At 39.3% G+C, this 144,179-nt stretch overlaps 1 protein-coding gene across 1 annotated transcript; it reads left to right on the forward strand.

Moving 5' to 3' along the window:
- Positions 1-2,992: 2,992 nt before the first annotated feature.
- LOC136874034 (15-hydroxyprostaglandin dehydrogenase [NAD(+)]) lies at positions 2,993-115,171 on the forward strand. The gene is made up of 6 exons (XM_067147528.2): positions 2,993-3,119; positions 20,915-21,038; positions 22,272-22,378; positions 22,499-22,672; positions 77,840-77,994; positions 114,930-115,171. The coding sequence occupies exons 1-6, from the start codon at positions 3,027-3,029 to the stop codon at positions 115,060-115,062; spliced, it is 786 nt and encodes a 261-aa protein (XP_067003629.2). The 5' UTR covers positions 2,993-3,026; the 3' UTR covers positions 115,063-115,171.
- Positions 115,172-144,179: the final 29,008 nt, after the last annotated feature.

Here is a 144,179-nt window from a genome sequence, read left to right on the forward strand (position 1 = left end):
ATCACAAGAAATAATTGCAAATATATTGTAAGATGTTTCCACCCACAATAAAACACGAAACTTTCACACCAATAAAGATTACAAATTACCATGGAAGGAAATAAATTAAACTTCAATACTTATCAACGCTGTTCCTCGTAATAAAAGACTTGACACTCGAAATAAAATGACACACTGTGGACTTACATTCAACCATAAAGTCAACGTTGTTTTCTCAAATAAATGGCATGGCACTCGAAATGAAATGGCACACTGTGGACTTAAATTCAATCATAGATCCAATGTTGTTTCCGGAAATAAATGACATAACATATAGGATAAAATTCTAAACTCGAATCTTCACTAAATTGGGACGAATATAAAACATGAATACAGCACTAATGAATCATCAAACCAAACAGCTTCTAGGATCGTGGGTGACATACCGGTATTACAAGTGGCTTCTTTAATCAAAGAAAATCCTCCTTGGTAGATAAATATTATCCTCGCCAGGCTATTCTACAGTAGAATAAACAACTCGGATATCCATGGCTCTTACGCAGCTAAATAAATCTGGAATTCCAATCCCCAGACGAATAAATAACACACCAGCCTCCAAAGTCTCCAGGCTAAAACGACGCTATTGCTAATAACATTATTACGCAAGGCAAGTCCATCACAAAGTATACATAACACATGGGATAAAATTCTACGTGCAACATTACGCACATTTAATTGAAGAACGATCTTCCCTGTAATCACCAAGTGAAACGTTGTTTAAATGACAATTGGTAGATGACGCTTCACAACGTCCGATTCTTCCAAGAACATCCTCGAATAGTTGATGAAGGTCGTCATCAAGTATATTAAAATTTATATGAACATGTCAATTAATCTACATTCGTTCTTGATGACCGAAACAGCCACCTTAACTCAAGCTAATACAATACATCAAAAACGTTACTGAGCTCTTCCAAATAATATTAAATATCCAATTGTTAACATAAAATCCAATTAACCCCTGAATAATCAGTTAATTTGAAATGGAGATATTGCTGAAACATAAAATATTCCTCCAATCAAAATTATGACAACACTCTCAATACAACAACACGAACTACATACTTACACATGGGAAATCGGGCGAAGACTCTATCAATTTGTGGATCTTGAATTTCCACGAAATCAACCTGCATATCCATGCAAAATATCTCCAGAAATCTCGACAACCCTGTCCTCATACGCACTCATACGCATGCATGGTACCCTTACAAATTTTCCCCATTAATTTAATGAATTTAATTGAAAAGATTATCGTCGAATTTATACCCATTACATTGACTTTACACCCGAGATATACAAAGCATCTCCACAACAAACAAGATAAAACAGCAAAATAAGCAAATATAAGTAATTAAATGAAAATGAAACTTAGCCACGTGGTTTAAAAAGAAAATTACAAACAAAATTACCTCATGCAACAGTCAATATTTACAATGAATTAAGAAATGATTCTACATTTTAATAATGGCTAGGAAATAATCCTATTAAATTAATTTATTCCCTATGCGATTATGTATTCACATTTATGAAAACATATTAAATCGAGTACACGTCTTTGTTGGACGCCTCACCTCCCCATGGTTTTAGCGACTAGCCATCGTGGACGGAAGATGAAACAATACTGCTCCTGTTCCGTGGCTGCCAGTTTAATCTCCAACACCCGTTCAGATGACTTCTTTCTTGAATGAATGCCGGCACACACGAACACTGCACTAGTTATTCATACAGCTGACAAGATTCTACTACACTGTTATGCAAACAGTTACACGTGGCAACCTGCTAGCCAGCTGAAAGTTAGTTCATCTGGTTATCATCTGACCTAGTGACCTATTTCTTCCTCATCTCCCAAACATGTTCGCTCATATGCATAACACGAGTCTCTGCTTCGTAAATATCTGTCTCAATGTATATGGCTAATTTACATAGCACGATTTCAACTGAACGAGTTATGGAGTCTCAGTAATTACAAAGTTGCACTCTCCTCGAGAAACGTATTTGGATTATTAATCTCTCCTCTCCTGAAGAATGGATTAGAAGAGTTCAAACTGTTCGTTCATAACTGCATAACTGACTATCCGTTCGGTTACTAGCCAAGAAGTTATGTGTACTGTTATCTTTGAACAAAGTCGTAGTTCCTCATACCATCACAACCCCCGAGTTAAATGTTCTATAACTCCCATAATAAAGACTTACCTCGAAATATAAGTTCCTGTGTCTGACCACTGCTTACTAATTCAGCTCTCTAACTCAACGATGACACAAAAATATAAGACGTAAAGACTTACGAACACATAAGACCTGAAGACACCAAAAGAGGTAAGATCAAAAGACACTGTCTTTCCTCACGTTAGAGTTTTTGTTAATTCACATACGCTCGTCATTTCACGCTCAATCGGGGCACCAAGTTCAACCTGGTCCAATCACTTTTAAAGATTAGCATGACGCTATACATATTTGATTGGTTTGATTTATCGTGTCTATTCCGTTTTATATGAAATAGAGTCACTCACTGTCTGCACCAATCAGATCACATACCTCCCACTGCTAGCCTCACGCCGGGCGTCAGGTAATGCGGCTTAGCATTTCTATTGTCCTTCCGGGGATCTCCCTTGGCTTCAAATATAAGTTTTTTCGAGGTCGTTATGCCTTGAGACAACAGTTGCCAGTCCTTTCTCTCGTAACAGAAATATACTTGCCTAATCCTCTCCCTCCAGGCAATCGGCGCCGTGGGTATCCGATCAAATTGCCACATATATCACAGAATCAAATATAAAATTACAGTATAAGGGCCATTATTCCAATCTATTGATAGCTTGTTATACAATTTTGCCGACTTAATCGTCCTGAGCACTGAATACGGGCTCACTACCATACCTACAGAAAATATGTGAAGGTGTATATTGGTATGTATGTGTATATTTGCATTTACATTCCGTTTTCTTTTACAGAAGAATAGTGACAGAATTATTGTATCGACTTCAAGAATGGATCCTCAAGGAAAGGTCGCTATTATAACTGGAGGTGCATCAGGGATCGGATTAGCTTGCAGCAAAATACTGTTGGCCAACGGAGCAAACGTAAGTATGGAAGCAGAAAGGTCTACGCGTTTTTTAAACATATAAACAACAAGAAAGAAAAGCCAGACATTTTATTTTTGTGTGTGTGTTTATGAGTGTTTAAATACGACATTTTTACAGTTATATATCAATGGCTCCCGCCAAAGTAAAGAACTCCTGCGTTCTGCGGTACAAAAACGGACAATCTGTCGTCATCACTTACAAAGCGGGCGTTAAGCAAATAACATTATTATTATTATTATTATTATTATTATTATTATTATTATTATTATTATTATTATTATTATTATTAGAATCATCAATCGGATAAGAACTGGACAAGGCAGATGTGGTTATCTATTGTGCAAATGGGGTTGGACTAACACTGCAAATTGTGATTGTAGTGCCCCTTCTCAGTCTATCCACCATACTGTTGCTGACTGCCTAATTGGAGCTTTCAAAGGAAAGCTACTGGACATTCACCGCACAGCGGATGAAGCAGTTGATTGGGTCAAAAACTAGACCTAGAATTGCAGTATTGTACGGACTTGTGACTACGCACATTTATCCTAAAACTGTATATATATTTACATACATTCATCATACAATAAATAAATAAATAATAAATTAGTATTATTATTGTCATAGTTTTATTATTTTTATTATTATTATTGAAAACACGAACTGAGTGATAAATCCCAGGTTAGCCTATATTTTACGCACTCGAATTCATTTTAGATTCAATCAATTATTAGTCAAATACCTGACTAATTTCTCACATGTCAACAAGTATTTGCTGGGTCTGAATTTGGAATAACCGGGCAGAAAGCTGCTAGGCCTAATAGAGCGACAGCAAACCAGCAGCTCTTATAATCAGTACACAATGAACTGAGCTTTCATGTTTAGAAATATTATCCAGTCTACATGGCAATATTCATTACAGAATAACTCCTGATACTCAAAGAATGGTATGAAACTTACAACACGGAATTTATTCCGAGTTCTGCCTCTGATTTGCGAATTGGCAACTGGAAAACACGTCATCTGGATTCAAAGAGTATAGAGAATGGTAGTGCGTAGCTAGGGTTGCTATTTTAAAGTGGTCAAAATTTGGGACATATAAAAACATTGTGATGGTACACATATCACCACCCGCACTGTATTTATCACAGCGTATTATTATTATTATTATTATTATTATTATTATTATTATTATTATTATTATTATTATTATTATTATTATTATTAATATTGGTGTATTACTGTAGGAATATTTGAAGCTGAAATATCTCCATGTTAGATATTGGTAGTTTATTTTGTACAGGCAGTTGGGTAACGCACGGCTATTTCCAGGTCTGGAAATACACCAGAACTTCGTTTATCCGACCCTCATTAACCCGGATCTCCGGTTTATCCGGATCGAAAATAATAAAAACATGTTTTTACTGGTACAATATTTCTTTTACGGCGTCGACTCTTCATCAACGTCTTTTCCGCCAAGGATAGTTAAGGACAGGAATTGGAAGTATTTCGGCCACTGTCTATCAAAGGTACCGTTCCGACGTTCGCCTAGAATTGGGAATGGGAAACCGTGGAAAACCATTCCCAGGACGGCCGACGTGGGATACGAACCCACGCTCTTCTGAATGCAAGTATTAATTCACTGGTGGTGAATTCGGAAATGAAACCGGTGTTCAATCAGAAGAAGCAATGGCTCATGGAGAGGCAACAATGCAGCTGGACAAATTGATGGCCTATTTAAAATCCTTGACTGAAACCACACCGGCAGAACTGTTGTTAGTAAAACGTCTTAGTGATCGTGCTGCGCGCAAACGCTATACACATGTAACACAGAAAAAAACACACATTATTTTTGTGCATAAAATAGAGTCGTAAATGTACGAAAAGTGTTCTTATAGTTTTTGTACAGTTGAAAAAATGTATTACTGTACAACTTATGTCAATAGATTTTATAACATGTACTGTATTTGTTTTCTTAATTTTTTCCGGATTATCCGGATTTTCGATAATCCGGATCAGTTCCGGTCCCACTCAATCCGGATAAACGAGGTTATTGTGTACATCCAAGGAAAGTTTTCGTGAATCATACGGAGAATCCAAGTCTGGGACATGGATATCCTGAAATCAGCCCAGTAGCTAGCAAAGGACCCTAAAATGAAAGCTGCGGGTGTGGTCGGTAGACAGTCGCGTGAGTACCATAGCGTGGGAAATCTCTCGCTCATGATTTGACAGACACGCCGAACGATCTTGGGCATAGCGAGATGGAGTGGGGGATGGGGAAAATCTATTTATGCGTGTGAAGGACACAATCCAGCGAACTGTTAACAATTTACTTTTGAATAATTTACGATAATTACACAACTCTTGTGCTAGTGTACTGATCTAGTACATGTACTTGGTCTTCTATATCTCAGGGCAACCTTCGGTAATCAACGACCTGGTTTCAAGGCATAGGCCAACAGCGTATATTTGTGTAAGCAAAAGTGGCTCTAATACGGTGTGTTAGTGTCAGTGCTTACAGAGGTACAGTATCAAAGTGGTACACCATGTGTTGATGATGAGAACCGGCAATTTGTGTTGGTACACGAAAACAGTGAAGGGCGATATATATTATATGCATTGTAACTATTGGTCATCGGGCTCACTACAAATGGTAGTGTAGTCCTCGCTGTCATTTCCCACTGTTTCTGTTCTATAATTATTCATTTTGCATAGAAAGTCTTCCAGCAGTTGTTAATGTTTTAAGTGTGAAGTGTTTATGTATCGATGAAGTGCTTTTGCACTGGCATAAGTCAGAATATAGGCAGTTACTTTAAAATAGTGGAAAAGTTATTTCAGAACCTAGGTGTAGTTTCTGCCTGTTTAATCGTTTTCAGAGGGTTAGGTAAGGCCCGAAGCAGATGTACCAGTACTCAGCTTTATGTACACGCCCTGCGAAAGAAAATGATCATGCACTATCAAAATTCGAGAGATCCAATAGGTGAACTCTGGCGCCCAAATTCCGGATATTTCAATTAATAATTCTGTTTATTTTAGGTTTATTATAAAAAAACCACGGCACTTAACGCCCTTGAAAGGGCCTTGACCTGCCCAGCGACCGCTGCTCAGCCCGAGGGCCTGCAAATTACGAGGGGCCGTGTGGTCAGCACGACGCATCCTCCCGGCCGTTATTCTGGGCTTTCGAGACCGGGGCCGCCATCTCACCGTCAGATAGCTCCTCAATTCTAATCACGTAGGCTGAGTGGACCTCGAACCAGCCCTCAGGTCGAAAGAAAAATCCCTGACCTGGCCGGGAATCGAACCTGGGGCCTCCCGGCGAGAGTAGGCACGCTACCCCTGCACTACGGGGCCGGCTTAGGTTTATTATTTGTAATTATATTAAGAATTCAATTAACGCCCAAGCGTGAGGCAAGTACTTCATTTATTTATTTATTTATTTATTTATTTATTTATTTATTTATTTATTTATTTATTTATTTATTTATTTATTTATTTATTTATTTATTTATTTATTTATTTATTTATTTATTTACAATATATAGTATATTACATCATGCCTCCGTGTCTCAGATGCAGGGCAGCGGCCTCTCACCGGTGGGTTCCGTAGTTCAAACCCCGGTCACTCTATGTGAGATTTGTGCTGGACAAAGTGAAGGCGGGGCAGGTTTTTAATCGGGTACTCTGGTATTCCCTGTGATCTTTCATTCTAACAACACTCTCCAATATCATTTCATCTGTCAGTCATTAATCATTAACCCAGAGCAGTGCGACAGGCTTCGGCAGCCGGCACAGTTCCTATCCTCGCCTCTATACCACTTGTCACGAGAGTTTAAACCTGATGTAAACAAATAGGCGGAACATCTTGCCTATGCACGTGGACATGTACGTAGTTGATTGGAGAAGCAACCGTCGCACTCACTCGACTGTATGTGAGCTCGAAGAAAAGTAGTACGTCGCATTAATTCTATTTTATTTTAGTTTATTACATTTAGAGAGTTGGGAAGAGCACGTAATCAAATTAAAATATGGTTGCCATGTATACCGGTATATATATGGTTTTGTTTTAATAAAATAGTGATTAAATAACGAGAAATGAAGGCACAAGGCGTGGTGCAATACAAGAAGTTTTCTCGAAGTTGGGGAAAGTCCCAATCTGTACAGGGTGGAGATAAGGTGTTGCATCTTGCAGCAGCAGTCTGTGTCAGTATACATAGTGAGAGAAATGGAGCAAGAGGTAGGATCATCGCGTGTAGTGAAGCAAAAAAGAGGAAAACCGCTCAGAAGTGACCATAGATGATGCTTCATGAATGTGTTCAATAAACTAAGTGAACAGTATCCAGGTTTAGTCGTTTATTCAGAAGTTCAGATCTTCGCACTGTTGTCGTATGTGATGCGCAGCCCTGTACGTCAGAGGACGAGACGTTGACGGGGTGGAAGTCGGTACTACACGCTCAGCGAATCACAACTCTCTCTTTGGCGGAGGCGTGGACATACCATGTTTATATCAGGATTAAACTCTCGTGAAAAGACATATTATAGATGGCATAGTGGTGGTGTTAGGGGGGTATTATTGTTTTAAGAGGAAGTGCAACTAGGCACGCTAGATGGAGACGTCATTCATTAAATTCCTGACCCGGTCGAATGACTGGAAACAGGCTGGGTATTTTTCATGTATAACATCATATTAAGGTAAACAATATATTAAACCTGTGTAATGGAAAGTGATTGGTATGCTGTATACAGTATAAACCAAATCTTGAAAAATTAAACACAAAACAAATATTTTCTCAGAGTTAAATTTTACTAACTTAATAATAATAAAAATAATAAATGTTACACATAGTCAGGAAACACTCACATTTTGTTGACTACTGTAAAGAAAGGCTGGATTTGTCTTCGTCGTCTTGGCTTTTTGCAGAAGAAGTAGGTTCACTGGCTAGGAATGGATGTTATCGAGGTTTTTTTTTTTTTTTTTTTTTTTTTTAAAACATCTTGTTGTAAAATTTTACTCCCGACCTGTGGTAGCATATTTCTTTAATCGCTCCAAAATGAATTTGTGAACAAAAATACACATTCACCCGAAACGTTATTCCTGGGAAGATATAAAATTAATTCAAATACGACGGAATCTCTCTAGTCCGACACATAGGGGATCAGGCCTTGTCGAATTAAAGAGATTATCGGATGTCTGGATTTTCAAAGAAATAAAAACATAGTTATATAAATCACCTACGCGTTTTCAAAACGGGCTAATTCCATTCGTCGGCTGCAAAACGGGCTAAATGCAAATTTCAGAATAAAATATCGAGGTAACCATTGACCACAGACTCTATAGTTCCAACAAATTAAACCGCTTTTATGTTAGGTATCGTTTAAAATACGATTTTATGTAGATTAGCTGTGATAGAAGAAATCATTTTTACCTCATTTACCCACATTCTGTTAAAATGAACTTGCCCTAATTAGCAAAATGAAACCTCTTAATTCATTGAAGAAACTTGAACAATACTGTGCACAGCTAACAGTACATATTAAAATAAAAACAATACTGTATTTAAAAATATATTTTATCAATGAACAGCAATTCATAACCATGATTAATTTCTGTAAAGTCCATTTTCTTTATCAGTAGGCCTAAATTGGAAAATTATTTTAAAATTTTTTGCTTTTAAAGAGGTTTTTAAAATGTTCTCTGACAATGAAAATACCACGTGAACGGAGGTCGTTGCGTCGAACTACGCACGTGTCGGACTGGCGAAATTTCGGACTGCAGAGACTTTACGGTACAGTCGAAAAAACTGACGCGTCTATAAATTAATTTTCTCAACAAACATTCTGAAAATTTGCAGTCACTTTTCTTCGACTGTAAAATTATTAGGTCTCAGTTTAGTCCCTGTCTGCATTCGACTATTCTGAAATTATAATCTTTCGTATATCTTCTAATGTCGGAAATATTACCCCTCGTCAATTGCATACCCGAAATTCCACAAAGTGGAGTGATAAGGTTGATGCAGTCCATATAAATCCATATAAATACATGTTTCGACGTCAAACAAATCCCCGATAATGACTTCATATCCACGGCATAATGAACAACCAATGTTGAATGTGACTTTACACACATAATAGCTTTCTTCACATTCTTCATATTGTCCCATTCTCCGCTCCTCCCGTGATGTTCAGCACTTTGGACGAGGAGATCTCTCAACCGCGATAGTTCCCCCCTGAGCATTTCAACCTTGTACCATTTTACACTAACAACTGGTGATCACCGGTAGATATTCACCGCCAGGTGCTTCAAGGCCAATCTGTGGTTCATATGGCTTCTGGTGGGACCCAGTGCATGGCTACTCAGAGTATGCGATGTTGGGACATTTGGTCAGTAAGCCAGAGTTGACGTCGGACAACGCTGACATGAAGTCTAGGCAAACCGTTGCGTTGCAGCATTTTCTCGCTTGTGACGTGTTCCATGTACCGTATTCGCAGGATTCATCATGCTGTCCAAAATCTTGCAGGTTTCACTGGCACACTGTAGATTGCGAAGGGAATGGCAGTAGTGGAGCACGAGCGCAACTTGATGACGTTAAAGATGGATGCTCTGAACTACACGCGGTGGAGTCGATGGAACATTCTGGCGCGAACTTCAGTTTCAGCAACGCCATCACGAACAACGATAATTCAAAATAATTCAAGCGATCACTTTGGTTCAAGTTGTCCTAGCGTTGACGTTGATCTGCGTTTCCGTAATCCCAATCGTCATGCTGTAGATTTTTCTCAACTATTTCGTAGGCCAATCGTGTTGGCTGCATGACACAGGTTTGTTTTGACCAGATGGAGTTGTATGTCATCAGGGACCTAAAGTGCAATATCGTCAGCAAAGTCGAGATTTGTCAGTGTGTCCTGGTAGGTCCATTTGATGTTTGCTCACAAGTGCGATATTGCATTCCTCACGACAAGGCCTAAATTGATCATGATAAAGATTAGTGACAGGATTCCTTGCGAACACCGGTGGCCATTTCAAAGAATGTGGTGTGTCCCATATTGGTCTTCAATATGAAGAGTTGAGGTACAACCTTTTGAAGATAGAGACGAAAATTTACTGTATACTAAAAATCCTGGCATATTCCACAGTGTCTCAAGATGGATGCTTTCAATTGCCCCTTTGAAATAAATAAAGTTCATAGAGAGCAGAGAATGATATGCGATACATTGTCGCAGCACGATCCACCACTTTGGAATCCCAATTGATCCTCTCGCAGCAGTCGTTCGATGACACCCCGTATTTGACGCATTAGCTTTGCATAGGAAACCTTACCAGGCAACGAAAGAAATATGATTCCCTGCCAGTTGGCACAGTCCGAGATGTTTCCATTTATGGGTAAAAGGACGAACCGTCCTTCAGTTTTCTGGGACATTCTTCAGTTTCCAGAAATTATTGCAGAATATCGTCAACTGTTCAGCAAATGGCTGGCCAAGATCTGCGAGATTTCATCGAGGCCTACTGCCTTGTTTTTCCGGAGGTTTTTATTTGTGGTTTTCTAATAAATCGTAACTGCTGTGATATTAGCATCAAGTTAATCAAATGCTTCATTTGCATCGAATTATATATTGTCGACGGGTTGATTGTAGACATCCCGGAAGTATTCAAACCACTATTCATCCTGTTCAGCCTCAGTTAGCAAAGGCTTGTCGAGTTGGTCTTTGACTGAGACATTTGAGGTGTTGTGTATTCTCGTCAAGTATGTGAAAATTTGTAGTGATTATTTGAGTCCGCTTAACTTGCAACATAATGGGCTTCAACCCCTTCCTGCATCAGTCAATGAAGGCAAGATATCTTCGCTCGGCGGTCAAGTTAGCAATGCTATTGTTCTACTCCTTATTATTTGTCATGGCCTATTCCCTCCTCGATGGTGCACATTCTCTTTCGTCGATCAACTGACACGATCTGTCTTGCGTCCAACGTTCTTTCCATTTTCCTTTTCGGCTGTCGATAAAATCTTTAATGCATATTCGTATGGTGGTCTTTATCTCAGTTCAGTTATCGTCAATATCGGGTTGTCCAGTGAGGAGCTGGAAGCGGTTGTGTTCTTCAAGCACAATGTTTGTGGACGTGGTAGGACATTACAGCTTCTTAATGGCATATGATCAGGTGGTGGTAGGTCCTCCTTGATGTCTCAATCATAGTTTGAAATTTCCCCTGATCAGGAAATGATCTGAATCAGTAGCTGTAACTTGATAAGTTCTCTGTCTACGGTTAATGCAAATTGAAGGTCGGGGTCTCCATATATTTTTATGGAATAGACGATTTTGGAGGAAGTTATTTCTAACACAGAGGTCATTATCATCACAGAAGAAGACTAAGCGTTCTCTTTTTTAACTTACACAATCGGACGAAATGAATGGAGCATTAGTTCTTATCTTGTAGTTGAGCATAAAAGTAATCCATCTCAGTGTTGTCAGAGATGTTCGTCGGTGCATAGACTTGAACAATCTTGACCCGGCTTAGAGAATGGTAGGAGAAGTGGTGGTATACAAATTCTAATCACTACATTGCATGTCTAAAGCCTGGATTCGTTTCCAACCTATCTGCAGTGTTCATATAGAATGATGGTATAGACGCTGTTGATGGTGATCACGGCTACCAAATTAGATGGGTGAGGCAAACTGCGCTGTCATGATATGTGGGAACAGAGAAGCACACGGTTGAGCAACGCTGATCATGTAGTGTTGTCCATAAAGGCTGCCATTCACTATCGCTCCATAAGTCCGAAGGGAGTGGTGTCACTCCAAACTCTCGTAGTGAATGGAAGAACCACCGTCTGTTTGGCGTGGTGCGATGAGTCTGTCAGATATCTATCACGTTCAAAATCCAGCAGACCGCTCCAACACGCCATCGCGCCGTCGCATAATAAATGAGGTACGTAGAACGGCTCCAAGTCACCGCGCAAACCCGAAGTCAATGGAGAAACCATCGTCGAAGTAGCAGCAGTAAAGTGAAAGATACCGTAGGATACACTACGTGTTTCGAAGTAAGCCAGCGCGCGATCTTATTCAGAGGTGAATGAAAAATATAAATGTTCGCCTTGCCTATTGCCGGTTACGAGTAGTGACTATCACAGCAAAATAAAAATAGAATGAATGATGCTTTGGAGGAATTAGTTACACTCCTTAAGGCCAAAAAGCTTGAAGCGAACAAGGACTGGGTGTTAAAAAATCATTATTATGTTAATATTTCCGCATGGAAGATCGCCTATAAGCGTCAGCAGCATGGGCTTACATCATACTCTGACACTTAGAAGCGTCACCAGCAGTCAATGTGTTAAGCTGCCGAAGTTAAAAGGTGGTGGTGGTGGTGGTGGTGATTATTGTTTTAAGAAGAAGGGTACCTGGAAACAAATGACTCTACGGTGAGCATTCAGACAAGGAGTTGGAGAGAAGCCACACGCCATTATTATTATTATTATTATTATTATTATTATTATTATTATTATTATTATTATTATTATTATCGTTGGCAGAAATAGATAAAATTTTATCCTTATACTTAATTTTGTTGAGAACTTTCTAAATTACTTCATTGGGAATATCTAAATTTCCCCATTCACATAACTGAATTGCAGCATATTTACCATTATACCACACATGGCAAAAAATAATGAACAAACACAAGAACTACCACACTGCGCCGAGCGCATAATAAAACTCCAGCCAACTCTTATCCTAGGGTAATTATCGTAGTTATATTTTTACGTGAATTCAAGAAGACGCCGATACGTAATCAAATATCTCGTCAATTTATCATAACTATGGACTGACGTCTCCACCTAAGGACAGAAAGCTATATCTTAGTTCTAAGTTGTATAGTATTCCAGCAAGCTATGAATAACATCTCAATATATCTTAATTACTATGATTTGTTGACAAAATGCGATGGATAATAGAAGAATGTGAAATAAATGGATTGAAGATAAAAAATTAATTAATTGATTTGATTTTAAGAGATCAATCATTGGCATATCATTGCTACATTCGTTACTTGTTACAATACATTCTTATTGAAATGAATAATCCTTTCTCACATTACATTTCATAAATAAGAGGAAATAATGGAATAATTGCAAATTATCGTGGTTAAAAATTTGGTTAAGTTAAGCAATTAATCGTATCACTATAATATTCTTGATAATTCTAATTGTTTCTCTTATTTCTTATGCCAGTTACTTTCTTTCATTTATATACGTCGTTTAATAAAAAAATTAGCTTACGGAAAAAGATTGGTTTTAATATCTGCGTGGGGCCGATGACCTGCGATGGTAGGCCCTTTAAAACAACAAGCATCATCATCATCATCATCATCATCATCACAATATCTGCGTAGCAAACATAGGTTAATAATCATTTAAGATAATATTAACCGTCATTGCATCATGTGTCAACTTGGTCTCTAACTTAAATAAAATATGCATCATAAATAACCAAACAAATTCTCGACTACGATGAAAATTCAACATTTGACCTCATGATTGTGACTCAACTAAATATTAGGAAATACCACGGTTAACGATATCAAGTGACTTTTATTCAATTGATATTACTGGTAAAAAGTAACATTATCTACTCATAACTATCAAAACCTACCATAATTAATATTTCAGAATATGTGATTTTATTGTAGGAATTCTATGTTGAAATAATCATTTAAATGAATAATTCTCCTCATCAGGATTCATTTCGATGATCTATTCCTGCCACACTATTATATAACTATCACGTCATGTTGCCATTATTGTACGATATGAATTCTCAATCAAAGAAACATTGTTACTGCTTTATAAATACAACTAGCTGATGTACCCGTGCTTCGCTACGGGATTCTCAGGAAGACTGACTTGGTGGTTTTCCTAACTGAATTCAACATAGGTCATTAGAAAAACGTCAGTAGGAATGTAGCGATTGATAGCAATGTTATCATATAAAATACTCGAGCAAATGAAAAACCGCACACTTTCTCACTTTCAACGAACAGTACTACGGTGCCGATCTAACAGTCCAAAGTTTCAGAGCTGGAATAACCAGGTCGCAGACTGCCGTGAACACTCCTCTGTCATTATTCCGTTAAATATGCACACTACTAATTCCAATCAGTGCCTCAGAGTAGGGACTGAACAGCTCGAATGCTATGATGGGCCAGTGTGTTACGTACCAGTAATATCAGAAAATGTATGAACCAGAGGAATGGCATGCTCAAGAAGAAAGTTATTTAACTCCCCAGCTACTTCCCGCCAATATACAGGCAGGCTGTTACACTCGGTACGACCGGGCGAGTTGGCCGTGTGGTTAGAGGCGCGCAGCTGTGAGCTTGCATCCGGGAGATAGTGGATTCGAACCCCACTGCCAACATCCCTGAACATGGTATTCCGTGGTTCCCCATTTTCACACCAGTCACACCAGACGGTACCATAATTAAAGCCTAGGCTGCTTCCTTCACACCCCTATTCCTTTCCTATCCCATCGTCGCTATAAGACCTACCTGTGTCGGTGCGACGTGAAGCAAATTTAAAAAGCCTCGGTACGCTGCAGTAATCCTATCCATCGGGAATGAGTGGAAACAGAAGACAAAAAGCATATCACAACAAACAATGGTCAATGTAATGTTATTGTTGATAAAGTTTATGAGCTTTCTATATTGCAAGCCTTCACATTAATTTTCTTTCGACTCTGTGATATTAGGGCGTCTTACACAATTATTTATATCATAGAGTGTAGTTCCTTATTCTCAGACTTTAGATACCTATTTTCACTAAATTCTGTTTACCATTTTCTCTTGACTCGGCGCTGATATGAATTTATTAACAAAAATCCAAATTCATGAATATCTCTGTGATTATATGCGGTACGGTCACAATGTATAAGACATAAGTGATCGGAAATTTAATAACTTCTTACATAACTACTACTAACATACGACATAACTAAAGTTATGTTTGTTATGTAGTAGTTATCGATACGACCACAAATAACATAAATAACTTATTTCAGAATTACATTTCAGGCCTTCCCCTAAACTACCATTTCACTCAGCGTGAATAAAATAATTTATAGCCTAGATTGTAGTGGTCATCACCCGACTTTACATACCGATTTTCATTAAATTCTCTTCAGCCGTTTTCTCGTGATGCGTGTACAGACAGACAGACAGACAGACAGACAGACAGACAGACAGACAGACAGACAGACAGACAGACAGACAGACAGACAGACAGACAGACAGACGAAAATTACAGAAAAGTAAAAAATGCATTTCCTTGTTACTGTGGACATGACCGATACAGAAAGACCATTCATTCTTTTAAAATTCTGAGATATTTACAGACAAAACTCTTATTTTATAGTCTATATATAGATATTAAACTTTAGGCCTTCCCCTAAACTACCATTTTTCTCAGCGTGAATAGAATTATGTATATCCTATATTCTAGCGACTTATTTCTCGTCTTTGTCTACCGATTTCCATTAAGATACGACCATTAACAACATAAATATTTGAAAATTGAATTTTAGGCATTCCCCTAAGCTGCCATTTCACTCAGCGTGAATAAAATTATTTATTGCCTAGATTATACAGACTTATTACCCCGACTTTGCATACCAATTTTCATTAAGACACGACCACTAATAACACAAATATTTGAGAAATAATTTTCAGGCCTTCCCCTAAACTACCATTTCACTCAGCGTTAATAAAATAATTTATAGCCTAGATTGTAGTGGTTCATCACCCGACTTTACATACCGATTTTCATTAAATTCTCTTCAGCCGTTTTCTCGTGATGCGTGTACAGACAGACAGACAGACAGACAGACAGACAGACAGACAGACAGACAGACAGACAGACAGACAGACAGAAATTACGGAAAAGTAAAAAATGCATTTCCTTGTTACTGTGGATATGACTGATACAGAAATACCATTATTTTCAAATTCTGAGCAATGTACAGACAAAACTCTTATTTTATATATATAGATATTGATCCGAGCTCGCGTTAATATTATCTACTTTCTCTTCAAATATTTCATTTACATTCATTATATCATCGTAGCAACATATTCTTTCAATTCCTTCATTATCATTCTCATATAACGTTGTTTCATATCTCCCATCTTCCCATTTCACAACATATCTCTTCCAATTATATCAAATACTCATCTCATATAACTTATATCAACGCGTAAATAACTTCATTCTTAATTATCATCGGATCACAAACTTCATATAAAACATCAACATGCCTTCCATTTGCCTTCATATCCATATTTAATCTCATTTCAATTATTCATGACAACATATAATCTGCACACATTCAAGACGTAATCTCCTACCTTTCATCTAAAATCCTACAGTATTCTATTCCTGAAAACTTCATATACATCGCGGAAAATTCTGATATGGTTCTTTGATATCATTGAAATAACTCTGCCACATATTTAAGTCACTTTCCCTAACCAAAGATTATCTAATTTCTTATGAAGAATACCTATTTCGATCATATTATCGACAAATGGTTAGGATACTCGCGAGAAACTAATGTAAGTTGACTCATTTCGAAGACAAAATCGCCCTATCATCTATTCATCAAATGCAAGCAATCTACAATACCGTACATATTATCTAGCAATTTTATTGAATTCTCTACGAAACGTATCTTTTTCCTTTAGCCATCGGGATTATGTTGTTACTGGTTCACCATCAGCAGCTGTGGTTAGTCTCCATGGTTCACCGATAGCCATCGAGACGTTGTCGGGAATGTCGCTCTCTGCTGCCGTCATCTTAGCTGGATTGACCCCGGAGAGTTGGGCCCATCTTCTCCTTAGAGACTCATGGCGGGCTTGTCTTGCTCAATTAGAAGAATCAAATACACAGATGACATCAGCTCCAAAATATCTACTGCAGCCTTAATTTCTTATATTCACTACAATTGCTAAATGAATTGATAGTTATAACTGTTGCGTTAGATCGAATTTCACTTCTCTGAGCCAAGACCTAGTCTTTACCCTCTTCTTAGCGTTTGGCTTATTCAACTTTTGCTGTATCTTACGTATTTGACGCGAATATTTTATTAATGAAGTTGCACTTACGTAGTTTTCTCGTATAAATGTGTCTAAGTTCTTCTTTCTTTACTTCTATATAATTCAATGTTATATGGAGTGGTTTGCTTCTTGATTGATTGCATCCGCTTTCTAGAAGTGTCTGTTCATTTGTAATTTTTTATAGTGTTAGCGTTAACAATTCGAACTCTATTTTGTTATATGCACTGCCATCATGATCGTGACCGTTTCATCTTAGCGCGATACCGTATTTCATGACATTTTATAACTTTATGCATTGTATTTCATTTCATTACCGGAAATGCGTACAAATCGACTCTACCAAATTACTCCTAGAACAATGAAATTGCACAGTACTTTCGCGTTCTTATTAATATATCCGCCAATCATTGCATTAAGAAAGACAAATCGCGCTTTTTGGCGTTCTCCATATACCTCTCTTACCGGTACTACGGAAATTAATTTTATAGTTAGTCGTTGAACTTGCAATTTCGTTCATCGGCCATTACTAAAGACAAAACACATGTTTTTAAAACCAAACTACCCTTATTTCAATTGCAGCCCCTAAAAACCGAATGTCTTAACACATCACCGCCAAAGAACTGTTAATTGTTTTCGTTTGTTGTGTATTCGAATTCAAATAATGAGGCAGTCAGTGTTACGATTTACCGGGCGAGTTGGCCGTGCGGTTAGGGGCGCGCAGCTGTGAGCTCGCATCCGGGTGATAGTGGGTTCGAATCCCACTGTAGGCAGCCCTGAAGATGGTTTTCTGTGGTTTCCCAATTAGGCACCAGGCAAATGTTGGGGCTGTACCTTAATTATGGCCACGGCCACTTCCTTCTCATTCCTAGACCGTTCCTGTCCCATCGTCGCCATAAGAGCTATCTGTGTCGGTGCGACGTAAAGCAAATAGAAAAAAAATGGTTTTACGATTTTACCGTATATTGTGATAGCTCGACCTTGGATTTTGTTATGATATGTTTCCGAATGTTGCATCGCTTCGCTGCACAGTAAAACACACAACAGATGGCTATTCTTTAACGTCTTGTTGCATTAAGCAAAAATAATTTGTTCTTTTCTTTTTTATTTCTATGCCCAAGAAATCACTCAGGACAGATTGACTGTAATCTGGCTCTGTCCCCGAAAATCCAGAATAGATAGCAACCCTATGCGCAGAACACTAGCCTTCTGCTGTTCGCGGGATAACCTTCCGCACTACTTGGTTGTCGGCAGCAACATGTTGTTCTTGTGAGAAAAACTTGAAGCAGCAGCAGCAGTTAATACAGTGTAGAATTATTACTTTAATACAATAATAATCGTATGGTCTCAACTACCGTGTTTAGACATTTTAATTAAACGCCATCTGGCTGTCTGCTCGCCAATTTCGACGTTTCGTTTTACTCTAGGCCTACTTCATCTAATGAATACTACTAATTAAATACCTTCCATCTAGCTTGGAGAGTACGTTGGGTGACAAGCAGTGTGGTTTCAGATCCTGTCAGGATCAGATTTTCAGCATGCGTCGGTAATTGCAAAACGCTGCAAGTGGAATAGATAGTTGTTTTGTAGGTCTAGAGAAGGCATATGACAGAGTACCGACGGGGGAAAAAAAATGTAGCAATCAAATGCATTTATGAGGACAGTAATTAGGCAGTAGGAAGAACTGAAAGTAGAATGAGGTAGAATGTAGGGGGTCAAACAAAACTGTAATCTTTTACCTTTGTTGAAAATAGTTTACATAGATTATCTAATGGAAAGTATAAAGTGGTAGGGAGGAATTTAGTTAGGTGGAAATGCAGTAAGCAGTTTGGCCTGTGCCGACGACTTGCTGTTAATGGCAAATTGCGCTGAAAGCCTACAGTCTACAATATCTTGGAACTTGAAAACTGGTGCAATGAGTACGGTATGATACGAAAATTAGCCTTTCCAAGACCAAAGCGATGTCAGTAGGTAAGAAATATAAGAGAAGTCAGAAGTGAGAATACAAAGCTGGATACCATTTCAACCACATACCAGCTCTCCTGCCATTCTTAAAGTTTTGGCAGGGAATCGAACCCGAGCCCCTGAGGACGGCAGTTTATAGCACTAAGCGTTACGCTACGGAGGCGGACTAAGTTACGGATTAACTCGATTGATGAAGCTGAGCCCATTAAACGGCTACAGTGGTGGGGTCATGTGAGGCGACTGGAGGAAAATAACGGACTCAATTCTCGAGGTAAGAGAAGTAGAGGAGAACCAAGATGACGATGGTTAGACACAGTTTCTAACAATAAGAGGTTTAGAACTAAACGATGCCACAGAACTAGCTTCAAATGGGGATTGCGGCGAGATTTAGTACATCCACAGAGGCTGGCAGACTGAAGGCTGAATGGCATAACGTTGTTCAACGTCCGTATGTGTAACCTTAAAGTACCCTACACATGTCCTCTGGGTGGTGCTAATGAAGCAACAACAACAACATGCCGCCGTACTTCCCTACTAGGTCTCACGGCCATGACAATTGAGAAATCAACTTCAATAATAAGAAAAACAGTCCTTCTGAGAACTCTTATTTCCATACCCGAACCTTCGCCTCTCAGTAAACAATCTGCCAGCTAAACATCGAAAGCATCAGTAAGGCAAAAAAATCTATAATGAAGTTGTATGTATGTATGTATGTATGTATGTATGTATGTATGTATGTATGTATGTATGTATGTATGTATGTATGTATGTATGTAGCTTGGTGGACGTTCTTCCTGGCATCGGCAGCCACTTCTTCTTCTTCTCCTTATTTTGCTTGATGGAAATTATTCCTGGTATCGGCCGGCCGCCGCTTCTTCTTATTCTTTTTCTTCTTCTTCTGTGGCTCTGCAATCCTTGGTAACCGTGGTTGGTTCTACTAGTTCCCGCGAAGTTGAAAACTAGAAAAGTGGCTGGAATTGATTCGATTTCTGGGGATATACTAAAGACAATAGATTGGGACATAGTACCATATCTCGAGTTGACCGAGCGGTTAGAGGCGCGCGGCTGTGAGCTTGTAGCTGGGAGATAATGGGTTCGAATCCCACTGTCGGCAGCCCTGAAGATTGTTTTCCGTGGTTTATCATTTTTACACCAGACAAATGCTGGAGCTGTACCTTCATTAAGGCCACGGCCGCTTCCTTCCAACTCCTAGGCCTTTCCCATCCCATCGTCGCCATAAGACCCATCTGTGTCGGTGCGACGTAAAGCCACTAGCAAAAAAAAAAAGTACCGGTACCATATTTGAAGCACTTACCTGATTACTGTTTGCATGAAGGAGCTATATCAAGTGAATTTTGTTTCCCGCAGGCGGGCCCGTATCTTATTCGTCAAGCCTTCTACCTTTGCACTCGTTTCAACGTTCGAATTGTATTGCCACCTTACAGCGAAGTATAAATCTACTGACAGGTTTCTAAGGCTAAATTAATTTTACACGTTTTATGTGGCTTCAGCCGCATTAATAAACTCCCACAGGATAACATTCTACCACCTTAAAATAAATAAGCATGGAAGGGAATTAGAGGAAAATATCATACCTGAGGGGTTTTCTTTACAGAAGAGTGGATAGTTGCATGCAAAAGAACACTTACGTCATGAACTTACAAAAATAAAATATTGCTAGTGATATTTACTATCTTCGTTACAAAGCCAGTATATATGTGTATTGAACTGTCTTCATTTTCAGGTTGCTGTGTGCGACAGAAATCCAAATACCCTAAAGGAGGCTAAAGAAGATATTACCAAATCTTTTGGGGAGAACAAAGCTATCTTCATTGAAATGGACGTCCAAGATGAGACTTCGTTTGAAGGTAAGAGTAGCGTTACAAAAATATTGCAAAGTTTGGGCTGGCAAAAATTGTGAGAGAGGAGACGAGCTGCTCGTCTATGTCCTGAGCTGTCAGTGGAGAATGGCGTGGAATGACATTATTAGAAGAATACGTTTGAGTGGTATTTTTGAAAATAGGAAAGATCACAGTATGAATATAAAGTTGGAACTCAAGTAGACAAACTGGAGCAAATATTCGTTTATAGGAAGTAGAGATAGGAATTGGAATAATTTACCAAGGGACGTGTTCAATAAATTTCCAGATTCTTTGCAATCATTTAAGAAAACTCTTCGAAAACAACAGATAGGGAATCTTCCACTTGGGCGACTGCCCTAAATGTAATTCAGGGTTGGTTGGTTGGTTGGTTGGTTGGTTGGTTGGTTGGTTGGTTGGTTGGTCGGTCGGTCGGTCGGTCGGTCGGTCGATCGATCGATCGATTGATTGATTGATTGATTGATTGATTGATTGATTGATTGATTGATTGATTGATTGATTGATTGATTGATTGATTGATTGATTGATTGATTGATTGATTGATTGATTGATTGATTGATTGATTGATTGATTGATTGATTGATTGATTGATTGATCGATTGATTGATTGATTGATTGATTGATTGATTGATTGATTGATTGATTGATTGATTGATTGATTGATTGATTGATTGATTGATTGATTGATTGATTGATTGATTGATTGATTGATTGATTGATTGATTATGGCCTAGTGCACTTTGGTAACAGTTCGTATGTCACAAGTGCAGCGCCCGCTGTAGTAGTTACGTCGCCCCGAGTATGAAGACAAATTGCCACCCCTTAAAATATATATTTTTCATACTCTTTTATTTTCAAAAAATCGAATCATTTTATTTAATTTTGAATAAAAGCGAAGATTTAGAAAAAGTACGTAACATAATATCGACTATAAGTAGTACAAAAGAGTAGAGTTTAATTAAGAAATATCTGTACCTAGCCAAAACTTGTGAGCCATATTTTAACACGTTTAAATGTTTTTAAAAGTGTGCATTATTGTACAATCATTGCCATTATTTTGGAAATAAAACGAGGTAACATCAACTACGTTAAAATAACAAAAAACGGTAATTAATTGGAGTGCTCTTCTTTAAATCAAAATACTGTAATGCTACACTAAATTGTGCTTAATTATGAAATATTTCTCCAATGGTTTCTCACAATTACATATTTTCCTTCCAGATGCATTCAAGAAGACAAAATCTCACTTCAACCGCCTTGACATCGTAGTCAACAATGCTGGAATACATGATGAAATAAACTGGGAACGTGTGGTTGATATCAACTTCGTGAGTCATTTCTATGAGTATTTTGTTCACACAGAAACGTTGGTAGGATTCCACCTAGAAGTGATCACTATAATGCCAATCAAATCATCTGAAAATAATATTTGCACCATATGTTTTCAGAAAGGGACCATCAGAGGAACTCTGCTTGGTTTCAAATTCATGGGTAAGGACAACGGTGGAAATGGCGGCGTCATCGTAAATGTTTCATCTATTGGGGCATTTGATCATAATTCATTTGTTCCCATTTACTGTGGCACCAAAAGTGCTGTAGTTGCATTGGGAAGAGGTCTTGGGGTAAGTTAAAAACAACTCTCTCTAACCCTAAAGATGCTAATATTACTTTGTTAGTAAGATAGCATTTATTTGTGTTGCAAATCATAAACTAAAATATTTTCAAAATGGAATTTAGAAAATAATATAAAATCAATAATTTAGTGGGTTTTTACTGTGTAATTGAGTTAAGAGTTGCACAATTGTGTAGGCGCTCGCTTTCAGGTATCACCCTTCCTCATTGTTTATACTTCCTATACTGATACCTATATAGTCAAAATTCTTGTGTGGATGTACAGTAAAAACTTTAATCACAACAGTTATCATGCGAAATAAATTTATAATCATAGTAATAATAATTATTATTTATTCTGAAGCCTGTTAAACTGAGTTCTCTCTCATTTAAACACTGTTAGATGTCAAACACGACCTAAACGGACTTGTTGGGATGTGGGGGACTGCGGATGGATGAGTGCATGTTGGAAGCGAAATATTACCAAGTTATAAATGGAGAAAGTGCGGCTGCACAATACAGATTATTAGTAGCAAATTGGGAGTTCAGAGGGATTAGGAAAAGGAAACAGTGGCAACGGGAAGAAAAATGGGTAAAATGGTGGAAATTGAAGGAAGAAGAAGACGGAGAATATGCTGAGATAAAATTACCCGATAGTGTTGAAGAACGTTGGGAGGAAAATAGCTAAATGATATGAACAATTGTGCCCTTGCTGGCAAGATGTAGTGTTGACAGGTTACTATGTTTTTGGTATGAGATAGATCGATTTGTTACTTGCACTGACCTTTCTAAGTTTCATCAATGGCTTTTACGATGTATGAAAGTGACTCAGGTATAAGTATTAGCGATAGTACTGACACCATTCCTTATACAACAAATCCCTGTTACGAATGGTGTTCATAGGATCAGTTGGTGCCTGCAATTCAGTGGGCTTGGCAGTCTGATATGCAATAGCAACTTCTGGATTGGTGAAGAAAGCAATCACCTCATTTCTCTATTATTCTTCCTCACTAACGCCTAGGCCACCTTCAACAGCTGATGGTGGAGCTGTTGAGGATTAAAACAGCTTTCGGGATGAATACTCAACATACATATTAAGAGTGAAGCGCTAATAGGAAGAACTTAAGGTAAGGAGCACCAGAAGAAAGAGAAACAGGGTGCTGGGACAATGGTGATCGAAAACAAATAAAAACGGACAGAGATGTTAAGAAAAGAATGGACAGGAACGGATCCTGGAGATCAGGAATACTTATAAGAGTACAAGTAAATTGGGTGAAAGGTCTGTGGCAAAAGCAAAGGCCAAGGTTGTAAATGAGGCATATAAAGAAACAAAGGAAAATGAAGAAATAAAACTGATGACAATTAAAAAGGCTGGGGAAAATAGGAGTAATGATTTGACGTTAATCAAACAGATGAAAGACGTTGATGATAAGGTAATAACTGATCTCTCAATGAAGAGAGTCGTTAAACAGCTTTCAAATCAAGAAAACGTAGGAGTGATCCAGGAAGATGGTGAACCAAATGAGGCAATAACCATTGGAGTAAGTAGAAAGGGAGAATAGGTAGTAAGAAAAATTTAAAATGGTGAGGCTGTCAGACCGGACGAGATTCCTGTAGCAGTGTGGAAGTGCTTACGAGAGGATGTAACTGATATAGTATAGGATCTAATGTATAAAATATGGTCACAGGAAATAATACCATAAGAATGGAGGAAAAGTATACTGGCACCGATCTTCAAAGTTAAAGAGGACATTCACTATTGTAGTAACTACAGGGGCATCAATTAAATGTCGCCTAACATGAAGATCTTGGAAAGGATTATCGAAGGAAGGCCAAGATGGAAAACGAAGATAGGGGACGAACTGTTTGGTTCCATGCCTGAACGAGAGACTATGGAAGCTAATGGGGCGCTTTTGGAACTGCACATAGCGTTTATCAACCTGGAGAAGGCATATGACAAAGTACTCAGACAAGAATTCCGCAGATGTATGAGAGAAAAGTGAGTCGGAAAGAAGTACACATGGCTGGTTACGGAAATTTATATGGCAGTTGTAACAGAGGTCAGAAGCAGCTTTGGTATAAACAGAAGGATTTTCATTGGATGTTGGTTAGCATAAAGTGTCAGCACTTAGCCCGTATTTGTTCAGTCTGGTTATGTATGTAACCGACTGTGAACGACGTCAAGTCCGAAGAACCAAGGAGTATGATGTACGCCAATAACATTCCCTTGTGTGATACCGACCGAGACGCATTTGAGCTAAGGCTGAAAGGATGGCAGAAAGCACTTGAAAAGATAGGGATAAAAATATATAGAGTAAAGGCCAAATACACGGTTACCAAGGACCCGCAAAATGACGTCTACTTAAGTCTCCAAGCGGTGCAAACGTTACAAACAGCAAGGAGATTCAAATACCTAGAATCAGCATTGGAGAAAGATGGAGGCTTGGACGCTAAGGTTTCCCATGGAATAGCCCACTATGATGTCCTTTAAGCCCCAGAAAAGTGCTAGTTTGCTTCTTATAGGTAGTAGTAGCAGATTTCTCTGTTTGGCGCTGATAGCTGACCCCTGAAAATTTGCTTCAGCATGTCTTGACTCGAAGCAGCAACTTCACACACGCAGAAATTTGCGGCTTAAGGGTTTCTAATTTTACTATATCAGTTTCTAGAACACTTCCGTTGTTGCTGAAGCTATACGTCTCAAAATAACTGGAATGAAGTTCTTACAGATCAGTCCGCTAAGTGAAGCGGAGTGCATTTCACTTTCAGTGCGTATCGGTACGAGGAAGTTTCTAACTTTCAACGCAGGTAGTAACTATTTCTCCAAGTACTTTCTCTTATATGTCTTTGGTACCTCAGAAACAGCACTTTCTATGAACTTCTGTATTACACACATAAGTGATGTAATAAACCCACAGGTTGGGTTATGTAATGTGAAGTTACTGTCGCACTTAAAAATTACTCGTAGATCCTCGAGGACAGAATGGCAGTTTGTAGTGATCAGCGTGCCTTTGCAAGTAACACAGGATACCTGAACCACGATATTCTTCCCCACGAAACCTCCTACGTACGCTAGGGAAGATAACTGGTATGGTAGTCTGCGTAGGAACTGAAACAAGTGAAGTACTTCACCTAAATTTTTGAGCTAAACAAAAAGGAATTTAATGAAGTTATAAATTATTTATATTATTACATACCCTGGATATCATGCTGGCAATCCAGGATACGTAGAGTGGAATTCGGCAAAGATGCTTCAGGAATCTCGCAAGTACTACCTTCCGTTACATGTTGGGTTCATATTGGTACTGTATTGCGTGCCCAGAAGACTCGCCACTCACTCGGACGCTAATTGTGACGGTTAAAGAAATAAATTTGAATTAATGCATTATCCGTAGTTCCCAGTCTGATTTTGCATCAACTCGTCTTTCTAGAGGGAACGGGCGCCAATCCAGAGCAGAAGGCTTATAGACAAAATTTATAAATAGAAAGAGTCTTGAATTTCCCAGGGTTGGGGTGACGGGGGACACTAATCATTAAGTACTTTCTTGAGAGGAAACAAGGAGAATTAACATGATCTGATTGAATTAAAAGAAGAACCAAAAACAACGGTTTATTGAAATTAAAAATGGAATGACGTTGTACCAAGAACTGAAATTTAACTTTAACTAAAGGCTGAAAATGAAACATTACTTAGAAATTACATCACGCGGAGACTTGCATCAATTTACTCAAAGGCTCGCCATTTGTAGCTTCTCCCATCTGGGTTCTTCGCGTGGTTCTGGATTCCTCGTGGTCACCTGCAGTAGCGTGGGTCATCAGGTCAGTTTAGTACCAATCCTGCCTCATGCGTGCATCAATTATTAGAATGATGTGTTGACTAACCTTATCACTTCCTGTTATGACAATATTCATAGCTAGAATATCAGCCCTGATATCATATAAACTACCATGGGTTCGTTTTCATGAAGATAATAACATATAGGAATTCTTCCAAGTTACGGATTTCACTAAAATGCATATCAAAATGTAACTATACACGGAACAAGAATTAACGAGCCTTGATTTAAAGGTCGGCCCATTCCAGACTAGAAATGCTGACTGTAAGCAGTCGCAGAATGTTAATCAGTATGACAGGTACTAAGTGATTCAGATTGAGTGAGAACTGAGGCTTCGTAGAATAGGTAATTCCTATTTACTGAACCCATTAAAGCCCTACGAAGGATACCTACCTTCATTACCTATCAGCAAATCGGCATGAGATCTTTCTCTTGGGACGTCTATAGGTTCGTCGTCACTTGCTTAGGTAAGAGATGAGTTTCAGTAATTTAAACTATTGACTACAATGAGAGGACTCAAGTTAAAAGAAATGGATGTTTTATTTACGATTCAGACGAAATCTGACCACTTGTGACCTTTCACAATCTCTAATCAACGAACTAAAGTATGTCCATTTAAAAAAATAAAAATGATGATGAGAGATGTTGGCTTTGGAGAACTTAACTCAACTGCCTGAGGGGCATTCTTACTAGAACCCACCGTCTTAATTTAAGAATGAAATAAAGAAAGTCTGGAGATCCCTAAGATCCATTTCCATGTGAGACTCCATGTACCACCATAATCATTCATGATGATCCAGCCCCCGTAACACGAGCTTTGGACTCTTGGTATAATTAAGGCAGTCCAATCGGTATGTGCCACAGTGGTTGTACGGCATGGGCCCTTAATTGAATCGATGTGACCTGCGACTATGTCATGGACCGACATCTAACTTTGTGATTTACGTTAAAGTCATTGTGGATGATGACCGTAAGAAAAATGATGCTATAATGGCAGATGGACCTAAACTAAGTTACTGAGGTTGATGACCCCATGACCAACCAAACTTCTAAGCTGAAGGCTGAACACATTTATGTTAAAGTAAATGATGACCAAGGTTTCCACATTAATAAATCCCCAGCACATCTGATGCTCAACAAATAAAAGTAACAACAACAAGAAACGCTCACAACACTTGTGGCAGTAAAGTCCCTTGCCATCGGACATGTCCCCCTTCATCGTTACGTTAGTAAGCTGAAATTTCACAGCCAATAAAACTAACCCATGTCAATCGCCTATAACCCTACGGTTATCCCTTGCACTAATTCCGGCACTTCCTTCGATATGAATTCAGGCCAATGAAACCCAAGAGTCGTAATGCACCTCACTCAACTCTAGGGTGGATGGACTTCTGCACTTCATGTGCTCCACAAGCAAGATCTCATACCACATGAACCTATATTTGTGCCTTGGAAACCAACAACACAATCATTCGTCACGAACTTCATTGATTGATGAGCTATCGTGACATTCAAATAAAATAATCGCAAAACTTTGGATAACCCTCAAAAACACAAAGCCACGCCACTACGGATTCTCATAATTTTGACACCCCTGAAAATGGTTGTTCACAACATAACACAACAATCATGTAATTTCCGTGGCACCGATAATGAATCTCACGTTCTCTACTCAACGAATTTCTTCTTAAGTAATGAAATCTAATTCCAAACATTTGTTATAAATGACAAATCTCAGTTACATTTTCTTTCTGACCATGAACTGGCTCGCCTGCTGACAAACACAGGTGGCTTTATCACCTGGAAAGACGACCCCTCATCGCTATCTCTACAAAACACACACGATATCTTGAACTGTATCAAATGTAAACCTCGCCTCGCTGTCAACTCGCGTGAAATACAATTCTTGACCAACACAGAATATGCGAAAATATTTAATCTAAAACATCACTTGAAATATTCTTATCCATCACGATCATACGGTTTTGCGTGGGATCCTAGCAATGGAATGACCCTATTCCAATACCATTTAATTACACAAAATAAATCCTCGGGTTCCCAGCAATGAAAATCCAGGTACAAAGTAGAAGAGGAGGGAAAGGAGAAGATGGTAGTGTTTCACGTTGGTACTAACATCGTAAGACAAGCAAGTATAAGTACCAACATAGTTGGGAACGTGTGGGACCTGGTAAATGCAGCACGGGTGGAGTTTAAGGAAGCGGATATTGTTATCAGTGGAATACAGTGTAGGAGGGATACCGACTGGAAGGTGAATGGGGATTTAAATGAGACTATGGAGTGGGTATGTGAGAAACTGGAGGTGAAATTTCTAGATCCTAATGGGTGGGTAGGAGATAGATCTGAAAGAAGACTTTGTCTGGAGTAACTATTTCTGATAACGAACTGAAAATGTAGTGACTTCTCTGCGCTCAGATTGCCTTCACTTAAACCGCAGTGGTACATATAAGTTAGGAAATTTGTTTAGAAGGGATGGATGGAGTTTTATTCAGGGAAACGGGGTGGCCTAGGGAGTGGTGATAAGGGAACAGGGATCTAGAAGTCAAGTAGGAATGACATAAAATGTTATTGTTGAACTGTAGAAGTATTGTAAAGAAAACAATAAAATTAAGTAATTTAATAGATATATATATATACTTACCAGATATTGTAATAGAAGTTGAATCATGGCTGGGAAATGATATAATGGATGCAGAAATTTTCTCAGGGAGCTGGAGTGTGTATCGTAGAGATAGGGTAGGAATGGTAGGAAGGAGAGTATTCATTCTGGTGGAAGAAGAATTTGTAAGCTGCGAAAAAGATAAGGATGACAAACATGAAATTATAGGTGTAAAACTCATCTCTAAAGATAATAGGAAACTTCATGTCTTTGGAGTGTACAGAGCGGGAAAGACTGAGATTCAGAATTATTTAATAACATAATCAGCTATGTGGGAAACGATAAGGAAAGGAACGTTATTGTAGCGGGTGATCTCAATTTACCAAATGTCAATTGGGAAGGTAATACGAACGACAGGAATCATGAGCAACGAATGGCAAATAAGTTAATATGGCAAGCGCATCTGGTTCAAAAAGTGATGGAACCAACTAGAGGGAAGAATATTCTGGATGTGGTGCTGGTAAAACCAGATGAGCTCTATAGAGAAACCAAAATAATAGATGGTATTATTGATCACAAAGCTGTTTTTGTGGTAGTTAAAAATAAATGAGAAAGAAAGGAAAATATTAAAATTAGGACTATTAGGCAGTACCATATGGCTGATAAAACAGGCATGAGGGAGTTTTGAAAAAGTAAATAGGATCGGTGGAAAACGGTAAATAAAAATGTAAATAGACCCTGGGATGGGTTTAAAGCAAATGTTGAGGAATATGAAATTAGGTTTATACTTTCAAAGACGTTAAAGAATGGTAAAGATCCACCATATTATAACAGAGAAGTAAAGAGACTAAAAAGGACGTGCAGGTTGGAAAGAAATACAGTTAGAAATGGCTGTGGAAGTAAGGAGAAATTGAAGGAACATGCTAGGAAGTTGAATCTAGCAAAGAAGTCAGCTAAGGATAACATGATGGCAAGCATAACTGATGGTCATCCAAATGTTAGTGAAAAATGGAAGAGTATGTAAAGGTACTTTAAGGCAGAAACAGGTTCCAAGAAGGATATTCCAGGAATCATTAATGAACAAGGGGAGTGTGTATGGAAGGATCTTCAAAAGGCAGAAGTATTCAGTCAGCAGTATATAAAGATTGTTGGTTACAAGGATAATGTCCAGAAATTAATAACTGGTTTGACTGAAGGCAATTTGGGTTCAGGAAAAGTTATTCCACTGAGGCTCAACTTGTAGAATTCCAGCAAGATATAGCAGATAATCTGGATTCAGAAGGTCAATTGGACTGTATCGCGATTGACCTATCTAAGGCATTTGATAGGGCAGAACATGGGAGACTACTGGCAAAAATGAGTGCAATTGGACTTGAAAAAAGAGTGATTGAATGGGTGGCTATGTTCCTACAAAATAGAACTCAGGGAATTAGAGTAGGTGAAGCTTTATCTGACCCTGTAATAATTAAGAGGGGAATTCCTCAAGGCAGTATTATTGGACCTTTATGTTTCCTTATATATATCAATTATATGTGTGAAGAAATGGAATTAGAGATAAGGCACTTTGCATATAATGTTATTCTGTACAGAGTAATAAATAAGTTACAAGATTGTGAGCAACTGCGAAATGACCTCAATAATTTTGTGAGATGTACAGTATGCAATGGTATGATGATAAACAGGGCTAAATGCCAGGTTGTGAGCTTCACAAATAGAAAAAGTCCTCTCAGATTTAATTACTGCGTTGATGGTGTGAAAGTTCGCTTTGGGGATCATTGTAAGTACCTAGATCTTAATATAAGGAAACATCTTCATTGTGGTAATCACATAAATATGGTTGTAAATAGAGGGTCCAGATCTCTGCACATGGTTATGAGAGTAATTCGGGGTTGTAGTAAGAATGTAAAGGAGAGGGCATATAAGTCTCTGGTAAGACCCATAACTAGAGTATGGTCACAGTGTATGGGACCCTCACCAGGATTACTTGATTCAAGAATTGGAAAAATCCAAAGAAAAGCAGCTCGATTTGTTCTGGGTGATTTCCGACAAAAGTGTAGCGTTATAAAAATTGTTGCAAATTTTGGGCTGTTAAGACTTGGAAGAAAGAATACGAGCTGTTCGACTAAGTGATATGTTCCGAGCTACCAGTGGAGAAATGGTGTGGAATGACAACAGTAGACGAAAAAGTGTGAGTGGTGTCTTTAAAAGTAGGATAGATCACAATATGAAGATAAATTTGGAATACAAGAGGAGAAATTGGGGCAAATATTCGTTTGTAGGAAGGGAGTTAGGGATTGGAATAACTTACCAAGGGAGATGTCCAATTTCTTGCAATCATTTGATAAAAGGCTTTCACCTGGGCGACTGACCCTTAATGCAGATCAGTAACGATTGATTGATTGATTGATTGATTGATTGATTGATTGATTGATTGATTGATTGATTGATTGATTGATTGATTGATTGATTGATTGATTGATTGATTGATTGATTGATTGATTGATTGATTGATTGATTGATTGATTGATTGATTGATTGATTGATTGATTGATTGATTGATTGATTGATTGATTGATTGATTGATTGATTGATTGATTGATTGATTGATTGATTGATTGATTGATTGATTGATTGATTGATTGATTGATTGATTGATTGATTGATTGATTGATTGATTGATTGATTGATTGATTGATTGAAGTCTCTTCAACACTACAGGATATAAACAAACAGATCCACATTCCTTCCTATCTCTGCAAGACTTGAACCAACTTCTACCACAAATTCTCTACACGACAATAATATGGAATATCTCTCTTACGTGATACACAACTTAGTTGTTACACAAACAATATGTGACGAACTAACCATCTCTCCTCGCATATCTGAATTTGACAACACAATATTTCCAAAACCGAAACTCACAACTTGACTTACAAATATGTTACCGTCATTTTCCTCTAATCAATTCTACACAGATCTTAGCAGACCATTGGAATAGCACTTCCCTTTCACAAATCATACACCAATTTCGCCTCGTACCTTCCCTTGAAAAATTTACGGCGCCGAACACAGGACAGTATGCCTTCCGCAACAGCTGACATTCCATCATTACCACGCACTCGCTCTGAATGGTAAACCACGGATTACAGTTATAGCAATTTCATCTTTACACTGAACAGAAATTCGTGTTAAATTAATATCTTAACTTTGGCAAGCGTCAAATATAGGAAATAAACGTAAGGAAATGATACTTCGCTCTAGACATTATATTCGTTTTACAGTCATCAAATCTACTACAGTACAACATTTCACACGCCAGTTTTGCGGCTCTCCCGACTATCCAAGAAACATAAAATGACCTTTCGTCGTTTTCCTCTGACATTTTCACGAAATAAAAGGGTGATCAAAATGCGTCACAGATACACAAATAAAATTGTGACATAATGAAATAAACAAATGCAGTTTCAAGAGTGTAGTTTACATACCTGAAGTCGTACGTGCCCTCGCATCATGACAGGCCCACCAACCTCTCTTAATCTTTATCTAGCCATCTCAACAGATAGTGGCTTTACAAAACATGATCTTCCTTTCATTTTATTTGATACCATTCACCTGAAAATAACGACATAAAAATGCTCTTCACACGTTCGCTTCCTCGCAAACCGAACACGTTCGTCAAACCACCGATCTGCACACGCAGTAAAGTAAAACAATGATATTTTATAATTCAACTGAAGGATTTAGTCATTATAATGGCCCTCTATTGCCTGGACGAACAGTTACATGACGGTTCCACATTGCGGAATACCGTTAATTTGACTGCTAATCTATCTCCACATGGAGATGACGTTTGGCCAAAACTACCTTCCCTTGACAACTTTACATTGTTAGTCTGAACGACGTGCGGCCCCCTCAGATTCACTGGAAACAATGCGGGAATATCAAATGGCGCAGCATGCTTTTATAAAATGTTCTCCCACCACCATACCATCTGCATTTACCGCCAAACGTTTACTGACACTGTTTTCACCTCACAGAAAATGTTAATTATGGGTGATTATAACACATAGTTGCTTAGTTAGTAGCGGTGTTGATGATAAGCATTAAGGATATCTCTCAACAAATTTTAGTCGTTAAGTTAACGCATGAGCTGGGCACTATATTTTGATCGATGTAACAGAGTTTAAACAAACAGGCGCGTCTTTAGACAATTTTACTTCTGGAGCTATTTAGCGGTCTTAAGTCTTTACCACTAATAACAAAATTGTTTCACTTACGATTTCCTGGCGTTTACCACGGCGGTTTCGTCGTCAATTCTTCTAAAAATGGACTTTAAACAAAAAATAGTTCCGCCAAATTACTTCGTATCCCTGCACATTCTATACTTGTGGGTGACGTAATATCTGTAGCGTGAGAATGAGAATCACCCCACCTGTTCCTCAAGTGCCGTCTCTGGTCGGTTTAGTGAACGTCAAGCCTTCAATGTTTTGAGCTGCAGCCAATAGCCAATGGAGAAGCCTGCTGTGTTGTCAAGGCTGCTTCACACGCTACTGCCCTGGCCTCTGCTACTGCGAATGCTCAACCCCTGATCAGTGGAGATGGTAGCCTAAGGTTAAGTCACCTGGCTTGGGAACTGGGTGTTTATAACGTCTTTGCCATTCATTTTATTCTCATTAGGTCACCACCAAGCCTATACAGATGCCATGCACCATTATTATTATTATTATTATTATTATTATTATTATTATTATTATTATTATTATTATTATTATTAAATAATAATGTTTAATTTTACAGCGGTCGTACCCATCGTTTATTGGTAAATTAGTTTCCTAAATGTAGTGAATATGGGTGAAGTCATTCAAAATCGGACACGCCCCGTTTTCTCTCGGCCTCCGCTTGACAAATATATACAGAGTTGCCAAGCGTACTTTCCGGCTTTAACTGTAGATGACTCTGATTTGTGCATATTCTCGCCATATAATTTATACGTATGTATATATTTATAGGGTTTCGCTTTCATATAGGTCTCTCATAATCATTCCATTATATTGTATTACGGTAGTTGATAGCAAGAGCTGAACAACCTTTCTTGGGGTAGGGTCTTACGAGACGGAGTCTATATTTGACTTGCAGCTATTTTCTCAAACGGTTATTTAATCAGGCTGAAGGACGCCGTTTCATTTGCGTGGTTTCTGCGATTTTCGAATCAGGAAATGTTTGTTTTAGTACGTCCTGTAAATGGTCCATGGCCCTAAACGGTATAATGAGTTCCGCGGAAAAACCTAGGGTTTTATTTCTGCACTGTGTGATAATTTCTGAACACTCGTTACGATAGTCTCTTTGTTGAAAATGAGCGTTAAAATTGCTTTAGCGGCTAACGGATACAGCCTTCATGCTTGTATGTGCTTTTCACTGTTGTGTATTTTATATTACTTAATTCCGAGACAAATGTCACGTTACAAACCTTACACACTGTCATATCCTCACATGTTGGATCAGGACGCAACAATTTCTTATACTCTCCCATGACTTGCTTTTGTTTCCTTCTGGGTGTTTTACCACAAAGTTCTTTTTCATTGTCGAAGGACATGCTTTCCATTTAGAATTAGAAGTTACGCCATTTTTACTTATTTAACGTAATTAATACATGGTAAGCTCACCCACAAGAAACTGAAGTACTGCGTTGTCACACAAAATGAATCTGTAAGTCCATCACAATATTACTGGTAAGAACGACAAAATCGCATTATCCATAAAATTTACAACTAAATGCTGTAGTGTTACCCGTTTGATGTTGCGTAAACTTCACATCTTCAATGGCTGATCAAGAAACGATTGATGGAATTCGGTGTGAGCTGATTCAAGAGTGTGACTGTGAACATAATATATATGACTAAGAAACCCACGCTTAATAAAGTATGAAGTGAGGTAATCCAGGCTGCAGAGTAAGACAGACAGGTCCTACGTGTCAGATTATATCAGGCATGACCAACAGTGCCCTCATTGAGACATCGCACGGCCTGGAAATGACCTCGCACACGCGCGGGCAGAACTTCTCTCTAGACGGGACGGATGGGAGTTGAACTGATAGTACGTTCGTTCACAGGAGGGGGTGAGTAAACCAGATCACTTCGCACCATGTGAAACAAAAGGATGATGCAAGACGAGAGTGGTAAGACTAAAAGTTATTATAGATTTGACCCAGAGTGGTCACGCTGCTTTCTAATTCGCGAACATGAAAGAGAAGCTCAGTGCTTACTGTGTAAACGGCATTTCGTCAGCAAAAAGTTGACTATTAGACGTCATTATGAGCAGTATCATGCACATCAGTACAGTGTAGGAGGTTTCAGGGTCTTCATGTTGTGAAAGGAAAGTTGCAGCTCTTTCCCTCATGGTACAGTCTAGTGTTCAACCAGAAGACGCACCCCAGAATTTGCAACTGGAACTTATAGAGTTATTATGTGACGCGCGGCTGAAGCAAGAGTAGGCCTTCAAAGAAATGGAAATTATTGACTTTTATCGAACCCTTGTCCCATATTGCTTCCCACAACTCCGAAAGTTTGCGGCAGAAATCCTGTCAATCTTTGGAAGTACTTGCACAAGTGAAAAGTTCTTTTCCAGGATGAAGATCACCGAATCTCGATTCCGATCTCGTCTAACATACATCTCAATGCAGTAATGAAAATAGTGCCTACCAGCACTATCAAGTCTAACACTGGCCGATTTATTGCCAGCAAACGTTACTAGGACTCAGGAAATCAGTGCACATAAATGGGACGCTTTTAGGTAACTTTTTTTTTACAGGAAGAGAAACCACAATGCCCAGGATGTAGACAAGTGCTCACCGGAATGTTTTAAGTTATTGCATCACACCTTTGTTTTTTCCAACGAGAATACACTTCATTTTTTAATGTAATGTACCTTGAGCATGTCAGAATTTGATTCTACGTTTAACATTTGGTTAATGTGTGTAGTATTTAGCTACCCTATCGTCATTGTATATATCAATAATGTGTTTGTTATTATTTCATGTAAATTAAACACTGACGGTGCCTTATTAATAACTATTGGTGAAGGACAGCTGTCATTTAGTGGTAGCACCCATTGTTCACAATGACGGAAGTACAGTAATACTGTGCACCCCTTACGCATCTCCTTCTAATTTCTCCGCTCGAGTCAGCGTGTGCCAGCCGAGACCGTACGGGAGTAAAGACTCCCTGCACCCAGCTCGGCTGGCGTGTGCTTGACCTTGACGTTGTCGTATTGTAAGCCTTGTAACTCTTGTAAAACCTTCAGTTATTATGTTTAATACATTTTAATTATCTTTTATTAAATGCCAAGTACGACTATACCCTGCAAATATGTATTGTCACGGCCATCTTGATATTTATAGAGGCCTGCTACTAACAGTTGTGACGTCACGCGTATAGTGCTCAGTCCCGTCGTCGCGTGTAATTCCTATATTGCTGATACGATACTTTTTTAACATAATGTTACAAATAAAATGCAATAATGAGCCTACAGACACATAACATCGAAGAAACACTATCAAAAGAATACATACGAATACACAAATATATACACTAAAGGTAGTATATTACATATTGTAAAATGTTCGACTGAAGGCTACTCACCTGGACTGTACGATGATGATGATGACTAGGCGAATGGTTTTCTCTCGAAACAATGTCATTCTTTTGTGCTTGTCTGAGCACATGAATAACTGTTAAAAAACGTATTTTCCAAAATATGACAGATCTTGGTCACAACACTCATTAACTCAGCAGCACACACCCACACTTATCACAGGTTTTTCAACTTTCCTTATCAAAACAATGAATGCAACATCCTTATAATTACTACTGCATCAGATATCAAGGTCTGAGTTAATGTGTAACTTTCCACAATTTGAAAAGTACCGGTAGTATGATGGTCACTCGGCAAACTGCTGCTGTCTCTAAAATGCCATTATATTACACTTATTTGAGCACATCGTGTTGTTAATTAATTATTTATGAATGACAGTTACAAAAAATATTTGCCATGATATGATGGATCCGCAGCTCACACTCACACTTGTCACAGAAATTGCCAGGTTTTTCAACTTCCACTATCAAAATATTGAAAAAAACATCCCTACCATTTCCACTGTTTAAAAATATCGCACCTATTTGAATCAGATATGAAGGCATGAGTTAATAAGTAGCCCTCCACAACAAATCATTTGATGCTCACTAAGTAAACTGTTGTCTCTAAAATGTCATTATTTTATGCTTGTCAGTGCACACAGTGTTGTTGTTAATTATTTTTGAGTAATTGTTACCAAAATTTTTTCCCAAAATGCGGCAGATCTTGGATACAATACTAATGAACTCTATACACTCATCACGATAATTGCTTGTTTCTTCAGCTTTCATTTTCAAAAGGTTTGTAAAACTTCCCTGTGACTTCCGGTGTTGAGAAAGGCATCTTAAAAATCAGATATCAAGATCTGAAATAAATTGTAGCCCTCCACAGCAATTTGAAAAACAAAATCTGTAGGCTGTTTCAACCCCCCTCTGCACAGCTTTAGCAAGTATGAATTTGCTTCATCATTCAGTTCTGCTGTTGACAATTCTTTGTCCAAAGTAATAAGTGTTTTAAAATCAGCACACCGTTTGACATTTCTTACTAAACTGTGTGAAATGTACCCTGCTATGTAAAACAATACTGATGCAGTATTGAAATCAATTTCTAAGTCCCTTTATTTAGTGATAGCCAATTTTACATCTTCACAGATTCATTTAGATCTTTTAAGGAAGAGACTTCAATGAGAATTCTCCGTATGATGAGGACTTCGACTTTAAAACACTTATAATTCGAAGTTTTTTCTGAATCAAGCACTTAAGAAACAGAGACATGTTAACAGGAGCCACATATTTGCCTATATTGACCAAATCTGGCTTCAAGTGGGCCAATCTGAAATTCCCTTAACAGCAAATATTTTTAGTCTTGAAATGTTCCAAATACATGTTCAGTCAATATAATGAGAGTTTCTGTTGTATGCATTAATGAGAAAATGTGTCCTGGGTTGAAATGAAATGGCGTATGGCTTTTAGTGCCGGGAGTGTCCGAGGACAGGTGCAGGTCTTTCGATTTGACACCCGTAGGTGACCTGCGCGTCGTGATGAGGATGAAATGATGATGAAGACGACACATACACCCAGTGCCAGTGAAATTAACCAATGATGGTTAAAATTCCCGACCCTGCCGGGAATCGAACCTGGGACCCCTGTGACCAAAGGCCAGCACGCTAACCATTTAGCTATGGAGCCGGACTGTCCTGTGTTAATTTCCCTGTAAGCTTAGAAGATGTCTGTACACTCAAGCTTTGCCATAACACCAGAAATTCTACAAACTTCTTAAGAAATAACACACTTTCATCTTCAGCACTTCGAATTGGCTACCATAATGGATCTCTAAGTTGTTTCCCTGTTTTTGGGGTTCCTACATTGACAATTTTCCACTATGTGAGGACAGTCAAAATGAATTCTGCTGTACCCACAATGCAATGATCCTTAATAAATGTCTGCAAAGCCACGCTGTTCTTCTCATCGAAAAGACGGACAACCAGTGAGACATTCCGGCTTTCAATATTTGAGGGATACAAGACCTTCTTTGACAAAGGTGGTGCGGACTTCACTAAAGTTCTTTCTTCTGAAAAATTAAGAACTTTTAAATCCTCCAAATTAGCACTTAGAGCTATACTTGTGTCTTCAATGTATGGAAAAATGAATCTCTGTTCTTCATTACCCTGGTTTAGCCGTTTAGCCCATTATTTCTATCACTGTTCAATAGGTGGACTGTATCAAATAGTAGAAATTTTTTTTCCGTTGGATTACAAGGATTTTCAATACATGGTGTAATGGTACCATCACAAAGCAGCTTAAATGTGCTACGGTTCATTCTGTTATTATCACATATCAGTGACAAAACAACAAATACACATTCACCTGATACTTTTAGTGCCTGGAATGTTAATTTCCTTAATTTTTCTGCCTGTAAAATTTTTACAGGATATAATACAATTAAGTCCACATTTGCAGAAAATAAAGAAGTTAACATGAATGCTTGAATTTTAGTAGCAATGTCATCGTTTTCTGAAAAAACCTTCTAAACACCCCCCCCCCCCTCCCGTATGTCAGTCTCTGCATTATGTGAATTTCATCAAAAAGAACATTGACAGTTTTTTTCATGTGGTTTTAAACATTTTGCTTTTTTGTTAAGATAATTTTCTTGAGAGTCTTTCAACCCTATTTCACTCTTCATATCAGCACCTAATCTTCTTAAGTAAGAAGGGTGAGGTAAGGTCAAAACACCTGAATTTCTCAATTGAATGTATGCACCAGTAAATGAAAAATATTGAAGATGCCTACAAAAATGTCCCTGATGAGTACTTCCTTTCTTTAGACACACTGAACTCAAGTTGTTCTCTTAAAAACTGGAGTTTATGAACAAGTGGCAATGTGTTATCACTATATAAATTCAATAACTCATCAATATAGTCATCTAGAGTTAAGCACATATGATTTAACTTGTTAACTGTATCCACTGATGTAGACGAGTTACTAAAAGCATTCAAATGACTCAGTAAACACTCAAGTGCTAAACATGTGGTACACAGGAGACTATCTCCTAAAATTCAGCTATATTTTAGAAGGTATCTTACAACCATTTAAGCATACTTGCACACTTAAGTCCTTGAAAACTGTAATAGACACCTCTTCAGTCGGAATGTCCCGGGTTTGAATCTTGTAAAAGAAAACTTTATCGACATCAATTTTGGTAGAAAATTCAAGTACATTTTAGGGCTGATAATTTACCCAAAACGTCCTCATAATTTGATATCTTGTCTCCTTCACAACATATCTTGAAGGTTAGTTCGTCATCCTTTAAAATATCCTCTCTTCTTTCTTCTGGCGATTTTTGTTTGGCAGGTATTGGTTGAGACATATATGACGGCTGCCCAGGAAATATAGTTGGCACAGCATCGTCAGTTAATTTTGGCTTTACCCTAAGCACAGTTAAAACGGAACCATCTAGTCGTTTTGCAGTATCAACTCGAATTATGTGATTTCCGGGAAAATGTTTAATACAGCCACAGGCATATTTACTGGGTTCAAAATTAGCTCGGTCTATAGCATGAATCCATTTAGTTCGCTTCTCCTTATGGCTAGGAAACGCAAATGTTGAAATAGCAACCTCCTTATTTGAACGATAATTGGATGTACATCCAGGCACACTACACGTTCGTCCCATTTTGCAAAAAGGAGCATACACTACACTAACACATAATAATAATAATAATAATAATAATAATAATAATAATAATAATAATAATAATAATAATAATAATAATAATAATTAAATAATAAACTTTAGAGTACTTTAGACAATTCATAATAGCTCAGTGTATTCACCTAACCTAGCAATACTTCCTAACAACAGGCTGCTCAAATTACAATGCTATAGTATTTAACACATACTACTGCTGAAAATACATCTTTTACTGGTGTGTTTTCATACAGTTATCACTTTTAAATACGAATGAACACTTCAAATAATGTTGAAATTACAACAACGTGCTACCAAACTACCATGATAATAAGACTCGTACCTCCATATCGATGCACTAAACGACTGGCGTGGTATTGTACATTCGTACATTGTATATTCTACATTTCTATAACCTTAAATACGTATTGTGAATAAGTCTGACCTCAAAACCTGTGTGGTCGAAAACTGTAGAAAGCTCTGTAATATTCGTATATTGGTATAATCCACTATCATTCTGATACATGTGGATGTTTCTGGAAACTTACAGTACTGATTTATTATCCAAATACATAGATAACATTAGTAATTTTGTAGACATGTCCATGTGTGTTTGTAAACGGTAATCAAACATTCGAGTTTGATCTACTCCAATCTTCTTCTTATTTTCATTTTTTTCGCCTTCCTCTTCTTCTTATTATTATTCTTCTTCTCGGGATGGTTATGGGCTCTAATATCTCACCCAATCACAAATCGTGTTTTATGGGACCACTCACACTAAAGTTGATAAGCACTAACGACACTTACGCAGTAAATCTTGGTTGCAAATGTACACCACTAAGTGTGAGTCAAAATTAAAAAATTAGCACAGAAAAACGAAACACTAATGGAAGCAGGAACGTATGACCGTCAGAAAGGTTAGTGAGATATTAACGTTTACAGAACCAGTTGAGAGTCATCAATGAACTGATTTATTGAATCAATGATAGCAGGATTGAGATTATGCAGTCAACAGGAAACATTGGTCGGAAAAAGGTATTTAAAGCCTTCAAGGCGTGATAAAAATATTCTGCGCGGAGAAGAATATACAGGACATTGAAAGACTAAATGATTAATATCACCATCTGGATCGCCACATATGCAGTGAGGCAGGTAGGTAATGTGGAATCGATATTTGTATTGAGCTGTAAGAGCATGATTAAAACGCAAACGAATAATGTTTGTTATGTGGCGACGAGAATAAAGAACCTTTCATGTACCAAGGTTTGAGCGGAATGTGGAATTCAATGTGATAATAAAAACGTCCTTCGTTCCCGGCATTTCTTACACCAATCTTCTTGCCAAGAATGATACGCGTTATCCTTTATAAGAGGATAATAATCACATGGCGGGACGGCTACAGTATGGATGGGTGTCGTAAGTCTAGCAGCATGCGTGGCAGCATAATCAGTTCGTTCATTGCCAAATATACCAGCATGCCCCGGCACCCATACCAATGTGAGATAAACCTCGGATTGTTCGAGTGTGTAGAGTGAATGCTTAACATTATATAAATACCAACTAAGGGATAAGGTAAAGAAAGATAACGACTGTAGCACACTTAAAGCGTTAGCATAAATAGTCAGTTTGGTGAAGACATGCTGTTTAATATAGAGAAGGGCTAGTCTAATTGCAAATAATTCGGCGGAATAAATTGAAAATTATTCGGTAGGCGGTACTGAACAGTTACATGAGTAATGGATACAAAGAAAGCAGCTCCAACTCCTTGCAGGGTTTTTGAACCATCTGTATATAGATCAATGCCTCGTTCAGAAAGGGGTATTCGCAAATTCTTCTTAGCCGGCTCTATATCAAACGGGCCATGTTGTGTTCAGGGAAAACTTGATGTCGGTGGGATAATGATATGTGGAGTAAAATAGACTATCTAGGGAAAAGGCGTACGAAGGTAGCTTAGGGGTTCGCAGTAATGTATCACGATAAACATGTAATGTAGTGTAAGCAAAATATATGGAAAGTGTGTGAGCGTTCCTGGGGCGTGCAATGGATGATATTCATGAAGTAATTTTAGTTTTGGCACAAGTGGGTTAGTCGCGAGAGCAAATTTTTAATGAGATATTTCTGGGCTAACATTTGTCGGCGAGTCAATAACGGGGGTTCGCCGTATTCCACAAGTAAAGCGTTTGTGGGGGTGGTTTTAAGAACTCCCAGACAAATACGGAGTGCGTGAAATTGTAGTGTATTTAGTTGCGTTAAAGTAGAAATTGGCGCGATATCAATAAAATGTGTACTGTAATCCATTTACGAGCGAATAGTAGCTTTCCATAACGATATAGCTGTCACGGGATCTGCTCCCCAATGTCGGCGCGTAACTGTTTTGGGAACGTTTAGGTATACTTCAGCCTTATTACGTAATTTTAGGGTGTGTTATTTCCAGGTGAGTTTATTATCTAATAGTACCCCTAGGTATTTGTGATGAGTGGAAATGGGTATTGCATACCCATCAAAGGAAATAGCACAGTGGTCATACCTACGCTTATGAGTAAAAATCATTGCCGAGCATTTCTCAATGGGTAGTTGTAAACCATGCGAATCTAACCAATGTAGTGCTTTGTTCATAATGTGTGACAAATGATTTCGACGCATGTCTTTACTATCATGTGAGAAATATATTACAAAATCGTCAGCATAAGCAACTAATCGGACGGATTGCGTAATTAGTTGCTTGAAGTCACTCATATACATTGCGAAGAGGATTCCACTAAAGATATCTCCTTGAGGTAAACCATGGGAAGTTTGGCGATTGGGGATAAGGTGTTCAGCTTATTTAATGGTGAGCGTACGATACGTGAGTACTTGCCGTATGAAATGTAAAAAATTAAGTGGGGTACCACGTAAAGCAAGTTTGTCCCAGAGGAGGTGAAGATGGACTGAATCGTATGCGCCTTGAATATCTTAAAAGATAGCGATGGTGCTTTTTTAGGATGTCGCGCTAATAGAATATCAGTGATAAGTGTATTAATGGCATCGTGAGGGATTCATCCCTTCAGAAAGGCATATTGATTTTTGAGAACAAGATTATAATATTCCAATGTCCACATGAATCTCTGCAAAAGGATTTTTCGAAATGTTTTACGGATACATGCACCCAAAACTATCCCACGATAGCTACTAAGTTCAGACGGTATTTTGTGTGGTTTGAGAATGGGTAGTAGAAAGAATGTATTCCATTCGACAGGTGTGCGGGTGGTTATCATAGTTATAAAAGGCAAGAAGTACTTGTTTAGCGCGAGGAGGTAATAAGCGGAGCATTGTATAAGTAATGTAATCAGGGCCAGGCGTAGAATTGGAAGTTGTGGATAAGACGGATTCTAATTCATGGGAATGGATGGGTTGAATTAGGACTGAGAATTGGGAATTGGAGGGGGTGTTAGGAGAAACAAATGGAGGTACCATATAATCAGGAGTTTTAGAGGTGAGAAATTAGGACAGAATAGAGCTGGATTGTGTCGTGTGTGATGCATGTTGTGAGGCGCGTGTAAGCGATCTAACAACATTGCAAAGGTAGGTGGGAGGAATGTGAGTGTTGAGTGAGAAAATTAATGTTTTCCATGCCGCTCGTCTTTTAGAATTAAACACTTGCTTCGAGTGAGCAATATGACGTTTGAAGTGCAGATAATGGTGGGGAGTTAAGTTTTCACGATAGGTTTGAAACAAGGAAAATGTGTTTGTATGAGTTGATGACATTCTTTGTCCCACCAGTGTATACAGTGTGAAGGCCGTGGTGAGGAGGGCAGAGCTAATTTATATGGGCGGAATGTATTATATTAACATAGGACCTGGTAGTAAGTTGAGTCGTGTAGTGAGAAAGTTGAGATATGTATCCGCGTCAAAATTTCGAAGTGATCGCACATTGCTAACACGTACTGAGTCAACAGGGGACGGATGGGGTTTTCCGAGGCCATAAGTAACGACAATTGGAAAATAATCGCTATAATATCAGATCATGTCTGCTACGCGGTGACTGGAACCATAGTATTACGATACAAAGTGAGATCAGCAGCGCTGGGGAGCGCTCCCGGGGGAGTTAGACTTGTAGGTGAACCGTCGTTGAGGAGGGGTAGATCACGTCGGTGTGCCGCATTTAGTAAGTGGGAGCCTTTGAGAGTGCCAGAAGTGTTTCCCCATATGGTATGATGACTGTTATAGTCTTCGAGTAGCATGATCTTCGCCGTAATATCAAATTGTTGAAAGAATTGGGACCATTGGAGTTCCGTAATAAATATGTTAGGAGGGCAATAAATATTAATATGAAGATCAGGATATAGTATAGTGCTTCCTCTCCTCCACTATTGGGGGCCATGACGCGCACTTAACACGACCAGGAATATAAACTACAGTACATGAACTAGTTGACACAACTCCACACACGACACCTACTTGCTTCGCTGCCAATCAGGAACTATCTACTCAGTCGATAGGCCGGTCGATCGATTGTTTCTTGTATGTTCGGATGTGTTCCATCCGAAATGTTCACAAGAACGAAAACCGACTCCAAACCTCAGTAATATTTTTAATAAAACCATGGCTGCCGAAGTAGCCGGATTTCTGGAATTGGCTAACACGAAAATATCACTCTCATGTTATACAAACGGAAGTAATTTAACATGATAAATGTAACATCATAGGAAAAATCACCTTTCACGTATGAAAACGCTTTGCCAACAAGTACGCACCACATATAACAAACTAGAATCACATAAATTCTACTAGAAAAGAGAACAACAAGCTGATTATTTAGACATTTCAATGAGTCAAATAACGTTTTCTCTTACATTTACTTTCGCTGGATAGATGAAAATACATGATAAAACTGTTAAAATGATATTTATAACATCATTCTGAATTACAAGAATTACTTTGTTTCCGTCTAGGCTCTCTTTTGTTTTCTCATTTGTTACTTCATTGTGTTTTTAGGCATTTTTTACTTGTGTTATGTAAATTATTTCAACCCCCCCTCATTTTCGCTGAAGATGGCTCAAATGAGCCGAAACACGTTTGAATTTGTTTACTCCGTCTAATGATGGAATAGATGATGTATTGAATTAGGAGGATAACTCATTTTTTCACCTTTGTCAAGTAAAATCATTTTGAATATTTCAAAATAAATTACGATGCGAAATTCCTCAATATGTTCGCTCTCATGAGAACTATGCAACATAATTTGTTGCCGTAGTTTTGAAGCGGTGGACAATTTCTTATATTCAGCACTAAATGAAAGGGAAGTGCAACCGAAATGATAATGTTATTGGCTTTACGTCCCACTAACTACTATTTTTACGGTTTTCGGAGAAGCGGAAGTTCCAGGATTTAGTCCCGAAGGAGTTCTTTTACGTGCCAGTAAATCTACTGATACGAGGCTGACGTATTTGAGCACCTTCAAATTATCAGAAATAAATTTGGACACAACTTTCAATAATTTATTAGAAAAGTTTATTAAAAACTTTCTGTCTCAACTCAACTCTACACTCAACAACACAATGCGCAATCACTCAGTACAAAAAGACAAAAGAATCATAGTTACAGTCATAGAGTAATAATAAATTTAGCGCGGTTCCGGTGCGAGAAGGTTGGAGACACAATCTCTGGATAAAACAATTGAATAATCAAAGAAACACTACCATTGATATGAAAAATACTACAGGCACTACGAACTATTTTTCTCATGATACCAAATTTTTAACTACACTAAGTACAGAAAGAACTGATTGATTCAAATACCTCCCCTTGTCACAAAAATTTGGGCACAGACATAAATTTTAAAAATAAGCAAGACACGTAGATAAATATGCGGACGCTAATCAACAAGTCCTAATAAGTTCCTAAATGTAGACGTTCCCTCCGCTGACAATGCCTTTGTGAAAACGTCTGCCACATTTTCATCTGATGGTACATACACAAACTTTACAAATCCCTTGGCCACAATGTCCTTTACAAACAAATAGCGAACATCCATATGTTTAGTTTTATCAGACACAACATGAGTTGAGCTCACATGTATAGCACCTTGATTATCACAAAAAATTTAAATTGGTACTTTAACGTAATTACAATAATCAAACTCATTGAAAAAATGACTTAACCGCAACATTTTCTTTGTGCACACCACCATTGCTAGACCATATAACGGAACAACCAGCAAATTTGCACACATACCCAGAAATAGATTTCCTGTCCTCAGAGTTAGCATAATCAGCATCGCAATAAACACTCATTGAATCATTACTAGCTTTGTAGCATAACTTTACACCTCTTGTCTTCTTCAGATATCTAAACACCTTCTTTATTCTTTGCCAATCTTTTACGCTAGGGTTTTGAGAGTACTGGCACAGCTTGCAGACCGCAAAGGATATGTTCGGTCTTTTATTGTTGGCTATACAAAGTAGATTGCCTACAGCCTTTTGATACAAAGTCTGATTACAACTATCGGCCTCCCCTGAAATCCTCTTGTCCCCTACATCCAATGGAGGAACACATCCTTTGGCATTTTCTAAGTTATACTCATGTATCAGATTAAGCGTTGATCAACATACATTGCATCTTTGGTTACAGTCATAGACATCGATAAAAACTTCTTAATTTTCTCAAGATCCTTTAAGTCTAGATAGCGACATAACTCTGACTTAAACCACTTCAAAACTTCAACAATGCCAATAGCTATCATATCATCAACATACACTCCAACTAGCACATTTTTACCGAAGTATACACATGGTTCACAAACAGATCTTTTAAGACCGATTGACTTCAAGACACCACCCAAACAAATGTTCCAGTCCTTTGAACTTTGGTGTAAACCATACATGCTTATCTTTAACTTGTAGACACAGTTGGGTTTTCTTTCAAAACCATTTGGTTGCTCCACAAGCACTTCCTCCTTAACGTTACTCTTTAGAAATGATGCATCTACATCATAATGTTGAATATTTCAAACTTTGACAGATTCTGACAGTCTGATATCTCAAAACAGGACTATAAGTATCATTATAACCAACATCTTCCACCTATTTTTAACCTAAAGCTACAAGCCTAGCCCTGTAAAAGTTATCTTTAAAATCAAGTCCTTCTTTGATTCTGGACACCCATTTTGTCCCAGTAATATTCTTTCCTTTTGATCTCTCTACCAATTTCCAACACTCATTTTTCTCAAGATCACTTACCTCCTTCTTCATTGCTGATTTCCATTTTTCACATTCAGGACCAGTCCAAAGCGTTCTTGGCAATCTTCGGTAAACTGTCAGTTACAGAAGACACAACATGCAAATTACATTCAATGCAATCCACGCACTCTCGTCTGTTTCTCATTCTCTGTGACCTACGTAGTTCAGGAATTATGGATTCTTCCTGCACTTCAGCATTGATGTTATTGACACTGATTTCAGGACCTCTATCTGGCTCATCTATTACTTGCTCATCAGTTCTGCGCGCCATGTCAGATTCATTATCAGAGTCAAACAAACTTAAATCAACGACCAACGGTTTCTCACAAGACTTAACAGGCAACACAGTAGCAGGTCCTTCCTTAGTTTTCATGGGAAACGCTCTCTCCTCAAACACTACATTTCTGGACAAAATAACACATTTCTTTTCCAAGTTCCACAGCCTATAACCTCTTCTATTATCAGGATAGCCCAAAAAGACACATTCCTTTGCTCTAGACTCTAATTTCTCAGCTTTGTTATGTTCCTCAAATGCCCAGGCATGACATCCAAATACTCTCATTCTACAAATTTCCTCATCAGACAATTTTTGTTAAACCACAACTCATAGGGTACATTGTTTTCAATAGCAGATGCTTTACAACTATTCTTAATGTAACAGGCAGTATAGAGCGCATCGCCCCAAAAATGCAAAGGCATACCTGCATTCAATAACATACACTGTTGATTCAGCCTCCCTGCCACTCCCATTTGCTGGTGTTCCGCTGGTAAAGATAGCCTGTGAACAATACCATTGTCAACAAAGAACTGTTTCAAGTCATTATTACAATATTCTCCTCCCCCATCCGTTTGAACACTTTTCAGTTTTTATCTTGAATATTCTCTGCTCTTTTCTTGAATGTAATTATTTTTTCACAAGGCTAATTTTTGTGCTTTAACACACTCACTTCACTGTATCTGGAATAGTCATCAGTCTAGGTTAGGAAATATTTCCCCCTCCCAAGGTTTCAGGTTTTACATAACAAACATCACAGTTAACAAGATCTAAGAGACCTGGTGATTTCACTAGTCTATCTGGGAAGGAAGCCCTTTTAGCTTTGCCTTTCATGCACACTTCACACTTTTCACTACCTTTTTGCTTGCCATTCAAATCACTGTCAGGGAAATTTTCAGCATGCCCAAAACGGTCATGCCATTATCTCTCTTCTTACCATCTTGCAAGCAATTGCATACACAGATTCCTATTCATCATCACTATCTTGACAGTCAGATTTCTCTTGTTCATACCAATCACATTTGATGGTATACATGTCACCTTCTTCCCTTGCTTAGGCACTGAACAATTCTTCATCTCCCTTCCCTTTGTCATAAGCAGTCAGCTTTCCATTGTCTATCTCAAAACGCACATTAGTTTTCTCAAGTTGCCTCACTGACAAAATATTATCCGATGCACCTGGAATCCACAGCACTTTGGTTAGTTTCAAAGTCCATCCAGCACACCACTTATTTTCAGCACTATGGACTCACTGCCTTTCACATCACATACGACATTTTTCTTTTCCACCCGCACTGAATCTGGTACATTTCTTGCAAAGTTGTTCAACAACTCACGGTGTGGTATAATGTGGTGGTTACAACCATTGGCTACAATCCAAGTATTTGCATCACTTGACTTTTCGTCCTGCTTACATTCTTTGTCCTCAGGTCCTCTCATCAAATGCACAGCATATTTCACTTTCACAGTGCTATTTCCAATCTTCTTTTTTTTTCTGTCTCCGGTTCTTTCTTCTCTTCTTAAGTGGCAACTTTATTCTTGAATTATCTCTGTGGCTTCTTGTTGTCATTGGCATTCCCGTCTGAGCCCCTATTGTCACTTGTACTAGCCTCAGAGTTTCTACACTTAAACGAAGGATGCCCCTCCTTGCCACAAGTGTAACAAATTACATTTCCTCTTGACTTGGCTTCTCTTACTTTTCGACACTCTCTTGCAAAATGCCCAAGTTGACCACAACAGTGACAGGATCTATCAGAAGAGCTGAATTTTTCATCAGAGTAATTGTGTTTCTTCTCAAAACAATGGAATTTTCCTCCCTTCTTCATAACATAGCTTCTCAATTCTTGATTTTTCTTCTCACGTTCATCCTTCTCTCTCTCTCTCTCTCTCTCTCTCTCTAGTCTATCTTCTTCCAGCAGCAATTTATTCTTCACATTTTCTGACGATAGTTTTTTTTCATTGAACTCCATCACATGGGCAAAGTGTTTGTAATTTTCTTGTTTCAAACATCTCAGCATGTAGGCCGCCAGGTCTTGATCACTGATGTTGGATCCATGATTTCCCAGTTTTTACACTAATTGCTTAACCCGATTCAGATGTTCTAAAACAGGTTCATCATGTTTCTTGATGCAGCTTGTCAATTCGTCCATGGTACTCACAAATTGAAAAGGTGAGATCTTGAAATGGATTGCCTTAAGTCTGTTCCAGGTACACTTTGCTCGTTCATGTCTGGTTACATCATTCAAGTAACAGGCCTCTACCAACTCCATCAAGTAACTCAGTGCAGTGGCGTTTAGATTCTCTTCGTCTGTAGTTAAATCTTCATCATCATCGTTACCGGGATCGATGGCAGCCCAGCATTTCTTTTTTGTTAGGAAAGCCTTCACTCGCTTGCACCACACCACATAGTTTTTCGGCCCAAGTCTCTCAATCTTCGGCGTATCCGCAACTGATGCCATTTTTTACTCACGACTTACCGTACTGACGCACTGAGCCCATAACCTATCAGAAATAAATTGTGGCACAACTTTCAAGAATTTATTAGAACAGTTTATCAAAAACTTTCTGTCTCAACTCAAATCCACACTCAACAACACATTGCGCAATCACTCAGTACAAAAATACAAAAGAATCATAGTTTCAGTCATAGAGTAATAATAAATTTAGCGTGGTTCCGATGCGAGAAGGTTGGAGACACAATCTCTGGATAAAACAATTGAATAATCAAAGAAACACTACCATAGATATGAAAAATACTACAGACACTACGAACTATTATTCTCATCATATAAAATGTTTAACGACACTAAGTACCGAAAACAATGATTAAACCCAATACAAATACTACCGGACTGAACCAGGATCGAACCTACCAACCGTCTGAACAACTCAGCCCAATTACACCTGGAATGATTATGTTAACCCAATGATCGGCCCTGGTAATGCTAACATAATGTTGACATATGGCATAGCAGCACTTCACACAATGATGGTAACCTTAGTAATGAAACGTTCAGAGACTAAAAATGTAATATTTTTTTACCCATTCAAGGACATGAGTGCAAAAACCCTATTGACTCTCAACATTGATATTTAACCACACAGACGAGTTTCAGTTCGGTGTAGTCTGCTGATAACAGATATCCACAGCATGAATCGGAACTTCCCTCCAACGCAATATTTCTTCTTTGTAACACTATTGAGATTGCACTGTCACACTTATAAGTTTTGTTATACACCAAGATCCAGCCAAACATTTCCAGAATATCACAATATCAATTATATTCTATCTAAATTAATATTTTTCGAAGAACACGAATAGGTTCACCATTTGGAATCAGAGAAAATTCTTCCCTTACCTCACACTTATTCTCAAAATGATGTATGCACACTACCGCTTTGTCATCGACTTCAAAATAATCATGATGTATATTCCTAATCCATTTCTCTCTTTATGTTTTATACCACAGAAAACTTATTTTATTTATTTAATTAGTCTGATCCAGGACACCCTAGATTTGCCATAAGACACAGAATAATACGCAATAACAATTTTGAGGGAAGATAAAGAAGATTAATGTTTAAAAAGTGATAGGTTACAATTAACCATATTAAATGGCATGAATTCCATATAAATGGTGACGAAGAATTGAAACGGAGTATTTGATGAGTGAGACGACTATCTCATCTTGTAGACTTCTCGCTAGTTTATATTTTTGTCGCCATGTGACGAAAGATTTGGGAATTGTTCCCCTCGCGCCAAAGAAAATTCCAGTCACCGTAATTTTTTTAAGGTTATACGACTCAAGAAAGAAAGGGATGGTTGAATTATAGATATCCTTTTTCTCGTTGTCTACGTCAATCGGCTGAGAGGCTGAAGATTCAAAGCGTACCGTAGGATCAATAATTTCTGCTTCGTTCCTCCGTCTGTCAATCGCTATGATATCAATCCTGCGAGTGCTGCCTCCTTCGGAGATGCAGTGGACTTCTTCGTACACTTCTAGATTTTCGAGACGAAGAGCATTAGCAATCAGGTTTCTGATAATGTTATGGCGTTTGATCCTAAGCAGTTCTCCTTGAGGGCAACTCCCCAGCACATGTGGTAAGGTTTCATACTCACTGCAGTGTCTGCAGTGGCCTGTGCTGGTAGAACGTCCCGGCAGAGTACTGCAACCTTTGGTGGCCTCGAAGTCCTAATTCTAACCAAGGTCCAGGTTGGACTGATAAAAATATAGGTATCACCATCGCGCTGTACTTCCTCATACTTCACCTCAAGTTGTAGTACTAATCTAATATGATGTTGCCCGTGCAATATTTCCACTTACATGTTGCTAATTAACTATGCGAAATCGGGGATGGATATACCAATCAAACGCGGTGGTTGCATGTCCATATTAAGTCAATATCTCAGGGTAAAAACATATATATATATTCAACAATACTATTTACCTTCGCAAGTTCCGTTGAAGAGGGTGTATAGTTCAATGTGTTACTCATTTACTCCGAAATCTTACCGTAGAATTAATATAAGCCTTTAAATATCATGATTCCGAAATTTCAGCCTAAATGTATCCTTATAACTAATCTTCCTATCTCTACCTTTGAAAATAAACGCTAGAATAAACTTAAAACTAATTTATTAGCATGCCAATATTATAATTAACAAAATAATGATCATCTTTGGTAATAGAGGAAAGTAAATAAAAAAATCACATATTATTTTTCTTGACAACTAAAATTGACGAATTGACATAATTAAAATTGGGCAGGTATCTTTAATTCATCTGGGCAATTATTATTTCGTTGCGTGACCACACTTCATCATTTTATTTCAATATGGGGACAACTAGGATTTACTCTTTATTAAAGGAGGGAGTGGTCTTTCTTTCCTTTAGGTCTATTTGCACAACTCTTTGGAATTGGTTTGGGAATTTGCGTATTGACTTGTTTATGGCATGAGATAAGTAATTCTTTCCAAATATGGCTTCAAAATGCCATTTTAAATATCTAAAAAAAAAATTAATCCTAACCATAAATATTAATTCCAACATCCTTATATATATATATAAAAATGTGTGCCAAAAATAAAATTAAATATCTTCATTTACGAATGCCATCGCCATGTTCTTCAACCGTCATGACCTGTTAGAATCGTACCGACCGATTAATTATGTGTATTTTCAATAAAAATTACTCCTTCTACTGCCTACTAATTTTACCATTTTCACGTTAACGCGTGCTCCACTGCTATATATATTCATATGTGAGACGAATATATTACTAGGCGACTATATCTCTATTCTATATACACTTCAAATACATGTAGATTACGATCCATCTATCTCCATATTCCATATAAATTCGACCAATAGACCATTTAATCTCACTGCTTCACTTAATATATTCACGTATCTAGGCCTTAATTTCACTGCTTGCCTCATTTTCAATCGCAACATAACTGTAGCTAAGCATAAATTCGCACCTATTTCCATCACTCATTTACTTACACAATACCTATTCAACATCTCAAATCTCCAACAACAAATTATCATTTATGCATTTAATTACTGCGATTCCTCCGCATACAACAATATCTCTACTCAGATTCCACGTAATGTCTACCACGTCGCAGTAAAACATTCCTTTTACTTAAATATCTACTCAAAACACCGCAAGCTGCTACTGTTTATTTCAACTCATCGTAAATGTAGACGATATATGGCCTAGTTATTCAATCTGGTCATTGGGTAGCCTAGGTTTATTATTATTATACTGCACTTCACTATCTTAGCCTTGCCTAGTTTAATATATGACGTTCTCGAAAGCATATAGGTTCAAAAAACATCAATTCTCTTCCCGATACAGCTCACATTAACCTCATATCATACTTATGAGCACGGCAGTATATTACTACACATAAATAATACGTATCTGTGGTTAATTTCTCCGGCATATGCCTTAGAATTCACACAATGGCACAAACAGGTCATATATTTGGCACTACAGCATTCCTACAATTATACTACACCAAATGAAATACTTTATAGTAAAATTTCTTAGAATTTTACTTATCTCATGGCCATGTTATGTCCGACTCTGCTTTCTTCTTCCTAGTCACGGCATCTCGGAACGCTCAGCCTTGCACTGGATCACGTCATGCTGGATCTCTAGGTCTTCAGGCTTGAGCTTACGATGATCCGGTCAGCCTCCCTCCATCGCTTTAGGCTAGCTCCATTTCGTGTCCAATTTCCATGCAACGAAAAGATAATATTAAATTGATAGAATACATCTTAATTTTCAGTATATAGAGCTTTTCCAAGTACTTTCTCTAACTGTATTTATATTTCTTTTCCTCTAAAGATACTGCTCAGATTCAATTTTATTTTCATAAACTGGCTCTTCCTTGGTCTTTTTTTTTATGTTGTCTGAATAATGTTCTTTAAATCTTATCAGTGGGCAATACGTATAATTTGATGAAAATTTGGCCGTTTATTAAGTCAGTGTAGGCCTTATTTACGAATGCCGTATCCCAACACCTCTTCTTCCGTACAGTATTTGAAATCTATTATGCGTGTTTCCCTGCCGTTTTTATGTATTTTCCAGTAGTTTGTTTCTGGATTCTTCCTTCGTATGGCTCCTATTATGGTTATATTGATTATGTCAGCTAATCTTCTGGTCAAGTAATCGCAATTCACAGTCCGTTTACGACGAAAACTCTTCTTGCCAAAGTAGATAATAATAGACCGTTTTTCAATTTTTTTTACGTATAATGGTTCATTTCTCATAGAGATCTCTTTCCATCTCGCCAGGCACTGCCTCCTAATTGCGGTCAACTTGTCACAAAAAGTTATTCCGTGCATTCTTAACGCTTGAAGCTGATCTGCGCCATTTTTCTTCCGATGTATATTCATGTAAACTGACGTCAATCGTAACGTAATGGTACATTTTCTCCTCCCACTCATTTTTTAAATATGTTGGTCACAATATATTTATACTATGCTTCCATTCGTATAATAAATGGACCTTTACGTTACTCAACTTCCTTCTCCGTACTTCATTTCATAACTGTTGACTTTGCAATTACTTTATGTATTTCTTTCTAAACAGTCTCCTCTTCTCCATCTGTTTGACATTCTGAATTAATGCATCCTTCCTTTCCGCATATCTCCGGTATATTACTTAAGGATTGTTCCTGATTTTCCCGGTAATAATACTTGATATTTGCGGCGTTATGGATTCAACTTATAATTTTGTTATCCGTTTTCTTTCCTCTATTACCATTTTCCTCATGATCTAATTCAAAATTGTCGTTTTTCTTTTCTCAGGAACGCCTAACCCTGTATTGAAATTCTGTGCATTCGGGTTAAGATGACGTTTCCCTGCTTCCGAATTTTTATATTGTTGGAGCTCTAAACTCTCTGCGCCCTCGATATCTCCAACAATCTCCTTGTCTTTAATCGCTTGCTTCCATTTTTCTTGATTTCTCAAGTCTTCTTTCTGCTCCTGGGCATATCTTCTATTTCCGAACTCCCTTTCTCTGAAGTTCCGTCCACCTCTTCCTCCGTAATAATTCCTTCTTCGGATCATATTTCTGTTTCTTGTATATCTGTTACTTTGCCTGTCATATGGCACATATCTTCCATCCATCTGATATGTCCGTCGATATTCTTGATCTCTTTGACGTTGGTATCCTCTCATCTCTTTTCTTTCATCCATCTCCTGGTTCCTAGCCACGTCTCTTTGTCCTCTTCGTTTGTTAATTTCGTAATTCTCATGGGCTATTACATTGATTGACTCTTCATTTCCCATACTACGTATTAACCTACTCGTGGGGTGAGAAGTCGTCATGTCAATTTGTCTCAGCCTATCTTCCATTTCAATTGCCGTTTGAACATTCGAGGTCGCCAATAATCTTTGTATTTCAGGTGGAAGTTGGCTTTGAATAGTTTTAATAGCTTCCAATTCACTGGGTGCATAATCCAAATCCTGAAAACGCTGAAATTGGAAAGCAAAATAGTCACTATATCTTGTCTGACCGGCAACAGCGAATTTTCGTGAATACAATTCCATTCTAAGCTGCTGTTGTACTTCCGGACTCCAATATTTCCTTAAAAATGCCGTTTTAAAATCCTCATATTCGTGGAAACTGTACTTAAATGCCTGGTACCAAATACTTGGGTTAGCATCTAAATGTTTTTCAATTACTTTGAGTCGTTTCTCGTTTGGAACGTTATTATCCCGAAAATAATCCTCCATCTCCCTCAAAAATCGTTTTGGGGATAAACTTGCAGTATTATTAAAATGTTTTGGCTTATCCTCGATGGTTTTAATTATATTTATTATTGCTGGACTTCCATTATTACCATTTCCGTTCCCCATCGAACTTCCATTAATACCTTGGCTTGAATCCGTAGTCCTTGCTGGCGTTGTTTCCCTATCACAAGCCTGAATTTCTACTGTTCTCATGACATTAGGCCTTGTTGTTCGGTTCTCTATTCTCATTTCCTGAATTTCCTTACGAATCGTATGTAATTCTCTCTCCGTTCTGCTGATTCTGCTGTCAGTTTCATTTTTATTCCGTTCAGCTTCTTCTTGTATTATTTTAATTTTATCTGACACCTGCTCTCTTGCCAGAATGATATTTACTTCCACTGATTTATTCGTTGTTTCGATTGCTTCATTCAATTTGTTAATTCTTTCTGTGGAATTTATCCTCAAACTCTCCAAATTATCCGTTATACTCTTCATCTCTTCCATTTTCAACTTTTGAATAACATTTCTGCTTTCTGCCAATTCTTCCATAACTTTATTTATCTCTTGATTTACCTCTTGATTCTTATTTTCCATAATCCCTGTCATATCCTTACGTAAAACGTCAATATCCACTTTAATTTGTGTCATTTCACTTCCGACTTTTTCCATTTCCATCCTTACAGCTTCTTTCACTTCCTTCATTGTTTCCTGCTGTTTTTCTTCTTGCCTGTTAATGAATTCTTGAAGTTTTCCTTCAATCATTTGCTTTTGTTTCTCATCCTGTCCGTTGATTATTTTCTGAAATTCCTCATTTTTCTCATTCATCCTTTCCAAGAGCTTGCCTTCCAGTCTGTTAATGTTTTCTTCATTCTGCTTCCTATTTTCTTCATTCTGCTTCCTATTTTCTTCATTCTTTTTCCTAATTTCGTCAGCCATCTGGTTCCTATTTTCTTCATTCTGCTTCCTAATTTCTTCATTCTGTTTCCTAATTTCTTCAGTCATCTGGTTCCTATTTTCTTCATTCTGCTTCCTAATTTCTTCATTTTGTTTCCTAATTTCTTCAGCCATCTGGTTCCTATTTTCTTCATTCTGCTTCCTAATTTCTTCAGCTATTTGTCTAAACACTTCAAGAATCCCTAATTGCTCTTCCTTGGTTTTCTGTATTACTTCATCTCTCTTCCTGTTCTCCTCCTCAATTTCTTTCTTATAATCCTCAAATTGTGATTTTAATTGAGCTAAGTTCGACATTTTTTTGATATTCCACTTAAAATGCTCTATAATTCCAGTTATGTTATATATAACCCTAATTCTCTATTTATCCCTCAACTTCAACCAACCAATCATCAAATATCAACATAAAATAGTCTATCAGACTTATAACTATATCTATTATTATAAATACTTCAAAGTTTACTTTGTACTTTCTTGTTTAACTGGGAAAGACTAACCCAGACCATCGTAACTCAGCCATGACAACCTATACAAGTCATACGCAAATCCAAACCTTGACCTATATGCCCAATTTTAATTATATTTATGTCGTATCCACCTAATCATATATATAAAATCAATAATATGAAACTTGCGTTATAAAATTCTTCCCTCATCATCACTCATGCATCAAATTCCTTAAAGTAACCTAAATATATATACAGTAGACTTTCTCCTTCCACGAGACTGTCAAATATTGCGAGACTCCGCATCAAATTTCTTGCTACCTTCTTCTTCTCCATCCAAAAATATAAATTTCTCCATTAGTTAAGCCCTCTCTTCCTTAATCTTCATGGCTATCAATCGATTCTGCGTCGCATGCCATACCTAAGTTCATAAACTATCAGGCATCGTCTCCTTCTTCGAATAAATTTCATGACTGTGGTCCAAGATTTAATTCAACAACCCCGATATCGTTCTCTTGAAACCATTCTCATTCCTCAATTCGTCCTTCTTTTCAGACTTGCTCGACGCTACGGCATCATATGACCTATGTCCAAGCCTAACATCCATATCTCATCCTCAGGATTCACTCCATAATCAAGTTATCAAATTTCTGTATATCCAGAATCTAATTATTCATCCGACCTCTTCAAACTTGCCTCACGTTCGGGCCGCCATATTTAATGCAACCTTTGGTGGCCTCGAAGTCCTAATTCTAACCAAGGTCCAGGTTGGACTGATAAAAATATAGGTATCACCATCGCGCTGTACTTCCTCATACTTCACCTCAAGTTGTAGTACTAATCTAATATGATGTTGCCCGTGCAATATTTCCACTTACATGTTGCTAATTAACTATGCGAAATCGGGGATGGATATACCAATCAAACGCGGTGGTTGCATGTCCATATTAAGTCAATATCTCAGGGTAAAAACATATATATATATTCAACAATACTATTTACCTTCGCAAGTTCCGTTGAAGAGGGTGTATAGTTCAATGTGTTACTCATTTACTCCGAAATCTTACCGTAGAATTAATATAAGCCTTTAAATATCATGATTCCGAAATTTCAGCCTAAATGTATCCTTATAACTAATCTTCCTATCTCTACCTTTGAAAATAAACGCTAGAATAAACTTAAAACTAATTTATTAGCATGCCAATATTATAATTAACAAAATAATGATCATCTTTGGTAATAGAGGAAAGTAAATAAAAAAATCACATATTATTTTTCTTGACAACTAAAATTGACGAATTGACATAATTAAAATTGGGCAGGTATCTTTAATTCATCTGGGCAATTATTATTTCGTTGCGTGACCACACTTCATCATTTTATTTCAATATGGGGACAACTAGGATTTACTCTTTATTAAAGGAGGGAGTGGTCTTTCTTTCCTTTAGGTCTATTTGCACAACTCTTTGGAATTGGTTTGGGAATTTGCGTATTGACTTGTTTATGGCATGAGATAAGTAATTCTTTCCAAATATGGCTTCAAAATGCCATTTTAAATATCTAAAAAAAAAATTAATCCTAACCATAAATATTAATTCCAACATCCTTATATATATATATAAAAATGTGTGCCAAAAATAAAATTAAATATCTTCATTTACGAATGCCATCGCCATGTTCTTCAACCGTCATGACCTGTTAGAATCGTACCGACCGATTAATTATGTGTATTTTCAATAAAAATTACTCCTTCTACTGCCTACTAATTTTACCATTTTCACGTTAACGCGTGCTCCACTGCTATATATATTCATATGTGAGACGAATATATTACTAGGCGACTATATCTCTATTCTATATACACTTCAAATACATGTAGATTACGATCCATCTATCTCCATATTCCATATAAATTCGACCAATAGACCATTTAATCTCACTGCTTCACTTAATATATTCACGTATCTAGGCCTTAATTTCACTGCTTGCCTCATTTTCAATCGCAACATAACTGTAGCTAAGCATAAATTCGCACCTATTTCCATCACTCATTTACTTACACAATACCTATTCAACATCTCAAATCTCCAACAACAAATTATCATTTATGCATTTAATTACTGCGATTCCTCCGCATACAACAATATCTCTACTCAGATTCCACGTAATGTCTACCACGTCGCAGTAAAACATTCCTTTTACTTAAATATCTACTCAAAACACCGCAAGCTGCTACTGTTTATTTCAACTCATCGTAAATGTAGACGATATATGGCCTAGTTATTCAATCTGGTCATTGGGTAGCCTAGGTTTATTATTATTATACTGCACTTCACTATCTTAGCCTTGCCTAGTTTAATATATGACGTTCTCGAAAGCATATAGGTTCAAAAAACATCAATTCTCTTCCCGATACAGCTCACATTAACCTCATATCATACTTATGAGCACGGCAGTATATTACTACACATAAATAATACGTATCTGTGGTTAATTTCTCCGGCATATGCCTTAGAATTCACACAATGGCACAAACAGGTCATATATTTGGCACTACAGCATTCCTACAATTATACTACACCAAATGAAATACTTTATAGTAAAATTTCTTAGAATTTTACTTATCTCATGGCCATGTTATGTCCGACTCTGCTTTCTTCTTCCTAGTCACGGCATCTCGGAACGCTCAGCCTTGCACTGGATCACGTCATGCTGGATCTCTAGGTCTTCAGGCTTGAGCTTACGATGATCCGGTCAGCCTCCCTCCATCGCTTTAGGCTAGCTCCATTTCGTGTCCAATTTCCATGCAACGAAAAGATAATATTAAATTGATAGAATACATCTTAATTTTCAGTATATAGAGCTTTTCCAAGTACTTTCTCTAACTGTATTTATATTTCTTTTCCTCTAAAGATACTGCTCAGATTCAATTTTATTTTCATAAACTGGCTCTTCCTTGGTCTTTTTTTTTATGTTGTCTGAATAATGTTCTTTAAATCTTATCAGTGGGCAATACGTATAATTTGATGAAAATTTGGCCGTTTATTAAGTCAGTGTAGGCCTTATTTACGAATGCCGTATCCCAACACCTCTTCTTCCGTACAGTATTTGAAATCTATTATGCGTGTTTCCCTGCCGTTTTTATGTATTTTCCAGTAGTTTGTTTCTGGATTCTTCCTTCGTATGGCTCCTATTATGGTTATATTGATTATGTCAGCTAATCTTCTGGTCAAGTAATCGCAATTCACAGTCCGTTTACGACGAAAACTCTTCTTGCCAAAGTAGATAATAATAGACCGTTTTTCAATTTTTTTTACGTATAATGGTTCATTTCTCATAGAGATCTCTTTCCATCTCGCCAGGCACTGCCTCCTAATTGCGGTCAACTTGTCACAAAAAGTTATTCCGTGCATTCTTAACGCTTGAAGCTGATCTGCGCCATTTTTCTTCCGATGTATATTCATGTAAACTGACGTCAATCGTAACGTAATGGTACAGTACGTACTGGTGCAACCATCGCGGTCATCTTCAACATGTCACTCCATTCCGAACAAGTTAAACCATCCCTTCTGGTAACCCAAGAATTAGCAGCAGGAACTTGAGCAGATAACTCAACACCTCTTCCTTTCTGTGGATATGCACACCAAGCTTCAAATTCGCGTGTTCTAAGTATACCGCGCAGTTGTCTAACAGATTTCGATGATGTATGTTCATTGAGTTGAAGTTCAGATAGGCAGCGAGTTTTTATTGCTGTAAAATTTTGAACAGCATTTACGTGCGAATAATTCACAGCTTCTAGCTTAAGATTGATGTTCAGCTGTTGAAGGTACGCTTCCCAAGTAGCGCGCATAAATGCTAACCCTTTATGTTTGTGGCTCGAATAGATCATACTTGTCGGCGTGTCACTCGGAAGTTGTAGAATTTCTTTAAGTGCGCTTCTGATCATGTTGTCGGCTTTTAACAGATTTTATTTGGGAATTTTCTCAACCGAAACAGTCTGGAAGGGGTATATCAGTGTAGGGCCAATAAACTGATTTATTACAGTCAGTTTTTGATGCGGTTGGAGTAAGTGAGTCCTGGTAATCTGATCTAAGTTAGCTTTCAATTTTTCAAGTACCTGATTTTCATTGAAGACTAAAGTCTGTCTGAAAGTTGCCCCTAAATATTTTATTTCTTCACTATCATTTATACTTGTAATGTTTCCAGAGACCGTCACGATATCATCAGAATGATGTTTACCATTTTTTATAATAATGGCATTTGATTTGTCTGCATTTATACGCAAACCTATTTCTTGAAGCAGATTTATGACAGAAGTGACTAGGATTGAACCTGTTGCTTGGTCTTTAGCTATGATCACCAGATCGTCGGCAAAGCATAGGGATGTTAAAGGTACAATGTTAGGACTCAATTGAAAACCATACATTTCTGATACTTTGATGTCTGTGAGTTCATCAAGGATGTGGTTTATACCCCAGTTAAATAAGAAAGGTGAAATGGGATCTCTTTGCATCACTCCACATTTGATGTTTATCTTATCTGTATGACCACGAGCAGTTTGAACTTGTGTTGTGTTTTCTGTGAGAAGGTTGACTAGTAACTTCTTAATGGATCTGGGTAGTATAGAGTTCTCTATTGTCACCTTTAAGTGATTGTGTCCCATACTATCGAACGCTTTGCTGATGTCGAGGAATACTACGCAGCCCGAAATCTTTTTCATTACAGCTGTTCTTAAAATGCCATCAACAATATTCACGTTAATGAAAGAGCCAGGAGTCATGACAAAACCTCTTTGGAACTGGTTCATAGGGATGTATTCCCTTAAAATTTTGTCAAGGATCTTACTTAATATGCGCCGAATAATGGAGCAAATACTAATCGGTTTCCATTTGGAGACTTTATGTATAAGAGCAGTTATCGCTGCCTTGAGAACCTCAGGAATGAACCCACTTTCAAATATTCTTCTTGCGATATGGGCTAAGATATTAGCAGCAAGTGGATCATAAATAGATTTCAATAAAACCTTACCCGGACTTGGGCTAGTGTCAATTGCTATGCTCTTGATAACAGAAAATACCAACTCTTGAGATATTGAAATTGTATCATCTAAGGTATCATTCGTATAATCAATATAGGAGTCTCTCGAGCAATCATTAGGAGTTTCAAATCTGTTCCTAAAATATCCTTCAACAACATCTTTCTCTAGTTTCAAATCATTAGATTTTTGCCACTTAAAATTTTTCTAATTGCTTTCCTCCTTTGGTAAAAATATTCATATCGAGTCAGTTCATACTCGAATTTAGCTTTCCGACGTTCACGATCATTCTTAGAGGATCTCTGTGGCTTACTGGAGGTTTTATATTGTCGGTTATTATTTTTGTAAGTGCCACGTTTACGAGCTTCAATATATCTAGTAACTGGACTCTTTAGACCTGGCAGTAGGTCTGTAGCTGTGGCAAAGGAGTTTACAAAATTAGTGACTTGTTCATTGAATTCATCATCATTCAATTCATGCTGAAAAATACATAGCTATTTACTCAGTTCGTCGTGGTAAGGTTTATTTTTTGCTCTCTTTGATGAGAGGTTATTTACAACTTCGTTGACTGACCATTTTTACTAGAAATAGGAATAGGATTTGAAGGTGGAATCTTAGACTGGCTAGGTGTGGTCATAGATGGATTCAACAAGCAGGCTCTGTATTGCTCTGGCCTTTATACATTTGCCCGCAAAATTTACATTGTGTTTTGTTATCAATGGTACTCTTATTGGTGGCATTTGTAGCCATAGTTCTATGAGAGGCATTGCCATAGTTAGACTAAAACCTGGTACACAACACGATCAAAACAAGCACATTCTCACATTACTGCAGATAATTATAGATCCTAAGTGTCCACTGGCACGTATCAATACACTCACACACTTATATTCTAAAAGGAAACTAACATTCACCCTCAACTTTAATGAAATTACACCAACATACGATAACAACAAACCAAAACAAACCCACAGTTCCAACAAGTCCGGCTACTCGATTCGCCATCTTTGAACAATCGAGAGTAGCATTAAGGTCTGAACAAGACCGACTACAATATATCTGACCTTAATATCAAAACCAAGACGGTGGACGTCGTGGGCGCAATAGCTGCCGACTGATGAAAGTTAGGGTAGCACGCAATAACTTCCTGTCGACGATAAACCTACTCACGGTTTTCGGAGATGCCGGAATTTAGTCCCGCAGGAGTTCTTTTACCTGCCAGTACATCTATCGACACGAGGCTGACGTATTTGAGCACCTTCAAATACTACCGGACCGAGCCGGGATCAAACCCGGCAAGTTGAGGTCAGAAGGCAAGATCTTAAACCGTCTGCGCCCTCAGTCCTGCGTCACATTAAATTACTTGGGTTAATACCACTGAAAGAGCTACAAAATATCTGGTTCAATCCTCCAGAAATTACGAAAAGATCACGTACATATTTTGCCACCGGTAGTAATTTAACATAATCAATGTAACATCATAGGGAAAATCACTGCTGAACCTATGAAAACGCTTTGCCAACAACTGCTCATCACATATAATCAACTCGAATCACACATATTCTGCTAGAATAGATGGACAATCCCACAGCAAAAGAGAACCGCAAGCTGATTATTTAAAAATTTTACTTAGTCAAATAACGTTTTCTCTTATATTTCACTTCGCTGGTTAGATGGAAATACATTATAAAACTGTTAAAATGATACACTGAAGAAAACGGAAATTGCAACACTTTCGATGATTACACTTTCAGGTCCCTCTGACCACAAGTTTGGACAACAATCAATACAGGATGTGCCCACCACGAGCTGCAATTCATTGATGAATTTGTCGAGGCATGGAGTCAATAAGGCCCTGGATCGCTACCTGAGGAATTGTGACCCATGCTGGCTGCACTGCGCGGGTCAGTTGTTCCAGAGTTGTGGGTGGCTGAGTACGGTTGGCCAGTTGTCGACCCATCATGTCCCACACATGCTCAATAGGACTGAGGTCCGGGGATCTGGCAGGCTATTCTAAGGTTGCGATGTTGTGGAGAGCTTCTCTGGAGATGCGTGCAGTGTGAACCCGGGCATTGTCCTGCTGAAACACCCCATTAGAAATGTTCGTCATCATAGGGACAACCACTGGATTGAGTGCCCTATCAACGTGCTGTCGAGCAGTCATAGTGCCCTCAACAAGCACTAATTGTGATTTCGCATTAAAGCCAATAGCTCCCCAGACCATAATGCTTGGTGTTGGCCCTGTGTGCCTCTCGACAATAAGATCTGGGCGGCCCCTCTCCCCGCTACGTCGGTGCACACGATTCCGGCGATCACTGCGGGCAAGACAAAAGCGCGATTCATCACTAAAGACGACCCTATGCCATTCGTCGACCCACGTCGATCTTTCTCGACACCAGGCCAGCCTTACACGTCGCTGTTGTGGGGTCAATGGAACACCTTCTGCAGGGACACGGGCTGTAAGCCAGCTGCACGCAGGCGATTACCAACTGTTTGTTGTGTAACGTGGGGTGCCACAGCTGCTCGAATTTGCGCTGCTGTTGCATGGGGTTCCATCCGGGCCATCCGAATGATGCGGCGATCCTCTCTCACAGTTGTCTGTCGCGCTGGCCCTGTGCCAGGTCTACGAGTGTGGGTACCTTCATTTGACCACTGCTGCCATACACGTTGTACCGTAGATGCCTGTCGGCCAACACGTGCAGCGACAGTCCTTAGCGATAATCCAGCCTCACACAGCCCAATTATCCGAGCCCTCTCAAACGGCGATAGTTGTTGATAGCGTGTTCTTCTCTGTCGTCGAGGCATGTTTGACGGGGAACACTTCACTGCACAGACTGCAAGCCAACTACGCTACACCAGAGTCCGTATACCGGAGTTGATTCCTCCGCAACCAATCACGTGGGGAGACCTGTAGCAACAATCCAATGGGTCTGAATGATAGTTTACATACCTACATGGCATCGTTTCATATCTTGAAAATCAACACAAACGACTAATGCCTTCATGGTGTTGCAATTTCCATTTTCTTAAGTGTATTTTGAATGTTCAAAAATAATTTAAGGAGCGATGACCCCACTGTCGGCAGCCCTGAAGATGGTTTTCCGTGGTTTCCCATTTTCACACCAGGCAAATGCTAGGGCTGTACCTTAATTAAGGCCACGGCCGCTTCCTTCCCACATCTGAATACTTTCGGAAACACGCTAATGCCATTTTAAAACTACCTGCATTATTAACAACCTTTGAATCCATAAAAGCTTATCGTAATCAATGGCCATCCATAACCAATCATTCATTCCCATAACATTTATCATTTCATAAGCCGCAAATTATCATATCGCATTTTGGATCTAATTCTATTAATGGCCACCAATATTCTCAAATTATCTCTTCCCTTATACGTGTATGTCTCTCATTACACGAGGAAGCCTTATGTATTTACACAGAAGGATCTAGAAATCCCCTAGGTGTTGAAGCAGCCTACTATATCCCTCCTCTTCACCTTAGCAAAATATGCCTCAATTTTTACAGCTGAAGCCTTCGCAATTCGACAGACATTACTCTTTATAAAACAACAATATACCGAAGGCACTTACATTTTCCGATTCAAGAGTGTTTTGAAAAGCATACAATCCACTAACATTCCTAGTCCCTGGGATACTTAATATCAAAAGATTCTATATGAACTAAGAAAAGGATTCTGGATTCCTGGGCATTCTAATATTGTTGGAAATATAAAAGCTGACTTACTCGCCAAGGATGCTGCCTTGGAAAATGGTTTAGTTTCCAATATCGCTCTTCCTGCTACTGACATTCAACCTCTAATCAAAGAAAAAGTTTTTTCAAGAATGGAAGGTTGTATGGAAAGGATCCGCAAAAGATCAAGGTTTTTTTTATTTCAATATACAACCTACCATCTGTCCTCGATGTTGGTTTTTTAATGGAAACTCTTCACGTCGGCATATAACCACTATCATTCGCCTCCGTTTTAATAATGTTCTCACACCTACGGTACAAATTTCAATTTCATCTAAATAACTCACCGATGTGCAGTCGTGGGAAAGCTATTAGGGACGCTAATCACATTCTCTTACAATGCGAAAAATTTACACCGCAAAGACAACTCCTATTACAAAAATTGATCGAACAGAACATTACATTCCCAACTTGTGTCTCCTGCCTAGCAAGCAACCCCACACCGAGACTGTTATGGTCATAACCGACTACTTAAATGAATGCAGTACCGGTATCTGTCTATGCGTGACACTTGAAGACAGAAAATATCAACATGAGATGTGTAAACTTATTCAATTCTTCATCCTAACATATGGTGCGAAATGTCTGAACTTGTTAATTCTGTACATATATAAATAGTGTCATAATGAGGACTTGGTGACTAAAGTTATATATTGATATGTATGTTTGGTGACTGGGTTAATGGCCGTGTGCAGCGCCCAATAATTCATATGAGGAAAAAGAAGAAAAGAGTGCAAGTATGGGTTAGAGTGAGTGTTACAGTGAGTTGAGGATTTGGTTGATATCTTAACTTTTCAGAATCGGTTTGGGAGAGAGGGTAGTCAGTTTTGCCTTGTGAAGGTAAAGTGAATAATCAGTGTGTGGGCTGTTGATATCTGTACATTTCAGAATCTACTGTGTGATGCTGAACTGAATAACCAGTGAATGGCCTGTTGATATCTGTACTTGTCAGAATCGGCAGTAAATTGCTTCAGTGGGTTCCCTCAATAGTGTACTGTAGTGTTGTGTATAATTCTGTATAAGTGTGTGTTGTTAAGGAATAGACGTAGTGACAATAAAGTGTTTTTATGTGATGAAGTGAACGTATCTCATGTGATATTTATTTACACCAAAATAAAATCGCATTGAGAACGATAACATGCCTTCTATATTCCAACCTGCTGTCTAACTTGCCTGACTTATGTATGTCTGCAGCCTTACCTGAAAAGTTCTGCATATAATGAAAAATTATGCTAAAACCATGTTACAAATTATAAATTACAAAGGGAACCTTAAAACATGCAGTGATTGGTATATACATTTATTTTCACCACGGGTAGGTATTAGGACCTTTCCCACCATCCCCCATAGCTCATGGTACCATGTGGCAACAAAGAGGTGACCCTGTCGGGTCATGAACACATGGCACCATGCTCCACGGAAGGCGATGGTCAAGGGACCTTTTCGGCCTGTGACGATTCCCTCTCATTGGGATTGAATAAGTAATCCACTCACATGAGAGGTCAACGCCCTACGGCCCAGCAAGGTCGCTGCTAACTCTCCCGTTCCTAAGATCTGAACCCCCGGCTACTCAGAGTCGCAGACCGTCCGCGGCGATAAAAATAAAATATCTTACAACTAACTTAAAGGCATAACATGAACGGAAGATGTTCTGGATGCTAATTATCGGCAAAAAATATGCACTAATAAATTTTCTGGATATTTAATTCACTCCCGTTGAAAATATTTACAATCTACAACCTTGAACATCAAAGTTAACTTACATCCATTGAATTTTAATACCAGCAACGGACAACCATGTCCGGGCTATCACCCAAGTGAAAATTAGATCCACATCATTATGAGAGACTTTATGTGGTCTATTGACATTACGCTGTTGAATATTAGAACACAAAACAATCACCTATTCAAATCAAGCACCTGGGTGTTCACATATAGCTTCAAACAACTCGGAGAAATTTGAGTTGCGTTTATTACAATCTTCGTTGTTAAGCTTGCTTTCGAATTTAAGGACACGATTATTTTACCTGTTGAGTACGGTAAAGAGTATTATAATGAACCTAACTTTTTACAGGGGAAAAAATAAGAAAACTATGACCTTACGGATATAAATATTCCCGGTATTAATTCCCAAATTACATATTTAAAACACAGCAAGTTACACTAATTTACCCTAAGATTAGAGTGGCCACCTACATCGAACATAACACGAGAAACAAAATATTAAAAGAATTTAAAAAGAATCATAAAATGATAGGCAAACTCCACGGAGTTACAACCTATCCCAGAAATATAAGATGCACACAATTCTAGTTACTCCAAATCACCTCACTTGAGGACTAACTATACACATCAGAGGGCCGAAACCCTCTACTCAAACGAACTACCAAAGGATTTCTCACGAAGTCTAAATTAAACAAATCAATAAACATCAGAACAACATCTTATTTACACTATTATCACACCTGGAAGAGAAACACATATTATAACATTTCCCATACATGGTAGCTGCATCTGGTTTACCATTACCCGTCGTTTGTGTGATTGACTCCTTTTGTCATGTCCGAGGTACGAAAGGGGGACCAACAGGTCTCTCGAGTCGGGGACCCTGGAAAATCAAGACCCTACCTAACGCTTCTCCATGTGTATGAATTAAGTGTTCCTGCATTCATTCAACCTAGCCTTATTAGAATGTGGTAATCGATTAACATAAAACATTTTACTACCAGGAGCATAAGATTTGGGAGAATTCAACTTTCTCAGCGAAGTGGCACCTACCCTTCGTTCAGTCTGGCCTGCTGTTACACAAACAGAACGAGAAAAACAAACTCGACCTTCACGAGCCGAGGGCAATAGATCCTGCCTGACCCTGCCCCCTCGCACTGGGCGCTCACCTCTTTAAAAACCACCCTGACGCGTTCACAATCCCAATTCAATAGGTCGTTTATTTCACGCCTTACCAACTGACCCACATTTGATCAGCTCAAATTAGCCCAGGCCTCATTAATATCAGATAAAAACAAAAAAAATGTTCTCTCAGTATTTGTGCCATTATATCACTTCACAATTCCTCGACTCAACGGAGGTCCGGGGTTCAAAATTATTTACCCTCATCGCAGGATTACCACAATTCCGTCAGATAGCAAGCTAGAATTTTCTACTATCTCAGATAATAATAATAACAATAATAATAATCATAATAATAATAATAATAATAATAATAATAATAATAATAATAATAATAATAATAATAATTGTGTACCTAATCTGAATCTATACTACCTTCATTATATCGGCATAAAATTATCCGACCAACTGAATTTGTTGAAATAAAATAAAATGAACGAACAAATAGGTATTTAAACTATCACAACAAACAGATTTTCTTTAACAGGGGCCCTAGCTAGTGTTGGTGGGTGGACATTTGTACCTCGGCGCCATGATTCTTCACACACATATGATGCAGCAACGCCTTAAGTTATCACGCATAAAATACAACTACTTTACATTAAATCGAGTACTTCATCTATCCAACTTTATCTGGTTCACAGGATATATGGCAAAGATTCTTGCGTCATCTTAACCTGACTTCTTTCATATATCTCTCCAAGAACGAAGGCTCCTTTATTACCTCAACGAAATGCATTAGCCTTTTCCCCCCGTCTCCTCTGACAGTACTCATAAAACAAGGATACAACCATGCTCATGCAATAAAGACAACTAGATGGGAAATTCATACTCTATTCCTAATTTGTTTCCCTCCCGAACAACTTTAAATGATTAAAATTAAAAGAAAAATACCGACCACTCTAATCTTACTACTTTAATTATTCAATATAAAATCATCCCACGCTATTCCTATATTCTGATATGATTTATCTACAGGGAATATGAATTTCATAAAATCATAATTTTGTACTCAACAGTGCTGGTCCGTTGTCCATCGTACGCCGTTCGAGCCCAGGGGAGGGCTCCCTTGAAGGTCTTAGCCCATCATGCTGAAGTGGGAGATCGCTGGTTCAGGACGTTCCATGATGCTCCTGGAATAATCCATAGCGTTGGGGTTTGAACACTGAAATGACACTGTTTACACTGTTTTCACAAAAACTTCCTCCGCTCACGTCACAGGCAAATTTTCCTTTCTTCTAACCAGAATGAAAGTTATGAATGTATACGATACCCCGGTACAGGACACAGCTCGCCTATCCTAATCCTACATATGCCAATCCGAGCTCACAGATTCATTAACGGAACAGTTTAACCACCCGCATTACCCTAAGGTGGGCTACTTATGTTTATTATCAACCCTGTCTTGTATGCTTTGTTCAGCGCGCTCCTCAAATTACGCTGTTCTGAAGCACGATAAACACTGATACAATTTTGTTTATGTGATAACCACTAATTCTTCGTACTATCACTATTCACTCGCCTGCCGTTTACACAGTTTCTAACATAAATTATAATTAAGAGGCTCTCTGCCTCCACTACGGGATACTGATTGAAAAATAACGTTCCACGTTCGACAGACGGCAATTCATTGTTTCACAGTTCTCGGTGCGAACTTATGTCACTCACGATCCTTCGTGTCACGCCGCGATCAAACCATAGATGCGCACATCATGATCACACAGTTCAGATTTTTATTGAATATTCGCACTGATATCCGACTTTTCACACTTCCGTTTACAAAAATTTCTCATACAGAGAGGGGAAATCAGACCAAAAAGCGGCCGTGCGGTCACCTCGTAGGCTCCTCGAAGACTCGTGTCCACCCTCATATGTGCAGGCAAATATAAGGGCTACCCTAGGGTGGGGGATCCTTGGGAGACATCTCCCTCCTACAAATTTCAGTTTTCCAGATCCACAAGGCTTACGAATCTCAGCGATGCGGGAAATTGTGTGGCCAACTACTCCGAAATACAAGATGTGATGCGGAACTCAGGATGATCGGTGGATTTGTAGCAATTAATTCCAATAAAATCGGGGTGGGGGTAGTACTCGCTATTAGCATTTGGCGCCACTGTAAGCGTGGGTACGCCGAGCCGGTTACGTAATCTTATGAAGATGCATTTTCGTAGGTGAGATTATTCTACCTTGATTTCCAATTTTGCCATTCATCCAATATTCCTCTTATTACTCTGACGTATGTTTTCTGGTTAGTTTAACCTTTATTGAGCTGAAAACACCCCTGAAATCACCCCATCGCTTTGGCATCGCTGTGCGTTGGCGTTTGTTTTCAAGATGGAGTCAGCAAAATTGTGTTCTTCTTCCCCTTGTTCCATGATACGTGCGCAGTTCGGGAGTTTTTCTGAGCCACCCACTGGGTGCTCTAGGCGCCTCTATGTCGCGAAGTGTTATGCAATATGACGCTACTGCCAGCATCCACACAAAGGAAGCTACAAGCCTACTAATTTCTTAAATATATAATTCGAAATAATTATTCATGTGACTATACGGTCACAGTATAGAACAAAAGGGCCATGGAGATTTTTTAGTGAGGACGTGAGCAGGATCTTACACGTTGTATTCCAGTGTGTGACATCAGGCCATGATCCATGCATTTGTCCAAATTATCAGGAACAGTTAAATATCTGGAAAGTTAGTACATGTGTTTGTTTACTTCTATTGCCTCTCTGATTATCCTGGGGAATTTTGTCTAGTATTATGGTCCAGTGCATCGTGGAAAATACAAGGGTGATACTTTGGAACAAGTATCAAAGAACATATCAGGAATGATAGTAAAAATGATGATCATGAAGTTTATGATGACAACAGTAATAAAATTGTTATGCACTTAGACCTACATTATTTCAATGGGCATGTCAGTATGACAGAATTTTACTGTGAGAAGCACTTTATAGGTCCTCCTCTGTTAAACAGTCTTTGTCTCAAGCCCAGAACCCCAAACACAAAGGACAGTGGGGTGGTACCTAGTGCCTTATTTAAAATTTCTCTTTGACTATATCATAAATAATAGTGTAATACCAAAGGAATGAAAGGAATCTGTAATAATACCAACAAATAAAGGAAAGAGTGGTAAAAGGAAACCCTAGAACTACAGACCAGTCAGCCTGTAAATACTGAAGAGTTTAATAGCAAAGTATATTAGAGGAGTAAGTGAAGATAAAAATAGGTTCATGTGGAGCCAGTGCGGATTTTGAAAGAAATTTTCTTGTGAGGCACAACTGGTGGGATTTCAACAGGACATATCAGATCAGTTGAATTGTTGAGGCCAGTTGGATTGCATAGCCATAGACCTTTCCAAATCATTTGCCAGAGTGGAACATGGAGCATTATTAAAGAAACTGGAGGGAATAGGATTGAACATAAAGGTAATATGGTGGATAAGAACATTTCTAAATTCAAGGGTTCAGAAAGTCAAAGTAGAAAATCATGTATCACAGGAAGTGAAAGTTCGGAAGGGAATTCCACAGGGTAGTACAATCAGCCCATTACTATTCTTAACATATGCAAATGATTAAGGGAACAGTATAACATCATAAACAAGATTGTATGCAGATGATATCATTGTTTATAGGGACATAAATAATATATAGCATTTTTACAGAATTACAAAGGGACCTTGACAGTATCCAACAATGGGTCGAAGAGAATAATATGAAGATTAATGGAGGCAAATCAATTGTCGGAACATTTACAAACAGCTGAATTTAAATATACTTTGGATGAGATAATTGTCCCAAAAGATGGCAAGTGCAAATATTTAGGTGTGAGATTTGAAAGTAATTTGCACAGGAAGGGTCATTTTGATGACATTGAGGAAAGCATACATATCATTACATGTCATAATGAGGCTACTTAAAGGATGCAATAAAGAATTAAAAGAGAAAAGTTACTTAAGTATGATTGGTCCATTATTGGAACATGCAAACAATGTTTGGGATCCTCGCCAGGAATACCTATGTAATAAAATAAAAAGATGGTGTGCAGAGGAAAGCAGCAAGATTTGTAACAGGGAATTTCATAAGAAAATGTAGTGTGTCAGAAATGTTAGAGAAACTTGGGTGGGAAGCTTTAAGTAAGAGAAGGGAAAAGCTAGACCTTTAGGATTGTATAGAGCAGTGGTTCCCAACCTTTTCCAGCTGACGCCCCCTTTTCAGATACGGGTGGTCATCGCGCCCCCCCCCCCCTCCCCCGTCATTTTTATAACTTCTCCGATAAACTGACCTGGAGGATATAGACCTAACCTAATGACACTACATAATGAATTATTCCATTATTCAATTATTTACGAAAATAATAATATGAAGTACGCGCTTTATATCTATGACATAATAACTTCATTTTAGCCCAATACAAAGAACACACTTTTACAATAAATCCTTAAATTAGTCAACAAATGTCAGTGAGAGGGTTGACACTGGTTTCTCTTGGTAAGATTCGGTATGTTTGGTTTGATATTTGACAGAGCACAGTGGAGATCACTTGCAACATCAAGCCGACACCTCTGCTTTGCTTTTATGACACTCAGCGTTGAAAATCCTGACTCGCATAAATATGTCGTTGAAAATGGGACAATGACACGCAATGCTTCTTTGGCTATTTCAGGATACACTGTAAGACAGTTTACTCAAAGTTCGCCCAGTCCTAATATTTTGTATTCATCTTTTACCTTTGAATCACACTTCAAATCTATGCCTTCTTCTTGAAGTTGTGCTGGCAATGCTTCAATGTCAATGGCAAACGGATTTCTTGTTAACATCCAGGACCATTCATCTGACGAGATATCAGGAAAGTATAAATTGAATTCTTGTGCCAGGGAATCCAAATGTGACTGAATTTGCACCTTAAGTTTACTACGATTACATTCACTTTCCGGAAAAATTTCATTAAGGCGGTGAAAGGATGAGAAGTTGTTCAACTGAAGCCGGCGTTTCCATAACTGTATTTTGTTTTTCAGGAAAGCTCTGATGGCATCATAAGCAAGCCTAATATTGGAGTTTTTGCCTTGGAGCTTTAAGTTTAAACTGTTCAAAGGTTCAAGAAAATCTCTAAGGTATGCCAATGAGACGATGAAATTGGCATCAGTAAACCCTTCATACAGATCGTTCTTACCTTCACTAAGAAGAAAAATTTCAACTTCAGACTTTAATTCGAACAGCCGAGCCAACATGTTCCCTTTTGATAGCCAGCGAACCACTGTATGGAAAAGGAGAGTTTTGTGATCGGCTTGAAGGTCAACACAAAGGGCTTCAAACAATCTTGTCTGTAAAGAACTTGTCTTCACAGAGTTCACAATTCTTACAGCGACTTTTAGAGTGTTATTAAAATCTTGGGGCAAGGTTTTGCCTGTGAAATATGCAGTGGGTTCCCATGATGTATGAGTTTTTATCTTTGGCCAATTTGAGAAACCCAAAACGTGACCCAATCATAGCAGGTGCACCATCCGTACATACACCAACTACATTTTCCCAGAAAAGTCCATGTTCTTGGAGAAAACTATCGATGGCAGAAAACACATCACAGGCTTTCGAAGTTGTTTTCGAACATTGGTGGAAGAACATTTCTTCTCTTAAAATTCCACTGTCGACAAATCGACAATATACAATCAGTTGACAACAACGGGCCACATCGGTTGTTTCATCACACTGAATTGAAAACCCTGGAGATGCTTTCACCTCCAAACTTTGCATTTTAATGTCTTCTGACAGTTCTTGAAGTCTGCATTTCACTGTGTTACCAAAAAGGGAAATTTTAGACAATTTCTGCCGACTCCCTTCATTCAAAACTATATTTACGGCTAATAACATACACGGCTTTACTAATGTTTCCCCAATTGTATGTGCTTTTTGTCTTTGGCAATCAGAAGAGCTAGTTCATATGATGCTTCCACTGCTTTCTCATTTTCTTGGTTAAAAGTACCCGATGAATCTAATTTCATACGTTTTAGTGTGTTAAGTTTAGTTGCAAAAAATTCTGTGGGTTTGTCTTTAAGCCTGAATGCTTTGTGTTTAAATGTCTCTCCAAACGCACAGGCCTCATCGCATCGTTACTCAGAACACAGTGGCAGATTACTCATTGGGGCTGTTGTATTCCGTTCCGTTCAACGACTGTGAAGCCATATTTAATGTAGTCATCATTGTACAGTCTCTTCTTGGACATCGTTATCAATTTTTAAAAAAGTCACAATATTAAATAACACAATTCACACAGTCGAACTGTTACAGCGAAGCATACACAACACTCACAATAAACAACTTGACAGACACGTCCACTGCGAAAGTATATGAGGCACAGAATCAACAATCGAAGGGCTTGGCCACTGATGGTCTATCGGCGATGTGTTGTCATGGCCATTACTGTGTCATCTCTGATGGGAGAGTTGTACTATGTAGCTCTCGCCAATTTGACTGCAAGGGAAGAATAAGAATATGTAGGGGTGGGAACAGAGCATTCAAGGACGAGCTACCCACAAAACGAGTCTATATGCCGCAGAGTGAGAGGGAAGGAGGTACTTCCACTTCATTTGTTGCTTCTGAAACTCCGATATTCTTTGTTCTTCAGAGTTAATGTCGACTCATGACTGTAGTAACTTATTGCAAGTTAAGATCTTTAGTGAGAAAATGTCACTGCTTCATTAATTGCAGTGGTTAAACATTAATTAGTTGTAGCCCAAAATACCAGTAGGCCTACATAGAATTTCATGCTAGCCATGAAAGCCTAACATATTATGTTAAATACATTTATTATAATTTAGCATACTATTATTACCTTATCTCCAATTGTTGTTCGCGCCACTAGATCAATTTGATATAATACCGACATTTATACAAGTACCTCCTTCATGCAATATGAGTATATTTTGTTTATGAGAAAAACCTTGTACAGTATGTAACAATAATACTGGACAATGAAAGCAACTACAACAACGTTGATGAGTAGAAACATGTCGCGTATGGTAATACTTTACTTTCACGCAAGTAGGTCCACAAAGTGTGCAATTAAACGTGCGTTGAGTGGTCTTGTTCCCGCACCTGCTCTCAGGCTTCATTTTTCTCCTCACAACTCAGCAAATTCCTTATTTCACCTCCAACCTCGCGGCTCCGCAGAGATTTGTGCCAAAAGTTGGCAATTACTAGTGCTTTTGAACGATTGACTTGGCGCGACAATCACGTAGAGAGATTCGAAAAATGTTTATTACACAAAATTGTAATTTTCGAGTTAAATTAATTCGGAAATCACTTCACGCCCCCCCTGATAAAGCCCCACGCCCCCCTAGGGGGGCGCGCCCCCCAGGTTGGGAACCCCTGGTATAGAGCCTATACAGGAGAGGACGCTTGGGGGGAAAACCGCGAGAGGCTTCAGTTGAAAAATAAATGATATGATTGGGGAAAATTTTCATTCGTTGGGAAGGGCATGAAGGAGTGGAACAGTTTGCTTGGGGAAGTGTTTGATCCTTTTCCAAAATCTGTACAGATATTCAAGTAAAGAATAAACTGAAACAGAGAAAATAAATGTTAGAGGGCATTCGATCCGTGTAGATTATTGTAAATAAAGAATTTTTGTGAATAAATTAATTCCATCCCCTTGCCTAAGGAGACTGGACAGCTGAAGTAGGGGACTGCCTGTAGGTGTGAAGTACAGCGGGGACTTCGAGGGCGCTGGGATCACTACGGTAGCTGTGAAGGCCCTTTAGGAACTCTGAAAAGCAGTGGAAAAAGGGGCTTTGGTTAAGACGCAGCAGGTCGTTATGCACCTTCGGCACCAAAATGGGTTAAGAAAGCAATGTACATTTAAATCTTATAGCAATTATATGGTATTTTTGAAGTGATTCCACATACTGTATATGAGTTGAATGTATGTGTAAGTTACAGAAGACCGGACGAGTTGGCCGTGCGTGTAGAGGCGCGCGGCTGTGAGCTTGCATCCGGGAGATAGTAGGTTCGAATCCCACTATCGGCAGCCCTGAAGATGGTTTTCCGTGGTTTCCCATTTTCACACCAGGCAAATGCTGGGGCTGTACCTTAATTAAGGCCACGGCCGCTTCCTTCCAACTCCTAGGCGTTTCCTATCCCATCGTCGCCATAAGACCTATCTGTGTCGGTGCGACGTAAAGCCCGTAGCAAAAAAAAAGTTACAGAAGATATTATAAGTAGAATTTTGTAAATAATATAAATTAGTTAAGGATGGGCTGCGTGTTTAATAGAAAAAAGTTAATGTTAATTGTATAATACTGTATTTTAGGAAAAATGTCTTCTTTCTTTTTAGTTTAAAATTTAGTTGTTGAGAACAATGTATTTTTGTGTATCATTAGCCACCAAGGTAGACACCTCATTTGCAAATAAAGCAATTTTTATGATTTGATTTGACATGAGTATTGCACCACACAACTGTCCAGAAACTAGTCTAATATACTGACAGAAACGTATCAAAGCAAATTCATAAGAGAGATCAGTAGAGAATTTCCTGAGAGGAACTAACCAGTCATACTAACAAATCAACTGTTTAATTTGTTTCAGCAATCATTTCATTATGACCGTAATGAAGTGAGAGTTGTCACGTTGTGTCCTGGAACAACGGAAACACCAATGAAGGATATCTGCCATAATTACGTCATACATCCTTCCTTCAAGAAAATCTTCAAAGACAGCATAGATAAGTCTCCTCATCAATCGTAAGTAATTATGTGACTACCTTTAGTAGAGATCATTATTTTGCTTTATGGAATTAAACTAGTTTAAGTTCGGAACACCCATATTCCAAAACCAGACATATTTTAATCATTTTCTATAGAAATAACTGCAGAAACAAACGACTTTAATGAAATTATGTGAACAATTTGTTAAAAATCTGGAAGCATTTTGTATTTCGAAATAATCAACTTAGAATAAAATTCTTAAAATATAAGGTAAGTAGCATGTGCCCGTGCCTTTTCGCGCGTTTATTAATTAAACCGTTAGATGTTTCTAAACTATTGATTTAAATTAAAATTTCAACGTTATATTTATTAACTCACATCGTTTTGACGTAAACTGCATGAAATGCATTATTGTATATTTAATACATTGTTACTTTCAATGCTTGATGGATGGTACAAAAAATATTAAAACCATGTAAAAGACCATGTTATGTAATACAAAATATATTGTTTCCTTGTAGAGCTTCAGGATAAACTATATTAATGTCCTTCCATTTGGAGGTAAGGTGTATACTGTATTGTGTTTGCCTTTCAAACTCTTGAACAATCCACGTACAGTTGACAATGGCAAAAGCACCGTTTTCGAAGATGGAGTCCTACAACTTTAAACGATTGTCGTTGTACCTTGTTGATGCACATAGCGAAACTCAAAACAAACGGGGGAACTGCAGTCATCTAAATTGAATCGATATTTATACGAAGGAATTATGTGAATCCGGGGAATGAATATTACTTCGCTCACGGCATGTCCAGTCATGAGAGTTGCTTCAATAATATTCGGCATCAGTTTCTAGATTGGGAGTCGTGTTCCGTTGCAGAGGGAAGCAGGATTCATATCCTTGAGAAGGTTAGTCGGTGATACATTTATCTGCTCCAAGATGTTCGAGGGTACTCGAGGTGACTCCAAGTTTTTCTAAAGCTCTGTCGTGTAGTTGACAGCCTCTTCCGTATTACATATTGTGTCGATAGACTTGTGTATTTGTAGAATCCCGGGTAATTCTTGTAGAAGTTGCTTGTTGATGACATTGAAAGCTTCACTTCTTGGAGCAAGAATTGCTCTTTGACACAGCCACGCGTAATTGGTGAAATGCTGTGTTGACGAATGTTAAACATTTCATTTATTATTATCTCTCTTGAGTACTGCATGTGTCCTCTTAATGAAATAATAAAATGTAAGAATGAGTTAGTTGAAAGAAAATATGGTCACGTTTTATTGCTGGTATAGCAAAATCCTTGTAGCCTAAAATTTTACGTAAATGAGGTGAATATCGGGTAAATATGAAATAAGTAACTAAATGCATAATTAAAACGATTAAAAGTAATATAAGTAATTAATGAAAGCAGGTCTCTACCTGCATAAAGATTCATCTGAGAATACGCCTATGTAAAAAATTTCAGATCTCTGTGTGTCGTAGATTTGACTGGGCTTCGCACACATACACACAAACACTTCTAAATATTACGGGCTGACGGCTACTCGTGTCACGGACCGAAAATGGCTTCCCACTCATTGGACTTACAATCCGAGGAATACTACTTCGCTCGCGGCATGCCCGGTCATGATGGTGGTTTCAGTAATAATCGTCATCAGTTTCAGAGTCGTGTTCATTGCAGAGAGAACGATTCATATTCCTGAGAAGGATAACCGTTGCCACAATCGTCCACTCCAAGTTGTTCGAGGGTACTCCAGGTGGTTCCAAATTGTTCAAAATCTCTGTCGTGTAGTAGACAGCCTCATCTGTATGACATGTCGTGAAGGTAGACTTTTCAATTTTTAGAAAACCGGATAATTCTTGTGAGTGTTGCCGTTGATGACGTTGACAGCCTCATGTTTTGGTGCAAGAATTGCTCTTTGACACAGCCACGCGTAATTGGTGAAATGCTGTGTTGACGAATGTTAAACATTTCATTTATTATTATCTCTCTTGAGTACTGCATGTGTCCTCTTAATGAAATAATAAAATGTAAGAATGAGTTAGTTGAAAGAAAATATGGTCACGTTTTATTGCTGGTATAGCAAAATCCTTGTAGCCTAAAATTTTACGTAAATGAGGTGAATATCGGGTAAATATGAAATAAGTAACTAAATGCATAATTAAAACGATTAAAAGTAATATAAGTAATTAATGAAAGCAGGTCTCTACCTGCATAAAGATTCATCTGAGAATACGCCTATGTAAAAAATTTCAGATCTCTGTGTGTCGTAGATTTGACTGGGCTTCGCACACATGCACACAAACACTTCTAAATATTACGGGCTGACGGCTACTCGTGTCACGGACCGAAAATGGCTTCCCACTCAATGGACTTACAATCCGAGGAATACTACTTCGCTCGCGGCATGCCCGGTCATGATGGTGGTTTCAGTAATAATCGTCATCAGTTTCAGAGTCGTGTTCATTGCAGAGAGAACGATTCATATTCCTGAGAAGGATAACCGTTGCCACAATCGTCCACTCCAAGTTGTTCGAGGGTACTCCAGGTGGTTCCAAATTGTTCAAAATCTCTGTCGTGTAGTAGACAGCCTCATCTGTATGACATGTCGTGAAGGTAGACTTTTCAATTTTTAGAAAACCGGATAATTCTTGTGAGTGTTGCCGTTGATGACGTTGACAGCCTCATGTCTTGGTGCAAGAATTGCTCTTAGACACAGCCATGCGTCTTAGGTGAAAACCTGTGCACACTTAAGACAAACATTTCAGATCTTTGTTTGCCGTGGATTTGGCTAGGCATCGCACACAGACAGACAGACAGACAGACAGACAGACAGACAGACAGACAGACAGACAGACAGACAGACAGACAGACAGACAGACAGACAGACAGACAGACAGACAGACAGACAGACAGACAGACAGACAGACTGACTGACTGACTGACTGACTGACTGACTTCATGGACTGAAGGAAAATGGCTTCCTATTCCACGGACTTACAATGACATCTTGACTGATATATGTATCATTCCTCGTTTATTATTATCATCTATCTTGTATCCTATATGTTTCCTCTAAATGTATACATGTCCAACCCTTGTCCCCTTTCTCTGCGGGGTTTGAGTATGAAGTGAGATGAATCTTCGTAGCGAGTTTTTACGACCGGATGACTTTCATGACGTCAACCTAATCAGATGAGTTAATCAGATGAAGTTAAAGACATGGTATACGATAGTAAGAATGAAGAGGATGAAACACGGCGCCGGCACATAGGCCACTCCTCTCGAATACCTCAAGACTTTACGTCCCCATCCGACGGACGAATCACCATCAACAGCGTTACATGTCCACACGCCATATAAGACCAAAAGGGCTTCCTACGCCATAGACGTAAAATGGCTCCTTGAATTGTGTTCTCTACCTAACTTACGTACGTTGCTTAGTGACAGTGACACTATGCATTTGATTTTGGTGACAGCACGTTGGATTGTTATATACCAATACACGTTTTCCGATGGTTTTTCGTTCATAACTCACCAACGAAATCGAAAATAAAAATTCCAGCTTCAAGGTGCATTCGGACCCCCTTCCATCTACTTATGTTCAAAATGTCAGATCTCTGCGTGCTGTAGATTTTGCTGGGCATCGCACACACGCAAACACAGACAGACAGACAGACAGACAGACAGACAGACAGACAGACAGACAAAAATTTCCTTTTATTATTATAGATATGAAAGAGAGAATATTTTCCAAACCAAAACATTTCTTAATAGTTTTGAAGAATGTGAGTAAAGCACATACAAGAATTATAAATTACGAAGTAATGAGTACGTCCACTCAGAAGAATAAGTGCCCCGAGAGGGCGTGTCCTCTTTTGATGGATAAGGAGATCCTACAAGCAGGCGCGTATTCTCCTTGAATGCAAGGCATTCATTGCATGCGTTATGACAACATAAAGAACTGTCTGAAGTACGATTTTAGGTTGTTTCAAGTCAAATATTAAGGATTTCATCTCTCAGAAGATCAAAAGTTCCGCACAGCTGTACTAGTTTCGTCGCTTGACTACGTGTGGTGCTGGTGTAGTCTCGCCATCTATTCCACTCTAGTAAGAAAGAGATAGCAAATGAAGGAGTTAAGGATGTAAGGCATTCAATCTTAAAATTGCATTCGGTGGCAGACATAGTTCTGAAACCCTCCGAATGATGTCACTGCAATTGAAACATGATCAGACTTTGTCACCCCCATACACGTGCTACCCTCTGCCATCTGTTAGCAACTTGGAGAAAGTCGGCATGTCCAAGTTTACATCGAACGGGGCCCACACATTACCCTCCCAGGGAGAATTCAACGTGACGAAACTGTCCAGTGCCACTGGGATGACTTACCTCCAGTGCTCGAGTTGTGGCTAACTAGTAAGTTCATTCATTGTGTATTTTACTGCATAGTGAGTTCATTCTGTGTATGCTGTTCCTGTGCTATTCGTCGTTTTCGGTGTTTTATTATATTTTGCGCATATGTGGCATTAACGATTGATGAGTCTAAAACGGATATAATTGTAAATCAGTTTGAAAAGCCATTTACTGGCCGTTCGTTTGATGAAAAGATTCAAATAGTTAAAGCCGGGTAACCTCTACCTTTCCTCGCAAAGTTAAAAACAGAAAACAAGAACTGTGTACGCACGTTCAATCCAGAAACTTACAGTAAAACTGTTTGGATCGAGTTCACCTAAATGTAATTAGGGTGAGTAGAATTGAAATTTACTTAATACATTGTGTTACTGCATGGTTACTAGTTGCATGCCTCGGTGGAGATTCAAGGATACGCCACTGCCTACAAGTAAGTATGTCGGAATGAAATACTCTCTGGAACGACACCTGGGCAAATAATAGTCAAATTCCTACGAGCTTCATAATGCTGGGACACACGTTCTTCAGGGGTTATAAATATGTAGAGTGCAAGCTCAAGGTTGGTCGATTGTATGATGCTCCTGTAGAACGATCAAAGAAGATGCCCATGGGACCCTGCCAACTGTCAGGATCAGCAGTTAGAAAGTGGCAGATAAACTCAAGGGTGGAGTCAACGTCAGTGTTGGGTCCTAGTCAGCAAGATCAATCTGGCATGGCATCAGGCAGGTAAACTGTAAAAATTATACCGAACAAACTGATTGTCAAGAGTACAACGCAGCGGATGAAGGAAATTGGATAGGTAGCCTCCCTGCAAAACTGAGCTAGATGATAGGCCACCTCCGTAAAATTGAGTCATTGGACAGTTTGCCACCCTAGGCTTCGTTCCGCCAGATCGCAACTGCTAACTATCAACCATGCATTACGCATCGTATATATTTCCTCACCTCAATATTTCTGACGTACAGTAATTCTATAGATAATAGAGTGCAGGTGTTTCACTCCCGTTTACTTCTACATTCTTGTAGGAAGACACTGGAGGGCTGCTGTTATAGGTGCAATATAGTTTTCTTTTTGTAGGTAGATCTGCTGAAGTGAAATGTATTCTTTCAGGTTTAGCGTTATCTTTTGTTGGTTGGAATCGAACCCGTGATCATGGGTCGGACTCGGACACCACCACTGAGCTCCCGAGGAAGCTAATAAACCAGTGAACGATGGATACAACCGCTGTAAAATTCAACATGTTTATTTAATAATAATAATAATAATAATAATAATAATAATAATAATAATAATAATAATAATAATAATAATAATGGTGCATGGCATCTGTATAAGCTTGGTGGTGATCTAATGAGGAATTAACAGTATGAAGGCTTCACGTTCACTAAACCAACTATCGAAAAGGGGTAACCTAAGTCTAGTGGTAGCCCACATCTTGATTCCAGCATACGCCACTGCCGACCCTGCAGTAAGATCAGTATTTACATATGCAAAGGACTCATTTATAACAGGAAATTCAAAAATATTTTCCTGTTACTTCAGAATTTGGGAGGCGAATCGTCAATTTACCCCGTGATTTATCAACTACAAGAGAGGATTGTACATATGTTAGCCCTTTATGATACACGTTTTACAGTGGAACGCAAGGACCCTAATATCTAAAAAATATGAATTGCAGTTATTGACAAAAGAAACTCTTGCTAACATAATTGCCATACAAGAAACATGGTTTTCTGCTGACAGTAACTTTCATATTCCAGGATTTAATCTCGAACGACAATATAACAACGGCAGTACAGGGGTAGTGATCTTCATTCATAATCATATTTCCTATCATATTTTTAACTTTACGTATCAAATTCTGAACACGTTTGTACTTGGCATCATTCACAACAATTTGCATTTGATTAACATATACTGTCCGCCGTATGTGTATATTACAGCCTCTCAATGGTCAAAGTTTTTCGGTCAATTTGATCCGTTAGAGTTTATCATTATATTGGGCTATGTAAATTGCCACCATACGTTACGGGGAAGTGAGCGGGACACTGCTAAAGGAACACATTTACTATTTGAGGCTCAATTACATGACTTCATTATTCTAAATGATGGTTCGCCAACGAGAATACGTCCACCGGGTGCACCACCACGTGCAGTTGTAGGTATCTTTGTAGGTATCACATGACCCCCAATACAACATGGCAGACACTTGGCGACACTCACTCTAGCGACCACGATCCCATATACTTCACATACGGTATAGGTAACTCCCGCTTGACATGTACACTGACTGACAGAGCAAATGCAACACCAAGAAGGAGTGGTCAGAACTTTATGCCAATTGCAGGGTAGACTGACGTCACTGAGGTATGCTCATGATGTGAAATGCGCCGCTGTGCTGCGCACGTAGCGAACGATAAATGGGACACGGCGTTGGCGAATGGCCCACTTCGTACCGTGATTTCTCAGCCGACAGTCATTGTAGAACGTGTTGTCGTGTGCCACAGGACACGTGTATAGCTAAGAATGCCAGGCCGCCGTCAACGGAGGCATTTCCAGCAGACAGACGACTTTACGAGGGGTATGGTGATCGGGCTGAGAAGGGCAGGTTGGTCGCTTCGTCAAATCGCAGCCGATACCCATAGGGATGTGTACACGGTGCAGCGCCTGTGGCGAAGATGGTTGGCGCAGGGACATGTGGCACGTGCGAGGGGTCCAGGCGCAGCCCGAGTGACGTCAGCACGCGAGGATCGGCGCATCCGCCGCCAAGCGGTGGCAGCCCCGCACGCCACGTCAACCGCCATTCTTCAGCATGTGCAAGACACCCTGGCTGTTCCAATATCGACCAGAACAATTTCCCGTCGATTGGTTGAAGGAGGCCTGCACTCCCGGCGTCCGCTCAGAAGACTACCATTGACTCCACAGCATAGACGTGCACGCCTGGCATGGTGCCGGGCTAGAGCGACTTGGATGAGGGAATGGCGGAACGTCGTGTTCTCCGATGAGTCACGCTTCTGTTCTGTCAGTGATAGTCACCGCAGACGAGTATGGCGTCGGCGTGGCGAAAGGTCAAATCCGACAGTAATTGTGGAGCGCCCTACCGCTAGACAACACGGCATCCATGGTTTGGGGCGCTATTGCGTATGATTCCACGTCACCTCTAGTGCGTATTCAAGGCACGTTAAATGCCCACCGCTACGTGCAGCATGTGCAGCATGTGCTGCGGCCGGTGGCACTCCCGTAACTTCAGGGGCTGCCCAATGCTCTATTTCAGCAGGATAATGCCCGCCCACACACTGCTTGCATCTCCCAGCAGGCTCTACGAGGTGTACAGATGCTTCCGTGGCCAGCGTACTCTCCGGATCTCTCACCAATCGAACACGTGTGGGATCTCATTGGACGCCGTTTGCAAACTCTGCCCCAGCCTCGTACGGACGACCAACTGTGGCAAATGGTTGACAGAGAATGGAGAACCATCCCTCAGGACACCATCCGCACTCTTATTGACTCTGTACCTCGACGTGTTTCTGCGTGCATCGCCGCTCGCGGTGGTCCTACATCCTCCTGAGTCGATGCCGTGCGCATTGTGTAACCTGCATATCGGTTTGAAATAAACATCAATTATTCGTCCGTGCCGTCTCTGTTTTTTCCCTAACTTTCATCCCTTTCGAACCACTCCTTCTTGGTGTTGCATTTGCTCTGTCAGTCAGTGTAATATCAACCAACATATTAGCAATGTGCGGTCTTCAACAAACTTACTGAACATTTGTCCATGAACAACTTAGCAATAGGCGGCCCCCGACATTTAAATATTCGGACCTCAAACTTATACTCTGTAATTATGTAAAGTCGTTTCATCCTTATAAAGTAATTACTCACAAATCATCGCGTCATTTCAGTGTATCCATTGGTGGGATAGTGAATGTCATAAGATGATACTTCAGCGGAAACTCTTATTTCAACGGTATAGAAAGGGCATGGCATTAGAGCATTACTTAGCGACGAAAAGAAATAACGCGCGCATCAAGAAAGTTTTTAATGATAAAAAAGACGAGTTTCCTGGCAATCATTCATATCATCGCTCAATCAACATATATCCGCGTCGAGTCTCTGGAATGCCATTCGCGCTCTTACACGGGTTGCACCTACTAATAATACTCGTTCAGTTATACCGCCAGACATTCTTCTCACTTTTCTTAACTCGTTAACACCGGATTTCACAGTTCCTTATCATTCCTTCCGTAAAACATATTTTCATACACCACACTATTAAATCCAATCCAGTTCAGTGAACTACAGTCTGTACTAGACTCCATCAATAGTACCTCTCCCGGGCCTGATAGCATTACCTGCACTATGTTACGATTGCTACCTTCTTCAGCCCACACGGTCTTGCATTCCCTTTTGATGACATTTTAATCACCTTACATATAGGTCTACCGGCACAATGGAATATTTTCTATTTAGTACCGATTCTCAAACCAGGAAAAGCCCCAACTAACCCAGCAAACTATCGAGGCATTTTATTAAGTTCATGTATCAGAATTTTTTTGAAAATTTTCTTAAAGCGATTAGTGTGGGTATTGAAATACTATAACTAATTCCAAAAACTCAATATGCCTTCCTTGTGGGGAGAAGCACGCAAGATCCCATAAATATTTTGATCATTGATCTGCTCTTAGCGCGTCATAGACAGCACAGTACAATTACCTTTTTCTTGATATTAAATGTGCATATGATTCTGTACCTCTGAGTCTATTACGGACATACCTGGATTCGAAAGGATTTTCTAACATTTTTATCACATTATTGGAAAAGTTATATACATATCGTACTACTCTTATTAAATCAACCCACCCATCAATTCCCGGTCGGCAATGTTCACAGAGTTTACCTCAGGAAGATATACTAAGCGGCGTACTTTTTGCGCTTTTCATGAGTGACCTAGAGCGCCTAATGGCATCACGAGCAAGAGTATTAGCTTACGCCGATGATTTGCATTATATGTCTCCCATGAAACTATAGATGAATGTAGGAGGATTATTGTCCAGGTGATGAGTGACGTCATAGACTGGTTACAACGTCATGGTTCTACACTTTCTATCACTAAATGCGCAGCTATGCTGTTTACGCATAAACGTGCCTATAATAGTTCACCCCTATCTTTCGAAGGATTTTCAGTACCTTTTGTTTCACAACATCTTTATATTGGTATAATACTGGATCACAAATTGACGTGGAAACAACATGTATCGATGATTCGACAAAAAACTGATAGCTTTATCAAAATATTACGCACGGTTACACGTAGAAGCTGGAGTGCTGATCCCAAAACTGCTGTTACCACATACCGTGCCACCGTCCGATCTATAATGGATTACTGTGCGTTTTCATCGATATTGCACCCCCCACAACGCTCGCACACTTAAATACTATTCAATCCCTTTTCTTTCACAATTTGTTTTACGTCGCACCGATACAGATAGGTCTTATGGTGACGATGGGATGGGAGAGCCCTAGGAGTGGGAAGGAAATGGCCGTGGCCTTAATTAAGGTACAGCTCCAGCATTTGCCTGGTGTGAAAATGGAAAACCACAGAAAACTATCTTCAGAGCTGCCGACAGTGGGGTTCGAGCACACTATCTTTCGAATACTGGATACTGGCCGCACTAGCGACTTCAGCTATCGAGCTCAGTAAATTCAATTCCAAGCATTACGAGTATGTATAAGAGCATTCAAAATCACCCCTACCAATGCCTTACTGATTGAAACGGGCGAATATCCTTTATGGATACGTAGACAGACTCTCGCTAATAAGTATCTACTCAAGCATTTCACGCTGGCACAGTTTCCACTCATTCCCAAGTTGAAACTATTGCATGAATATTATTCTCAACAATCTCCATGTGGTGGTCGAACCCCTGCCCTATAAAACGCATATAAGTCCATTAGTACGCAGCGAATTGAATTCCTACGTACGCACAACCTTCCTATGTATTCCATACCTTATGAGAGTTTGTGTTTTATACATACATACTTACATTATCATTAAAGACTGGTATGCCTTTCAGCGTTCAGCCTGCAAGCCTCTGTGAATTTACTAAATGTCGCCAAAATCCTCTGTTTGCAACTAGTGCTGTGGCCTCATTTAGTTCTATACTTCTTACCTTTAAATCGTTAGAAACTGAGTCTAACCATCGTCGTCTTCGTCTCCCTGTACTTCTCTTACCCTCCATAACAGAGTCCATTATTCTCCTAGGTAACTCATCCTCCTCCATTCGCCTCACATGACCCCACCACCGAAATCGGTTTATGCGTACAGCTTAATCCATCGAGTTCATATCCCCTCATTCCGAGTACCCTCCTGCCATTGCTCCCACCTGTTTATGAAAAATGAAAACCTACAACCTGTTTTCCAGTCTTTGACTGGGTCAGGGATGTAATGAATGAAGCAGATATAGGCTGTTAGTACGATGGGGTCGCCACTCCCAAAGTGCCCACCTGTTTGGACCAGCAATAATTCTCTCTACTTTCATGTCTGTTACTTCTAACTTATGAATAAGATATCCATAGTCCACCCAACTTTCGCTCCCGTAAAGCAAATTTGGTCTGGAAACAGACCGATGTAAAGACAGTTTCGTCTGGGAGCTAACTTCCTTCTTACAGAATACTGTTGATCGCAACTGCGAGCTCACTGCATTAGCTTTACTACACCTTGATTCAATCTCACTTACAATATTACCATCCTGGGAGAAGACACAACCTAAATACTTCAAATTATTGACCTGTTCTAGCTTGACATTCAATTCTGGTGAATTTCTAACCTACTGACATCAGTTTAGTCTTCGAGAGGCTAATTTTCATACCCTACTCTTTGCACCTATTTTCAAGTTCCAAGATATTAGACTGCAGGCTTTTAGCACAATCTGCCATTAAGACCAAGTCGTCAGCATAGACTAGACTGCTTACAACATTTCCACCTAACTGAATCCCTCCCTGCCATTTTATACCTTTCAGCAGATGATCCATCTAAACTACGAACAGCAGAGGTGAAAGACTACAGCCTTGTCTAAATCCTGTAAGTACTCTGAACCAAGAACTCATTCTACCATCAATTCTCACTGAAGCCCAACTGTCGACATGAAATGCCTTTGATTGATTTCAATAATCTACCTTTTATTCCATAGTCCCCCAGTATTTTTCAATTACCTGGCGCATACTGAAAATCTGATCCTGACAGCCCCTCTGTGGTCTGAAACCACACTGGTTTTCATCCAACTTCCTCTCAAAGACTGATCGCACCCTCCCTTCCAAGATGCCAATGAATACTTTGCCAGGTATACTAATCAATCAGATACCTCGATAGTTGTTACAATCCTTCATGTTCCCTTGCTTATAGATAGGTGCAATTACTGCTTTTGTCCAATCTGAAGGTACCTTACCAACACTCCATCCTATTCTTACTACTCTATGAAGCCATTTCATCCCTGCCTTCCTACATACTTATCAATCAATACTGATCTGCATTTAGGGCAGTCGCCCAGGTGGCAGATTCCCTATCTGTTGCTTTCCTAGCCTTTTCCGAAATGATTTCAAAGAAATTGGAAATTTATTGAACATCTCCCTTGGTAAGTTATTCCAATCCCTAACTCCCCTTCCTATAAATGAATATTTGCCCCAGTTTGTCCTCTTGAATTCCAACTTTATCTTCATATTGTGATCTTTCCTACTTTTATAGACGCCATTCAAACCTATTCGTCTACTTCACCATCTCAGGTCTAATTTCATCTATTCCTGCTGCTTTATGGCAATGGAGTTTATTTACCATCCTTTCCACTTCCTCAAGAGTAATTTCACCATCATTTTCCTCCTCCCCATGAGCTTGGTTGTTCGCAACACCACCAGGAAGAACTCGTTTTACGTTGAGAAGATTTTCAAAATATTCCCTCCACATCTCCAGAGATTCCCTAGTATCTATTATGAGTTCACCTGAATTACTCAAACACAGTACTTTTCCTTTTTCCCTCCATTCCTAAGATTCTTTTTTACTGTCCATAAAGGTTTTCCTGCTGCTTGACCTAGCCTTTCCAGGTTGTTACCAAAATCTTCCCACGAGTTCTCTTTAGATTCAACAACTAGTTGTTTCGCTCTGTTTCGTTCATCTACGTACAAATCCCTGTCTGCCTCGGCCCTTGTTTGGAGCCATTTCTGATAAGCCTTCTTTTTACGTTTACAAGCTGCTCTCACTTCATCATTCCACAAAGACGTTCGCTTTTTCCCATCTTTACACACAGTTGTTCCTAGGCATTCTCTTCTTGTTTCTACCACAGCATCTCTGTATGCCACCCATTCTCTTTCTATACCCTGAACATGCTTACTGTCCACTTTTCGAAACTTCTCACCGATCATATCCATGTACTTCTGTCTAATTTCCTTCTCCTGGAGTTTTTCTGCCCTTATTCGTTTGCAGACAGATTTCACTGTCTCTACCCTAGGCCTAGAGATACTCAGTTCACTACAGATCAGGTAGTGGTCTGTATCATCGAAAAATCCCCGGAAAACTCGTACATTCCTAACAGATTTCCTGAATTCAAAGTCGGTTAAGATATAGTCTATTATGGATCTGGTACCCCTAGCCTCCAATGTGTAGCGGTGAATAGCCTTATGCTTGAAGAATGCATTCGTAACTGCAAAACCCACACTAGCACAGAAGTCCAGCAAACGCTTCCCATTCCCATTAGCTTCCATATCTTCCCCATATTTACCAATTATCCTTTCCTTCAGTTCTATTTCCAACTCTCGCATTGAAATGGCTCATTAGCAATATTCTATCCTTGCTGTTGACCCTGATCACGATGTCACTCAATGCTTCATAAAACTTGTCAAGTTCGTCCTCATCTGCACCCTCACATGGTGAATACACTGAGACAATTCTCGTCCTAATTCCTCCAACTGCCAAGTCTACCCAGATCATTCGCTCATTTACATGTCTAACAGAAACTATGTTGCGTGCAATGGTATTTCTGATAAACAGCCCTACCCCAGTCTCTGTCATTCCCTTTCCAACACCCGTCAAGTACACTTTATAATCTCCTATCTCTTTTTCGTCATCTCCCCTTACCCGAATATCTCTTACTCCTGGTACATCCAGATGCATTGCTGACTCAGCCAGTTCTACTTTCTTTCTTCCATAAGCCCCGTTATTATTGATAGCTCCCCATCGAATTCCATTTCGTTCGCCAAGTTGTTTCCAAGGAGTCCCTCGCCTGTCAAATGGGAGTGGGACTCCGTTACTCCCATAGTCTGAGGCTTGCTTAAAATGTTCTGAGCTGGGTAAATTCGTGAAGCAGGATGCTACCCTACTTACACATAGTCAAAGTGCGGATCTCTCCTCTAACGGGTTATGAACCACCGGCGAATTGTATAGTCCTAGCCGCCTGTGCACAAGGGGGGGCCATGACTCGGAATATGTCCGAGATGCCCACTCCCAATCCATAGCAACTGGTATCCCGACTCTCAGCCGTTGCCCATGGTTCACGAACTAGGACGTGACTACAGTAACCCACACCATTTAACGTAGAACGTTATGATGGTTTTAGATACGGTGATGTGGCCATGCTTATAAATCATCAGTTGCCCTATAAACTCCTTCATATACCATATCACCTACCTAATATTTTGCCCTCGGTATTACTTACAAAGCCCTCAGTATTATCAATCTTTATTTCCCGTGTGATATATACATCACTGAATAGCAATGGGCCCAATTTTCATATCAGTTTGATTCTACGGACAAGCTTCTTATCTTAGGAGACTTCAACAGTCACCATACTGCATGGGGTTGTAACTCTGATACCACTAAAGTATGTCATCTCCTTGGCGCCACCAAACACCATGATTTCGTTATATTAAACGATGGCTCTTCCACTCGCTTAACCCCTCCCGGAACTTCCCCCAGTGCGGTAGATCTATCCCTAAGTCGACCCACCATGGCATCAGTCATCACATGGCATACTTTACCCGACACACATACTAGCTATCACTTTCCTATTCTTATCACATATGGACTAGGTCGACCCCTTCTGACCCCTGCCCCTTCAGCAAGTGTTAGTAACATCCGCCCCTTGTGAAATTTTAACATTCATACATTCACCTCCTATTTAACTTACCGCATAAACCTAATACCTGACTGCGATTTAAATTATCCTACCCTCCTTAGCATCGTGCACGATTACATTCATATCCATCATCCGTATAAGACTGTCACTTCTCGTCCTGTTAATCAACCTCAATGCCTGCGTTGGTGTGATACCCAATGCCACCAACTGATACAAAAACTTCGGCGATTGTTTCGCGTAAATCGTAAAACCTTAACTCTTCATCATTACTTCTTCCTAAAAAATCATATTGCCTACACGAAGCGTGTCTTCAGTTCTAAGCGTCGTGATGCTTGGCAATCATTGATTTCTTCTTTAACCACTCATATCCCTGCTTCTCACCTTTGGAGCGCTATTCGTGCCCTTACCCGGGTAACTCAAAATGTATTGCCATCAGTAATATCTAATTCTATATTATCTAATTTTCTTACCTTACTCACTCTGGATTATATTGTACCAGATTTTAACCCCCCTACTACTACCGCCACCCCTCAATTTTCCGTATTACTGACAAACTATCAATCCTAACGAACTTGAGACAGTCCTGCATGTGACTAATATCTCTTCCCCTGACACCCCCCCCCCCGCTCCTTCCTGGAATAATCTTTTCTTGCTTCCCATACTCAAACCTCGTCATATTCCTACTGAACCTAGTAATTTTCGTGGGTTTGTCCTGGGATCGCGCCTCCGGCAAACGTTCTTAAAATTCTCTTACAGCAATTTACGTGGGCTCTCGAGTACTATAATCTGCTACCGAAAAATCAATATGCTTTTCTTAAAGGACGTAGCGCTCATGACGCCGTTAACACTCCCATTGTTGATTTTTTATCAGCCTAAATACTGTAAAAATAGCACCATTGCGCTCTTTTTAGATGTTATGATTCGGTTCCTCTTCACCTCATCTGGAACACCCTCGCACTAAAAGGACTACCAGTTCGTTTTTTGCATATTTTGCGAAACTTTTTATTTCATCGTACTCTCATTCTTAAATCCGCCCAACATTCTATTCCTTCTCGTGAATCATCTCATGGGGTCCCTCAGTGTGACATTCTAAGTGGCTTACTATATGCACTCTACGTGAGCGATTTTGAACACTTAGTTACTCGCTCAGCTCGCCTCCTTGCATTTGCAGACGATTTCGTCATCTATTATTCCCACGATGACACTGATGCGTGCCGCAACAATCTATCTCACCTAATGGCTTACAATTTACAAATTGACTTGGAAACAGCATATCTCACGATTGCGTAATAACGTTGACGTTTATAAATTAAAGTGAGGTATTGAAAACGGGTACCCGTCGAAATTGGGTCACTACAGTTCAATTTCAAGCTCAACGAATTTGCTTCGGAGCACTTACATCCACTCCCAACAACGCCCTTCTTGTTGAGTCTGGCGAGTTCCCTCTGTTAATTCGCCGACAATTCCTTGCAACAAAATATATTTTTAAAGGATTTGCTTTGGCGAATAATCCGTTGGTCCCAAAACTGGAATTACTATATGAATACTATCAACTCCGTAACTCTCGACGCTGCCGAAAGATATTTTGCTTATCAAAAAGAAGGCTTATCATAAATGACTCCACACAAGGGCCGAGGCAGACAGGGATTTGTACATAGATGAAAATTACAGAGCGAAACAAGTACCGTATTTACGCGAATAGTACACGCACATTTAAAAAAATTGAGGTACGAAATTGGGGTTCGGGTTTTATTTGCGTCAATGTTGGCATTTTTTTCAAAATCAGCCTTTCTAAATTGGGGTGCGGGATTATTAGGTGGCGGGTATTATTCGCGTAAATACCCAAACATAAAAAAAAATTGAGGCACGAAATTGGGATGCGGATTTTTTGCGTCAATGTTGGCATTTTTTTTCAAAATAAGCCTACCTAAGGTTTGGTGCGGGGATTATTCGCGTAAATACGGTAGTTCTTGAATCCAAAAAGAAGTAGTGGGAAGATTTTGGTAATAACCTGGAAAGGCTAGGTCAAGCAGCAGGGAAACCTTTCTGCACAGTAATAAGGAATCTTAGGAAGGGATGTAAAAAGGAAATGAACGGTGTTTTGAGTAATTCAGGTGAACTCATAATAGATCCCAGAGAATCTCTGGAGAGGTGGATGGAATATTTTGCGGAAAAAGTAGAGAAATCAGTCGGTACCGGTAGCTTAAATGATATTGCTCTGTGGTATGTGTGTTGGTTACCAAGCTTTCTACATGTACAGTGTATGCGGCACACGAGACGGGGATGCCAATCACTTATGTTTTCAATGCCCTGCTTATGCTTCCGCTCGTCAAAATTTTTTTATGTCGTCTCAAGCGTCTACAGCACCCTTTACCGACCACCATCTCCTGTTTGCTTCACTATCCAACTCCCGCTACAATTGAAGCGATCAATAAGTTTCTGGATTATGCTCAGATTGTTTTGTGAGCTTCAGTGTTATCTTCTACTGGTGTATGTTTTTGTACTTCACTTTTCCCTCCTTTGCTACAAGATTAGTGGTTATCATTCGTATATGCGATCTGATAGGCCTATGTGAAGTGCTAAGTGTTGTTTGTATTGTTACGAGCGTGTACTCCCTACCTCAAGAGTTGTGACTGGGTGAAATAAAGGAGCCCAAAATGTCTCCCCAAGAAGAAGAAGAAGAAGAAGAAGAAGAAGAAGAAGAAGAAGAAGAGGAATGCGGTCAATTTTTACCTGTATTATTAATGTGTAAAACAAAGTGTCTTTTACAAAACTATATGTGGTTTATATCTACTTTAATCTTAATAGGTTATGGACCCAATGTTGCGGAACCGCTTTTAGTTTTGTTTTAATTGTTGTCTGGTGACATTAGCCTGTGCCATAACCATTTTTTTGGAGGTTTCCAATAATGGACTTTAAAGTTACAGTAATATAGGAAAACTGGGAAGACAAATTGGCCCACCTGGAAATACAAAATCCTAATATTGCTTCGTAGCGTACCCGGAGCTGCTAACTTGCTAAAATGTACCTACATTGATAAGGCCTGACCCACCTGGAAATGATGCTACACCACAACAAGTAACAGATCAGAAAGCTAAACGAAGACACTATGAAGAAGCTGACAACAAAGCCCTACTTATGTTGACCAGCAACATGTCAGAGGACTCTTTCACTCAAGTCATGAGATTCAACACAGCAATGGAAGTATGGCTAGAGTTACACAGGTTCTACGAAGGGGTCACAAAAGATAAAAATTTCAATTTATGCATGAACGTTTTCAACTATGAAGTACATATAAATTACGAGATGGCTACCCATTTGTCAAAAATTAAGAATATTTGGAAAAACCTTAATGTTCAGTTGTCGATTCCTGATAATGATCCCCATATGTCTGAGGGAATACAGGTTGATAAATAGCCAGATATTTTACTAAAGATTTTAGAGACTTTATCGGCAGAATATTTAGCTTTCAAATCTACCTGGGTTTTAATGCCCATAAGCACATTGAACATGTATTTACTGCACATTGAACATAGCAGGCTTTCGCCCAAATACATGTTCACCATACCCATTAAAACCAAGTATACTATTCCTCCTACCACTTCCTACTAAATGTGATTACTAATTTACATCTAACCAAATACATATAAAACTAATAAAACAGAGAAATGTTTCGCTCCTATTCGGAGACCTTTGCAGAACGGCAACGTTGAATAAAGAAAGAAAAAAGAAAAAGAAATGAATAATGCCTTTCAGCGATATAAAACAGTAAAGTGATTAAAAACACATCGGCACTCTGTGGGGGTACATGACCTACCCCCGTCCTTAGTGTCAGCAACACTCGGCTATTTACTTCCTCCTTACACGCAGACATCTTAGCAAGCAGGCACTGTCCTTGAACCCTCTTCAATATGGTTGGACCTGTCTGCTTGCTCTTGGTCATCCTCTATTGTTCCATTTCGCTGCACACACATAACGTTCCTTTAGCCTGATGAGTTATGCACTAACTACTTTCAACTCGAAATCTCCTAAACACTGACTCATTAGTCAGGAGCAGCATTTAAATCACACTCACCAAGTCTTCTTTTAACATTTTTTCTGTAAAATGTTTGACCAATTCCTTCTTCTATTTTTAACAGCATATAAATATTTAAATTACCGGCCCTGGTCCATTCATTCACTACTCATTTAGTAATTTTCCGTTCACCCCCCTGCTTGATTAAGGCGTGTTCGTTTAGGTTCAATAATTTACTTCGCTTTCTAAAGTAACACATTCTTTCACCAAGTGAGGGTCATTGGACACTTTGTCGCATAATAAACATCGTGACTTATCTGTCCTTCTGGTCCATCCCTTATTCTTATACAGTCCCATTAACCACCATAACATACCTCTTCTTTCTGCTCTGTTTACATTAATAATGCTTAATCTTGCAACTTTGGTGACTTCAATGTACAGGCTAAGGGAACGCTTCTCCCTGCCTTCCTCTATCAGGCGCTGCCTTTGAATGTCTTTAACTCTCCCTACTGTCTCTCTCAGTCTACTGTTCTCCTTCCCGTACCACACTATCTTCCAAATATACCCCATGCCGATCCTATCCAAATACGCTCTAACTTTCGTAAGCCAACACCACTTATACATATTCTTCAACTGTTGGAGATACGCTGCTTGCAAAACAACACCCACTGCTCCTATTTTAAGTCTCATCAAACATTTTAGTACTCTTTTAACACAATCAGCTTCGATACACTCCCCACACATTAGTAATGCACCGACATCAGCCGTGCACTGTGGTAATTGCATTATTATTTTGCTGAATCTGTATATATTTCTGTTTCAACATGTCATTTTTGTCCTCTAAACCCCATGTTCCACCCCGTATAGTACACTGCCTAGCACCAACGTTTTTAAAACCAGTCTTTGCAAGCTGTAATGTATAACAGAGAATTTTGATTCTAGGATGTTGACTACCGAAAGTGATGCGGCCCCCTTCCATTTCGCCGTCTTAATTTGGTCATCCCAGCCTCCTCTCCTGTTTATAATTACTCCCAAATATTCTAGTTTGCTTACCTCTTCAATATTCACTCCCTGTACCACCCACTATGTATGCAAGTCTTTATTTAAATCCATGGTACCTTTCAATACACCTCATAAAGTGAGAACAGCGAACGGCATCAGTTTGCCATCCGGCGCTGTTGGCTACGTAGTTGTAAGCACTAATAACTTTTTTGCTAGTGGCTTTACGTCGCACCGACTCAGATAGGTCTTATGGCGACAAAGTACTTGTAACAACGGTATCCAAAGATAACATACATTTTCTATTGATTGGTATGTGCCAGAAACGAGTAAAAATGTATTTTCTGTTTTGTCTGCGCAAGATTAAGAAAAACCTTATAGCTAGTTTATTTCTACAGTCGAAAGATGTTATTTTCAAGTCAATAAGCAAAATACACTGGCAGAAAATTATTTCCAAACACCAAGAAGGTTGGTAGCCGTATTTATACATCTGAAAGATGACGTTGATTCAAATTTCCCGCAAATTACATTAGCGGTGTGCTAGTAGCGGCCCCATGACGTTGCACATAAGGTTTGCTTTAAATACGGGTTTCACGGTGCGAGAGCGTTAGATACCTGTGATATTGGATGGAGAGACTATGAATGGGTCAAGAATGTCTTTACGACAACGAAAAGGCCAGTATCAACAGCTCACTGCGGTTGAATGAAACCGTATAATAGGGCTACGTGAAGGTGGATTTTCATTCCATACTACTGCAGAACGACTTGGCAGGAATATCTCCACTGTGCATGCGTGCTGGTAGCAGTGGTCACAAGAAGGTACACTCGCAAGAAGACCGGTCTCTGGACGTCTCCGTGACATCACCGAGAGGGAGGACCGCCGTATTCAGCGTATGGCTGTGGCAAAGCGGACAGCGTCTGCAGCAGCAATTCGAGCGGCATTTGGCACCACAGTGACGCAACGAACTGTTCTAAATCGGTTACTTGAAGGACAGCGCCGAACCTGATGCCCTGCGGCGTGCATTCCACTTACTCCAAACTACCACTCTCTGCGACTTCAGTGGTTCAAGCGAGAGCTTATTGGAGGATGGAGTGGAAGACCATTGTGTTTTCCGATGAAAGACGGTTCTGTCTTGGTGCCAGTGAAGGCCATGTGTTAGTTAGAAGGAGGCCAGTTGAGCGCCTGAAATCCACCTGTCAGTGGCGTCGACACGCTGGACCTACACTGGGAGTTCTGGTCTGGGGGGGGGATTTTCTATGACAGCAGAACACCCTCGTAGTTATCCCACGCACCCTGACCGCAGATGTGTACGGCCATCTGCTGATTTGACCTGTTTTGCTGTCATTGATAAACAGCATTCCCAGGGGTGTTTTCCAACAGGATAATGCACGCCCTCATTCCGCTGTTGTAACCCAACCCGCTCTACAGTGTGTCGATATGTTGCCTTGGCCTGCTCGATCCCCGATCTGTCCTAATCGAGCACGTATGGGACATCACTTGACGACAACTCCAGCGTCATCCACAACCGGCATTAACCGTCCCTGTATTGACCGACCAAGTACAAAAGGCATGGAACTCCATCCCACAAGCTGACATCTGGCACCTGTGCAACACAATGCATGCACGTTTACATGCCTACATTCAACAGTAAGGCGATTACATCGGTTATTAATGGACCAGCAGGGCACATTTGCAATGGCTTTTCTCGTGCGAATATTAACCTGTAGTCTTGTACCTTTAATGAATTAAATTTGCTACCTCGACAAATATATTGCCATAATTTCCGTATTCTATATTCCTTACTTCATGGTGTTTAGATATCTTTTCCGACAGTGTATTTTAACTGGTTCCAGAATGCGGAATGGTGGATTATACAAGCTCAATATATCTAGCGTTAATGTACACGCTGTAGCAACCAATGAAAATGTTTAGCAGCTCTACCATGAAAGTTTTGCTCGCCAAAATAAGAAACACGTTCAAAGAGGTCATAGAACGAGAACGAGGAATCAATGTGAAGGTCGATTCTGAAATCTGTGACAGCTGTATCTATGGTAAACATCACAGACTTAAGTTTGGAAAAAGGAAGAGAGCTACTGCACCTGGTAAAGTTATCCATGCTGATGTATGTGGCTCATTCGAAGCATCATGATCAGGATTTCGTTATTATTTATTATTCAAAGATTACTTTACGAGATTTCGTTACCTATATTTCATTAAAGAAAAATCTGAAGTCCACGATAAACTTTTATTAATGCTAAAATAATGTGAATGCGGCGGTCTTAAAGTCAGGTCATTTCTCAGTGATAACGGTGGCGAGTTTGAAAATTTCAAAATGAAGAAAATATTAGACGCTAATGGTATTTTACAGCTTCTTTCAATGCCTTATTATTATTATAGTTAAATGTATGGCTATATTGAACGAGACAACCGAGTGGTTATAGAGACGGTTCGATCTATTCTACACGCCCATGGTGATATGTCTTAGGTGTTACGGGCTGAACTCTGTGATACAGCTGTTTATATTTTAAATAGAACAGGTCCAACAACCGTTAAAAGTAATACTCCATTCAAGTTATGACTTGGTAAGAAAACTACTCTTAAAGCGTCTTAGAATATTTGGAAGTGAATGCTACGTTCATGTGCCTGAACAAAAAAGGTGAAAGTTGAACAAAAGGCTATTAACCCTACACTGCATAGTGTAGCGTTTTCGCTACATAATATTTTAATCTGTTGTCAATGTGTTGTTATATATCTAATTGTCCTGTAATAATTTTCCCACATCACAATTTTGGGTGTAAATAAATTCATGCAGTGTAGGGTTAAAGTCATTTTACTTAAACATGACTTTGGTGGCTACAGAATATGGAATAAAACTAAACAGACTAATAAGGTCTAGAGACGTTATCATTAATAAGAAGCCATTAACACCAAAGATGTCAATTTCCTTTACAGTTTAAAATGAAGAATCTCGATTGCCAAATGTCCCAAAGGGAGAAAAGAAACAGGAAAATAAAGACAAATATGACAGTCACAATGTTGCAGAAAACCCTGATAATCATCCAGCTGAATCAGACGAAGATATTCAAGAAACTGCCAATGAGCTAAAGATGACCCTGAGAGATAGGGATAATATTAAAAACCTAAGAGATACGAAGAACTCCTGTCACTCATTACGACAGGGATTTCTGACACTCCTGAGAATTATCAAGATGCTTAAGTTCAAAGGATTCTAAAAACTGGCAACAAGCTACGGACAATGAAATGAAGTCACTGATAGACAATGAGACATGGACACTTCAAAATCATCCTTGTTACGGAGTTACCTGTGGAAGGCAGAGGTGAAAGAAGATGCGGGCTGGAATAGGCCGAAAGATGAATTAAAATTTCAATAAAGGTTATATTTTCGGACATAGCAAGGTTTAACAATGTTTACATAGAATTTGAAAACTTAACAAGTACAACAAGTCAACAGCTATCCAATAATCAAGTACAAGATATAATTTTACGAACGAAAGTACAAGTCTCGTGGTCTTAACAATTTCTAGGCTTCGAGCCCCAATTACACAATCCTTGAGCTACCAGCCCAACTTTACCAAGACACACATTTTTCACAGGGCAGAAAACCCCTTCATACAAGGAGCATTAGCTCCAAAAAACATATCACACCTCCTAGAGGCACTTTACCACCTCAAAAAGAGCTGACCCACTCTCAATTTTTCTGAGCCTACTAAAGGCCATAACAGATTTTACCAAATATTGCCCTCAAGGCACAACTTACAAGAAAACAGGGGTATCTTGTACCCAGCCTACTGGGCCTTAATAGAAAAATAATACATAAATTTAAATGGCCCAAAATGCAAAAGGAATGGAGGCGTGAATTAGCACTCCTAAATACACATTTTAAAACCTAAGAGGCACTAGGCCGATGCCACAGGGGCTATTCCCAAACTAGGGAGGTGACTCGTATAAGAAAAATTTTAACACATTAAGGAAGAGTAGAAAATCGGTTACGAAAGCGTAGTCACCTCAAATCGCAATGAAGTGGAGCTCGAGAGGGTAAAGCACTCTCAATCCCCGAATTACAGTTAAAGATATATGAAGTTTTACAAAGACTGAAAGAAATTTACATGTTTCGAGAGATAAGTTACATATTAAGGGTTTCGGACCTACCCCGCGGGTTAAACTGCTGAGCTAGCAAGAAGAAAAGATGTTCAACGGCCATTACCCTGTTGAAGAGCTGCTGCCCGAAGGAAGAGGCGCTACCCGCCCCCTGCTACACGTCCATACACAAAGCTAGATGTAGAAGAAGTGGCGAAGAGCCGTGAAAATCAGCAGTTTTTAAACCCTCGGGGAAGTTTCGAGACCTTTCGTGAATAATTAAGACACACCCACCGTCTTTTATTGGCTAACATCAAAATCGGAGAAGAAACACATGATTGGTAGGAAATTAATTACAGAAATTCTTGATTGGTTAAAATCAAAACCGGCGGAAAGAAAAGATTAATACTGCCAACCCACAAATGAAAGAACGATATTTAGTAAAGAGAAAAACTTATGAATACAAAATATCTTCAAATAAAGTTCCTTCACTTCGCACCAGGGTGCATGATCATAGTTTTTTTTAGTAGAGACATCTATAAGAGAAAGTCCACACTTCTTGATCAATAGAAAACAAAACACGTTGAAATCCACACAGTATTGACAACTTGGTAATCACAAAATTTTACAGTAGTGACATCTTCTGAGAAACTTATAAATTGGTCCAGTTTTTAAGGTTCAGATTTTCTCCAGTAGAGGAGTATTTATTAGCGCAAGATTTAAAATTGCGGCGTAGGGGTGTACCGCCCGGTACAATCCTAAAAATAAGAAAGCTTTTCCCTGTCAGTGGACTTATCTACATATTCAAATTTTTAATGAAATCTAAAGTCAGTCAGTCCGGCCATTCTATCCGGGCGATTTTCTTCATTTTTTAACTGAAAGGCATTCATGCACAGATTTGTTATCAGGTACCATAAATCACTTAACCTCCGCCTTCCTAAAATTATTTTATATTTTCAATGTTTGTCTCTTTGAAGCAATCATGTCTTTGGTTCTAACTGAGTTACAGAGTTTGCTTTGGCCCAGTGGATCAAGCTCTTTCATTTCAGCTCTTAATTATTTAAATTAAAGTTATGAGTGCACATTCAATTTGACATCTCATTTCTTCAACATGTTTTCTCATTGAAGCAATCATATCTTTCGTTCTAATTGAGGTACGCAGTTCGTTTTCGTCTACAATACTCAGTGGATCAAGCGCTTTCTTTTGATGTAATAACTACGTAAATTGCTAGATTCTGAGAAAAGTTATGAGTACGTTTGTCTCCATGACGAAGATATTTGAAGGACTTTTTAGCAGTTCGGCGCGTAGTGTTGTTCCAAGGAACGTTTAATTCAATTTCTTTGTGTGATGTAGTTTCAAGTGTTTTGTTGACATAATATTACATTCTATTACCACAGCAGATCATGTGCTTTATTTCATTAACTCGAAACTTTGCAAAAAAATCTGTGAGGTTAGTAACGAACAACACCATACTTTGTACATTGCGGGCGGAGCCAGCGGGAAACTGCTAGTAGAATTAAACAAAATCCTGATGGAACTATTGAAAGATACAAAGCGAGATTGGTCGTAAAAGGATTTTCCCAAGTAAAAGGGATAAACTACAATGAAACATTCAGTCCCATTGCAAATATGAGTGCAATAAGAACCATCTTAAGCGTTGCAGCTAGCAAAAAGCTGTCACTTGCACAATTTGATATATACTGCTTATCTGATTGTATTCTCGAAAACGCCAAAACAGGCCTCCCTTTACATCAACAACAACATCGTCCAACAAGTATCTTCCATCAAATATCTTGGAAATCTAATGAACCAGCATTGTCATTCAAAATGTGAAATCTTATCCAGGATTGGACAAGCAAAAAAGTATGTTCTATACCATGAGGACCTTATTCACCAGACGAGAACTCAACCTCCAGCTCAGATTTCGAATGCTACGTTGTTATGTCTTTCCTGTCCTTCTGTATGGTTTCGAAGGGTGGACGCTTAGCCCTTTATTGGAGAAGCGGATTGAATCTTTTGAAATGTACTTAAACAGAAGAATATTCCGAATATCTTGGGTAGAAAAGAAGACAAATGAAGAAGTCCTCAACAATTTGAACAAAAGGAAAGAGCTTCTCATAACCATCAAGGAGCATAAGTTCAGCTACCTTGGGCACATCATGAAAGGTGAACGATACGAACTTCTCCGACAGATAATTCAAGGGAAGATTGATGGGAAAAGATCTGTGGGAAGACGGAGAAATTCCTGGCTGAAAGACTTGCGACGGTGGTATGGACATACGTCGATAGAAATATTCCGTGCTGCCGGTTTCGCGTGTAATCATAATCAATTGGATCGCCAATCTTCGGAGGGAGACGGCGTCATAATAATAAGAAGCATATCTGTATGGAAATCTTTATGAGGGCGAGGAGAATTACATTCAGCAACCTGAAGGACACAATAATGGAAAAACTAAGTTTGTAAACTAAAGAACAGCTTATACGGTTTCAAGCAAGCTGCAAGATGCTGATACAAGAGATTTGTCGATTTTCAGAAGAAGCTCAACTTCATTTTTAGCAGTACCATCCCTTGTTTATTTACAATAAATAAGGGTAAATATCAGATTATCCTAGCATTCTATGTCAACGGCGGTCTTGTGGCATCAACCAGTAAGACAGAATTAGATGCTTTTCGGAAGCTCGAAAAGGTGAATTTAAAGTAAGTCATAAGAATCTATCTGATTCGCTTGGAATGGAAATCGCTCAAGACGATGATGGTACAATTATAGTAGATCAAAAGAATTATACAGCAAGAATTTTCAAGAGAGAACTGTAGACTAGTTTCAACACCCATCATCGATTTCCCACAAGAAAATTCTGAGCCAGGGGGAGAAGAAAAGAGATTTTCTTACCTTCAACCAATGGGTCCACTTATGTATTTAATGGTATCAACAAGATTCGACATTGCATTTGCCATCGGTTTCATCTCACGTGCACTGGGGAAACCAACTGCTGAAGACATAGTTTTCGTTAAATGAATATTTCGCTACTTAAACAGATCTGCAGAAATTGGAATCGTGTATAGAGCTGAAGTAAGTGTTCTTGAAACTTACAGTGATGCAGATCTTGGTGGAGACATTAATACTGGACGCTCTACATCGGGGGTCATATACATGAACGCCGGATGAGCGATCTCATGGTCCAGCCAGAGACATGGGAGCGTTGCTGTCTCCACTGCAGAGGCCGAAGTATAAGCCGCGAGTGAAGCGAAATGGTTTGGCTTAGGAGGCTTTTAGAAGAGCTTGGCTGTCTTCATGAGACTTCGAAACTATACGTCGATAATAAAACAGCTATCAAACTAGCTAAGAACCCCAAAATGTATCGATGGACGAAACACATTGGGCTTCGCGCCGTTTCTATGTGAGAGAAATTGTACTGGAGGAGATAATAAATATTGAACCTATATCGATAGACAGTCAATTAGCTGAAATGCTAACTAAACCTCTTCACAAATCAAAGTTACAACATTTTATAAGTGAAAGTGAACTTTCAGAGAAGTGTGTTAAGTAAATTTCTCAATGAGAGAGAGTTTCGAGACCTGTGAGTTATTTACTTCATTATTCTTTGATTTTATCGTGTTATAGTACCGATTATCGAATCATAGTCCAAGAAAACTATTGTCCCGATATTCTCTGTGCTTTTTTTTTACCAATAATGATTCTATGAAGAAGACGAAGAATGTGATCAATTTGTACCTGTATCTGTATTATTAATGTGTAAAACAAGGTGTTTTTACAAAATTATATGCGGTTTGTTTCCACTTTAATCTCAATAGTTCAAGTCCAACTTGTAGAAAGCATGTTATGTTCCCAGCTTGATCACATCCTTTGCAACAATGACCTACTGTAACACTTTGTTGATTGTAAAAGTCATCCCAGGTGAACCTCTCACAGCACAGCATGAGCTTCTGATCCACAAGCAAAAGTAAAGACGTCATATCCTTACCAAAGCCACATTGCCAATGAAGATCAAATGGTTTAATCTAAAAGTGATTCAAACAGCTCAGCCATTCATTGATGACTTCAGGGCCTAAATTGTTCAAGATCTGGATGCAAACAATTTTGATAGCCCAGACTATATACAACAACATTTCTAGAATTACCACACTGAGAGATCAAGACAGAATCTAGGTGTCTCAAAGGAGAGACTGAAGATCAAAAAAGCCGAAACTCAGGAGTAGTTCAGGGAGAAGTATTATGGTTTCATGGAGTGATGGAAGGAAGTCTACAAACAGCAGGATTATGCCCTGTCTGAGGAGGTGGTAAAAGGCCGCTAAGAAACTTGCAAATACCGTTGCAGAAGCTAAATGTGAAGTAGTGCAACTTGGGAAACTTCAGAGACCTGGTGTAACTTGGGTGTGTGAAACAAACCTACCAGTTTCCATCCATTATCAAAATAATTCCAGGTAAGTCGCATCCAGATAATATATCCTTGACGATACGGGGAAACTGTTCACAAAGGACGAGGTCATCAACAACTCTTGGAGAGAGTATTTCAATGAGATGAAGGCCACTTGAATTACTGTACTTTATTATCCAGTGTCCTTAACTTATGAAAGTTCCCCATCTCCAAGCCAATAGTGTTTCTACTCCGGAGATATAACCGCTTTAATTTGATGAGTAAGTATAATTTGTGATATCTGAAGCCAACTACTTTCATTTTTGACTCAGTTAATTTACAACTGTTAGGTTCTTCAGTCTGCCAAAACTAATCTTGAAAAATAAATGTATAAACTATCTGTAAAAAAGACTTATGGCAAGATAAATATGCCTGAAAAAATCTTACTTAAAATAACATGATATATTTCGTTGTTGAAATAACATCATATTCTATCATATCACACTAAAATATATTTAGAAATGTACACACCCCTAAAAATCGCAAACTTGATATTTAAAAATAATCTTAGTGTTAGGTAGCATATTCTATTTTTATTTTCAATACACAATTAATTAAAAAAATAATATTTCTATGCCTATTCCAAAGATAACAACACTCAAAACATTTGAGGTTAAGAAGATATGGGTGTTTAAGCTAAAAGAAGCAGAATCTGGCAGTTTCTCTGATTACCAAAAGTATTGATTTAAATCATGTAAGTTTAAGGAAATATAATGGAAACATTTTGAATCTTGATTATAAGATCAATAGGACGTATTGCCACCCATAGCTGCAATTACTGCAGTAAATCTTCTGGGCATCCTCCTGATCAAGCGCTGGATATTCTCTTCTAGTACGTTCTCCCATTCTTCTTCACTACCTTCAGTCACTTTGAAAACTTAGCACCGAAGGCAGCGACCAATCATGTCCGACATATGCTCAATTGGGCTGAGGTCTGGACTCCGGGCTGGCCACTCCAGAGTGCGAATGTTGACCTCCCAAAGAAATTCTATGAATCACTGAGCAACAAGATTCCATAAATCATGTATAAGCACAAAGATTTCACTGAAAGCGAATTCAAATGGCATTATGTGCTTAATGAGAATCTGCTCAACCTAATGGGGTGCCATGAGGAAGCCATTCTCAGCGAGTACAAGATTGTTACAGTTATCTGAAAATACGCCACCCAAAAAATTCACCGATCTTTCTCCAAAAGATATGATCCTGACAAAGTTACAGGGGTCTAAACATTATCATGCCCTTCTCCACACCCTATCTTTCCAATCAGAGGACCTTGGGTTGAATCTGGATTCATCACTGAAGAGTATATGTCCACATTGACACTCAGTCCAATGGTCATGCATCTGCGCTAAATGAAGACGGTCTCTCCGGTGTTATGACAGAAGTACTGGTCCCTGGCTGGATTTCGAGAGGCTAAATTTACCTCGTGAAGCCTCCTGACTGTGTTGTCACTCACAGCGGCATAATGGACCTACATCAGACTACTCCGAGCCTCAACCGCTGTAAAATGTCACTTCCTTAACACTTCTAGCCTCCAAAAGCAAACTTGCAAAGCAGAATTGCACATAGAATGGCTTGAACCAGGTTTTCTGTGGTATGTATGATGATTCTGACAATGTTTCACACCCCGATGATTGCTTATAGGAGACGTGTTCAAAACCTCTGCTACATAGCGCTAGCTACGACCATCATTCACAATGCTACTGCTTTCGCTGAGTCTACAGAACTTACAAGGGAACATCGGCAATGCGTAAGTCGCCGATCGCGATGAAACTTGGAAAACACATGGAGGTACACGTAAAAACGATGTCAGCATCAATTTTGGGTGCCAACATTCATTAGGGCGTTAACTACGGGGCCTAAAATTTGCGACATTTCAAATTCCGCGCGATCAGCGATGAATACCTGCTGGCCAATGCTAAGCTGGCACACTGCGTACTTGGAGACACGCCTCTGCACCTCCTTCCCTCCACGCTTCAATTGGTTCAACACCGCACGTTTACCTTCTCCCCGAACTTGGCGGCTGCGGTGGCTAACCAATTGGAGTGGGGAGGGGAGGAGGTGCAGAGGCGTGTCTCCAAGTACGCAGTGTGCCAGCTTAGCATTGGCCAGCAGGTATTCATCGCTGATCGCGCGGAATTTGAAATGTTGCAACTTTTAGGCCCCGTAGTTAACGCTCTAATGAATGTTGGCACCCAAAATTGATGCCGACATCATTTTTACGTGTACCTCAATGCGTTTTCCAAGTTTCATCGCGATCGGCGACTAACACATTGACTATGTTTCCTTGTTAGAGGCATGTTGTTGGGTTGTTTATGGCTCAGCAACCCCTCAGGTAATGATCAGATAGTGGTCATCAGCATCAAAGGTAGAAAGTGATTAGGCTGTGAGCTTGCATACGGGAGATAGTGGGTTCGAATCCCAATGTCGGTATGTCTGAAGATCGTTTTCCTTGGTTTCCCATTTTCAGAACCAGGCAAATGCTGGGACTGTACTTTAATTAAGGCCATGGCCGCTTCCTTCCAATTCCTAGGCCTTTCCTCTCTCATCGTCGACATAAGACCTATCTGTGTTGGTGCGACGTAAAGCCACTAGCAAAAACGAACAAAGTGATTACAATGCTGAAATAATTGTTTTTATAATCGGCGCAAAATGAATAAGTAATATGCAGGAGCACTCACCATTGTCTGCATGGGTTACAATATTGCATTTTTTAAATCCTAAAAAGCTTTCTGTTGTTATTCATTGTTAGTTCTCCTTCAGTAATGTTCATTCCAACTAGCTAGTCAGGCTGTTAACTTTCTGCCATGCTATTACCATGCTGTAGTTTAATTATTTTAGGTGTAGTTCTATTACATGTTTTCTTTCTCAGATAGTTTATACATTTATTTGTTCGAGATTAGATTAATTGCAGCAGACTGAAGAATCTAACAGAAGTAGAACTAGTACCGTACACCTCATTTTAAAGCAACTGGGTCAGCAGTGTTGCCTTAATTTTCAAGTCAGTCTTGAGACTGTTGATGTGCCTCTCAAAGGAGTAACAGTTGTATCAGTACCTGAATCTACGGATATATATACATTCATTATACATATTATTTTGCTTTTTCATATTAGTTTTTTTAGCAGTTCAAGATGGCGACTACTGTGTGTGAGTCTATGATATCCGTGGTGGATAATGGTGTAAGATGCAGTGAAAAATGTGGCAAATGCAGAAGAGTAATTAAAAATGGGATTCTGTATCGTAAGTGTGACGAATGGTACCATTTTCGTTGTGCAAATATTGTAAATAGGTCTGATATTGAAGAAAGTGTGTGGCTGTGTCCCGAGTGTAAACAAACTGATAGTGAGGTAGAACAACAAGAAAGAGAGACTTACGAATCTATGCTTAAGATTTTAGGAGTGCTACAAGAAGACTTATGTACTTTGTAACTTGAAAATGAGAGCTTAAAGGACAGAATAAAGAAACTGGAAGATAAAGAAGACAGTGGGGAAGAAAGATCGCCGTGGACGGAAGTGACGCGTAGCCATTTTAGGCCTAATGTTAAACATATGGGAGAAACTACGTACAACTTAAAACCGGGAAAAAACTCTTTGCAGTGCCAAAATAGATTTCAGTCATTGCAACGAGTTCCAGAAGAAGACACACCAAGTTTTCCGAATAATTTTAAATCCAGTGGAGGTAACCTACAGAAGAAGAAAACCAATCGGAAGTCAAGATCGCCAAAAATTCATCTCTATGCAGACAGTCAAGGGCGGGGTATGGCAGAAGGCATCAAGGATGAGCTGCATAATCCAGAAACTGAGGTTTTAGGACTAATAAAACCAGGTGCCAAAACTGAAGACGTCCTTTCCAAGTTGTGATCCTGTGTTAGAGAAGGACAACTACGTGGTGATTGCGAGTAGTACAAATGACATTGCTGCAAATGAAGGTGAGGAACTAATTACGACCCTCAGAGGTAAGATTTCGAAACTACCTGACTCAAAAGTAATTGTAGTTAATGTGCCACCCAGGTATGACCTTATAGAAGACTCGTGTGTGAACAAAGCTGTACATGATGTAAATATAAAAATCAACAGATTAAGTAAGAGTTTTAGAAATGACTACGGTATGTAGTAGATACTTTAGGTCTTGGCAGGCAAATGTTCACTAGGCATGGGATACATCTGCATGGTAATGGAAAAGCAACTCTCTGTAGACAAATTGCTACAATTATCAACAGAGATTTGCAAACTAATATGCACTTAAGAAAACCCATACCACTAAATTGGCATATACAGGGAAACTTGCCAGAAAACCCAGATCCTTATATCAAGATCTATGTAAAGATCTGGGTTCCAGGGACGTTCTCAACTCATGAGTCAAATGTTACCCAATTACAAGAGTCAAGTTTTAGGGAGGAAGGGGGTCTGAGATTGCTCTTGGTAAACTGTCAGAGTGTAGTAAATAAACAAATAAAATTCAGTACAATGATGGAATCTTATGAGACTGATGTGATAGGAGTAGAATCATGGTTGAGAGAAGGGGTGGGTAATAGAGAAGTATTTCCAGAAGGGTATACAGTCTATCGTAGAGACCGAGGAGATAAAAAGGGTGGGGAGGGTGTTTATTCTGGTGAAGGAAACTTATTGTTCACATGAATGGTTTACCGATGAAAGGGATAAAATATTAGGAATAAAATTAGTTTGTGATAATATGAAGGAGGTGGGAATTATAGGAACATATAGGCCTGGAAGAGAGGAAAGAAACATGGAAATATTTGAGAAAATAATAGATTATACTCATAAAAACAATAATAATGATATGGTAATAATTGGGGGAGATCTAAACTTTCCTGAAGTTGAATGGAATGGAGCTGCAAGTGAAGCCTATGAACAGAAACTGGCAGATAAGTTAATTTGGGAGGGAGGATTTACACAAGTAGTACAAGAACCGACTCATCTCAACAACTTGCTAGATGTATTCTTGGTTAAACCATGGGAAATTGTTGATAAAACTGAGGTAATTGAAGGAATAAGTGACCATAAGGCTGTAATAATGGATGTAGGACTTGTACCAAAAATGCTTAATAAGACGGTCACACAAGACAAGAAATTATACAGAAATACTAAAGTTGATGAATTTGGGACTTACCTTAAATCACAATTCAGTTGTTGGATAAGTGAAGGGAGTAATGTGGATACACTTTGGGCTAAATTTAAAGGAATCATTTGGGAAGGAGAGAAGAGATTTGTACCTGTTAAGAAGGGTAAAATGTCCTCAGACCCTATTTATTATACAAGGGAAATAAGGAAATTAAAAAGAAAATGTAGAATAGTAAACAGGAAAATCAAAGAGGGTAGGGAGAGTAGAGAAAGAAGAAAACAGCTAATGAGGGAACTGAATAGAGTGAAAAAGGAAGCAAAAGAGAATTATATGAATGGCATACTTCAAGAGGGTAATGACCACAAAGGGAAATGGAAAAAGGTGTATTCATATATCAGGAATCATATAGGAAAAGGAATCCAAATCCCTACAATGGTGGGAGAAGGGGGTGAACACTATTCAACAGATACTGAGAAAGCAAATCTATTTAGTAGGGAATTCAGAGATTCAGTAGATGATTGTCAGGAGTTGAAAACAGTAACAGAAGATAGAGAGGGAGAGACACATAGGGAAACAAGAAGCTTCTCATTCACAAATGAAGATATTTTCAGAGAAATCCAACTGCTTCAGCAAGGAAAAGCAGCAGGAAGTGATCAAATTACTGGGGAGGTATTAAAGACAATGGGGTGGTACATAGTGCCTTATTTAAAATTTCTCTTTGACTATGTCATAAATAATAGTGTAATACCAAAAGAATGGAAGGAATCTATAATAATACCAATTTACAAAGGAAAGGGTGATAAAAGGAAACCAGAGAACTACAGACCAATCAGCCTGACCAGTATAGTTTGTAAAATACTGGAGAGTTTAATAGCACAGTACTTCAGAGGGATATATGATGATAAAAATTGGTTCATGAGGAGCCAGTATGGATTTAGAAAGAAATTTTCTTGTGAGGCACAACTGGTGGGATTTCAGCAGGAATTATCAGATCAGTTGGATTCAGGAGGCCAGTTATATTGCATAGCCATAGATCTTTCCAAAGCCTTTGATAGAGTGGAACATGGAATATTATTAAAGAAATTGGAGGGAATAGGATTGGACATAAGGGTTATACGTTGGATAAGAACATTTCTAAATTCAAGGGTTCAGAAAGTCAAAGTAGAAAATAATATATCACAGGAAAAGAAAGTTTGGAAGGGAATCGCACAGGGTAGTATAATCGGTCTGTTACTTTTCTTAATATATACAAATGATTTAGGGAGCAGTATAACATCAAAAATAAGATTGTATGCAGATGATATAATTGTTTATAGGGAAATAAATAACATTGAGGATTGTTCAAAATTACAAAGGGACCTTGAAAGTGTCCAACAGTGGGTTGAAGAAAATAATATGAAGGTTAATGGAGGCAAATCAACTGTTACAACATTTACAAACAGGAGCTTTAAAACTGAATTTGAATATACTTTGGATGTGGTAGTTATCGCAAAAGATGGCAAGTGCAAATACTTTGGTGTGAGATTTGAAAGAAATTTGCACTGGAAGGGTCATGTTGATGACATTGTTGGGAAAGCATACAGATCGTTACATGTCATAATGAGGCTACATAAAGGATGCAACAAGGAATTAAAAGAGAAAAGTTACTTAATTATGGTTCATCCATTATTGGAATATGCAAACAGTGTTTGGGATCCTCACCAAGAATACCTAATAAAAGAAATAGATAGTGTGCAGAGGAAAGCAGCAAGATTTGTAACAGGGGATTTCAGGAGAAACAGTAGTGTATCAGAAATGTTAGAGGAACTTGGGTGGGAAACTTTAAGTAAGAGAAGGGAGAAAACTAGACTTATAGAATTATATAGAGCCTAAACAGGAGAAGCATGGGGAGAAATCCGTGAGAGGCTTCAGTTGGAAAATAATTATATTGGCAGAACTGACCACAAGTATAAAATTAGAAGGAATTTTAGCAGAAGCGACTGGGGTAAATTTTCATTCATTGGGAAGGGCGTGATAGAGTGGAACAGTTTACCAGGGGTAGTGTTTGATCCTTTTCCAAAATCTGTACAGGTATTCAAGAAGAGAATAAACAGCAACAGGGAAAATAAATGAAGTGTTAGAGGGCATTCGTCCAATGCAGGCTATTGTAAATAAAAAATGTGTGTTAAAAAAAGTAATTCCATCCCCTGGTCCATGGAGTTTGGACAGCCAAAGTAGGGGACTGCCTGTAGGGGTGAAGTACAGTGGGGACTTCGAGGGCCCTGGGACTGCTATGGTAGCTGTGAAAGCCCTTCAGGAACTCTTAAAAGTGGTGGCAAAAGGAAGCTCTGGTTAAGACGCAGCAGGTCGTTATGCTACTTAGGTTCCAAACTGGGTAAAAAAGTAAATAAATCCAATGTAAATTTTAATCTTATACCAGTTGCATAGTATTATTTGAAGTAACTCCACATACTGTATATGAGTTGACTATGTTTGTAAATATAGGAGATATTATAAGTAGAATTTTGTAAACAATATACATTTATTAAGGATGATCTGTTTGTTTAATAGAAAAAATTGTTAGCATGAATTGTATATTATTGTATTCTAGAAAAAATGTTTTTCTTCTCTTGTTAATTTAAAATTTAGTGCTTGACAATAATGTATTTTAGTGTGCCATTTGCCACCGAGGTAGACACCTCATTTGCATATAAAGAGGATTGGATTGGATTGGATTGGATTGGATTGGATTGGATTGGATTGGATTGGATTGGATTGGATTGGATTGGATTGGATTGGATTGGATTGGATTGGATTGGATTGGATTGGATTGGATTGGATTGGATTGGATTGGATTGGATTGGATTGGATTGGATTGGATTGGATTGGATTGGATTGGATTGGATTGGATTGGATTGGATTGGATTGGATTGGATTGGATTGGATTGGATTGGATTGGATTGGATTGGATTGGATTGGATTGGATTGGATTGGATTGGATTGGATTGGATTGGATTGGATTGGATTGGATTGGATTGGATTGGATTGGATTGGATTGGATTGGATTGGATTGGATTGGATTGGATTGGATTGGATTGGATTGGATTGGATTGGATTGGATTGGATTGGATTGGATTGGATTGGATTGGATTGGATTGGATTGGATTGGATTGGATTGGATTGGATTGGATTGGATTGGATTGGATTGGATTGGATTGGATTGGATTGGATTGGATTGGATTGGATTGGATTGGATTGGATTGGATTGGATTGGATTGGATTGGATTGGATTGGATTGGATTGGATTGGATTGGATTGGATTGGATTGGATTGGATTGGATTGGATTGGATTGGATTGGATTGGATTGGATTGGATTGGATTGGATTGGATTGGATTGGATTGGATTGGATTGGATTGGATTGGATTGGATTGGATTGGATTTGATTTGATTTGATTTGATTTGATTTGATTTGATTTGATTTGATAGTATGCATTTCAAACTTCAGGAAAGGAGAGTGCAATGCTTGCTTTTGCCCTCTCAGAACATCCATGAACTATACCGGTACTCAAGATTTTCTCATTGTTTGCAAGTTATATAAATTATCGTTGTGGATAATTCTTACCTGTTATCTTGTAAGAATAATGCTATCTGTCTTTCAGATCCATAAATCCTATTTATTTCTTAGCACATTTCTCTTACCCTGATGATCATTGTTGAACTCTTCCAGCATACAGGGTAGGATGGTTGTAAACGAGAACTGTCTAATGTTGTCTGTCCAAAAACGTTTTGTTATTCATAGCAATTTTCTCTTATCGTACATATTTTATTTTACAGGGCAGAGAGTGCTGCTAAAAGCTTTCTCAAAATGATCCGTGAAGCTAAAAATGGTGATGTTTGGGTGACTGAAGCAGATGAAACTTACTCAGTCGCGATACCAACACGTGAAGCCATGAGAGAAGAAATTTGAAGTCATACTTAAATCACTGTATATCAATTCTGTTCATCCAATAACTGATTAATTAATCTTCATGTTGTATAAACTGAAATAAAACGTCAATAAACGAGCCTTTTTCATAGCTAGAAATAGTCAGTAAACTTAAATATCATGTTTTCTTTTGTTTCTTAATAATATTTACTGTACTTCACTATGTTAGTCTCTGCTTAAACAGCACCAATTTACTAGTTTCCCAAAGAATTCTTGATCATTCACCTTTCCGTAATTTATTGTTCTTTCATAGATCTGTAAATCCATAGTTCTGTAAATCCATGCGGTAATTACTGATTTGTAGGGCAACTCAATGCTCAAATTTATATTTCTCCGAGAATAATTCTCTATCAGAACTAGCCTTGGTTAATGACACACTCAAAAATTCTGAGTGACCTATGCTTACATTAAAAAAATTGAAGTCAGAGGGTGAATAGGTAAAGCGTTACCTGATACCGTTATGTGGAGAAGTGGGGTCCCGCAGGGCAGTATTAGTGGACTTTTATGTTTTCTTAGATATATAAATAATATTGGCAAAGAATTGGAATCACAGATAAGGCTATTTGCGGATGATGTTATACTGTATGGAGTAGTAAATGAGTTGCAGGATTGTGACCGACTGCAGGAGGACTTAAAAAATGCTGTGAGATGGACAGCAAACAATGATATGAATGTAAGTGGGATGAAAAATCAAATTGTAAGTTTCACGAAGAGGAAATATCCTCTGTGTTTGAATTATTGTGTTGATGGGGTGAAAGTATTGAACATTTATTGAACTTAACAGGCGATTAGCCCCGATACACGTTCACAAAGCCCCTTTTCATGCACGAACCACTAACAACAAAAGAAAAGAAGAGAAACACAAGACTCCTTGGGCATGCCATGAGGGCCATCAGATACCCCGGAAACGTGACAGTCCCAAGGGAGGGTCACCACAGCAGTCATCCTCAGTCCCTACATGCCACGTCCATCGTCTCCACTTAATATTAAGAAATAAAATAAAAAATTAAAGATAATAATATAAAAAAGAAAGAAAGAATATTAATAGCAATCAAAGAAGTATAAGTTAACAATCTGCTACTACTGTCCGACCATGTCATCACCCCTGGTAAGAAGAAAGCTGCCCTTCCAATGGTGGCACGACAGGCCCTATCTGTGGGGCCCAAAAGAAGACCCCAACAACCTTACTAGATGACAGTGCGGTTCTCTCACCATTCCATTGCGGCCGGCCACGTGAGGCTGAAATCGCTCCCTCTCGTATCCCGCCTCTCTCATGTCTCCCTTCTTTTACATATTGGGGGTAGGCCGGTCCTACCCCGTTCTCTTACGGGTATGTCCTGCTCTCCCTTGCCCATCACTCCTTACCATCTCCTACTATGCGTAAATAGTGAGAAAAAAGCACCTGCCCAAATATATACAACCGAGTACCATGTTGCTAGCTTACTACAAATAATAATAAAGTTGTAATGCTCGTAATCTGCTGAGGCTACGTAACAATCAGTAAAAGTGTTAGAGTAAAGTTAGAACAAAAGATAATGAAAGAGCAAGATGGCGCAACCATGTAAAACCTACTTCTGCATCCTACCCTGTCAGCATGTCCTAACATTTAAAGTGCTGAGTGCCAATCTCCTAGTGACCTATTTATGCTGGCTACTCCACTATTTACATTCCAGCTTATTACATCATATACTACCTCGCACTTCTCTCAGACATTGTTGTTTCACTGCGCATAAGAACTTATTCAGTTCGTTACCCATACAGTAATTCTTTGCTCATATTTTTGTCTACATATTTTTTGCTGCTTTACATTTAGAAACTTTGTCCTTAGTTTCTCTGTCCCTATACAACCACAAAGTAAGTGTAGATCATCAGTCTTAGCCTCACATAGTATGCACTGAGAGCTCTCTTTGCTCCTGATCCATCCTTTATTTCTATGCAGCCTCATTAGCCACCATAGTATCCCACCCTGTAATCTTCCATCCCCGAAACTTAAATTGGAGATCTGGTAGAACTTATAGAATATGCTGAGCGAAGGCCTTTCGCTACATTCTTCCAAACAATTCTGCATCTGGATGTTCTTAATTCTCATTGTCAGGGCCCTCTGCATTATATTATTCCCCTTCCATCACTCCCGCCAAATATATCCCAAATCTTCAACATAACTTTTGATTTTTGCTAGCCAACACTAATCATACATTCCTTCCAGTTCATATCTATATGCTTCCTGAAGCAGAATACCGCCGCCACCCCGTCTTAATCTAGACCAATAATTTAATACCCTTTTAACACAATCTATCTCGATAAACAGGGGCTTCCTGGCCGAGGTGGTAAAGGCGTGCTCGGTTCGCCCGGAAGGACGTGGGATCGAATCCCCGTCAGGAAGTCGTAAAATATAAGAAACGAGATTTCCACTTCCGGAGGTGCATATGGCCCGGAGGTGCATATGGCCAGGAGGTGCATATGGCCCTGAGGTTGATTCAGCCTACACCAAAAATGAGTACCAGATTAATTCCTGGGGGCAAAGGCGGCCGGGCGTAGAGCTAACGACTCTACCCCATCACGTGCCGCGCTTAACAGGGCCCTCGTGGCCTGTACGGAGGTGACTTTGTCTTTTTATCTCGATCAACTCTCCGCATAAGATTAATGCCCCCACATTGGCTGTACATTGCGGTAATCTCATAACAGCCTTACTGAATTTAAATATTATTTGATTCAGGCTGACCCTTTTCTTTTCTAATCCCCACAATTCAACCCCATATAAAGTTCTGCTTAGGACTAGAGTTTTTAGTACAAGCCTCAGTATTTTATAGCTCAACCCTGGGTATTTGCGACTAGAATTTTTATTGCTGCTAGGGCTGCAACACCTCTCAATTTAAATCTCTTGATGTGGTCATCCCATTCTCCCTTTCTATTTAGTATCACTCCTAGATATTCTAATCTATCTACTTCCTCTATTCTTGCCCCCCTGTACCCTCCATTCCCTTACTTTTTTACCCTCCTTCTCTTACTTATAATCATCACCTTCGATTTGTTATAGTTAATTTTCAGTGACCACATATTCGCGTAATCTACTAATGTATTCAAACGTTCCGGCAATCCACCCCTAGTTGGCATCATTAACAGCATATCATCAGCGAAAATCAGGCCTGGTATCTCTATATTACCCACCGCCGGTATAGCCCACCTAGCCCCTTCGTGTCCGTCCAGTATATCATTTATAAATAGTAAAATAATATGGGCGATAATTTGCAGCCTTCTTTGAGACCCAGCTTGCATTCTATCGGTTTGCTTATTGCATTGTCCTCTAGTTTAACGCTGCTATATACTCTCTGATACAGCGCCTCTACCGCACGTATCATTTTCTTAGAGACTCCCAGCCTCCCTAATTTTTCTATTAACGCTCTTCTGCTCACCGTGTCGACCGTTGCCAAAAATATGCTGCCTCCTTCCCGTACCATGTATTTCTCTGCCAGCAATTTCACAATCATGATATTATCTATTGTTTGCCTCCCCTTCCTGAATCCTCCCTGATATTTGGAGATTATACCGTTATTTTCAGCCCAATCCCTTAGTCTGTTAGCTAAGACACCTGTGTAAATTTTGCTCAATGAACCTAAAAGAGTTATACCTCGGTAGTTATTAGGTAAATTTATATTCCCTTTCTTTTTATATATTGGGCATATTATCCCATATTCCATTCCTTCGGTACTTTCGCCCCGTTGAGAATCCTGTTGAATAGCTTTACAATTCCTTTTGCCATCTGGCTGTATTTACTTATTTGTTTCCAGCATACATTACTAACACCAGTCATTACCGCCCCCCTGCTGATTTCATCTTCAGTTTCCCAGTCACCTCTGTTCTTCTATCGTTAAATCCCTATCTAGTTCGTGTATACTTACTTCCACATTAGACCACAAGGCGTGCTTTCTTTTCCTTATACTCCCAATCGTCCCTTCCTCCTAAAAGCTCGCTAAAATATGTCACCCATTGTACATAGTCAATATTCTTTTTTTCAGTCCCTTCCCTCTTTTATTGATCATATTTATTCTCTCCCTTATTTTTTCAGTTCGATTTATTCTGCATTCCCTGTTTATTAGCTCTGATTGGTCCTTCAACCACTGCTTCTTCTTCTCCGCAATTTTACTTTTGTAATCTTTCCACAGCCTGCAAATTGCTTCACGATCTTTGCTCCCTCCTTTTGCTCTATACTCTTTTAATGCTCCTAACGCTGCTTTTCTGCGGATCTCACATTCCCTGCCATAACAACCATCCACTTCTACTTTTTCCTTCTGCTGTGCTCGACTGCCCGTGTCACTCTCCTTATAGGGTATTCTAATAACTCCAGCGCTCTATCTATATTATTTTCCTTCAGCACCCTTTCCCAGCCAATTCTCATTAATTGTATTTCTTTATCCATAAGTGCGTCTAGCTCTCCTTTTGAGTTCTCTGACCATATGCATTTAATATAACCACTACCCCATTCTATCGGACATTTTCTCTCTTCATCTTTGCTTTCCTCTCTCCTCACCAAACTAACCCATACCGGAGCGTGGTGCGATTTGGTGCAGTCCTCCACCACTATGCTTTTGATGTTAATTAGCAAGTCCTCTGAACTCATTACTTAACAACGCTCCCCCTTGTTCAGTAATATAGGTCATTTGACCTTTTCTGTCCCCCTCCCAATAGCCGTTCCGAATGAAGAAATTCCCGACTTCGCATAATTCTAACCGTAGTTATTAATTACCATATCATTACTACTTCTTCCTGATCCTACTATCAACTCTCCTTCTTTACTATACCTCGGACTTCGCTCGCCTATTCTGGCATTGCAGTCTCCAAGTAACAATAATCCGTCCTCCTCATACCTCCCTCTAATGATACTAGTTTCTAATAATAATTCCTCAAAGAAGTTATCATTTGCACATGGAAATTCCTTGGGGTGATAGTAGGCAAAAGCCAAGCACACACGTTTCTCTCTCTGTCTCTCTCCCCATGTTAAATCTTATCCACATAACCCTTCAATGTCACTCTCAATATGCTTTATACATTCATTCCACACTTCTTTGACTAGCAGCGCTATTTCTCCGGGCGCACGGCCCATTTTACTTAATCTCTTTCTTGACTTGTGCCTTACCGTGAATCCCCTCCCCCCAAGTTATCTACCTGCCTACTTCTAGCCATTTTTCCAAAAGCGCTACAATATCAAAACTTTCTATTAAATTTTTCACTTTTATATTACGTATTTTACTCAATACACCTTCAATATTAATAAAGCCTATCTTCCAGTCTAGTTACAGCTTTTTTCCGTACCTTCCAATCCACCATCTTACTTCTCGTCACCCTCTCGCTCTCAGCTTCTACCTCCCTTCCATCCTTCCTCTTTTTATCTTATAAGCCTGTATGTTTTTCCCCACAGGCCCTTCAGGCTCCTGCTTCTCCCCTTGGTCATAAGGTCTCCCTCTTTCTTGTCCTCCCCAGGTCGACTATCAATGTATCCTCTTTTCCTTTCGGAACGCTATCTGTTAACACTTCCTGAACCTGCACATTTGATATTTCACTTACACTGTCTTGCACTGTACTGTTTTCTTGACTCGGCGCTTCAGCCATCGTTACCACGTTTCCTCCCTCCTCTTGAGCGTAATCCTGTCTATCTCTTGGCCGCTTCTATCGTTCTTCTTCCTGTTTTAGCTCTTCCTCCATGCCTTTTAGTTTTCTTACAGACCAAACACGCCACCAGACACCATTTGTTACCACCGACCTTTGATCCTTAATAAATGCTTTGAGGACTTGGTATCTAGCTCTACCTAAATGTTTTCGTAAGATTTTCATATTCTCAATCCCTTCTCTTCCCAAGTCTTTGCCTATCCAAATCCTTTCACCATGTAAGTTCCTTGCGTTTTTAACACGTTATCCGCCATTATGGTTGACATCAACTTCACTTTCACTGGTCTCCTACCTTTCACTTTTCCTACTCTTTCGACATCGTCCATATCATCTACAGTGAAGTGAAGTTTCAGCTTGTTTTGGGCGAGGTCCACCACTTTATATATAAGCTTCACTTTATCTTCACCCCGCTCTTCCTGTAATCCATAGATATATATATATACATTTCTTCATCCTTTCTTGGTTGATGAGACCGAGCTCATTCTTCAGTAACGCCACTTCCTTTTCCAGATTTTTACCTGCTCTTTTAGCACTCCCGTTGCTCTCTCACTTTCCTCTATTCTTTTTTCCGTAACTCCCCGCTGTTCGTTGAACCATGCCTTCATATCTTCAAATCCTTTGGCTTGTTCGTTTATCATTTCCTTTACCAGTGCATCTCCAATATATGTTTTTACAGCGTCTCCTATCAGCCCCTGATCCTCTCCCAGTCCTCCCAGCTCATGTCAGGGCCTGGATTCATCTCCACGCTCCCTATAATTAATAGCATAGTTATCATCGTCGCTGCAAAGATAGCCTCGGCGATCTTCCCCAGCTCTCCCTTATTCGCCGCATGCCCTGTCGTCTTCTTCTGCCTGCGCTGCCAGCTACCGATAGCCGCTCAATATTGCTCAATTTCAATCATGTCGTACCGCACTCACCTTACCACACATCCACTCTGGTTGGTTGCTCGAGTTGTACTGCCGGGATATAGTGCCTCATGGGGAATACTATAAGCACTCAGGTGTTAATATAAGGAATGATCTTCATTGGGGTAATCATATTCACTCTACTAACATGGTTATGAGAGTATTTAGGGATTGTAGTAAGGATGTAAAGGAGAGGACATATAAGTCTCTGGTAAGACTGCAGTTAGAGTATGGCTCCAGTCTATGGGATCCTCATCAGGAATACTTGATACAGGAACTGGAAAAAATCAAAGGAAATCAGCACGGTTTGTTCTGGGTGATTTCTGACGAAGAAGTAGTATTAATAAAATGGTGTAAACTTTGGGCTGGTAAGACTTGGGAGTAAGGAGAAGAGATGCTCGACTATATGATATGTTACATGTTAAGAATTTCAACCAGCAATAGCTAATAAGACAGGGCACATCACCTAAAGATAATTAGCCGCAAGAGAGGAAGTAAGGGGACTTTTAATAAGACTAAGCACTGCATATTTCATTCTGGAACGACAAATAAGATATAATACTTTCCTTCAGAGATAAGCTTGAGAAGTCTCCTCTTCCGTACAGCAAATAAGTACAACAAAAGCAGCCCTACTTCATTGATCCTTAAACTTCGCAATATTTTTTTAAAGAAGACGTATTAAACTACCAACTTCATTAAAAATTATTCAGTGCACACATTGCCAGACTCTTTTACATATGTAGATCTTTCAAAACAAAAATGTTTACTGATTTTTAAAATTTGTATTGTATATTAATTATTGTGTGTTTTATAGACAAGGCCAACACAAATTGTTTTTAAAAAATGCAATGGGCAGAACATTGTTAATGGTCTAAGAAAATAAGCTAGTAATTTTAATCTTAAAACAATTATATGCGGCTGAAGATGCCTAAATCAACGCAATAAGATATTTTAAAATGTATATTTAATCAAGTGAGATTATATGTTCTACTGAATAGGTGCATCCTCAAGGAATATTCTTCTTTCCATTTGAAGTATGCGGTATGTTTCGAGTGGTCAGTGGAGAGTTGGTGTGGAATGACGTAAGTAGACGAATAAGATTGAGTTGAGCTTTCAAAAGTAGGAAAGATCATAGTATGACGATAAAATTTGAATTCAAGAGGACAAACTGGGGAATATATTCATTTATAGGACGAGAAGTGAGGGACTGGAATAAATTATCAAGAGAAATGTTCAATAAATTTCCAAGTCCTTTGAAAATGTTTAAGAAAAACAAATTATACGGAAACTGCCACCTGGGCGACAGCCCTAAATGCAGATGATTGATTGATTGATTGATTGATTGATTGATTGATTGATTGATTGATTGATTGATTGATTGATTGATTGATTGATTGATTGATTGATTGATTGATTGATTGATTGATTGATTGATTGATTGATTGATTGATTGATTGATTGATTGATTGATTGATTGATTGATTGATTGATTGATTGATTGATTGATTGATTGATTGATTGATTGATTGATTGATTGATTGATTGATTGATTGATTGATTGATTGATTGATTGATTGATTGATTGATTGATTGATTGATTGATTGATTGATTGATTGATTGATTGATTGATTGATTGATTGATTGATTGATTGATTGATTGATTGATTGATTGATTGATTGATTGATTGATTGATTGATTGATTGATTGATTGATTGATTGATTGATTGATTGATTGATTGATTGATTGATTGATTGATTGATTGATTGATTGATTGATTGATTGATTGATTGATTGATTCCACTTCATCATGTTCATCAGAGTTTGAACAATCAGGAAAGTGGCGCTTGTGACGAACAGAGGGTGCAAGCGGTAACTTTTGGTGCGGCACACCTGCACCATATTGTCAAAGTAGCCTGCTTGACTGAGTAGATCTAGAAATATTCCTTAGCCAGGAAGAACAGTGATGTTACACAGTGGAACTTGGATAATTCAAATTTCTATAATTCAAAATCGTCTTTAATTCAAATGTTTTGATTGATCCCTGGCATTTTGTATGTAAACAATGTAAAAAAAATCCTGGGTAATTCGAATTGTATTTTGGAAAATTAGAATCTTTACCTCAACGATACAGCACAGTATTGTATTTCACAACTCGTGTTTTCTCAAAACTAGGCTAAGTGTAATGGGTTGAAGGAGGGAAAGTTCCATCTCCTTACCCTTCCAAGCCGTCTGTGAGGTCAGTGTCCTTTCCTCCTACCAATCCCGCCCCTCCCGAACACTCCTTCACCCTTGTTTTGGAAAGACTGTTGCATCGCAGAGTCAAGCGGTCGCGTATGCTCGGTGATTACGGCGCCGTTACGAGGGACTGGATTGTTTGAGCATTTCTGCTGGATCTTTTGTTGGGTGTGGATCGTGTGACAATGTCCGCACCATTGAAAGGGGGGTAGCAGCCTTTCGGAAGTTGCAAGGACGGCAGTCTAGATGATTGACTGATATGGCCTTGTAACAATACTCAACATGGCTTAGCTGTGTTGATACTGCTACACGGCTGAAAGCAACGGGAAACTACAGCCGTAACTAACTCCCGAGGACATGCAGCTCTCTCCGTATGAATGATGTACTGATGATGGCTTCCTCCCGGGTAAAATATTCCGGAGGTAAACTAGTCCCCCATTCGAATCTCCGGGTGGGGACTACACGAGAGGGGGCGATCATCAGGAAGATGGATACTGACATTCTGCGAGTCGGAGCGTGGAATGTTGTGGTAGGTTAGAGAATCTGAAAAGGGAGATGGATAGACTAAAGTTAGATGTAGTTGGTATAAGTGAAGTACGTTGGCAGGAAGAACAGGATTTTTGGTCAGGCGACTACCGAATTATCAACACAAAATCAAACAGAGGAAATGCAGAAGTTGGTTTAATGATGAATAAGAAAAGTAGGGCAGCGGGTAAGCTACTACGGCCAGCATAGTGAAAGAATTATTGTCGTCAAGATAGACACCAAACCAATGCCCACCACAGTAGTGCAGGTCTATATGCCTACTAGTTCAGCGGATGATGAAGAAATCGAAAGAATATATGAGGAGATAGAAGATTTAATACAATATGTAAAAGGTGACGAGAATCTAATTGTGATAGGAGACTGGAATGCAGTGGTAGGCCAAAGAAGAGAAGGTAATACAGTAGGAGAATTTGGATTGGGACAAAGGAACGAAAGAGGAAGTCGGCTGGTGGAATTCTGCACTGATCATAATTTAGTCCTTGCAATACTTGGTTTAAACACCACAAACGACGGCCTTATACGTGGACGAGACCTGGAGACACTGGAAGGTATCAAATAGACTTCATTATCATTAGGCAGAGATTCAGAAACCAGATGTTGGATTGCAAAATTTTCCCAGGAGCAGACGTGGACTCTGACCACAACTTGTTGGTCATGAAATGCCATCTGAAGCTGAAGAAACTGGAGAAAGGAAAGAATGCAAAAAGATGGGATCTAGACAAGTTGAAAGAAAAGAGCGTGAGGGATTGTTTCAAGGAGCCCGTTGCAAAAGGAATAAATGAGAAGGCTGAAGGAAACATAATAGAGGAAGAGTGGATAGTCATGAAAAATGAAGTCAGGAGGGCTGCTGAAGAAATGTTAGGAAGGAAGAAAAGCTCAACTAAGAATCATTGGATAACTCAGGAGATACTAGACCTGACTGATGAACAACGAAAATTCAAGAATGTTAGAAATGAAGAGGGCAGAAAAGAATACATGCGATTAAAGTATGAAGGGGATAGAAAGTGCAAGGTAGCTAAGGAAGACTGGCTGAAGGATAAGTGCAAAGATGTCGAAGGTTGTATGGTCCTAGGAAAGATAGATGCCGCATACAGGAAAATTAAGGAAACCTTTGGAGAAAGGAAATCTAGGTGTATGGATATTAAGAGCTCAGATGGAAAGCCACTTCTAGGGAAAGAAGGAAAAGCAGAAAGACGGAAAGGAACATATCCAACAGTTGTATCAAGGTGAAGATGTAGATATTTTAGTTCTGGAACAAGAAGAGTCTGGTGATGCTGATGAAATGGGAGACCCAATTTTGACAGAGCTGTGAGCGACCTAAATAGGAACAAGGCACCTGGAATTGATGACATTCCCTCTGAATTACTGACTGCCTTAGGAGAAACCAGCATGGCAAGGCTATTCCATTTATTGTGTAAGATGTATGAGACAGGAGAAGTCCCATCCGATTTTCGGCAGAATGTTGTTATACCTATTCCCAAGAAAGCCGGTGCTGACAGGTGTGCAATCTATCGCACCATTAGTTTAGTATCTCATGGCTGCAAAATTTTAACACGTATTGTTTACAGAAGAATGGAAAAACAAGTTCAAGCTGAGTTGGGAGAAGTTTGGCTTCAGAAGAAATGTAGGAACACGTGAAGCAATCCTGACTTTACGTCTGATCTTAGAGGATCGAATCAAGAAGGACAAGCCCACGTGCAAGGCATTCATAGATCTAGAAAAGGCATTCGATAATGTTGATTGGACCAAGCTATTTACGATTCTGAAGGTGATTGGGTTCAGATACCGAGAACGAAGAATTATCTACAATTTGTATAAAAATCAGTCTGCAGTGATAAGAATCGAGGGCTTTGAAAAAGAAGCAGCAATCCAGAAAGGAGTGAGGCAAGGCTGCAGTCTGTTCCCCCTCCTTTTCAATGTTTACATAAAACAGGCAGTAAAGGAAATCAAAGAGGAATTTGGAAAGGGAATCAAAATTAAAGGAGAGGAACTTAAAACTTTGAGATTTGACGATTTTGTTATTTTATCTGAGACTGCAGAAGATCTCGAGAAGCTGCTGAATGATATGGACGAAGTCTTGGGTAAGGAGTACAAGATGAAAATAAATAAGTCCAAAACAAAAGTAATGGAGTGCTGTCGAACGAAGGCAGGTGATGCTGCAAATATTAAATTAGGAAATGAAGTCTTAAAGGAAGTAGATGTATATTGTTACTTGGGGGAGTAAAATAACTAACGATGGCAGAAGTAAGGAGGACATAAAATGCAGATTAGCACCAGCAAGGAAGAGCTTTCTTAAGAAAAGAAATTTTCTCACTTCAAACATTGATATAGGAATTAGAAAGATGTTTTTGAAGACTTTCGTGTGGAGCGTGGCATTGTATGGAAGTGAAACATGGACGATAACTAGCTCAGAAAGAAAGAGAACAGAAGCTTTTGAAATGTGGTGTTACAGAGGAATGCTAAAAGTGAGATGGATAGATCGAATCACAAATGAAGAGATACTGAATCGAATTGGCGAGAGGAGATCGATTTGGATAAATTTGACGAGAAGAAAGAATGATAGGACACATCTTAAGACACCCAGGACTTGTTCAGTTAGTTTTTGAAGGAAGTTTAGGTGTTAAGAACTGTAGGGGTAGACCAAGGTATGAATACGACAAGCAGATTAGGGCAGATGTAGGATGCAGTAGTTACGTAGAAATGGAAAGGTTAGCACATGGTAGGGTGGCATAGAGAGCTGTATCAAACCAGTTTATGGACTGATGACTCAAACAACACATCACATTAAGATCTTAAAGAATTGTGAAGACAGATGTTGTTGTAATTTGTCATGCTTCTGGAAATGGAGTGAAGTTTTCAAAAATCTGTTACATTTCATCGCGGAGAATACAAGTAGCCTACAGCCAGGATCTAAAAGTGGAAACCAAAAGACTGAGTATGAGAACGAAAAATGAAGTAGAAGTAAAACATAATATGAAGAGTCGCAAAATATTACTAACTAGGGATGTGCCACTCGAGTGCTGACGTCACGAACTGGTGTGTCGAGCATGGTCGAGTGTGTGCACGACGTGTGTGTTGTGACTCGAGGCACACTTCCGTCTTCACTCATGCTCTTTGGTCTTCACATTCCGGCACTACATTGTAGTAGAGTAATTAGCGATCATTCTACAGATATACAGTCGTACCACAAGTCGTAGTGGACGCATCAGTTTATTAAACCCATACATGCCCAGAATAACCTTTTGTTATCAAATTGAACTGACTGCTCGACATGAAGATGAGCTCTGCATTGGATGTATCATTTTAATAACATATTCTTTTCAGTTTTATTATAGTGCTATGATACTATTTTTCCTACACGAAGACGTGTTTACATACAATACACGATTGATATGACGGGACCTTCGATATTTAATTTGTATCCATTCAATTTTATAATTATTTTGCTGCCGTATGTGCTAATTAGGAAAAGGGAAAGGAGGGAGAATAGTAAGAAGAAGAATATTTGAACAGAACTGAAGTCCTGAGTCCTATAGGATATAACTGGACTTTCCAATTACATCTCACAATGTTGCAAACATTCATCACTGGACACACAGGGCTGGTATTATGTTCTTGTAATTCTAGTGGATTAGTCATTAATAATTCAACATATTTCGATATAAACTTATTTTATTACCACGAACATGCGGTATTTGACATCAAAGACAAAGAAGATTGCCGCGCAACTGATTTAGTACAAGGATATCACTCTTAGATGGTAGGCCATACTCCCGCTCGAGTACTGCTCGACCTACAAGCCCCCCCCCCCTCCCTATTACTAACGTCCTCTTTCCCGCAGGGAAGGGGCGGGCCACCTAGAAGGTAACGCCTTCTCTCTGGCCAGGAGATTTGGCAGGGTTTTGAGGTTTGCCGGAGTTTAGGAGATGGGTAAAAGAGGAGATTTTATTGGGGTGTTGTGGAGATAAGGCCTCTTGGCTAAGGGGTGTAGTCCTGGTCTTGTGCTTTTTATTGAGATTTACATACATACAAAGAGTTATACATACACAGAGTTACATAGAGTTGTTACTGATACATATTGTGCTGGTACATCTTGCAGGTTCATTGTGAAGGTTTAGTAGGGACTGCTAGGGTAGGGTTGCGATGTGAGGAAGTGGAGGGCTGCTGTGATATAGGCGATGGAGGTGGCTAGAAGACGGAGTAGGTCTAATATCGGGAGGGGTGGTGGGAAGAAGCGGGTTTCGGGAGCAGGTAGGTAAACGGCTTGTGGGGGTGGGTTGGGTGGAGAAGCTGGCCGGGGGCGGCGATGAGAGTTATTAGGAGGTGAGCGCATGGAGTGGGGTGGGGAGCGAGAGTGCTCCACTCGGTGGTGCTGACTGTGGTTTCGGACGCCGGTGGTAATCAGGTGATGTACTTCATCTTCAGAGGGGAGTTGTAGCCGCACCGTGAACGTTGGGCCGTTGGCGTTATAGATGCGGTACGCGCGGCGGGCTGGGACGCCTGCTGTTTGGAGTTCTCGGAGTATTTCTTTTTCTGTGATGGTAGGGTCTACGCCTCGAATGACACAGCTCGGAGGTGGAAGCTGCTGAGGTCCTGGTGTTGTGGCAGCTGCGTTCCCTTGTAAGGCTGGCTGTGCTGCGATGGTTGCATCTGTGTGGCTGGTACGGGGTTGCTGGGGGCTAGGTGGTGTGGAATTTAGTGAAGTGATGGATGTTGACATTAGGGGAGAAGGGTGGCTAGACGTGGTACTAATGGTGGCAGTATAGGAAGGAGTATAGGCCGACGTAGTGATGGTGGTAGTGGTGGTGGTGGTAGTAGTAGTAGTAGTTGTGGAGAAAATGGACGTGGGAAGCGGTGGGGGCTGGTGTTCGTTGTTGGTGGGAGTAGATTTAGGGTCATCGAAGAGCTGCTTTACTATGTACGCCGGGGTGGGCACCACTTTGTGGCGTCTACTCTTGATGGTCACGCCGTTGTCTAGGAGGCTTGCCCCTTCTTCTTGGTTGCGTACGTGGGGGGCCAGAACGTACGTTGATGGTGAGTAGGTGGAGTGTTCTAGGAGCGTAAAGACATCGTGGACTGGGGCGCCGGTGTTACGTAGTTCGGAGAGAATGTCATTTTCAGTGAGGATGGTGTTCACGCCTGTGATGAGGCAGGAGTACATGTTGCTGGGGAGGCGACAGCCAACTAGGCGTCTGCCTATTTATTTTTCTTGGGCCGATTGAGTTGCAGATAAAGATGAGGGCCACCCAGCCGAAAATATTTTGAGGCGTGTTGCTTTGTTTCCGAGTTTGGTGAGAATATGTCTTCCTCCTTCAGCCCCGTGCTTATATAGATCAGGTTGGATCGGTGTTGACCTACACACTGACTGGCGACTGTTGCGTAGAGAGAGAGAGAGAGATCAATTAAATCTGTCACAACACGCATTACTGGTTCGTCCTCCCATACTTCCACTCACTCTCCCTCCCCTCGCCCGCAGTTTCCCACAATCAACGCAACATCGGAACCTCCCAGCGTGGAGGACAACACCGACCCAACCTGATGAGAAGACGGACCAGTAATGAATGGGTGTTGTGACAGATTTAATTTAGCTTTGCTTAGGATCTTTCTCGATTAGTGTCAACCAGGATGTTTGATTTTTCTTTGACTTTGTTAAGATTATAGATGGGATTTGATTTTTTATTGAGGTTTATATAAATATTTTCTAAAATGTTTAATAAAGTTCCCTTTTTGGTTATATGTAGGATATCTAGATCTTTATCTATGGTGGAGAATGAGTGATTTTTATTTCATGTGTTCACTCATAGCGGAAAATATTTTGCATTTAGCTGCATTAACATGTTCTTTGTAGCGGATATGAAAGTCTCCCCCAGTTTGTCCGATATAGATGGCGTCGCACTGGTTACACGTCAACCTGTAGACCCCTGATTGCAAATGTCTTCGGATTTGTTAAGTGTGTTTGTGTTATAGAAAAGTTTAGAAGTAGTGTTGTTAGACAGCCAACATGATCAGACAAGATTCACTGCACCATGGCTCCCATAAAAAGGCCTCCTTTTATGGTATGCCTTGAACATTCCCATGTCCAAGAAAGCTTATAAGAAAGAAATTAAAACTATCCACACTTTAGCACACCTTAATGGGTTTAATAGCTTTCGTTGACGGAATTCTAAATAAGATAAAAAAATTAACCCACCACCACACTTAAAAAACAAAAATAAGAGAAAACTGATTTTGTCACCTTCACTTTCAACAGCAATAACACTTACCAAATCTAAAATATTAAAAAAAACAGAACCTCAATGTTACCTTTAGAACTACAACACTACTTCGAAACTTTTCTATAACATAAACACACTTAACAAATCCGACAAACATTTGCAATCAGGGGTCTACAAGTTGACGTGTAACCAAACTGGGATAAACTTTCATATCCGCAACAAAGAACATGTTAATGCAGCCAAATACAAGATATTTTCTGCTATGAGTGAACACATGAAAGATCACAATCTCTCATTCTCAACCATAGATAAAGATCTAAATATCCTACATATAACCAAATAGGGAACTTCATTAAACATTTTAGAAAATATTTATATAAACCTCAATCAAAAATCAAAACCCATTTATAATCTTAACGAAATCCAAGAAAAAAAAACATCGTGGTTGACACAATAATCGAGAAAGAACTTTAGCAAAGCTCATTTAAATCTGTCACAACACGCATTACTGGTTCGTCCTCCCATACCTCCACTCACTCTCCCTCCCCTCGCCCGCAGCTTCCCCACTCAACGCAACATCGGAACCTCCCAGTGTGGAAGTCAACACAAACCCAACCTGATCTATACAAGCACGGGGATGGAGTAAAGACGACGCGAGTAATATTTTACGACTCTTCAAATTATCTTTTACTTCTACTTCATTCTTCGTTCTTATACTCGTCTTTGTATTATCCGTGAAGAAATGTAACCGATTTTTCAAAACTTCACTCCGTTTCCAGATGCATGACGAATTAGAACAACATCTGTCTTCACAATTCTTTAAGTATTTCCTCCAGCCAACCAATATTGTATTAAATACAGTTGGAAGCACACAACTAAATTGGTCCAAAGTTTGAATCTATGTACATTTTTAACAGATCTCCATTGTATTTGTTGAGTGTATTTTAATATTGAAGCTGTGTACATTTTAAACATATATTTCCATTGCATTTGTTGATTGTATTTTATGTTGGATTTTTTATGTATCACTGTTTTTGATATGTCATTCTCCTTCATGTTATTTTAGCTGATGATGACCTCTAGGCTAGGTCAAAACATGTCCTAGATAGTTTTTTAAACAACTATGTAGTTTTTAAACATACCATTTTTAAATGGCAAACCTATGTTGAACAGGTGGACTTTCTATAATTAAATTCTTTTAGAAGTTCATCTTAGATATGGTTAGCTACTCGCATACTCGGCACAAACATTCAGCTCCGCCTACTTGTAGCCCTACGACACCCTACTCAGCACACAATGAAGGGACAATTCTCTCAAGATTTCTTGGCATTTCTCGCGAGAAGCAGGTGCGAGCGCTAGTCTCGAGAAATCTCGAGAGCCCGTCTCAGACAGCCCAACACTACAGAATAATTTCACATACGACAATGCTATGTTTGAATGGCAGATGTCATTGTCAAACTTAGCAGTTTTAATTTCCAATCATCCACTACACTTTGATTCACATCCTTAGATTCCCCGCAAACTTTATTCTAGACAGCATTGCGCCTCCTCTTGAGATTAACAAGCCTGCAGACTCTTTGAACTATTTCCAAGAGATCAGGACAGATACTAGCATGTCTTTTCACTGAGCAGAAGTGAACCACTCCCACACTACCTCGACTTCCCCATTACCGGTGATCTTTGCTTTCCTTTTCATGTGACCATTACCTTGAATCCACTCATTCATTACTTTTTCTTATTTTTAGGAGTGCTGTAAATTTGCACTTTTCCGCATTACAATTGGAACATTATTTGTAATACCGTAGACCGTCCTTTCCCTTAGCTTCAATTATTGTAACCTTTTTCGTTTAGCAACGATTTCAGGTCTAGCACGGATCAGTTTCTTTTTTTTCTAGGGGCTTTACGTCGCACCGACACAGATAGGTCTTATGGCGACGATGGGATAGGAAAGGCCTAGGAGTTGGAAGGAAGCGGCCGTGGCCTTAATTAAGGTACGGCAGCTTGATAGTACAGTATATCATCAGTTCTCATTTGGAATAGTGCGTGCCGATAAATTTTGTCCAAAGCCTTGGAAAGTTCTGTGGAACTATGAGCACCTTACTTCAATGAACAAAAGTGACAGACTGTCAGTATCTTAAACTGTCCATGACTTATTTGAGGTGGACATCTTAATTGAATAAGCTGGTTTAATTTGTGAAACTGTAGAAAGGAGTATACCTACCTGGATACTACAGGCGTGCATTGTTCGAATTTGAGACGGGGCAAGATGTGCTTTGCTGCATATGCAACCACCATTACACACGAGTGGAACGTGTAATCTAAAATGCCCGAGTTTGCTCCAATTCTTTCGACAGGGGTGATTGGTAATGCTCGAGGCAAATTCTCTTGTGCTGCGAGCTGTGAGACGTCCCAGTAACTACGAGCGTAAGTTTGATAGTATATCATCAGCAGTTCTCATTAGTGATCGGCAGTCTCAGACTAGGTCTCGAGATTTCTCGAGACTAGCGCAGGCACTATTTCTCGCGAGAAATTTCGAGAGCGTTGTCCCCGCATTGTTTGGCGAGCAGCGTGTCGTACGCCTACAGGTAGTCGGAGCTGAATGTTGTTTGTGCTGAGTATGCGAATAGCCAACCACGGACCTTCTCTATTTCGTAAATTCGTGTCAACAAGCGACTAGGTCGTTCGTTTCCACCGAGGTCTATTTTAACGTAGTATAACATAATTATAGAGGATGCGCATTCTGGCATTGTATGCACTGGTAGGTGCACGAATGGGTGGTTTAAGTACAAAACCTGACGGCTACTGTAGGTACACGTACCTGGATACTAGAGGCGTGCATTATTCGAACTCTAGACAAGGCAAGATGCGCCTTGCTGCATTTGCAACAACCATTACGCATGAGTGGAATGCGTAATCTAAAATGCTTCAGTTTGCTCCAATTCTTTGGACTGGTAGGTGTACAGCGTTATCAGACCCCACATTCAATAACATATGACCACTCCTTGTGTTTACCGATATTTTTGTGACGAAGTAAATAATTCCTTACAATGTTATAGAGCAGGGCTGGCCACAACGAGGCTCGCGCGCCGCATGCGGCTCTTGATACCAACCTTAGAGCAAAATTAAATGATATAAGTAATGGAATCTAACGACATCTCGCGGCCGGCGGCAGGCAGTAGCAGCGATGTGCGGCGTAACCGTTGCTTACGCTATTATACAAAGCTGGGAAATTAGCAATGAGAGGTAGGGTCACCGAAATTAGTTTTCAGTTCTCCCGCTAGGATCGCCTTTCTTAGACATAACTTTTGAATGTCTTGTTATATTCAGCATGGATCTTGTGACAAGTGCTTGTGAAAATTTGCTTATGTATAGATATTTATGATACTTATAGAGAAACCACGTGTTCTGAATGTTGCTTATGATCCGTTTTTTGTTGTAGGGCAAATGATCATGAACATCATGCCATGTTTATTTCAAGAAAATATATGTCTGTTGAGAATATTACCCTACTTCAGCCCTTGCAACGTTCATTTTTTCCAAAATTTGTAGGGGATACTACTTCCCTGGTTAATTTCCGCACAGGTTTCACTACCAATCGTTTTTCAGGCGATACAGCTTTTTTCACATGTTCTGCAGTTACCACGTTACAATTTACTTTAAAATTCCTGCTCATGTGCTTAAGTATTGTGATCTTACATTTTTTAATATATGGCTAGTGTCAAAACTCAAAAATATAGGCCTGCTGGGATCTAATGGGTGCTGAATTTGATGTACACGGTCTGCCTCCTTTCCAAACAAGGAGTGTAACATGGCCGCATTCACTTGACAATTGTCTGTCACAATTCGGACGACTTGAAATCCACAGTCTTCAACAACCTGTAAGGCCTCGCTTGTTAATTTGGCAAGTTTATCTCTTGTCAGGCTGTGTGTAAAATAATATGACAGGAATCCTGTAATGTGTGGAAATGCCTCTGAACAGAATACAGAGCAATTTATTAGCAAGGTTATCTTCAATAGCGATAGCATCTCTACGTCAGTTATTCGAAGAATTATGTCCAAATTCCTGTCATAGATCAGCTTTGATTATATTGCCTTCTCATCTATGATGAGAGAAACTACCTTTATATTGTCGTGCTGTAAGGATTTCTTTTCTGCAATCAGACGAGCTCGTACTAAAGAAGTAAGTCCTGTCTCTCCTCTGGAATGACTAATGTAAGTTATTAAGGTTTTTGGTGTGGTAGGTGCAAAATATTAAGAGATATTAGGAACCTGTAGCCTGTGGATGACCTGTTGGACAGCAATATGCTGACCTTTACAGTATGCTCTCTGAATTTACACTTTTGCTTACAAAAAAACTTGAATCTGCTCAATCAAGAAAATTGCTTTCAGATCTCCTTGTTCTGCTAGTCCTATATTTATATTTAGTTGGCTGTCAAGTCCATGTTGTTGTTTTTTCATTTTTTTTAGTTGATGCATCCTTTCTTTTAAAGTGGTGGTAATATGTTTCTGCTTCATTATAAGTGCTCTTTGTTTCCTACATTTTCTGGCTATTCTATTCACTTTCAAACCTACTTTAGTGCAGTACCGGTATAGTTTAAGTTTAATAGAACACTGTAGATGTGGTTGGTTGGTTCTACATAAAGTTCAATTTTCTTGTAGAGTTTAGATTCATTTTCCACTTCTGTAGCCTTCCTCTTACGTGGTCTTCCTGTATGTGATTGTGTTTGTTTGTGTCCGGGACAGTCTTGAAATACGGATGGAATGACGTTCGGAAGTAGGTTTCTTCTTGCTATGCTTACACTATAATCTGAGTCCTTAAAATGCCTACTGCAAACAGTGGAATATACACTGGGTTTCCACAGAGATCTCAGTCTATTTCCTTGACGAGAAATTGCCAAACACCATTTATTGTATTGTATTGTATTGTATTGTATTGTATTGTATTTATTAGTGAACAAAACAGGCGTTCAGCCCCGAATACATGTTCACAATAATAATAATAAATAACAAATAAGATTAATAAGAATAGCCCAACCTGAGCCACCCCTCTCCACTATATACTAAATAACATAAAATGAAATAAACAATACCGTCCCGGTTTTATACCAGAACCAACTCCATCTACATCAATTCACAACAGCCTGGTCAATGTTTACATTCTACTGCTGGTGTTACAACTCCATGCTTGTTATCACTCTCACGTACGCAACCTTCTTACTTCAGCATTTTCATCACTTCTATTGTTCCCTGACCTACTCCAGCATAAGCTGCAGCAGCAGCATTACCAGGTTGCATTCCAAACCAGCCATTACATGATTGCATACCAGCCCGGCCATCTTATTCCGTCATTGCGTTCCAATCAACCATACCGCAACTTTTACCAATCTGCGTTAACATTGCTTCATTTCATTTCATTCCGTCATAACACTCCATAATAAAATTACCTCTCATCTCCAGAAATTTCGGCAATGAATAACAAATACCAATCACGCCTCCAAAAATTTTGGCCAGCAATACTCCAACACCACACTTCAGCATACCAGCTCTACTCCTTCCACAAATACACTCACCTTCTGCCATCCACCATCTTATACCACCACTTCTCCCACACCACATTTCCACCCTATAACATATCATAACTTGCATTTACCATACACTCATACTCATCCTACCCGTCATAATTACCTACTGAAGACTCCATCTTCTACCAAACCAAAATTTACAAATAGCCGAGTTACATTACTACATCTCCATGCCTTTCCAACACCACATTTCAACATATACCACCTCTACTTCCAACACCACATTTCAGCCCTAAGACACACTCGTCTGCCATCACTCAGCATTTATACCAGTCACCAATACAATACAAAATGATAATAAACTCTCCTGTTTCCAGCTCCAAAAATTAAATAGCCATCAACACCACATTTCAACCCTATAACATATCATAACTTGAATACTAAGCCTTCAATACTTCCAACACCACACTTCCGCATACCAGCTCTACTTCTTCTACAAATACACTCACCTTCTGCCATCCACCATCTTATACCACCACTTCTCCAACACCACATTTCAACCCTATAACATATCATAATTTGCTCAATTTGCCATACACTCATACTCATCCTAATACCCATCATAATTACCTACCGAAAACTCCATCTTCCCCCAAACCAAAATTTACAAATAGCCAAATTACAACACTTATCCAACACCACATTTACCATCACTCCTCCAGCTCCAAATATCAACAAACTGCCATCCACCATCTCATACCACCACTTCTCCAACACCACATTTCAACCCTATAACATATCATAACTTATATACCACTTCTCCTTCACACCATTTCAGCCTCCACGCCCTTAATTACTTACTTACTCGCTATATTATTGTTTTTTACTTCTTGTAACAAAACCCTCACTACTTTTCATTGCTCTCATCATGTCCGTAAATCTTCTATCTCTCCCTGCGCTCCTACTCAAATTCTGTGCGAGGTACTCACGGGTTAACACTGGCCTTACTTTTATACCCTGATCTTGTCTAACTACACCACTACACTCAGCTCTCTCAGCTTCTTGTTGCTCACTCTCCTTTCCCCCATCGCCCCTTTGATCTTCAGCCTCTCTCCTGCATTGCCCGTCCACTGCTCCTTCCTTACCGTTGTTCATACTTCCACTTAGCACCTCGCTCTGTCTCTCTTGACACTTTTCAGTACTACTTCCTATAATTACACTTCTACCCTCGTTATCTTTCACTTGCCTATTATCTTCCACTCGTTTGTCATCCCCGTTATTCACTACACTTCTCTTAGCCTCCTCATCTTGTTTCATCCTCCGTTCTAGGTCCATCAGTCTATTCACCGACCATACTCTCCTCCATCTGTTGCCTGTCACCACTAATTCCTGTCCTCTGATGACTGCATTCAACCCTTGCTGCCTAGCTCGTATCATGTGTTTTTTAAGAGTTTTTTCATTCCTCCACTCTTCAGCTCCTATGTCCCTCCTTATCCATATTTTTTCTCCTTGCACGTTACCTGCATTACGCACCACTGTATCAGCCATCAGTGTAGAAAATAATTGCACTTTGATAGGCCTATTACCTCTAAATCTTCCCACTCTTGTCACATCATCAATGTCCACTTCACTGAAATTTATTTTCATTTTACCCTGAATTATGTCCACTACTTTATAAACTATACTCGTCTTATCTTCCTTCTTACCCTCTTGCACTCCATATATAAATAAGCATTTATTTCTGCGACTTCGGGTGTTAACAACTACGTCGGCTTTCAGTTTCGATATCTCCTCTTCCAGTCTCCCTATCTCCTCTCTTAATGCTGAAACTTCTTCACCATTTCTTCTCACCTGTGAAGCTGTGTCTTCTATCTTTTCCTGAAACCACCCCTTCATTTCTTCAAACTCCCTCGTTTGTTCCTTGATCATGTTCTTGATTTGTTCGAAGGGACATGTCTCTGCTACCACCTCTGTTACGATTTTTCTGATTGTTTCCATGTCCTCCCAGCTCATATTTCCTCTGGAAGTCGGACCTGGGTTCAGTTCTACTCCCCCAATCCAAAGCAATATCAAAATCACCGCTGCAGAAAGTATAAAGTATCCTATTTTATCCAGTTCTATTCTGCATCTTCTTGTCTTCACTTCTTCTTTCTTCTTCCTTCCCTCCCAACCACCTATGCTCGCCCTGTACTGCTCTGTACCAATCATTGCCTGTAAGCACCTCGCTGACTTCCAACACTCCGCACTTACACTACCTTCTCCCACTCCAGGGACCCTCCACTCCGTACGTCTGCACTCGCCGGTGGCTCTAGGTGAACTGCAAACACCATTTAGTTTTAAGTTCCTCGCCTTTCGAAAATCTGTGAAATGAAATACCACGTTCTTTTGAGGTCTTTGATTTACAATAAGGAAGCTTTAAGCTTATCCGATGTTCGCATTACGTAAATACGTCATTGATTTCAGTCGCTAAATTATATTCACCCGCATTAGCACAAGAAAGCTCATAAAGTACAGAAATACGTCTTGACACGCTCGTGAATGTTTGAATGAGTAGCTCGCGCACTCAATTTTATGACTAAGAAGAGCGCACCTAGCGGCAAAACGATGCGTTTCTGGAGCCCAAACGGGAACCAGTTTCACGACCAACGAGGACTTGTATAATAACGTAAGCAACGGGCGTAACACATTGTTGTCCGGGCGCGCGCTACTCCATTCTTTCCTGTGGACCGGCAACAGAAGCATACCTTGTACGAGAAGTAGGATGAAATATAAATACCTTTAACACCTGTAAATAGTTCTAGGACTCTGTTTTCATCCTTTCTTGTCCATCCATCAACCTCACTGTCCCTAGTATCTCTGGAATCTTCACTCTTATTATTGTCGCCGTCAACAGACTCGTCTGAACTGAATGTCGCACTTTCACTTCCGCGCGTATATTTTGATGTTGAAGGGCACACATCTTCACTAATCACTTTCACAAACACTAGGGACATCAGATAAAACTATCAGCATGTAATTCTCCAAATATTTCGTCATCTTTCAAGCTGTCTTTGCTACGGCGCGCCATGCTGACACCTGACAATACATTCGGTCACACGGTACTGAGTGTTACGAAACCACACTTCCTGCTTCGAAAGCATTGTCAAGGAAAGAATATATATATCTCAGTTTCGATCAACAAAGACTTTAGTTTGTAAACAACACGAAATATTTCGATTAATAAACGGCGGAGAGAATAAAATCACAAGAATGAAGCAATGTGAGAAAACGTTAATTTCCGTAGTCGGTCGCCCGCGCACCAATACGAAACTACGTTAATTAGCGTAGCCCGTCATTAATGTGTTCGTTATTAGCGCTGTAGGTCAGTGGTGAGAGATGGGAGGTGAAGATAGTTCCGGAGCCTTCCGTTAGATAGTGCTTTGAGCGGGAGTGTGTGTCAGTGAGTCACTGTCGTGAGGTGAAGCCAGTCGCGTTCACGTATAGGCAGTAGCGAGTACCGATACTTTTCTGTGTACAGTTGTAGCCTGGTGTCCGAACAGTTTCAATGCTGTCTAAGCAGCGTAAATATGAAGAGGAGAATCGAGCTTTTAATCCCGACTGGGAGGAAGAATTCGTTTTTGTAGAAAGAAACGGTAAGCCAATGTGTTTTTGTGTCAAATAACTTTGTCACAGTTCAAGGCCAGCAATCTAAAATGTCATCATGACACTAACCACAGCGGTTTGAACAAAGATTTTCGCGTTGGCTCTCAGTTAAGGAAAACCAAACTGAAATCACTAACGGAAAAACTTCATGGTCAGAATAGGGTTATGCCAATTTTTACCAAGGAAGCAGATTTGACAACCGAAGCTGGCTTCATCTTGGCTTTTAATAATGGCACAAGTTATTTCTGTTTTAGAAGCCGAAAATAAGAAACTCCAGAAACTGATCAACGAAATGCCCGCTGCTATTAGTGTGGATATTTTAAATAATTTACAAAAAATCTAAGCGAGTGCTCAGCAGTAAGTCTGGCTCTGGATGAGTCTACTGATATCAAAGATAAACCACAACTAGCCATATTTGTGAGGTATGTGTCAAAGGACTTTCAAGTGGTGGAAGAACTTTTAGACCTGGTTACTTTGAAGGATACTACTCGTGATTGTGACATTAAAGAAGCCCTGGATGGTGTTTTACAGAAAAACTCAGTGCATATTGGTAATATTGTCAGCATTGCTACCGACGGTGCACCATCTATGACTGGCATGAAACAAGGGCTTATTGGGCTTTTAAATGCTGACACACCATTTCCTGATTTCCTACATGTACATTGTATTATTCACAGAGAACACTTAGCAGCAAAATATTTTCAGTACCCGCATATTATGCAGGTAGTTCTAAAAATTGTGAATTGTATTCGCTCATGTGCCAAAACTCACCGACAGTTCAAATCTTTTATAGAAGATATGAACAATGATGAGCTTCCTGATGACGTTTCTTGGTACTGCTTAGTTAGATGGCTATCGGTAAGCAATGTTCTTGGCAGATTTTTTGAATTACTTGATCCAATCAAACAGTTTATGGAAGAAAAAGGAAAATCATTCCCTGAACTTAATTACCCCCAGTGGTTGTTAGATTTGGTATTTTTTTACAGATGTGGTTCAGCATTTAAAAACGCTAAACATATCCTTACAAGGAAGAGAAAAACTTATTTCTCATTTGGCCCAGACTGTATTTAGCTTTAGTAGCAAGTTAAAGCTTTGTGGGAAAGACCTTCAGACTAAAACATTTTCTCACTTCAAATGTTTGAAGAAAATTACTGAAAGCCTTCCTGACGTTCAGGTGGAAACTGAAGATTACACGAGTAAAATGTCTGGCCTTGCTGAAGAAATCAATGGCAGATTTAAAAATTTGAGACAACTTAAACCGTCATTTCTATTCGTGGAAAATCCTTTTGCTGTTGATGTGGGCGATGCCTGTCCTGTTTCATCACCAATAACAAAGGATACAGCAGCTGTAGAGTTGGAGCTACTAGAACTGCAAGAGGATGAAGGACTAAAAGGACTCAAACGAAGTGGCCTTTCTACCATAGAGTTTTGGAAGAATGTTCCCGAAGAAAAATACCTACTAACAAAAGAGTGTGCCAAGAGACTTACTACGTATCTCAGTCTTTGGGACTACTTATGTGTGTGAATCACTGTACTCAACGCTTAAATTCATTAAATCTAAATATCGATCTGAACTAACTGATGAACATTTAAGTGAACTTGTGCGAACTGCGCTTATCAATTATCAGCCAGATTTCAAAAAAACTAACAGCGAAAATAAACACTCGAAAAGCACTTCTCAAAAGTAATATCTCATTCCTTGATGTGTACCTGAGCAATAATGTTCTCTGTATAGTGTAGAAAATAAATGTTCCTTCATTTGTTATAAAACTAAAAACGTGCCTTCATTTTATAAACCATTTTCTAAATATGCTCCCAAATTTTGTCTCCTAAATTTGCGGCTCCCAGAATGAAGGTTAGTGGCCACCACTGTTATAGAGTATGCCCGTCATAATTAGGTACTTCGATATATGACGGTGCGGTGTGAAATTGTACTAGCTGTACGCGACAACTTGAAGACGATGTCCGAAACGCAACGTAAGTCGTGGATGTCGGTTATTTTGAAGAGATGTCACATAGCCCAGCCCGCTGTGTTGCTTGTTCAAAAGAAGTAAAATATATCGGCAGAAATACTTCTGGAATGATCCGGCACGTACAAACGCATGTTGTCAATGAAGAGGAATCGTCACGAAACACTTCCGGCCCGATCTGCATCACAAGAAGCTACCCTGTCGACTAGTGATGGGCAGTCTGAGACGAGATCTCGAGATTTCCCGAGACTAGCGCAGACACTATTTCTCGCGAGAAATTTCGAGATATCTCGAGAGCGTTGTCCCCGCATTGTGTGACGAGCAGCGTGTCGTAGGCCTACAGGTAAACGGAGCTGAATGTTGTTTTCGCCGAGTATGCGAATAGCAAACCACGCACCTTTTCCATTCCGTAAATACGTATCAACAAACGACAAGGGCGTTCATTTCTCTCATTTCTAGCGAGGTCTATTTTGACGCAGTATAGCATAATTATAAAGGATACGCATTCTGGCATTGTATGCAGTGGTAAGTGCACGAATGAACAGGCTAAATACAGAAACTGACGGCTACTTTAGGTACACGTACCTGGATAATAGAGGCGTGCATTGTTCGAAATCGAGACGAGGCAAGATGCGCCCTGCTGCATATGCAACCACCATTACGCATGAGTGGAATGTATATCTAAAATGCTTGAGTTTGCTCCAATTCTTTCGACAGGTAGGTGTACATCGTTATCAGACTCCACATTCAATATCATATTATGATCACTGCTTGTGTTTACAGATATTTTAGTGACGAAGGAAATAATTCCTTACAATGTTATAGAGTATTCGCGTCATATGTAAAGTTAGCATAATTACCCAACAACAACAACAACAAGAACAAGAGTACACAAGCAATTCCATGGAAAGGAAATATTATAAGAAGTACTACTAATTTAACGTTCTAAATCCAGCATCATTATTAACAAATTCACACACAACTTAAGTATTTTCATTACTTAACACTATGGCTTACTATACTATAGGTTGAACTTGCTACTAGCTTAACACTACAAGTGACATTGAAGCTAAAACATAACTGCCCAACGACTACAAAAAGCAATTCCATGGAGAAAAAATATTAACATTCCTAATCCAGCAGAAAATCACAAATTCAGTGTCCGTCGTTTACAGCTTTTACTTTTCACTTTACACTAGCACTAATCATCATCTTAAACGATTTGATACCGGAAGAGAATCTATCAAAGACTACTGCAGGTAATTTATTCCAATCCTTTATGGTCCTGTTTACGAAGGAAAACTTGCCCACATCAGTATGCTGGTTATTATTACACTACTGTAAGTGACCATTGCCACCGGGATATTTCCCATTTGCGATGTACTTGATAATAATAATTAGGTACTTCGGTAGGTGACAGTGCAATGTGTACTTGTGTCTACTTTACGCGACAACTTGAAGACGATGTCCGAAATGCAACGTAAGTCGTGGTTGTCGGTTATATTGAAGAGATGCCACACAGCACAGCCCGCTGTGTTGTTTATTCAAAAGAAGTAAAATACGTCGGCAGAAATACTTCTAGATGATCAGACACTTAAAAACACATAATGTAAATCAAGAGGAATAGTCACAGAACACCTCCGGCCCGGTCTGAATCACAAGACGCTACCCTACCGACAACGATTGTGAGGCATCTAGATAAGTTTACGTCCTAATAACAGTTATTAGCCAATGATACGGGTTATTCAGCTAAGAAGTCCACCTGAAATAACTCGTGAACAGTTTAAGATACTGACATTCGGTTTTCACTTTCGTTAATGGTATTCAGGGGTTCATAGTTGAACATGCGGTGCTTTTCCAGGCTTTTGACAAAATGTATTGGCTCACACGTTTTCATATGAGAACGTTATTTCACGCAATAACTGACAATGATATAGGGCCTACTATCAAGTTTACAGTCGTAGTTACTGGTACGTCGCACAGCTTGCATTACAGGAGGATCGGTCTAGAGATCTGTGACGTCAGCCAGGAGATCATCGTCACTTTCCGTGACCTGGAGTTCGGGGCACGATCTACTTCCTTGTTGTGATCCGACGCATTGTCAATCACGAGAACACTGCTAGGTGGAAGATTAGGAATAAGCATATCTTCCACTCACTAAAAAAAGTCACTATTCATGTCATCGTGGTAGTCGCCACTCTTGCTGCTAGACTTCCAGAGTAGCAGACAGTTCTCGATGAAATCCATTTCCCCACCAGCGCATGTACAACAGTAAGTCTTGTTCCTTTCGAAATGGGCGGTGATATATACGGGATATTGATTTATCAGACCAGATTTTGCTGGAAGCATGGGACGTATGTTTATAGGTTTCATCCGTGTAAACTATAGGCCTATTCT

The sequence above is a fragment of the Anabrus simplex genome, chromosome 5, assembly GCF_040414725.1.
Source record: "Anabrus simplex isolate iqAnaSimp1 chromosome 5, ASM4041472v1, whole genome shotgun sequence".
NCBI lineage: Eukaryota > Metazoa > Arthropoda > Insecta > Orthoptera > Tettigoniidae > Anabrus > Anabrus simplex.

Excerpts from the sequence above, each read along its gene's own strand:
- LOC136874034 (XM_067147528.2), top strand. The coding sequence starts at position 3,027 with ATGGATCCTCAAGGAAAGGTCGCTATTATAACTGGAGGTGCATCAGGG. Across the intron at positions 3,120-20,914 it reads TGTTGGCCAACGGAGCAAAC|GTTGCTGTGTGCGACAGAAA; the intron begins GTAAGTATGGAA and ends CTTCATTTTCAG. Across the intron at positions 22,379-22,498 it reads GTGTGGTTGATATCAACTTC|AAAGGGACCATCAGAGGAAC; the intron begins GTGAGTCATTTC and ends ATATGTTTTCAG.